Source organism: Sorex fumeus, unplaced genomic scaffold (genome assembly GCF_029834395.1).
Source record: "Sorex fumeus unplaced genomic scaffold, SorFum_2.1 ptg000003l, whole genome shotgun sequence".
Lineage (NCBI taxonomy): Eukaryota > Metazoa > Chordata > Mammalia > Eulipotyphla > Soricidae > Sorex > Sorex fumeus.
In genome coordinates, this window is record NW_026606060.1 from 6,622,413 (window position 1) to 6,765,730 (window position 143,318).

Consider the following 143,318-nt stretch of genomic DNA (forward strand, 5'->3'; position numbering starts at 1 on the left):
GAGGCTTACCCTCCGTGACTCTGCCTCTAAAGGAGAAAGGCAAGACTGAATCCAGCTCGCCTGAGTCCCGAGCTCAGACTCCCATCAAGGTGGCCATGGATGGCAAAGTGGGGGAGGTCCTATCTCCCCTTCTGTGCCTGAGAACCTCCATAATTTGACTGAGCACTCTCCACAGTGACTAGAGACTTAATAATATTCCTCACCTCAAAACCAAATCTGCCTTTGGCTCTTAAGTGTTTCCTGAAATAACACTAATCGTGCAGTTACACAAATACACTATCCTTGCACATCCCGAGGACAACAAAGAGCTTCAGTCATTGTCTACTGTAAACCAGTGCTTCATCAATTTCCTCCCTCTCACCAAATGTGACTGTTCTTCACTCAATGTGCAATTGCCCAGTGCCTCGGTATGCCAAGCAAGCACTGGGTGTTTTTTTGTTTTGTACTGTTTGGTTTTGGAGCCACACCCAGGGCCATGATGATGGGATTTGCACTCCAGGATCACTTCTGGGCTCAGGAAACCATAAGTGGTGCTGGGGATCGAACCCCCGTGAGCCACATTCCCTGCTGCTCTAGTATGCTCCAGCCCATGGGTGGATTTTTATCTCCATTTTACTAATGAGCAAAACTGAGACTCCACTACTTTAACTAAAGTAGCGGGTATTCAATCATGAACAACTTTGTAACTGTGTATCTCACGGTGATTTAATTTAAAAAGCAATAAAGTAGCGGGTATTGATCAAGGACCCATGCCTATCTAAAGTCTCTACACTCTTTCTACAACTTCCCTCTAAGAGTGTTTATTGGGGCTGGAGAAGCCGTCCAGGAGGTAGGCATTTGCCTTGCATGTGACCACTTTGGCTGAGACCCTGGTTCAATCCCTGGCTTGGCATACGTTTCCCCGGAGCACACCAGGAGTGATCCCTGATCACAGAGCCAGGAATAATCTCTGAGCCTTGCTAGGTGTGACTCACCTCCATCCCTGCGAGAGAGAGAGAGAGAGAGAGAGAGAGAGAGAGAGAGAGAGAGAGACAGAGACAGAGACAGAGACAGAGAGACAGAGACAGAGAGCATTTGTTAGTAATTAGAATGCGGAAACAAAGACAGTCATTACCAGAGTGCCAACCATACCTACTGTCCTGGACAGAATGCCACAGTGCAAACAGAGGACACATTTTTGAGGCCGACCTTAGCCTGGCCCCTCTGCAGCCACCTCCTGTCCAGGTCCCTCTGAGCCATCTGCCTTTCCCAGCAGGACTGTATCTGATTTCCACCTACTATATTAAAGCACTTGCACAGCCCGGCACATAAATTAATTAGCACGCACTCCTCTGTAAGAAACAGCTCCTCGATTTTAGCCTGAATTCACAGAGACAACAAAATCAAGTATTGGGTTTCTGAGCTAAGAACAATGTGGGCTTTTTCTTGGTTCCCTTTTAAAATGCAGTGGCTGGGTAAGAATTCCCTCTTGCCTAGGCACTGCCCAAACCAGGAGAGCCAAAAGCAGTCACCACCAGGGGTGGGGGTGGGGTAAGGGTATCACTGATGAATGGGACTGGTGCATTGTAATTAATGGTAATAAAAATAGATAGAGCATGCCAGAGAAGTGCAAAGCCAGGAATCCCTACTCCCAGATAATATTTCTCACAGGTAATGGAAAGAAGAGGGGGATGGGGGGTGGGGGGTGGGAGGGAGTCACTTCTTACAGGAAACCTGATCTACACATTGCCGACAGAGGATTTTTGCAAAGTAACAAGGAAATGCAACTAAAGACAGCAGCCGCGGAAAAATTAGTCTAACTCCTCTTAGAAATCTCTCCTGCAACCCTGGGGGATGTTGTAATGCAATAGGCAGCCAGCTGGAATTTCTAAGGGGTGAACTTTCTGTGTAGCTCTACGGAGAACCCAGCACCCAGGACTGCCGACTGGACTTAGCTCCAGAGATGCCTCCGACACGGAGGAGGGCAATGAGGGACCTGGAAGGGAAGTACCAGAGAGAAGAGGAGGAAGAGGCCAATTCTCCTATTGGCCTGCTACTTCTCCGTTGTCGCTGTCGGTCAAATCCCATTGGTCATTCTCTCCTCCATTCAAACATTTCCTGGGTGCTCGCAGCGCGCAAGGCAGAACCAGACGCTGCCCGAGGGACAGAGGAACGTGGGAGGAACGTGAGTGAACGCCTGCACCCCAGGTGCACCCCCGCCGGTGTCTGTCTGGAGGAGCGCGCTTCACGATGCGCCTCGCTTCTCCGGCCTCCCGGCTAGCGCAAGCGCTCAACCAGTCCTGGGGGGCCGATGGGCAGGAATGAACCCCCCACACACACCCAGCGGCCGCCAGCACGCTCTTGGTGGGCCGGCAACTGCAGGGGCAAGAGGGTCGGCAGAGGCGGCTCACCGGCGCCCCCACCCCGACTCTGGGAACCCAGCGCCGAGAGCGGTGGGCCAGCGGGGAGAGCCACGGCGGCAGCTCGCCCGCCCGGGCCCAGCGCCTGGGCCCCGCACCCGTGTCCGCGGCCTCCGGACGCAAAAGGGCCAGGCGTCCTCTGCTCCCCGCTAGGAAGAATTCCCAGCCGGAAGTGATCACGGGTGGGCACGGCAGAAAAACGGGCGCTCCGAGGTCTGGACCCCCGCCCCAAGTCGCGCCCGCTCCTGCAGCCACTTGGGGTCCCGGGCGTGGACCCCCGAGCGAGCAGCGGGCTCTCATCTCGCTGTTTTCGTTCGAACAAGATTCCTCCCCACCCTCCACCGTGATGCCGCGGCTTCCGAGCTGTTTTCGCGTGCGGGAGCAGGGAACCACAAGGGAGGAGGGGTCGCCCCACTCTCCCGGGGTTCCTGACGCTCTGGCCGTGGTGAGATCTCGAGCCGGGACCGGCCAGGTGCGTTGCGGACGACTCCCCCAACACGGAAGGCGACCACCTGGAGCCCGGCTGCCCGGCAGCCTCGCCCCGGTCCGTTTTCTGAAACCGGGTTCCCGCACCCAGCCCTACCGGTGCCGCCGGAAGAAGCGGACCAACCTGGGGTGCCGGGAGTTACAGCCCACGCAGGCGGCTGCAGGTGGGCCGGCTGGCCGGCGCGAGCTCCGGTGCGCGCTGCGAAGCGCCTTCCCCCGCTTCCAACGAAACCCCGCCAGGACCGGGCAGGGCAAGTGTATGCGGGCACCGTGAGCTCCCGGCCTCCCGGGGTTGGACTGGGCCCCCTCCCCATCTGCCCGCCGCGGGAACAGGATGCCCCAAAGCCCTGAACACGGAAAGGCCAGCTTTGTAGAGAGCCGGTGGCTGGCGGCGCCAGGGCCCAACGTCTGCCTAGAGGATTCTGCAGCCTTTATACGCAGAAAAAAAATTAAAATGAGGAATTCTCTTTAAGCTTCTGGTTCTTGAGTTTGCCGACATTGCTGGCAGCGACAGAAGTTCCTCTCTCAGAGATCCACCCCCACCCCTTTCGGAAAGAGTCCCCACCCAAAGTTAAAGGAAGCCCAGAAGTTGGCGTGCTTCTTGCTCCGTTCTCCCCAAAGCCCAGTGGGGATCGTGGGTGCCATCTGTGGGGGCTGTGGGAGTTTCGACCCCAACTCCAGCTGCAAAGATTCCTTCCTTCTGCCTGTCCAGTCCCAAAAGCAGCGACAAAGGCACAGAGGGGCCCTCCCTTCCTGCCCTACTGATGACTTACAGAAGAGCACAGCCCCAGGGCCTTCTGAGACACCCTGGGGAGCTAGGGGACATTTCAATCAAGTGCAAATTTTCACAAATCTCCAACACTTGCATCTCGTGTCTGTCTGATGAAGCTGTTCGGGACTGACTCTTGAGTGAGGCAAAGAGAAGAGCAGGGCTCTGCAGATTGGGGTAGCTGGTAGAGACCCCAAGGTGTCTGGCATCCTCAGGCCTCTGGAGCTGCGGCTCTGAGTGCTGGAAGTGGTTGCCGGGATTGTTTTAGGGAGCTTTAGAAATCCTCACCCTGACACCTCCCAGGTAGTAAGTTCTGTCGCAAGGGCAGTCACTCAGGGATGCAGAGCAAGGAGGGGACTCAGCGCAGCTTAGATCAGCACGAAACCTTTTAGGGCAGGCATTCAGCCACCACTGGCAAGAGAGCCTTGCCCAGACATGCTAGAACCAGTTTCCTGCAAATAGTGAAGGGTGTAGAGTGGGGGTAATGCCGTGGCACATGAACACAGGCACCCCACTCTACATTGGGTAATGAAGGTACAGATTTTCTGTGCTTGCTCCAAATGACTTTCCATCTGGCGTGACCCTAGTATCCAAGGTGGCTGGGGCTCACATCTGTTCTCAGGCCCAGCTGGCCAACCAGGGGCCCAGGAGCCTCAAAGAGCACTGCTGGGAGGGCCACTGGGCAGGGACAGCTCCAGCAAAGTTCTGGAAAATCTGAGTGGAACATAAGCAAAGCTCAACCCTGAGGGAGAAGGAGATGGGTTTAGAAGGTTCCGGGTTCCAGGTAGGGCACTGTCTCTGTGAGGCCAGGACCAAGGTGATCACAAAACATTATCCAGTTCTTCAATGTTAATGTTCTTAGCCCCAACCCAAATCCAGAATCTATGGAGATCTGAAAAATCTCGGGGATCTCAAATAACGGAGAGAATGAGGCTGCTGAGAGAATAACGAAGATCAGAGGCTGCCCCAAAGACCGCCCACTCCCACTCACCCCACAGTCCTGGGTACCGCGAGATACAGCCCTAGCCCTATCTTGGCAAGACATCAAATGGCCAAAGCCAAAGCTGGCACCAACCTACCAGCTGTTACTATGGCGCTGGAGAAGAGGTAGTAGGTCACCTTTTCTTAGGGTTCAAGACCCTCTCTTGCAATCAGGGGTCTCCCAGAACTCCCAAAAGCCTAAATGGGGTAGGGGGTGGGGGGACCATGTGCAGGACAGCACAGATCAGATAGACTCGTCTGGGCCTCCCTGTCCACAGCACAGGCGCCAAGGATGCAGCCTGCAGTTCTTCAAGGACTTGTCCCTGGCTTTAACACACCGGCAGGACCGGAATCCAAGAGACAGGGCGAGTCCCGAGTCCTGCTCCTTCCTGCTGGTGAAATGTTACTGGAGGAAAAAGCGGTGAGCAATGAACATCCCCCTTCCCCACAGACATCAACCAAAAGCAATACTACACAGGGCTCTGGACTCCAATGCTCCCAGCGAGGTCTGATTCGCAAGAAAGCGGCAAAGCAATGGGCAGGCGGAAAGGCAGGGAAGAACCTGGGCAGACTGAAGGCGGACTCCGGGCAGGCGGGGGTACAGGCTTGGAAGGGGGCGCTGGGGTCCAGCAAAAGAGAACACACGGAAGTGCAGTGAGCAAGTCCGAGAAGCAGCTACGCCCCCGGGCTTTTCAAAATGACAGACACTGCGGCAACCCCCGCGCCCGCCCACGTCCCGCGCTCCCACCGCCCCACCTCCCCTTCTCTGCCAGAGTCGTCAACACGTTTCCAGGAGCCGCGCGCCCGGCACAGAAGCCAAACAGCGCCCACTTAGTGAGCCCCTCGTCTCGGAGCCCAGCGGCACGTGGCCGGAGCCGAGTCCGAGCTTGGAGGCTGGAGGCTGCGGGGAGGGTTTGGTGTCCTTGCCTCCCCTGTCCCCGCCCGCTCCACCCCAAGAGCAAACACCGCGAGCGTCCTAACCTCCCTGCCCGGCTGCTGCGCGGCTCCCGGTTCCGTGTCGCTTGCCGAGGGCCCGGGTCAGCTCCGGTGCGCCACGCCGCAGGGTCTGGCGCTTCTCCGGCGCGGGACCCTTGGGGTTAAGTCCACGTCCCCGCCCCGCGCGGAGCGAGCAAGCCGAGGGGCAGCCGGCCGGGTTTGAAGAGGAAGAACAGGCGAGATCCTCCAAAATTCGGGCTCTGGGGCGTCCGGCTCGGCCACTGCCAAGCCTCCCCACGTCTCCCCCTTCCCTCCCTCTCTCCGCCTTCCCAGGACTCGCTGGGGTTCCGAGGTCCAGGCGCGGGGAGGGCGCTGCCGCCGGAAGGCCGTCGGGGAGCCGCGCCCCAACGCGTCCGAGGTCTCCCACCCCAGCGCGCGCGCGGAGACCCCGAGTGGGGGCGGGGGTGCAGAGAAGCTCCACGCGGAAAAAGACCCAAACTTTCTTCCCACTCCTGCTGCCCCTGTCGCTCTCCCCCTTCCTCCCCGCACGCGCGGAAACAGCCCTCCGCCTTTTCCCTCCCCCTTTTTGCTCCTTGCACCTCCCCGCTCCACACACACACACACACACACACAGACACACACACACACACACACACACACACACAGAGAGAGAGACACTCACACGCACGCACACACGCACGCACACCCCACCCCACCCCACCCCCCGGCCCGTCTTCTGTCCCGCTCTTTGGGCGTCCGCCCCGTCAATCACCGGCGCGGCGGGCTCGGCCCGGCCCTCTCCGCCTCCCCGGCTCTCCGAGCGCCCCGGGCTCCCGTCGCGGGCCGCCCTCCGCTCCGCCGGAGCCGGCCGATCTGTCAGCGCAGCGGGCCGGGGGGGAGCCGGCCGGCCCGCCGGGGCTCGAGTTACCGGTGACTGACAGCGTCTCCATGGCGAATAATTTGACTCCGACTATTGTCTGGCGCGGGCAGGCCCCGGGTCAGATAACCAGACCAATCAGGGCGCGGGCCGCCGCGCCTCATGCCCGCTTAGAATAATATTATTAAAAAAGCAGCGAGCGAGCTAGACGGGAGGGAGAGCGGGCGGCTGGAGGGAGCGCGGCTGGCGGGCGGGCGGGCGCGGAGCATGCGGAGCGGCGCCCCCGGCGGCCCCCGGGCGTGGACGCGGGCGCAGCGGCGGCGCGCGGGCGGCGGGGGCGCGGGGCGGCGCGGGGCTCGCGGCCGGCGCCTCGGCGGGCCGCAGTGACTCGGAGCCCGGCGGGCGCCAGCGCCGGGCTTGGGGGGGCCGGGCCGCCCGCCTCCCGGCCGGGACGGCCCGGCGGGGAGCGCCCATGCCGGACGGCGGCGCGCGGTGAGGCGGGGGCGCAGCCGGCACCATGTCCATGCTGCCCACCTTCGGCTTCACGCAGGAGCAAGTGGCCTGCGTGTGCGAGGTGCTGCAGCAGGGCGGCAACATCGAGCGGCTGGGCCGTTTCCTGTGGTCGCTGCCCGCCTGCGAGCACCTCCACAAGAATGAGAGCGTCCTCAAGGCCAAGGCGGTGGTGGCTTTCCACCGCGGCAACTTTCGCGAGCTCTACAAGATCCTGGAGAGCCACCAGTTCTCGCCGCACAACCACGCCAAGCTGCAGCAGCTGTGGCTCAAGGCGCACTACATCGAGGCGGAGAAGCTGCGCGGCCGGCCGCTGGGCGCCGTGGGCAAGTACCGCGTGCGCCGCAAGTTCCCGCTGCCCCGCTCCATCTGGGACGGCGAGGAGACCAGCTACTGCTTCAAGGAGAAGAGCCGCAGCGTGCTGCGCGAGTGGTACGCGCACAACCCCTACCCGTCGCCCCGCGAGAAGCGCGAGCTGGCCGAGGCCACCGGCCTCACCACCACGCAAGTCAGCAACTGGTTCAAGAACCGGCGGCAGCGCGACCGGGCGGCCGAGGCCAAGGAAAGGTACGAGTAAGTAAAGCTGCAGCGCCTGCGCCCACCCGCCCCCGCGTCACCTGCACCCCCCCCCCCAGCCCAGGACTGCTCGCCCTGGACCCTTGGCCCCTGGCCCCGCCGCGGCCAGGTCTGACCCGGGAGTGCGATGCGCCGCCGCGGGAGCCCGCGGGGCTCCCGGCAAGCCGGGATTTGTCTAAAGCGGGCGCTGCAGTCGGGAAAGTTGTCAACTCACTCCCGGGTCGCTGGTGCAGCGGAGCAAAGCAGCAGCGAGTTTACGGGGGCTGCAACCATATGGGGGGCGGTGGAGTTGGACCTCCTGCCACGGGGACACAGGGGATAGGGTCTGGCGACCCCCCTTCCAGACCCCGAGGGTTTAGCGGCGGAAGCGCAAGAGAGCGGAGTTGCAGATCCCACTGTACAATCTGACCAGCACTTCGTTCCCGTCCCTGCTCAGCTCAGGCCAGAGAGTGACAGGGGTGGGGTGAGGGGGTACAGGGCTGGGATGGGAACTTTGTGGCTCTGAACTGGCCAGGACATTTCCGGGCCTGGCCACGGGCTAACCAGTGTCTTTTTACCCGCATGGAAAGATTCAGAGACCAAAGACTTGGGGAGAAGCATAGTCTCTGGAAGGAAAAAGGAAAGGCATGTTCCTTCTTCTGCCGGCGCCCCAGTGTCTGAAATCCTCTCTCCTGAGACCCTCCCCTCTTAGGACAGTTATGTCGTGGTTCTAGGGTGCCTGTTGCTCGCCCTCCCAGAAAGCAGGAAGGTGAACTCACTTAAGTGCGCTGACCGTTAGGGCCCTGTGGCTGGCAGCCATGTGACCTTTGGTGTCCCCCCCCCCCAACAAACTGCAGAGGGGAATGGGAACATGGTGGCGTGTCCCAAACCCAGCCTCTCCTAGGAGCAAAAAGAGAGGGGGTCAGATTTGGGGGTGTGTTGTGCCCAGGGTTTGAACCGGCAGGGTCAGGGGCAGAGGTATAGAACAGGTCAAACCCAGTCTTTGGAGGGTGTAGGAAAACTTGGTCTCTGAAGAAGACCCATGAAACTGGAGTATCAACTGTGACACATCTCGGCTACCAGGCCCTGTGACACGTTCCTTCCTGGCAAACAGGAACAAAAGGCTTCGAGCAAAGAGAGAATTGGGCCTAGATTTCAAATGTCCCTGCCAGAGCCGCTGGGATGCCAGCCACCAAGGTGGGGGGTGCGGAGCCCAGTTCTTCCTTCTGGAAGGCCCCTTGCATCCGGGCTGCGGTAGAACGGGGTTCCCAGGTCAGGCTCTTAAGTTCCTCCATTTCTGATATGTCGGGAAAAGTTAACTCAAGCCTAGCAATCTTCTCGACCCCTTCATTGTCTTTTCTCCCTATAGTTGCCCTCCCATCCCCCAACTTCCACGGGTGAATCCACGGAAAACTCACCCATGAATTTTCTTCTGCGCGGCTGGAGAAAAGGGAATTCTGCATCCTTGGAGTTTTGTCCAAAGGTCTCCGGGCTAGTTGGGCGTCAAAAGGAGCCTGCAGTGGGCCCCAGAATCTGCCTCCCCTTTGCACTCTCCCTCAGAGACAAGCAAAGGGAGGCCTGTGACACCCTCCACACACACACACACACACACACACACACACACACATTTCAATTTGGCTGTGGGGCCCTCAGCCAAAGATCTAGGGTCCCTCACTTTCACCACCCCACTTCTCAGCAAATCCTGATCAGAGGAGCCCAGCGTGATCTGAAAAACCAGGGTATCTTCTCTTGCTCCCTGCCCCATTCCCTCCCCGTCTCTCACCTTTCTGGAGAGGGAACCTTATGAAATGGGGACAGTCGGGGAACAGGACAGAGACGAACTCGCAGAGCCGAGAGAGTGGAACTAGGCGCTTGCAAAGGGCAGTCGAGGTGAAGACACCTCGAGAAGATTAGACCATGAAGGCGGTTTTGAGGGATGGCGGGCACAGACCGCAAGAACGAGAGGGCCCCCGGTCAGGCTTGGGAACAGGCGCGCAGAGGTGTTGTCCTCCGGGTAGGCGCGCGGTGGCCTTGGTTGCTCGCGCACTGACCCGGCCGCTTTGCTCCTGGACTTGCAGGGAGAACAGCGAGAACTCCAACTCCAACAGCCACAATCCGCTGGCCGCGTCCTTGAATGGCAGCGGCAAGTCGGTGCTGGGCAGCTCGGAGGACGAGAAGACGCCGTCGGGAACGCCAGACCACTCGGCGTCCAGCCCCGCGCTGCTGCTCAGCCCGCCACCGCCGCCCGGGCTGCCGCCGCTGCACAGCCTGGGCCACCCCCCGGGGCCCAGCGCCGTGCCCGTGCCCGTGCCTGCGGGTGCGGGCGGCGCCGACCCGCTGCAGCACCATCACCGCCTGCAGGACTCTATCCTCAACCCCATGTCGGCCAACCTCGTGGACCTGGGCTCCTAGAGCCTCGCGCGTGGGCTTAGCGCTGGGGACCGGAGAGACGTGGGCAGGGAGGCGCCCCCTTCCCGGACCCTGCCAGGTACTGGCAGACCTGCGGGCCCCCAGCCCGGCGCAGGAGTGGGCGCTCTGGTTGGGGCCGGTGGCGGGATTCATCTTCAGCGAGTTGTTGTTTGAGAACCTTTGAGACCTGGACCAGTCTTGAACCAGGGATTAGAATAAATTATGCACCATCCTCATCTCTTCTTACCTCTCCTTCTCTCTTCCCTCACCTTCCCAGTCTCTCTCTCCTTCCTGTCCTGTCCTCTCTCTCCTTTGGCTCACTCTCCTTCCAAGGTGCTCCCTTTCATCCGTGCCCCGCTCCATTCGCCAGGTTTCTATTTCTCTGTTACCAACATCCACTTGCACTCTGGTACCCCCCTTCCTCCCCCTTTCTGTCCTTCACCCTTTACCCACCCCCTAGACGTTCTCTTCTTTCTCCCAGTAATTCTTTCAGACTTTCTCCAGAGGTCCTCCCCTTGGGGTGGTCAGCAGGTGGAAATTTTGCTGGTAACCCAAGCACAAGAAGGGGCTGCAGCATAGAAACTGCTAGATGCTCCCCTACCACTCATTCCTCACCACCCCACTCCATGAGGTGTTGCCATTCCCTCTCCTAGACCTGAAGGATTGGGGCTCCCCCTGCTCCCGCCAGAGCGCCCCTCCTGAGCCTTGAACTTGCCGCTTCCCCCTTACGCCCTCATGTGAATGTTCTTCAAGAAATATTTCTGCTTTTATTTTATAATAAAATTAGAAACCATAAACACATCTATATATGAATCGATAATGTGAGCTGCTAGCTGGGAGTGGAGTGCAGATGTGTCTGATTTCCCTCCAGGGAGGGAGGGAAGGACTGCACTCTGCTCTTCACACACACACACACACACACACACACACACACACACACACAGGCGAAACATGGGAAACTACAAGCAGAGCACAGGGCTCCATGGCTGGGGAGCGCATTGGAAGCCTTGGTGGCCAATACCAGGCAGAATCACTGGCCCCAAGGGTAGTCGCTGGTCTAGCCACAGCCAGTAGGATGAGATCCTCCAAGCTCAGCAGACCTGTTGCTTGGTGTAGAGAAGTGGGGAATTGGTGGTGATGGGGGGGAGAGGGGAAGACAGCCATGGCTGTGCTTAGGACTTAGACCTGGCTCTGTGTTCGGGGATCACTCCTGGAAGTGCTCCCAAGGATGCCAGGAATGGAACCCGGGTGAGCCATGTGCAAGGCAAGCACCTCAACTGCTGTCAGGTCTCTGCCTCCTGGAGCCAACTCTAAACGAGAGTAAAAGGCACTGTGAGTGTGTCCTGGAGGGGTCTTTGTGACTTTAAACTCCCGGCCCCTACTCTTCTGGGGGTCCAGTTCCCCTCCAAGAGGCTTACAAGCATCTCAGCAGGTCAAGGTAAATCAGAAGCAGACCGGACTCCTGGAATGAGCCAGGGTTTCAGGGTGCAATGTCTGGAGCAAGTCCATCTCCAGGTCCAGGAAGTTTCAGATCCCACTTCGCCCCTGATCTAAGGGACAGAGGGGATGAGGAACTTGTCCAGCCATGGCCTTACAGTGAGAAGACAAATAGTTCTGGAACATTCTTTCTGGTGAAATTAGCTCCCACTATAGACCCTTGCAAGCGGACTTTCTAAGTATCAGGATTTTGAGGGCAGTTATGGGAGAAATTGACTCGGGCAGCTGCACCTCACTTTAGCTCCTCACAATCCTGGAGGTGAGAGGAATTCCTAGACCAAACCCACATCTGCAGGAGTTGGGGGATACAGAGTCCCCAGCTGCACCCAGACACCCAGCCTTCGGCACTCCACAAGCAACTGCAACCCGGGCAGCACCCCTCTGCAGTTAGTGTACAGATCCTCCTGGGACCTGGTCTGTATCTGTAGGGTGTCAGTGGTGAAAGCACCCCCGGCTGGCAGGGTGAAGCACTACTGCTGGTGAGAGTCTTGAAAGAGTCAACCAAGGAGTGAGCCTCCCAGATTCAGCCAAGCAGAACCTTCCACCTGAGGTAGGGGGAACACAGCATCCCCAGAAACCCGCATCACCCCATCCGTGTGCCCATTTCCCAGACTCACACTCCCAATACTAATGCTCACAAGGACACAAACATTCATTGAAGATTCCATTTGCAAGTATTATGAGCTGGACCTGTGCCAGGTGCTGAGGATGACACCAAAAATGATGCCCCCCCACCACACACACACACACACACACGGAGTGGCCATATCGGGAAACACACATACACTGTTCCACATGTTCACACACATGCAGAGAGAAGCAAACATGCCATCCTTCAGCCTATTTTCACAGACACAGATGTCTGAGGTCAAGTAATGAATTCTTCACAGGCACGTGTCTTTCTCTCGATACCACCACCACCACCATATACATACAAACATGAAAACATTCAGCTCCTCCCCAGAAACGGGAAACCCACTCACACAGGGGGCCCTTGGCAGCAGCCTGCCTAAATCCCTTACGCTCTCTATTCTGGGCCTGGCAGCTCAGCTAGCTGAGGGCCTTGGACAGATGCGCCTAGAGAAACAAGTGGTCCTAGCCTGGAGAGGGGTCTGGCCAGTGGCTCAGTCATCCTCCCTGGGGTACTCACTGACTATACTAGAGAGGAATTTTGGGAGTCGCCAGATCGATCCCCCTCACCAATAGGGGGCGGGCTGCCTATCCTGGACTTTATCACCCAACGGGAATTCCCGCACTGTGGAGGTACGAGGGTCTACGTCTCTCTTCCCCAGCTCCCTTCCAAAAACTAACCAGAAGCGTCTCTGTTTAAAACGAGGAAACCAAGCAGAACTTTCGAAAATAAACGCAAGCGGCTACTCGCCCAAATGCAGACATCCTACAAGCCAGCCCTCCTTTGCCATCCTGAGCTGGGAGCTCAGCCAGACGTCGCACCCGGACTAGAGCAGGCCAACCAGACCCAACTTGTACAGATGTTGAGGTGAAATTAGAAACTCTCCATCGGAACTCTCCATCGGCTCAAAAAATAACAAAACAAAAGGGTTCTCGGTGGCCCGTCACCCATCTGCACCCCCAAGCGACCAATCAGCCCTCGCAAGAGTTTGCTCCAGCACCTTGTAGGGCTGCTGAATGTGACCGAATGCGCAGTGTGTCTCCCTTTCTGCTCCGCCCACCGCATCCTCTCTTCTCCAGACCACGAAGAAGTCGCTGCAAGGTGCGGGTGGCTCATCCATCGCATTAGCCTGCCTACGGAAGGACCCAAAAGCTACTGGCCGGGGACATAGGAGCGAGGGGTAGGGTTTCCCCCCGTTTCCTCTCCCGGAGCTGAATTTCGCTCAGGCCTGGCCCCTGGACTCCCTGACTCAAAGCCTGTCTTGCAGGAGTGTCGGGTTCACCTGGGGAACAGGTGACAATGGCTCACAGCTCAGCAGGAAGTTAAGCAGAGCAGCGAAGATCTGGGTGGGAGTTATTTCAGAGTGAGGGGCAACCAGGTAGTCAGACCTGTTTTTGTTTGGGGAGAGTTGCAATTGTTTTTTGTTTTTGTTTTATTTGGGGGTCACACCTGGTGGTGCTCAGGGCTGACTCCTGGCTCTGTGCTCAGAAATCATTCCTGCGGGACTTGGGGGATCATCTGGGATCAAACACGGGTTGGTGACGTGCAAGGCAAGCATCCTGCCTGCCGGATTGTCTCTCTGGCCCGTTAGACTTGTTACAATTTTTCCAGTCCTTGTGGGAAAGACTATTTCTGATCTTGGGGAAAGCAGGTGGAGAAGCGTGAAATGGTACGAAGGGAATTTCACCCATCTTTTTCCAGGATGCTCCTTGGGATCCAGAAGGGAGAGGTGTGTGTGGAGGGGCAGGAGGTGGAGGACAGAGGAAGGACTCAACTCGAGGTTCAGCCCTTCCTTCCTTCTTCCGCCCGCATTCCCTGGGAATCGCTTCAGCGGGGGTCCCAGCCCTAGAGGCCAGGGTGTAGGGGAAGGCAGAAGAGCGTGTGCGCGATAGTTGGAACGGCCGCCAGTGACGCGGTGTGATGGAAAAGGAGCCCGCAGTGGCTGGTTCTAAATACCAGACGAGCGTGCGTGGGCTAGAGCCGGCGCACTCCCAGGGGCGGCCACGAGCAGAGTCGCTGGGCACTGGAGAGGGACCAGCGTCCCCTCTTTCGCCGCCAGACCCAGGACGGCGCAAGTTTGACAGAAGCGCAGGACAACCCCGGGGCTTCTGCCCCAGGCCGTCGGTGGCGCCAAGCCTGAGCCTGAAGCCTAGAGATGGGCTGTCGGCGGGACACCTTCTGGGAGTCACCTTCTGAATCTCTGAGGGTCCCTGGGTGCTGGGAATGGGAAATGGTTTCTCCTGGGTAGCGCGGCTGGAATCGGAACGCGAGGGTCCAACTGGGAGAGTTTTTCACTCTTTCCCCCACAGTTTTCGTAGCAGCGCCTCGTGCCCGCCGATTAGATGCGGGTTCCGCGCTCCCCAAGGGGAGAGTTTCCATCACACCGCCAAGAGGGCCCGACCAGAGCCCCTAGTTGCCCCCAAGTTTCAGGTTCTTGAAATGCCCCCCAAACGCAAGAGGGTCTCCACTGAGGGCTGGCAGCCCGTCCCTGCCAGGCTCAAACGGGGAAAAACAACAGAAAATAAACGATCAGATTGGGGAGCCCCACCACACCTCTAGCGGGCGGGAAAACTCCTAGACCCAAACCTGGCTTCTACCGCCAGTGACCCTAATTCTGTCATGCTTGTAGTCCCCCTCTCCCCTAGGAGCCACCTCCAGAACAGGGCACCCAGGCCTGAGGGGCCAGTACCCCTATCATCTTGTAGGTGATGCTGCCTCAGTTGCCTGGTTGGGATTCGGCCTCGAGGGTCTGACCCCTTCAAGCAGCTGTGAGCGCCAACCATTTAATATTTGCGGACCCTACCCGCATCTATCCTGCCTTCTGGTCCCGGTTCTAACCGGCAGTGAGAACCAAGGCAGACGAGTGGTTTTTCTGCACCTGTAGACTGGCAGCAGTCCGCCGACCGGCAGTTTAGAGCACCTCTAAAGAGACGGACAGATCCGCTGGCCAGGCCAGAGAAGTAGCCGGGAGGACGTTGGGGCGCTACCTGCGGGGGCGCCCGCCTTTAGGGCTCCTGCAGTGTTGCCCAGACAGGCGCGCTCCCCCACCTCCTCATGCGTGCCTACGGCAGAACGATCGGGTGACTTGGCCCCGGGTCCTGGAGACGCGGCCTGGGGGGGACTGTGTGGTCCCCCTTGGCCACGGGTCACGACTGCCGTTTCTTGCCTGCCTCCTGCGCGCTGGGCTCTTTACACACCTGGTATCTGTTTAATTCTCACTGCGGCGGCACAAAGGAGCTATTATGACTGGTAGATGAAACTGAGACGCCAGGTTCAGGAACTTGCCTAGAGTCACTTACTTTACAGCAACAGGCCGGGCATCTGAACCTGATCCCGGCCGGCTTGCAGAGCTCGGCTCTTCCCAGACCCCCGCTGCGAGCCAGGCCGTGCGCCGGACCCGGGGTCTGCAACTGCGGCGTCGGCGTCGGCGTCGGGCGCGCGCCCGCCCCAGGCGCGATTTTTTGATGGGAGGGGAGGGGGACTGCGGAAAGGCACCCGGACCCGCGCAAATGACACCCACTGGGGTCGAGGGCAGGGTAGAGGGTGGAACTGCCTCCGGGAGGAGCTGCAGCAACCCAGGGACGGAAAGCGCATATGCCCCTTGCGATCAAGGTCATTAACCTGCTTTCTTTCTTGCTCTCTGCTAGGTAGACACGTGGTACCATCTAGCTTCACTCGAGTTCATTTAGGATAAAGAGGGCCCCGTGGGACCCCAGAGTCTTCTCCAGAAGACGAGGTAGATTCGAGGACCCTCTTCTTGGTGGGTTTCGACTCCAGGTTGAATCCGCTTGGGCTGAACCAGGACAAGGATCTCAGATTGGATCGTGAGCTGTTATGTTATAGTGATAACACCACGGGGTGCCAGGCAGACTGGAGGAGAAGTGAAGCTCAGAACTGACCCTAGGCTAGCAGTTCATTGTGACTCCCCGCCGCCTAAATCCGCACCCACTTCTCCATGGTACCAGCGTTGGGAGTCCTTCTGACTAGGAAGTCTGTTCACTTCAAGTTCTGGGGACACGCTGGACAGAGAGGTGGGTGGGCTGCCCTCTTGCTTTGCATGCAGGAGACCAGTTGCATCCCCAGTCCCCCTGTTTCACCGGTTGTAGCCAAAACAAATACGTAGGGTATATGAAATAATTCTTTGTCCTAGGTCTGAAATGAACTCAAGAAGGAAATACAGGGTCCAAGACCAAGGAAATGAGCATATGGGCAGAGAGTAAAACCAGGTTTCAAGGTGAAAGCCTCCAGGAAGTGAGTTATGCCTTGCTTTCCCTCCCCTGGGAAGGGCTCAGCCGTGATGGGGTGGGGGCAGGGGGCCACAGGGAATTAGAAGCAGAAGAGGCCACTAGTGTTTCTTTTCTTTCCTTCCTTCCTTCCTTTCTTCCTTTCCTTCTTTCTTGTTTTGTGGCCAGACCCAGCGATGCTCAGGGGTTACTCTTGGCTCTGCCCTCAGGAATCACTCCTAGTGGACTCAGGAGACCATATGGGATGCTGGGGATTGAACCCTGGTTGACTGTGGGCAAGGGCAGTATCCTACCCTTTTATCCCTCCAGCCCAAGACCACTATTTCTAAGGGCAAAATAATACAGATATTCTCAGCACTTACACGGCACTCTACCAAATCCCCTAGATTCACACACTTCCTGTAGTGTCATTTTTACAGTTACCTAGTGTAGGCAGCAATGTGGTTCTAATTCCTGTTTGATTGGTATGAGGCTCAGGTTCAGTGCTCAGTGTTACTTTCCTGGGGCCCTAGACTTGGAGGCTGTGGAGGCGCTTTCCTCCAATCTGCTGTTGAAGTTACAGACCAACCCAAGGAGTGAAGATTGTTCCCCAGGGTTAGAAGAAGGCGCAGAGCAGTGGCAGCCCCCAAAGGACCAGAATGCTACAGCATACAGAGACTTAAAGTCAAGAACAAAATGAAAATAGCCAGTGGCTGAATGCACATGGCAACAGACTGTGGTTCTGGGACCAGGAAGGCTCAGTGACTTAAGGCGTCAAGGCCAAGAGTTCAGGCACTCCCCACACCCCTGACAGCCCAGAATCTTCCCACCAAGGAAGGGATCCCAGAAGACATCTCAGGAGCTTAGAAAGGGCTTAGGGCGAGTGTGAGGTCCTGAGCTTTCTCCCCAGTGATGACCATAACCACCCCATGGTGCAAGAGGGGAAAAGGTTAAATATAAATAAAATCAGGATTGAGAAACATTGCATCTGAATCCAATTGGGCTAGTCAAATGCCAACCTTCTTTACTCATGCTTTGTTTCTGTTAGCATGCAAAAGGGATGAATGGAGACGTTACTGGTGCCCGCTCGAGCAAATCTATGAGTAACGGGATGTCAAGTGATCAAGTGATATGTTTCTGTAACATCACCGAAGGCTGAAGATATCATTAAGGGATGAAACACTTGCTTTTAGCACACAGCCAGTCCTGTTTTGATCTCTGGCATCCCACGTGGTCCCCTGAACCTTGCCAGGAGTGATCCTTGAGCACAGACCTAGGATAATCCTGAGAACAACTAGGTGTGCATCCCCCCCCCCAAAGAATAGCTAGTATTTAAGAGAGAGATGGGATGGGTTGAAGAGAAAGTTCAGAAGTTAAAGTAACTGCCTTGCATAAAGCTGACCTCAGTTCTATCTTCAGCACCACATATGATCTCCTGAGCACTGCCAGGAGTGATCCCAGAGCACTACAATTTTGGGAAGAAAGGAAGGAAGGAAGGAAGGAAGGAAGGAAGGGAGGGAAGAGGGAGGGAGGGAGAGAGGGAGGGAGGGAGGGAGGGAGGGAGGGAGGAGTGGAGAGAAAGAATAAAAGAGAGAGAAAGGAAAGAAAGAAAAAGGAGGAAGAAGGAGGAAGAAAGAAAGAAAGAAAGAAAGAAAGAAAGAAAGAAAGAAAGAAAGAAAGAAAGAAAGAAAGGGGAAAGAGTGAAAGAAAAAAGAAACTGAAAGAAAGAAACTGAAAAAGGAGGCGAGGGTGAGGATATGGAGAAATTTGAACCCGTATTTGTACAGTACCCATGAGAGTATAAAGCTGCTGGAAAAATGTTTAGCAGTTTCTAAAAATATAAACATGGAATTACCATATGATCCAGTAATTCTACTCCTAGGTATATAATTGAAAGCATTGAAAGTAGAGACTCAAACAGATACTTGTCAGCCAATGTTCGTGGCAGCATTACTCAGAACAGCCAAAAGGTGAATTCAACCCAACTGGCTATCAAGACATGAATAAATAAAAGAAATGTGGTATAAATGCGTAGTCTAATATTTATAAGAGGAAATATACAGAAAAAGGAATAACATTCATTTACGTGCCACAAACATTGATAAACATTATGTTAATGGAAATAAGCCAGGCACAAAGGGACAGTTTAAAATCTCTCTTGTTTTGCTTTTGGACTTCATCTGGTTCTGAGCTCAGGGATAGAGTCAGCTGTATGCAGGGCAACCTCTGTACTCTGTCTGGCTCCCAGAAGGACAACTTTCTACAGAAACAAAGTATAGTAAAAGTTACTAAGGCCTAGGGGGAGAGAGATTTCCCCCAGTTTCTATGTTTCCAAATGGAACTTCTGAAGTTGAAAGTTACAATAGCTGAAATGAAGATCTCAGGAGAGGGGGCTTAGCAATAGATTTTTTTAGTTGTTCAAAGAATGTCTCTGCAAACTTGAAGATCCTTGCAAACCTCATCAATGAACAGATAAGTTTCCTTGCAATGATCTTATTGGATGAGGAGAAAAAGAAGACAACATGGGACAACGAACAGAGCCTATATGATCTGGGAGGCACCATCCAGAATACCAAAATATGCACAATACAAAGAGAAGAGGGAAAGAAAAAAAAAGCAGGAAAAAAATATTAGAATAGAGACTGAAGTGATAGTACAGCAAGTAAGATGCTTGCCTTGCATGCAGCTGATCCGGACTTCATCTCCTGCAGCCCATATGGCCCTTGAGACCCACAAGGTGTGATCCTGAGCAAAGAGGAGTGAGCCCTGAGCACCAGTGGGTGTGGCCCACAAACAAAAACAAAACAAAAAGCCATTCAAATAAATAACATCTGAGAACTTTCCAAATTGATGAGGGGGGAAAAGCTCCAGCACCATGAGTGAATCCTAACTTAAACTGTGGAGTCTGGGTGATAACTCTGTGTTGGTCCATCAGCTGTAACAATTATTCCCCCCCCCACCCCGGCAGAGGATAAACTCTAGAGGGTTTGAAGGTTCTTTTCTCTTAGTTTTGCTGTGGACTTAAAAATGCTTAAAATCTGCTTAAAAATCAGAAAGCCCTTTAAATTTTTAGAGTAAAATGAAAGGATTCATAAAGACACATCAGGAAAAGGAAGGTTGCTTTCTGACAACATCCTGAGCAATAGCACAGCAGGTAGAGCGTTTGCCTTGCATGAGGCCAACCCGGGTTCTATTCCTCCGTCCCTCTCGGAGAATGCAGCAAGCTACCAAGAGTATCCCACCTGCATGGCAGAGCCTGGCAAGCTCCCTGTGGCGTAAGATATGCCAAAAAACGGTAATGACTAGTCTCACAATGGAGACATTACTGGTGCCCACTGGAGCAAATCAGTGAACAGCAGGGAGGGTCAGTGCTACAGTGCTACCACCCAAAGAGCCTTTGTTTTGCAAATCCGTGACTCCAACCAGGGTGTTAAAAAAACTACCAGGCGGGACCTCTGTTTAGTCATTGCCCTGAGCCACCAATTAAGACACACTATGGCTCACTATGAAAAAATCATGTATTCTTTCTCCTTTAATTCAAATCATTTTGATTTTGGTTATTAAAAAATCTCAATCATTTCAATCAGTCTAGAGTTGCTTTCAAAAAAACTGGGGGCAACTGGAATGATAAAACAGGGTTAAGTCACATTCTTAGATGCGACTGATTCTGGTTTTATTCCTGGCACCATATGGTCCCTAAGCATTGCCAGGTACAGTCTGGAGACTCTGAGTTCTGCCAGAGTGGTTGGGGAAATAAAATCTGTAGTGCTATAGGTGCTGAGCTCACCACATCCTCAAACCCTGCAGTCAACCTCCAGCCCAACTGGTCAAGAATCTCCAAGAGAGGCCTCAGGTCTCCTGAGTGCTACTTAGGGAGACCTCTCTAGCTGCAAAAAAGAGAGAGCGAGAGAGAAAAAGAGAAAGAAAAGAAAAAGGAAAAGAAAAAGAAGAAGGAAGGAAGGAAGAAAGGAAGGGAAGGAAGGAAGGAAGAGAAAAGGCTCAGTGATGTGGCTCAGTGTAGAGTGCTCCTGGTATATGACTTGCAAACTCAATTCCTAGCACCACTTCCCATCATCAAATACAATCTCTGGTACTGACATTGTGAGGCCTAAACCACAGGTGTAACCACCCCAGCACACTGCAACCAAGTGTGCAAACACCACAGAGCCCAGCAACCAAATGTGGAAGCAGCCAAGTGTGTGACTAAGGGCAAACTTGGAGGTTCTGAGCTCTCCAGGGGGCCCCAAGGAACCCTGAGCACTATAGGACCTGAGGTCACTGCAACAAATGACCACACCGCCACATCCCCCAACATCATAACAACACAGACCTCCCCCCCAAAAAAAGGAAGAGTTGGGAGAGAAACCATAGATCCGGAGGAGGGAAAATGAAATGGAAATGTGGGAGATCTAGAGGAATAATACAGAGAAATAAGATATGGAGAGAATGAGAAACTGATAAATAAAGGAAAGCAGGAGGAATCCAGGAGGAAAAGAAGTGGGAGAGAACTGAGAGAGATTCATTGTTACACGGCTTTCAACTCCTAAGGACGTGCCACATTCTCCAAAGCAGCTGCAAGGGTATTTTGTCTTTATCTGCATCACCAAATAATAGAGAATCTTCTGGTAGAGTAGGGACACTGGATTCCAGAACATCTGGAATTCTAGACCTTCTCTGTAAAGAAAAGCACCTTTAACCCTACTTCTACTCAATATCTTCTCTTGCTGATTAACGACCCCAATGACTTCAAGGGCTGGTTATGACTGAACACAGGCTCAGATAGGCAATAAACTCTACCCTTGATCTTACACCACAGCCAAGCTGCTAGAACTTTGAAACTTTTTTCTAAAAATAATCCTACTAACACTCTTTGATTTATTCTTCATTCTCTGCCCACCTAGCTTTGTCCTCTCCATAAATCCCTGCAACATCCTGGTCTCCACTTAAGTTATTTGGTCATTTTCACATTCTTCCTTCCCTCCCTGCCCCTGCGCCTGGCTGTCCTCGCCAGGGCCCCTTGGAGGGGAGCAGGTTGAGTTTCCCTCCCCGCCCTGACCAGGGCTCCGGCAGCCGAAGACCTCCAGAACCAGCCACCACCATGCTGAGACCACTCTCCGCACATATGAAGGTACCGGCAGAAGAACAAAGGCATGCGGGTCCCGGGGCTGAGATCTCCAAGCCTACTTGGATCGGGCCTGAGCATCCTCCACCCAGATCCTCCAAATTCCAGTAGGCGGGGGTCACACCCACCAACTGGCCCCCTGGCGCCGTGTAATCCCATCAATGGCCAAGACTCAGAGACTATAAAACCCAGCTCCCATGCAAATGCGGCCGTGCGACATCTTATTATCCCATTCCTATTTCGGACAAACTAGCAGGCTATCGAATGTAACCTGCCCACACGGCAGAGTCTGCCAAACTCCCTGTGGCCAACCCAATATGCCAAATACCAGTAACAATGATGGGTCTCATTCTCCTAACTCTGAAAGAGCCTTGAATATGGCACTTTTTAAAAAAAATCTCAGGGCTAGGACGAAGGAGATGTTACTGAGGCCTGCTCGAGGCAATCGACAAATAACAGGATGGCTGTGATCGTCGTGATCGTGATCCTTCCCTCCCAGCAGTCCTCTGATTCTTAAAAAACCCAAATGTTACCTGCTAGTGGGTCCACTTGTACCAAACTCCACAGTTCATCTTCTTCTCTCATCCTAACACCAGCCACATTTTTCTTTAGGGGACCTTGTCTCCATTTACCTAGTGGCTACATGGTTTGGGTCAGAATGACCCAGCTTCAGGATCCGGGTTGTCTTATTACACCCCACCACTCTAGGCGAATGGTTACAAGGAAGCTCATACAACTGTGGTGGAGGCAAATGGGACATTTTGCACATATGGTTTGTTGATGCATAGAGAACCACAGGGCATGTGTGTCTAAGTACAGCAAAGGATGAGAAGACCATCTGAGTTAGAGTTCCAAGGTAGGGGAGAGCCTGAGAGTGAATGAGCTCAGCACATGGAGAAGTTCAGAATTTGGAAAATTCCGGCAAAACTAAGCCCAAGTCCTGGTCTAGTACACTTGAAGGTTGGCCTACTTCTGGACATTTTATATGAATTCAAAAATTCCCTAATTATCAAATGTTCTATTATTTGGACCAAAAGTATCCCATGAATAGTACACAAAGGGTGGTGGGGTAGAGGCGGGGGAAGCAGGATCCATTTCTAGAAGCACTTCGCTGCCTTGGCTGTAGGCTCAGTGCTAGAGCCCAAGGATGTGAAGCTGCTCAGACACTTCCCTGCCAGAAATTACTCAGGTTAGTCTTATGGTGCCTAAAGAGATTCTAGAATTACACCTGAAGATGCTTGAGAGGTCGTATGGTGCAGGGATCAAACCCAGGTTGGGTGCCATAACTGTTGTATCATCTGCAAGCACCCCAATACTACATTTTCATCAGCCTCAACTCTCAGAACCTCAAGACCTTTGCTCACTTTTCCTTTCATCAAGGATAGGAATTCAGTTTACTCAGGTTCACCCTCTAAAGTTTCAGGGGCCCCATCCTATAAAAATACCAATGCCAAGTGGTCCCACCCCATAAAAATACCAATACAAATGGCAAACTTTCCAGAATTTCATCCTAGAACAAGAGTACTAGAATTTTCTTCTCTGCCCTGAGAGCCAGTTTCCCAGATACCCTCCTTCCTAGTCAATATTCTATGGCCACACTCGTTCTTTATAAATACCTCCAACTTCTAGAGTCCAATTCCATATGGATAATCCCACCAAGGAAAAATGAGGCCATTGCTCCCCAAATAAGGACTCTGGAAACCCACACGTATTCTCTCATCATTGGATTGGCCACATGGTTTTATCTCCAAGTGAGACAAATATAAAGGGGTCTTTGATGAGACAGGAAAAGGTAACAGAGACTCGGTTATCATCCTGTGCACTGTGCTCAGAGAAGCAGTTGGCATCAGCAGCAGATGGGCCTGTTTGTTTTGTTGCTGTGACCCCTTCGACCCGGCTGGGAAGGGTTGTCTTCCTTCATCACCTCTGCCTGAGTGATGACTGACAGTGGAAGCACAAGACAGAGAGAAGAAAGAATAGAAACTTCGAACAAGGGCTTGGTGCGGGGAGGTCTGTGGTATTGTAGGGGAAAGAAAAGATGAGGGAGAACTAACCCTGTTAAGGTGAAGGATGAGTTTTAAACCCGACCTTCTATTGCATGGTCAGCTACAGTTATAAATGAATATTCTCTCCTTCATCATGAATAGTTTTGTTTGGATATCTGGGTTTATTTCACTCTGTGGGCCATATCCATCAGTGCTCAGAAGTCACTCCCTGCTCTGAGCTGAGGGAGTCACTCTCAGAGGTACTTGGGGGACCGTGAGGTGTCAGGAATCAAACTCAGACCTTCTGAATACAAGGCTTGTGCTCAGCCTATTGAGATATCTCTTAGTCCTAAGGATATTTGGGTTGACTTTCCCTTTCTTTCTTTTTTTTTTTTTTTTTTTTTTTTTGGTCCTTGCACCACACCCAGCAGTACTGGTTTTGTGCTGGCTGGTGGCTTAGGCTCTGGGACCATGCAATGGGGTTGGAACCGGGATCTCCCATACACACAGCATATGCTCAGCCTGTCACAACAGTCTATTTCTCTATCCCTTGTAATTTTCAAGTTGATTTTATTTTCATTTTTAGTTTGTGGGCCACTCCCAGTGGTGTTCAGGGGCTGTTCCTGACTGCCTGAGGAGTGCACCTGGGAGGTGCTTGCAGGATCATGTGTGGCGCCAGGGATTGAATCCAGGTCAGCAAGATGTCCCTACTTAACCCCTCTATTATCTCTCCACTGCCCTTATATTTATTTGAAAGCAAGTATTTTTCTCTTATTTCCTTACCGTGAACATAAGATCTATAAATGATATATCATATTTTTAATGTTGTTAAATTTTTTGACCTCCCCGAGCAATCAACGCTCAGGAGGCTTGGAGCCTCTTAATGATTCTCGGCCAACTGCACCTGTGGGCCCAAAGATGAGGTATCACTCAGGTCCTGCGGTGCTGGGGGTTACCCAGATACCCCAGCAGTGCTTATGGACCCAGCAATTCTCAGGCAACCATGCAGTGCTGGGGATCAAACCCGGAGCAGCCACCTACAAGGCACACACCTTTAAGTGGCGTTTAAGTCATTCCTTTGCTGTGGCTGACTGGGAGATGTTGACTGTGTACAGTCTGAGCCGAGGATAGGTTTCCTGCTTATTCTCGATGCAGGAATGGATGTTTTGGCTCATGGAGGCAAAACAGCTCCTACTCTAGGCAGCTTGAGGCAGAAAGAGAAGGAAAAAATGGGATTTGATCTATGTCTTTGTTTCTCTGCCAGTTGGTTTTATACTTTCTTTGGACAGTTTTTTTGGCAATAAAAGAAGATGACAGTGTTAAGGAGATGCGTCTGTACTATGAGAGGTATGTCTGATGTTTACAAGCCAGGCCTGCTGACTTATCAATCACAATCACAATCACAAATCATCCTGTTAATCGTTGATTGCCTCGAGCAGGCCCCAGTAACGTCTCCTTCATCCTAGCCCTGAGATTATATTCAAGGCTCTTTAGGAGAATGAGACCCATCATTGTTACTGGTATTTGGCATATTGGGTACGCCACGGGGAGTTTGCCAGACTCTGCCGTGTGGGCAGGCTACATTCGGTAGCCTGCCAGTTTGTCCAAAGTAGGAATGAGATAATAAGATGTCATAATAAGATATCGTGCGGCTGCGAATGTGGCCGCACGGTTCCGGGAGCTGTTTTTTATAGACTCTGAGTCTTGGCCGTTGATGGGATTACATGGCGCCAGGGGGCCAGTTGGTGGGTGTGACCCCCGTCTACTGGAATTTGGAGGATCTGGGTGGAGGATGCTCGGCCCAAATCCGAGTAGGCTTGGAGATCTCGGCCCCGGAACCCGCGTGATTTTGTCCCTCTGCCAGTACCTTCATGTGTGCGGAGAGTGGTCTCAGCATGCTGGTGGCTGGTCCTGGAGGTCTTTGGCTGCCAGAGCCCTGGTCAGGACGGGGAGGAAAGCTCAACCCACTCCCCTCCAAGGGGCCCTGGCGGCGAGGACAGTCAGGCGCGGGGCAGGAGACTGCACTCTTCTCTTCCGGGAGCTATAGCACAGCGGGTAGGGCGTTTGCCTTGCATGTGACCAACCCAGGTTCGATTCCCAGCATCCCATATGGTCCTCTGAGCACTGCCAGGAGTAATTCTGGGTGCAGAGCCAGGAGTAACCTTTAAGCGTTGCCAGATGTGACCCAAAAAGCTGACTTATATAAATTATTAAATATAGAACCAAATGAGCAGACAGAATTAAGTTTTATTGAATTGTAGTTACAAGTGGAAAAAGTACTGACCTAATGCATAGGGAAATAAGAATATGTCAACCTGTTAAAAGCTACTGAAATTAAAATGTCCATGTATGTACAAAATATAAATGACATCCAAGGTGAAAATTACAGAGATCAATTTACAACAACAACAAAATTAACATGGTAGTTTTCCAGCTTGTTTGATTAATCAAGTACATTTACTCTTGAATCCAGAACATTTTCTACAATTTAATTTGGACAAAGTGCTACTGGAAATCAGCCAGGTTTTCAAACTGAAATGTGAAAGGTACATTATTAACTCTCCCAGGACTGCTGTAGATGAAGATAAAGACTTCAAACTTCAATTCAGGCGATTGATCTGAATAAGTGAGCAGGTAAGTAATTCTGCTGCAATCAGTAGAATTGGTAGAGGCTTAGAGCCTTATCTCATGGCAGCATCTCCTGGGAAAAGGCTCTGAGATTTCATTTAACAAACACTGAGAACTTTCTAGGGCCCAGGCACTGCATTGGCTCTGGGGACAATGCAAGCAATGAATTGTCCCCATATTCAAGGTGTCCCCATAATCTAGAGTCATATTTGTCCTTAACACATATAAACACATAAAAGCACCCTCTTTAGTCATCTGGAGTAAATGAGCTTGGACCAAAGTGCAAACTCAAGATGCACACCCATGGTTGTTCCGGGGAGGTTGACTGTCGATGTATCGTGGCCATTGGGCACCCGGTGGGTATTAAATCAGCCTGGCGGGTGTTTGTCAAATGTGGATGGGGAGTTAAGAGACTCATCTCAGCTTCCTTGAGGAAAGGGTTGCTTCACTCTTGAAGGAATTTACCCAACTTGCCTCCAGTCACTCCTTTAAGTCCTCGTCTAACATCGCAAAGTTGTGATCTTCCAAACTGATGGCAGATATACCTAGCATGCCACATTTGTCTGAATGGGAGCTTAACTCTGGAAATCAGGCCACTAAAATCCTGCAGAAAGGACTACCCAAAGACATAAAGAATTTGATTCTGGGCATTTAAAAGAGGATGACATGAAAGATTCATTTTGTTGATTTACTAGGTGATCTGAAATTTTTCTTTAACAATAACTAATTTTTTTAAATTTCCCACTCATTAAAAGACTTTGGGAACTGCCTTTTCAATCTGGGAAAGCCTCAGCACACTTCTGAGCTAAGCAAGGCCTGTCACACAGCTGATTCAAACTCCTCATCTAACCTTTATATGGCTTAGAGATTGAGGGGAAAAAAGAAAAGACAGAATTTATCAATATATGAAATTGCAGAACAAGCTCTCCACAATATGAATGTTTTCATATTTTTCCGAGACCATCTAGGTACTTTAAAAACTAACTCTGTGGGAGGTGGGGAGGAATCTAGACTATCTCAATAGAGTATTGCCTCTTTGCTCAGTTTGGTGAGGCATGATTATTTGTTGTTGTTTTCTTTTCACTTCAAAAGAAAGGTTTTTGTTTCTGATGATGGATAAAATTTTTATTAAGGGTTGGAGCAATCGCACAGCGGGTAGGGCATTTGCCTTGCACGTGGCCAACCTGGCCGACCCAGGTTTGATTCCTCCGCCCCTCTCAGAGAGCCTGGCAAGCTACGGAGAGTATCTCACCCACACGGCAGAGCCTGGCAAGCTACCCGTGGCGTATTCAATATGCCAAACACAGTAACAAGTGTCACAATGGAGATTTAGTGGGCCTGCTTGAGCAAATCGATGAACAATGGGAGGACAGTGACAGTGACAGTGTAATAGTTCACTTTACTGTTTTCACCACTACAAAGGAAGGGGGAGAACTTTGCGCTGAAGTAGTACTTTTCATTGTCGGGGTCCAGTTTCCTGTCGGGTGGAATGACTCTCTGTTGGGTCAGTGAGGAAGCAAGTCTGAGGAGGGGAAGTCTGGCTGGACGCTCACATGAAGACTGAACCGCACACTTACTCCAAGCCCGAAGTGGGTGGCCGCATCCTCTAGAGGGCGGTCTCGCCACCCACTTCCCTTCCATATCTGCCAGGGTCTGCGAAGCCCCAGTCGGGTTCCATCTCTATCTTCACCTGTGGCACCAGGCACCCTGGGCTCTGCGGGTAGTCGAAAGCATGTGAAGGCGGACAGGAAAATTTGAAGTGCACAGTAATGCTGAATGAGAAAAGGGGAGGAATGATTGACTTCACGTTGGTGGTTTTTCCTGCCAACTCTGACAAGAAACAGGCTTGGCTTTGCCCACAGGCACGTCCCGGGGACTCACAGCAGCCTGTCCGATTGTCTTTAGCTATTGGTCATTTCGCAAATTTTGTTATGCTTCAACCCATTCTTCACATTGCTGCCACAGGGATCACAAACTTAGATCCCAGGACTTCAGCGTATGAGAGACAGGCTCTCTGCCACTGAGTACCATCCCCAGGCCCCCTCATCCACTTTTAGGGTTCCCCTTGTTTTCAGTCAGGCAGACCCACCTTTTCATGGGTGACTCCTTGGGAGCCACAGTGCTGTCGTGTGGCCATGCAGAAACTCCAGCCCTCTCCTGACTATTCTTCCCTGCATTTCATCTTTGATATTTTGTTAGTCTCCTCAATAGCCTTTCAGCCCTTTTCTTTTCTTTTTTCACTGAATCACCATGAGATGCAGTTACAAAGCTTTCATGTTTGAGTTTCAATCGTACAATGATAGAACACCCATCCCTCCACCAGTGTATATTTTCCACCACCAATGTCCCCAGTGAGCTGGAGCGATAGCACAGCGGGTAGGGCATTTGCCTTACACGCGGCCAACATGGCCGACTGGAGTTCGATTCCTCCGCCCCTCTCGGAGAGCCCGGCAAGCTACCGAGAGTATTGAATATGCCAGACACAGTAACAACAAAGTCTCCAATGGAGACGTTACTGGACCCGCTCGAGCAATGTCCCCAGTGGGCTGGGGCAATAGCACAGCGAATAGGGCGTTTGCCTTGCACACAGCCAAACTAGGTTCGATTCCTCCGCCCTTCTTGGAGAGCCTGGCAAGCTACCCAGAGTATCTCGCCCTCACAGCAAACCCTGGCAAGTTCCCCGTGACGTATTTGATATACCAAAAACAGTAACAAGTCTCACAATTTGTTGTGAGACGTTACTGGTGCCCGCTTGAGCAAATCGATGAACAATGGGAGGACAGTGCTACAGTGCTAATGTCCCCAATATCCCTCCCCCCATCCCACCCCTCCCCGCTGCCTCTATGGCAGACAATTTCCCCCATACTCTCTCTCTCTCTCCTTTTGGGTATTATGGTTTGCAATACAGATACTGAGAGGCCATCACGTTTGGTCCTTTATCTACTTTCAGCACACATCTCCCATCCCGAGCGGTCCCTCCAACCATCATTGACTTAATGATCCCTTCTCTATCCCAGATACCTTCTCCCCAGCTCATGATACAGGCTGTCAACCATGGAGCTATATTTCTGGCCCTGTCTCTACTGTCCTTGTCATCCCTTTTCTTATTAAAACCATGCTGTTGTTCTATCCCCCTATGTATTAGAGAATATGATGTCTTGAATCTCACAGCTCATACTTGAATTGTGCTTGAAATAATTTTTCCCATTTTTTATCCTTTCTATCTAGTATTTCTTTTTTTTGTTTTGTTTTTGGGTCATACCCGGTGATGCACAGGGGTTACTCCTGGTTCATGCACTCAGGAATTACTCCTGGTGGTACTCGGGGACCATATGGGATGCTGGGAATCGAACCCGGGTCAGTCATGTGCAAGGCAAATGCCCTACCCGCTGTGCTATCATCCAGCCCCCTATCTAGTATTTCTTAACTGTCTTCTTTGGGGTGTGGGTTGGTCCGCACCCATCAATGTTCAGGGCTTACTACTAGCTCTGGTCTCAGGGTTCACTCCTGGTGGGTTTGGAGGACCATAAGGGATGCCAGAGATTGAACCTGGGTCAGCCCTGTGTAAGTCAAGCACCCTACTCGCTGTACTATCACTCCAGCCCCGCCATCTTCTTTCCTAAAGTTGAAAAGCTATGTCATGTCATTAAGCCAGGAAGGACAGAATGGAGAACCAGTACCAAATAATCAGGGCTGTCTCCCATTGTCTCCCATGGTGGACCAGAGAAGGGCTTTCACTGAGACACTGGTTGACCTGAGGGGTCCCAGCCCCTCAACCTTTCCACCAGTGAACAGTCTCTTACTTTGCACCCAGGGAGTCCACCTGTGGGCCATTACCTTCTATTGAGTTCTGAGTCGCTGAAGGAAGAATCAGAGTGAGTAACTCCAACTGGAAGATCTTTGTCCTAGCATAAAGATACAAAAAGTCAGGCATGGAGAAGGTTTGAGATTATCCTCTTTCTCCAGAACTCCCCTCGCTCATTTCTTCTCCAGTCTATTGTCAGCACTTCCCAAGAGGAATTGCAGGCTGTGTGGCTTCCAGTACCCAGAGGGCTCCGAGCCGGGTTAGGTGGATGGGAAAGAAGGGGTGTCCAGGGAACCAGGGGCAAGGAAGATGGAAGGATACAAATGAGAAGGGAGAAGGGGTAGAAAAATTAAAAAGAAAAGGGTGGTGATGTACCTAGAATGGAAACTGTGACAGGCAACCTTTGGGAGATCTTGCTGTGCCTGTGAGATGCCTAATGTAAGACTTGAAGAAAGTGGGAAGTCTGGGGCTGGGCTCTACCAGAGTGTTCCCAGGAAGCCTATGCTGTCCTGAAGACAGGACTGTCCACAAATAAGAAGCTGAGGCTGGTAGGGGCAAGGGAAACATCAGAACTCCAAGGAGCTCCCTAAGCAGAGCCTGGTCCTACCCAGGCATGGCAGGGATCTACTTTCATCAACTCCACGCTTTCTGTGGATGAAGGGGCTTCTGATTTACTCATAATCTAATGGCAAGTTCTCTAAAGGAAACAACTCAGCTTAGATTTGGGCTCTCAATCACTTCAACAACCACTGGAAAACATAGGTGCTTTCTGGATCAACCTGATTGGAAGTAGCACAAGAAAGATCCAGGAGGGGGCGCCAGAGACAAGGGGAGGAATGAGGAGCTCGGCCTGAACTAAAGCAAGCTTGATCACTGAGTCTGCCAGGGCTGGCTTGGCATTTCCGTCTGGAGTTGCAAACCTCATGGCCCACTTCTCAGAACTCTTCCCAGTGCAGGAATCCTCTAGGAGAGTCGTTAGAGGCCCCTGAGTTAAAGTCAGAAGTTCCTGAGAGAAAGGAGGAAGATTAGCAGCAAGTAGGGAGGAAGAAATGTCATCCTTTTACTTACTGGTAATGCAGTGGATACCGTTTTTGGGGTCTGATGGGACACTTTCCATGGGAATCTTTATAACTGAGGGAGGAGGGAACTGGGGCTGGAGAGAAACAAGGGGAAAAGCTGATAAACACCACCAATACGGCAACTCTGGCTTTCTTGTCAATATGAAAAATTCATGAGTTCAGAGTGTGCAAACCACCATCATCTCCACATCCTGAGTGAATGCTTGCAGTGGGGGGTGGGGGTTAGGAACAGAGGTGGGCAGCAAATCCTGAACCTGCAGAGAGCAAATTGTAGTGGGTCTGCTATCCTAGCCAGGGTAGTTCTATTCCACAAGGTTCCTCAGGAAAGTTTCAACCTTCACAATAACCAGTCACCTGCAGCAAGCCTCACACACTTATAAAGACACATATAAAATGAATTTGTTTAAATTAAATCTCATCTCCTCACTTAATGTAATCAGAGGTGCTTTTCCTCAAGCTTCAATAGTTCCATATACGGCATTCAAGAAATATTTGGTATCCACTCAAATATTTATCAAATAAATCAATAACAGAATGGATCATTTCTCATTAGACTCTTAATTTAGAGTCTCATATTCTTTATTCTCAGAACTAACCTTTACAAATCTTCTAAATCACTTATGAAAAACAGGCAAATAGATCCGGGGCCTCTTTGTTCCTTGACAGAGGACAGTGATCAGGCTGGGGTGGATTCAGTTGACCATTGGAAGATGATTTAGGGCATTTTCCTGCATAATCATCATTGATTTTATGCTGAATATTTTGTGAGGAAGTGCATAATATCGCAAATGTGCTAAAAGCCACTGAATTAAACCCCTTAAAACACACTGAAATGGTTCAAATGAGGGTTAGAGAGATAGCACAGAGGTTAAGGTGGTTGTCTTGTATGAGGTTGTCCCTGGTTTGATCCCTGGCGCTACATAACAGTTCCCCAAGTACCGCCGGGAGTGATCTCTGGGCACAGAGCCAGGAGTAAGCCTTGACTGAGCAAAGCTGAGTATGGCCAAACCACCCCACAAAGTTGTACAAATGATTGGTCTTATATGAATTATACCTCAATTTAAAAAAAGATATATTAAACTTATGATCAGCCCTCTGTCCTTAGTCCACCAAGCTCTGCAACAGGAGCAAACTCTCCATACTAAGAAAAAAATCTTGGAGATGTGATATACAACATGGTAACTCTCATTAACATTATTACACTGTATATTTGAGATATTCTGAGAGTGTATCTTAAAGGATCTCATCACATGGAAAAATGTGAAACTGTGCTAATGTATGTTAACAAAACTTATTTGGGTTATTTTCACACATGCACAAAATTTATCCTTTGTAAATATGTCAATTTATAAATTATGTTAATATAACTTTCAGTATTAATTGGGCTGGAGCAATAGCACAGCGGTTGGGCGTTTGCCTTGCACGCAGCCAACATGGCCGACCCGAGTTCGATTCCTCCGCCCCTCTCGGAGAGCCCGGCAAGCTACCGAGAGTATCTCGCCCGCATGGCAGAGCCTGGCAAGCCACCCGTGATGTATTCGATATGCCAAACACAGTAACAACAAAGTCTCCAATGGAGACGTTACTGGGCCCGCTCGAGCAAATCGATGAACAACGGGAGGACAGTATTAATTATAACACAATAATAAAAACAATAATTTTTTCAGTTGGGTGTGGCCATTATGTAAAATTTTTGGTGCCATAATTGCTTTAAAAGAGGGTGCAATGAAGAAAGGGTGGTAGTGAAATACACTATATGCTAAAATACACTAATGTCAGCAAGGCTTTGCCTAGAAACCACTCTGATGATGTGGCTGGAGTGATAGCACAGCAGGTAGGGCATTTGCCTTGCATGCGGCCAATCTAGGTTCGAATCCCAGCATCCCATATGGGCCCCCGAGCACCGCCAGGAGTAATTCCTGAGTGTAGAGCCAGGAGTAACCCCTGAGCATTGCCAGGTGTGACCCAAAATGCAAAAAAAAAAAAAAAAAAAGAAAGAAAGAAACCACTCTGACGGACATGGACATGAAGACTAGAAGAACAGTTGGGGAGGGGTGCATGGGTGAGGCCTGGGAGGACAGGAATAGTGTGGCATCAGCACAGGCTGCTCAGAACACGCAGATTGTTTCTAAATGTTCAGATGCCAAGTTGAGAAGTGTCCTGAGACTTTCCCCGGACATCTAGCTGGGTGTCCACTGGGAAGCATCTCTTGCCTTCGGGGAACATTTTCATCATCTGCTGAGCACTTGAATTAAACCATTTTTCTGTCTATAGTTTTGTGATTTACTGGGAACTCTGCACTGGCTTTTTGTCCTTGATTCCTTGAGCATTTGGAGGTTAGGACAGGGGGGAAGCAGAAGACAGGAGACAGTATTTCCTTTCTGCCAGAGCTGATGCCTCTTCGTTCCATCCTTTCCCAATACCTGAGGACGGTTTCCAAACAAACTTTGTCCCTTGCCCTCCAATCTGCCCACCGCCAAGGCACCAAGTGAGTCCCCATCAGATCCCCCAAATCATTAGGTGGGTAGGGTGTTACTCTTCACAGCTTCCTCCATGCTGGCCCCTGGGACCTGCACTGCAGTGATAATGGTCCTGAGAGCCATCAGGCATGGGGAAGGCAGAAGTTCCTTTTTCCTTAGGTGGGGGGGGCGGGTGGGGAACCCATTTCCTCTGGTCCACCCTGAGAATAATCTCTCCCCCTTCCTCCCTCCTTCCCTCTCTCCCTCCCTCCCAACTTCTCTCCTTCCTTCTCTCTCTCTCTCTCTCTCTCTCTCTCTCTCTCTCTCTCTCTCTCTCTCTCTCTCTTACACACACATGCGCGCACACACACACACACACACACACACACAGAGCCCCTGACACCCCAGACCAAGATGAGAAGCCCTCTTCAGCCCAGGGAGCATGTGGGAGGGTCTCTAGCCCTCACCCCAGGCCCCACCTCCTCATCACTGTCCTCATGTGCTCCTCTCCTTCTCTTCTTCTTCTTGTCTGTCTCCTTTTTCTCCTTCTCCGGGAGGATGTTGTCAATCCAGGCCAGGTCATGCTGGGAAAAGACGAGATCCAGAAGCCTCCGGACGATGATGAGTCCCAGGATCTGTGAGGGGAGGAAGCCACAGGGTCGATGCCCTAAACACAGCCTCTATCAACAGTTCCAGAACTTTCTCTGGTGGGAGTCTTCGGAAAAAGCCCAAGGTCCCACTGACTATTATGAACTAACTCCCACCACCACCTTCCTCCCTCTCCTTTGTTAAGGGCCAGTGGGTGACCCAGAGCCAGAATTGGAGACCAAGGTATTCTGATCAACAGTGGCTCTAGGACTGGAGCTTGCCCTGAGGCACCTGGGGAGGGAGCTTATATTGTACTGCTGGGTGCCTCCCACCCAGGTTTCTCATTCAGTGGGCCTGAGAATCCGCCTTTCAACCAAGGCTTCCAGGGACTGTTGAAACAGCTCTAGGGGTTGCACTTTAAGATACACTGTCCCTCTGTCCTATTTCTGAGCATTTGTCATCTCTCTGTTAACAAAGTTGAAGGAGACAGGGATATGCGGAAATTCTTTTTAAAAATAAGGTCTAGAAAGTTCTGCTCAATTCAGAGTAAACAAATGAAAGAACACTTGCATTCTTTGGAAAAGATTAAATACTAACCTCTCTCTGTCTGTCTTTCTGTGTCTCACTGTGTCTCTCTGTCTCTGTCTCTCACTCTCTTTCTCTCTCTCACTCTGTGTGTGTGTGTGTGTGGTTGGATTGAACCATACCCAGTGGTGCTCAGGCCTATTCCTGACTCTGTGCACCCCTGGCAGTGCTCAGGACGCCTTACTCAATGTAAGGAATTCAAACCACAGCAAGGCAACGGTCTGAACTCATGCACTATCACTCTGACCCTAAGTGTTGACCTTTTATCAATTTATTTTCAATGTTATTAAGCCACCATGTTCTACAAAGTTGTCATACAATGTTCCAGCACCAATCCCACCACCAGTGTCAACTTCCCTTGTGTGACCTTTTAATAAACCCAGGGGCTCTCTGTAGGGATGACCCTTCCCTCCTGGGAAAGAGCCATGATACAGGACGGAGAGAGCATCCCGTTGGTCCTCAATGCCCCAGTGTCTTGGGTGCCAGGAGATCCGAGATTTTAATAATCCCTGCTCTGAAAACAAATCGTGGTTGCTAGAGGGGAGTTTTCACAGAGACGGGGCTGTTCTGCATCAGCACTCATGACACTTGCCAGCTCTGTGCTCAGACAGAACTCAAAGCTGGGGAATAAATATTCTGGCATGGGGCTGTTGATTGCTTGATTGCTTAGTTATTCAGAACCAGTGAGAGACGGAGAGGGATTCTGGCTCTGCTGTGTGACGTGAACCCCTTTCACAGGCTCTCTGAGTCTCCATCTTCTCACCTGTACTAACAGATGCATCAGAGCTACTGTGGACCAAAGAATCAGTGCTCAGTCTCCGCTCAACTTCCCTATTCCATCCTTCCCTCTCATCAAGCTGAGCCCCAAGAAGGCCCAGCTGAGGAGGAAGCAGCTCCCTCTCCCTGGAGTGGAGATTTATACTCATCTTGTAGCATTGCAAATCCCAGTGCCAAGATTTTTGCAACAAGCTCTGACTACATTGATCTGGGTTAAGGCTGCATATATAGAGATTTAAAAACTCCCAAGTGAGGCTGGGGCCAGAGCGATAGCACAGCGTGGAGGGTGTTTGCCTTGAACACGGCCGACCCAGGTTTGATCTCTGGCATCCCATATGGTCCCCCAGCACTGCCAGAGTGATCCCTGAGTGCAGAGCTAGGAGTAAACCCTGAGCATTGCCAGGTGTGACCCATAAAGCTAATAATAATAAATAATAAATAAATAAAAACTCCCAAGTGAGATTAGAAGTTGTGTCAGGAAAACTGGATAGCCTAATGCAGGCAGGTGGGAAGGGGAAGGAAGGGAAGGGGAGGAGAGGGGAGGGAACTTACATCACCAAAAACAAACCAAAAAACTCCCAAGTGACTTTTCTAAGCAACTAGGGTCAAAAGCTACTTGCTTTGAGCTGGAGAGATAGTAAACAGGTTAAGGCACTTGCCTTACACATGGTCAATCCTGGTTTGAACCCTGGTATCACAATAAGTTCCCCAAGGCACTGTCAGGCTCATTCCTGAGCACAGAGTGAGGAGTAGTCCCTGAGAATCACCAGGTGTGACCCAACACCTCCCCACCACAAAAAAGAAACGCTGGCTTCAGAGTGCTCCCGGGAGCACCTTTGAAATTCTACCTCTGTGTCAACTCCTCGGCTTGAATCCCGAGCCCGAGAGCCGTGGGGCCCTCGCAGCTGCCAACATGCAGTGGCCCCTTCTCTCCATTCCCCACCAAATGCTAATTGTTGCAGGTTTCCTTTCCACCTCGGAACCAGTTCAAACTTGGATGGAATTTTACAGACCTTGTGCTTCAGAGTTCCTCCATCTCTAACGCGTGTTTAGTTCTACACCCTGTCTGCCCCTGCTTCTCTTCCCACTTATGTAGGGCAGAGAAAGGACTTCGAGGTAGCGGGATCTACTTGCCACTTGACTGGCATTCTGGCAGTGGGGGCAGGGAGCTATTTCCTTGCAGAATGTTCTCAGCTTCTCCACCTCTCCCCAGAGCAGGCGGTGGAGAAGCTTTTGCTGCTGGGGGAAGCAGGGTGGATGTAGCTTGCTCTCCTCTTCTCTCCATCCCCTGCCCCTCCCCAAGTCCCAGCCGGACCCCCCTCCTTTTTCATCTTTCTTTCTTCTTTCTTTCTTTCTTTCTTTCTTTCTTTCTTTCTTTCTTTCTTTCTTTCTAATGAATCACCATGAGACATAGTTACAAGCTTTCATGTCTGAGTTACAGTCACACAATGATCAAACTCCCATCCCTCCACCAGTGCACATTCCTCACCACCAATATCCCCAGTATAACCCCCCTTTCCCACCCTCCACCTGCCTCCCTGGCAGACAATATTCCCCATACTCTCTACTTTTGGGCATTATGGTTTGCAATGCAGATACTGATTGGCTATCAGGTCTGGTCCTTTATCTACTTTCAGCACACAACTCCCATCCCCAGCGATCCCTCCAGCCGTCATCTTCTTAGTGATCCCTTCTCTATTCCCCAGCTGGACTCTTACACCCACAAATCTGCCCTATACTTGCCTCTGGGGCCCTGAGGGAGAAAGGGGGCGTCAGAGAGATGGCGAGGAGGAAGTAAGGGTGGCTCCCCGCACCCAGCCTCTCTTACCATGACCGGGAAGATGATGGCTGCCATCGTGGACTTGAGGATCCAGAGCACGGCCAGGCAGAGGATCTGCACCAGCGTGAACAAGTGGATGCGGCGCAGGGGCACGTGGCGCAGGAAGGCGTGGTCCGGCTGGTGTTTGGCGGGCATCAGGAAGAGCTTGCAGCGCTCCCAGAACTGGCGTGAGGACAGCGTAGGGGCTCAGCCAAGTGGGGACAGAGTGGGTGGCCCTGCTGGGGGAGGGGCTGGGAGGCAGGTCCTGAAGCGGGGTCCCAACGGGAAACCCTGGCCAGGCCTTGAAGGCGCTCAGGATGGAAACAAGAGGTGTCTAGGGCATGCTCCAAGATCTTAGGGGACCTTTGGGGTCGGAGCATTTGCCTTACATGCCGCCCACCCAGGTTTGACCCCTAGCATCCCATCTGGTCCCCCGAGCACCGCCAGGAGTAAGTCCTCAGTGCACGAGCCAGGAGAAACCCCCGAGCATTGCCGGATATGACTCCCCCAAAAAAATAGATCTTAGGGGACTCTGCTGAGCCCTGGGTGAGGCTGCAAATGAACATTGCCCACAGGTGCAGAAAATACAAGAAATAAAGAACAAAACAGGACAACTTCCTCCTCAGCAGGGTGTGCACTTAAAGGAAGGAGATGCAGTCCTTTCTAGTCCTTTGCTGTCCTCTGTATGAGAGCAGCGCAGGGCTCTGCCAGGCAGGGGGCCCGCCCGTCAGGTTCTTCATCTATAAAATGGGTATCAGCTGATGAACTTACAGAGCACCTGTAAAGTGCCTGCCACAGCTATTTGACTTGACACAGAGTAAATGGTTATGTCACAACTAACACCTCCATCGAACACGGAAGAAAAGCACTGGAGGCTGGTGACATGTGTGTGCTGCCTGGGAGATCAGTCTGGGGAGGGGCAGCTTACCTGGATGCCGTTCAGGGAGGCCACGCCCATGTAGAGGAAGACTCCATACAGCACGGGCAGGGGGATGTACTGAAACCAGAGGAGGGGTCAGGGTGCTTGCCTAGCAGCTGGCATACCCCAGTTTGATTCCTGGTGCCCCGTATGGTCCCCTGACCCCCACTAGGAACGATCCTGAGTTCAGGGCCAGAAGTAAACCCTGCACGCCACCAGGTATGGACCCCTCCACCCAAAAAGTAGTTAGACTTTAAACACACACACACACACACACACACACACACACACACACACACACCTGCACACACCTGGAGAAAAAGCACAATGGGCTGGAGCATATGCTTTGCAAGTATTGCCAGGAGTGATCCCCAAGTACCAAGCTTCGAGGAAGTGACTCCTGAGCACTACTAAATGTAACCCCAAAAAGCAAAACAAAAAACCCTGTGGCATAAATGCAGAGTTCTAGGGCTGGAGCAGCAGTACAGAGGGCAGGGCATTTGCCTCACATGGAGACAACCAGGGCTTGACCTCCAGCCCCATCCCCAAGCACCCCCAGGAATAATTCCTGAGTGCAGAACAGGAGTAACTCCTCAGCATCAGCAAGTGTGGCCCAAAATAGCTAAAATGGTTTCCTTAGTCCTGCCAAGAATGATCTCTGAGCTCAGAGCTAGGAGTAAACCCTTAGCATCACTGGGTATGCCCTAGCCCCCCCCCCACACCCCCCAATAAAATCCAGAGTCCTGAAGAGTTGTGACAAGGTGCAAGTGAAACACAAAATGAAACTAACAAAATCTTCAGGGCTTGGGACAAGTTGAGGGTCTGCAGAGATGAGTGTGCACCCACCTCATCCCCCAGCATCCTCACTGGGAAAATAACCAAAGATTTCCATCCCATGAAAGGACAGATCATTGCTTATCCTCTAGCTCTAAACATCGCTGAGTCGAATACATGAGTACAGCCATTGTTGAGGTAAGTAGATGTACAGAGAAAGCGGGGTGGAGGAGGCAGTTGGGATAGAGAAGGGACCACTATGACAATGATAGTTGGAAATGATCACTCTGGATAAGAACTGAGTGCTGAAAGTAGGTAAAGAGGCAAATATGGTAACTTCTCAGTACCTGTATTGGGAACCATAATGCCCAAAAGGATAGAGACAGACAGACAGGAAGGCAGGCAGTCAGGCAGACAGGCAGACAGACAGGCAGACAGACAGACAGACAGAAGTGTCTGCCATATAGGCAGGATGGGTGGGGGCACTGGTGGTGGGAACTGGAGACAACGTTGGTTGTGGGAAATGTACACTGGTGAAGGGACTGATGTTGGAACATTGTATGACTGAAACCCAATCATGAACAACTCTGTAACTGTGTGTTTTGCTATGATTCAATGATAAAGAGAGAGAGTGAGTGAGAGTAAGAGAGAGAGAGAGAGAGAAAGAGGAACTTCTGCTTAGTATTTTCACTTAATGACATTCTCCGTGATTCTAAAAATATGAGAGGTCTAGAACAGAAAACTCCTGGAGAAAAGCAGGTGCAGTTCATAACCAATATTGCAACTTTAATAAAAATAGAAATGCCCTGAGTGCCATCAGGGTGACACTGGTGGTGCCCAGCACTGCGAGACCCAAGCGAGCCCCCAACCACCCAAAAATAAAAGCAGTAGTACTAGGAGCCGATTTGTACCCACTAAAAGCTCTAGCATCAGGGTGTATCTCTGATGGCTGCATAAACAAAAGAACAAAAGACTTCAGCTGAACTGTGTGCTTAGGCAGACTGTTCTCCAGTAAAACTTTTGAGTATGGGAGTGGCTATGTCTAGTTTGGTAGACAAAGGCAAACGTAAGAGTTGCGATGTGTGTGGGCATGTGCATGTGCGTGTGCATGCATGTGTGTGTGTGTGTGTGTATAAATTAAGCAAACTTTATAAAAATCATCTTTGGGGCTGGAGTGATAGTACAGCAGATAGGGCATTTGCCTTTCACGCAACTGACCCAGGTTCAATTCCCAGCATCCCATACGGTCCCCCGAGCACCGCCAGGAGTAATTCCTGAGTGTAATGCCAAGAGTAATCCCTGTGCATTGCCAGGTGTGACCCAAAAAGAAAAAAAATCATCTTTGACTGATGGGGACCAGAGCCATCGTACAGTGGGGTGGGCATTTGCCTTGCACATGGCCGACCCAGGTTCAATCCCCAGCATCCATATGGGCCCCCAAGCACGCCCAGGAATAATTCCTGAGTGCAGAGCCAGGAGTAGCCCCCTCAGCATCAGCAAGTGTGGCACAAAATAGCTAAAATAAAATAAAAATTGTCTTTGATTGAATATATTAAATAAAAACACCTCACCCACTTCATTTTTAAAATCGAATGATTCCTGGATAAGGCATCATCCCATTTAGCAGGTAGAAAGGTGCTCCAAAGGACTGTACTAAAAGAAAAGCTTTTATAGTCAGGAGAGAAAGGTAAGGAAGAGTACATTTTTCAGGCTCTAAGGAACAAAAACAAGTCTTTGGGGGATAGATAGGCGGAGGCGGTGGGTCATCTCACCTCCTTCATGAGACCAGGAGAGATTTTTTTAAATTTTTATTAGTGAAACACCAGGAGGTACAGTTGTAGACTTGCAAATTTTTGTGCTTGGGTTTCAATTATACAATGTTTGAGTACTCATCCCTCCACCAGTGCCCATTCTCCACCACCACTGATCCCAGTATCCCTCCCACCCCCCTTAACCCCCCATCCCACCCTGCCTCTGTGGCAGGGCATTCCCTCTCTCTCCTTTTGGGTGCTGTGGTTTGCAAAAGAGGCATTGAGTGGCAATCATGTTTGGTCTACAGTCTACTTTCCGCATGCATCCCCCATCCTGGGAGGGTCTTCCTAACACCCTTTATTTGGTGCTCCCTTCTCTATCTGAGCTGTCTTTTCCCCTAGCATGTGCAGCTGGCCTCCAAGCCATGGAGTGAACCTCAAGACCAGGAAAGATTTTACCTGCTAAATCCTGACCAGAAAACTCCATGCTGACCAGTCACAACTGCATTCCTGGGGCAGTTAGGGACTGAGCACTGGTGAGCTTAGCACAAACAACTGCATTCAGTGCCTGGTATTTTCTTAACAGAAATAAATACTACAATTAAATCTAGAATCTTAGATATGAATTAAGAACTGGCCATACCAAATGCCTTCTCTTTTTTTGTTTTGGTTGTAGCCATACCCAGCAGTGCTCTGGAGCTACTCTACCAGGCTTGGGGATCACTTTCAGAAATACTCAGGGGACCTCCTGTAACTGGAACTTGAAACCAGGCCTCCACATATAAAGCATGCACTCAGGGCTGGAGTGATAGCACAGCAGGTAGGGCATTTGCCTTGCATGCGGTTAACCCGGGTTCGATTTCCAGCATCCCATATGGTCCCCTGAGCACCACCAGGAGTAATTCCTGAGTGCAGAGCCAGGAGTAAGCCCTGTGCATTGCCAGGTGTGACCCAAAAAGAAAAAAAAATGCTCTTTGTCACTAATTATCCAGAAAATGCAAATTTAAAAAAAAAAACAGAATAAGATATACCACAGAGACTGGCGCACATCCAAAAGAACAAGAGCAACCAGTGCTGGTGTGGATGTGGGAAGAAAGGGACTCTCATTCATTGTTGGTGGGAATGCCAACTGGTCCAGCCTTTTTGGAAAACAACATGGTCTCCTCAAAAACTAGAAATTGAGCTCTCATTTGATCCAGCAATACCACTTCTGGGAATATACCCTGGGGGGCCCAAAAACGCACAGCAGAAACACCATCTGCATTCCTACGTTCATTGCAGCACTATTCACCATCGCCAGAATCTGGAAACAACCTGAGTACCCGAGAACAGATGAGTGGATAAAGAAACTATGGCACACCTATACAATGGAATACTATGCAGTGATCAGGAAAAATAAAGTCATGAAATTTTCTTATAGATGTACGGACATAGAGAGTATCATGCTGAGTGTAATGAGTCAGAAGGAGGACAGAAATAGAATGACTGCATTCATTTGTGATATATAAAAATATATACAGTAGAGGGGCTGGAGCAATAGCACAGCAGGTAGGGCGTTTGCCTTGCATGCGGCCGACCCGGGTTCGATTCCCAGCATCCCATATGGTCCCCTGAGCACTGCCAGGGGTAATTCCTGAGTGCAAAACCAGGAGTAACCCCTGTGCATTGCCGGGTGTGACCCAAAAAAAGCAAAAAAAAAAAATATATATATATATACAGTAGAATACTAATATCCAAGGCCATTTTAAACAAGGGCTAGAGAAACTAGTCAGTGGTTGAAATCTACTTCAAGTGTGTGGGACGAAGGGTAGGTAAGATAGAGAAGGGACCAGTAGAACAATAATAGTTGGAAATGATCATGCTGGACAAGAACTGAGTGCTAAAACTAGGTAAAGGGATACACACAACATCCTTTCAGTATCTGTATTGCAAACTACAGTGCCCAAAGGGGGGGAGGGAGAAAGAGGGAGAGAGAGAGAGGAGAAAGAGAGAAAAAAGAGAGAGGGAGAGAGAGAGAGAGAGGAGAGAATTGTCTACCATAGAGGCAGGCGGGGTGTGGGGCGGGGATACGTGTGATGGGGGGACATTGGGGACACTGGTGCTGGGAAGCATACACTGGAGAAGGGATGGGTGTTGGAACACTGTATGACTGAAACCTAATCATGAACAGCTTCATAAGAATCTATCTCACAGTGATTCAATTAAAAAATTTTGGGGAAAAATTGCTCGAGCGGGCCCAGTAACGTCTCCATTGGAGACTTTGTTGTTACTGTGTCTGGCATATCAAATACTCTCGGTAGCTTGCCGGGCTCTCCGAGAGGGGCGGAGGAATCGAACTCGGGTCGGCCATGTTGGCCGCTTGAAAGGGGAAAAATTAAAAATTTTAAATAAAATAATAAAAAATAGAAGATGCCAAAGCATTTTGACCAATGTGGACTCAAGAAAATTCTGCATGATGGTCAGAGTATTACTTAATATTTCATCACATCTGTCACACTAGCCTAGTTTTGGAGTCCTCTTATTTCATAAAATGTATAAATTAATATAAACAAATTGCCCACCAATCAGAAAGGTTTTAGTATTTAAGCCAAAAACTATAGCAGAAATTACTGCTGAATGTTTTTGCCCCTCTCAAGAAGCTCATGTTCTCTCGAACAAATATCTCTCTCTCTCCCTCACATGAAGCCCAGTGCAGCGGAGAGCCTCACCTTCAGGATGGGAGCCAGGAAGACGGAGATCCCTGTCAGGATGAAGACAATGGTGCCTGTCACCCTCTGTTCCCTGGGGAAGAAGAACATACACTTAGGGGCGTTGGGAGATTCCCCACAACTGTTCCAGACTTCCAGTTCTCTGAGGGCACCTTAGTCTTGAAGTCTTGTTCCAAACTAAATTTCTCTCCTGAGACCCCGTTGACCCTCACAGGGAAGGAGAGCGAGCCCATTACCCCCAGGCACAGGCATTGGCAAGGGACAGTCAGGAGTTTGCCCAATGCATGTGTAACTGAAGCACCCCAGTCAGTCTTAGCTCTGCCACTTCCTAGCAGAAAGGTGCCAAGCAAGGCCCTAAGTGTCCATAGCCCAGGGATAACAGCACTGACCTCACAAGGTGGCTGTGAGGAAAAAGGGAGATACAAAGTGCTTAGGGTGGAGGCATGGCCTCCGGGGCTCAGGGGATCCAACCAGGCAGGCATGCCACTGACTGTGTTGTACTACCTTCCGGCCTCTGAAGAGATCCATGCCGTTTTCTTTAAGAAAGATCCTATGTTTGTGGGGCTTAAGGGACATGTTACTGGAGGCTTGAGGGACAGGGCTTGGCTCCTGCAGAGCTGGTGTGAGGGGCAAGAAGGCAGGTGTATTTACCTGAGACCAGGCACACTGAGTTCCACTTCTACCGAGTGAAAACTTTTGGGCATGGGAATGATTGCTTGGGCCCAGCCAGCTAGAACTCAGGGGTCTGGGGGTGGGCCTGGCCCTCACAGACAACCTGGGCAGACCAGGCAGAAGCTCTTGATCAGCCACTTATGAGAATATCAATGCCAGCATGGGCCTCTCTTGAAGACTCTGACAGCTGAGACATACACTTCCCACGCCTGACAGAAGGCACGAGGGACAGGAATGGAGGAGAGAGACTGTGGACCACAGTCTCGGGACTGAGTGGCCAGGAGCTGAACCCACGCATGGGCTTTGGGGAAGAGGAGCTAAAGGGATGAGTCAGAGGGGCCTCTGAGGCCCCTGAGTGGCCAACACATGGGAGAGTGCTTCCGGGTCACTTCAAAGCTAGTCAGGAGAAAGCAGTGAGTCTCCATTCTCTTCCCTGCCTGTAGCAGTGGCGCCTCGTATGATCACAGGGTGTCAGAGCCCTTCTCACCCCAACACCTTGGTAGTGAGATAAAGCTGCCTCTGTCCAACCCCCCCCCACTTCTGTTCTGCCCACTGCCCCCCCTCAGGTGAAGCCCAGCCCAGGCCCCCACCTACCTGACCCCCAGGAACTGGGGCTGCTCCCCAGGGGCGCTGGTCTCTGTCTCCATTTTGAGGCTGTCGATGTGGGCGATAGAGATGACGGTGGCGGCCACGTACCAGGGGAGCCCCATGAAGGAGCACAGGGCCATGAGGATGCCCACCCAGAACAGGTCCAGATGGTAGCCAGCAGCCTTCTGAAGGGGCAGTAAGAGGCAGGGGACAAGCTGTGTAGGGAGCCTTTTCCTGACAGGCGGGGGTGAGCAGAGAGACAGACCCAAGTAGCCATGTTTGTGGAAGCCAAGTCTAAGGGCTCTCCTCAGGGGGGTGCTCTGAGCCAGCCAACACCCGAGACATTCAGGAGTCACCAACCCCAGGTATGGCCCCTGTTACCTTCATGTCTCTAAGGGGGAGTCAGGGTGGTGGCATGGTGATGGAGGAGACAGTACTCAAGCTGGGAGTGGCCCTAAGTTTGGGGGTTCGGGAAAGAGCTACCACATCTCCACAGAGCTCATGGGAGCAGACCAAGCCTCACAGGGTCTGTTACCACAGGCACTGGGAGGAGGGAGCAGAAAGTCGGGATCTCCTCAGAGCTGGAGGAGAGGCTGCGGGCAGAACTACAGAGGCGTTTTGTCTGCTCAGGGTCAGCAATGCCCCTTTAGCATATGTTCAGACACCCCCACCCAAGGTCACACAGAGTGAAGGTGTGGCTTTAGAGCAAGCAAGAACACTCGTCCAGCAGTGCCCCTCAGAGGGCCAGATCCTGGGACGGTCACGCTGGCCACTGACCTCACTCAGACTGAAGGTCACAGAACCACATCCACAGACCAGAACTCTAGGCCTCCTACCTCACACTTTGTCTCAGCAAAGGCCCAGCACTTCAAAAGAAGCTCATTTGCCTTCCTTGGTTCCTTCTGATTTTGGGGGGGGGGGAGGAACGGGTTTGGGGAGCATGGGCAGAGAAAGAAGAGTTTGTGCCTACCCCAGCACCGGCTCACCCTCAGCTTGTTCTCCTTCCGGTTGACTATGACAGCCGTGATCTGCTGGTCCATGAAGATCAGGATGGTCACCAGCAGTGCAGGCAGGATGCTGGCGAGGTACACCCACCATGGATTCTTCCCGAAGGGGGCCACAAACCAGCCTCGGTCAGGCCGCGTGGGCTGTGTGGAGCAGAGGGAGAAGCCTTTTGCTCCCTCCTGGCCCACCACCCTCAGTCCCTCTCCATTCTGCCTTCCCAGTGCAATCTTTTTTGAGTCACGCCCAGCGATGCTCAGGGGTTACTCCTGGCTCTGCACTCAGGAATTACTCCTGGCAGTGCTCGGGGACCACATAGGATGCCAGGGATTGAACCGGGGTGGGCTGAGTGCAAGGCAAATGCCCAACGCACTGTGCAATCTTGTCCCTGAAAGCCATAATGACGAGGGAGCACAGGAACAGACACGGGCAGGCCATGGTGTCCCCTCGGCGGGACTAAGATGGTTAGTGGCGGCCCCCTGAGATTGCCTGGGAAGGAGCAAGGTGAACATCGGGCAGTGTCAGGCACCTCTTTCAGACACCAGTAGCAAAATATGAAGCAGAAATAAAGCCCAAGAGTCAAGAAACCGTGATAGACCTGATGCATCTGCCTCTCTCCTGCACCTGTCTGGGGAGAGTTGCAGAACTACCCGAAAGATGCCAACAGAATTCAGACCCACATGCTGGGAAGAAGGGATCCATATGGAGAGGACTGGACTGATGCTTCTCTTAGTTCTATTAAGAGACAGAAGTGCCATTTGTGGAATATAAAGTAACATAATAGGAGAATAACACCTAAGGAGAGAATTTTTTGGGTTTTTTTTCTTTTTTCTTTTGCTTTTTGGGTCACACCTGGCAATGCACAGAGGTTACTCCTGGCTCTGCACTCAGAAATCACTCCTGGCGGTGCTCAGGGGACCATATGGGATGCTGGGAATCGAACCTCACCTAAGGATAGTAGAGATAAGGGCTAGGAGTATCATTCCACAGCTTGGAAGCTGAGCTCACGTGCTGGGGAAAAAGGCAGCTGGGATAGAGAAGGGACCACTAAGTAAATGATGGTTGGAGGGCTCGCTCAGGATGGGAGATGTGTGCTGAAAGTAGACTATGGACCAAACATGATGGCCACTTACTACCTGTATTGCAAACCACAACACCCAAAGGGAGAGAGTAAGAGGGAATGTGCCTGCCACAGAGGCAGGGGGTTGGAAGGGGTGGGGTGGTGGGAGGGATCCTGGAAACATTGGTGGCGGAGAATTAACACTGATGGAGGTATAAGTATTTGAACATTGTTTGATTGAAACATCATCATGAAAGTCTGTAACTGTATCTCATGATGATTCATTAAAGAGACAGACAGATAGACAGACAGAGAGACAGACAGAGACAGAGAGACAGAGGTGCGTGAATTTTCAAGGCTAGCGTGAATCTTTACAAGATGTGTTAAAGCTACTTAGGAGAACCCTGAAGCAAAGTATCACAGAAGTCAAACCCTCAAAGGCCAGCAGGTTCAGCTCTGGCCCTACACTCCCTGGTCCGTTTACACGGAAGCTGCTCTTTCTGTCAGGGAGCAGGGCTTGAGCTAGCAAATGCACCGTCTCTGGACTAACAGTGAGTTCCTGAAGCTGGAGCTTGGCCTCCTGAATCCCCTGACGGGTTTGTTCAAAAGAAGAGCAGTAGGCCTGAGCCCCAGAGTTCTGATTTCACTGGCTGAGGAGGAGTCTGAGAATTTGTATTTCCAACAAGTTTCCAGGTGATGATATGATGCTGCTTGGGGCTATCAAGAATCACATTAAACCAGAGCTCCTCTGGACCAGCTTTTATTGTTATTTATTTTTAGGGTTTTTTTGTTTTGTTTTGGGGCCACATGCAATGATGTTCAGGGCTTACTCCTGGCTCTGCACTCATTAATTGCTCCTGGCAGTGCTGGAGACCATATGCCAAGCACCCTACCCACTGTGCTATGGCTCTGGGCTTTATAACATAATCATCATCATCATCATCATCATATTATTATTATTATTATTATTATTATTGTTTTGGGGGCCACACTCAGTGGTTTTCATGGCTTACCCCTGACTCTGTCCTCAGAAATTACTCCTGGCAGGCTCAGGAACTATATGGGCTGTCAGGGATCAAACTGGGTCACCAGTGTGCAAGGCAACTGTGTGCCCTACCTGCTATACTATCGCTTCAGACCTGGCCCAGCTTCCAGAATGCCACAAGCAGGAAACTGAAGCCCCTCAAGGGGGAATCAAGGGCCTTCATTTGGACTACAGGGTGGATTCTAGTCCCTTCCCTGCTGGTGGCTACGCAGTGGGACTTCATGTGGAAAAAGTCTCCTTGTAGAACTTGAGAGATAGTACAGCAGGTAGGGAGCTTGCCTTGTGTGCAGCAGACCTAGGTTCCATCCCCAGCATCCCATATGATCCCCTGAATACCAGCAGGTATGATCCTTGAGTGCAGAGCCAGGAGTAAGCCCCGAGCACCACCAAGTGTGGCCCAAAAACAAAAAGAAAAGAAAAGAAAAGAAAAGAAAAGAAAAGAAAAGGAAAAAGTCTCCTCCCCCAACTTCACAAAGGCTCACACCCCGAAAGGCTGCACAGATCCCCCTGCTTGGAGGGAGGGTGCAGAATATACCACTAGAGGCTATGCACGATTGCTTGGCAGAGAGCACAGTGAAGTTGGATCAGTGTGGCAGGGAGAGGGTCTGTTGCGGGAGGGCAGGGGCCAGGCAAACCTTGATGACACTGGGCACATGAAGTTTGGGAGTTTCTAGGCCGAAACACGCATCGATTCCACAGAACATCAGGATGGAAAAGATGATGGAGAAGTCGGCTATCAGGGCCCGGACCTGCAGAAAGATGAGCAAGTGAGTGGATAACTCTCCCATCCACCTGTCAATGCCATCTCTAAAGGAAAAACACAGTTAAACACTGGGGTCAGGAGATAGTTTAAGCAGTAGAGGAAATGCCTAATATGGGGTAGGCCCTGAAACTGATACCCAGTTTCCCTAAGATTTTTAAAAATCTTCCTCAAAACAAAAATTCAGGTCTGGAGGGGGTAACTAGTGAGTTCTAACAAACCTTCAAAGAAGTCTTATTACCTATACTCCTCAAGCTTTTCAATTCCTTTTAAAAGATGTTATAAAGCTGGGGCCGGAGCGATAATAGCAGGTAGGGCATTTCCTTGCATGGGGCTGACCCAGGTTCAATCCCTGGTATCCCATATAGTCCCCCAAGCACCGCCAGAAATAATTCCTGAGTGCAGAGCCAGGAGTAACCCCTGAGCACCACTGAGTGTGACCCAAAAAGCAAAAAAAAAAAAAGATTCTATAAAGCCAATGTTAGTGTACTACCGAAAGCAGAGATACTATAAGAAATAAAATTACAGAGCAAAACCCCTAATAAACACTGATGTAAAGTTATGCAACAAAATATTAGTGAATCCAAATCCAACAATACTTTAAGAGGGTCATATACCATGATCAAGTAGGATTCATTCATTCCAAGGATGCAAGGATGGTTCATTATGTGCAAATTGATTAATCTATCATATCAACAAAAATTAAAGTAATATGATTATATCAACAGACACAGTAAACTTTTGACAAGACTCAACATCCATTCATAATATTAAAACTCAACTCCTCCTGGGCAATCTCAGAGGGGGTGGGCCAGCTCTCAGCCAAACAAAGCCCCATGGCCATGCCTCTGGCTGGACCCCACCGCCTCAGACTGAGCACCACAGAGACCCTAACCTGCCAAAAGCATCAGCTGCAAGGGTCTTTGTGGCTGAAACTCCAGGCCTTCCTGGAATCCGGAGGGGCAACCTCCCCCCACCTTCTTGTACTTCCGAAAGCCCTGGATGCCATGCTTAGGGTGCCATACCCATGCCTTACTGCCACCACCAGGAGACTCCATCTACCCGCCTTGTTCCAAATTCTGCAGCAAGCAGATGAATCCGCAGTCACACCATGTCTCTAAATTCTACAACATTGAGAGCCCAGCAGTAGCACACCAGATTGGATGGGTTATAACAAGAAGCCAACCAATGTCGACTAACAGAAACAACACAGAAAGCTTAACTTGCGACAACAGCTTGTACACCCTCAGACAAGGATTTGATGTCCCCATGGGGAGATACAACGGTTTCACAACTTTGCTTCTACGAAAATATTTTTGGATCATTCCATTAGCCTTTAATGGGAACAGCAAGCACTTCACTGTAGCACTGTCCTCCCATTGTTCATCAATTTTCTCGAGCAGGCCCAGTAATGTCTCCAGTGTGAGACTTGTTGTTACTGTGTTTGGTGTATTGAATACGTCATGGGTAGCTTGCCAGGCTTTGCCGTGTGGGTGAGATACTCTCGGTAGCTTGCTGGGCTCTCTGAGAGGGGCAAAGGAATCAAACCCGTCTTGGCCGGGCCAGCCACATGCAAGGCAAACACCCTACCGCTGGGAACAGCAAAACAAAATAAATTGTTGTGGGGCTGCTGTGGGGGCAGCCTTGAGGGGTGGTTGGGAAAACAGAGACGGTGGTGGAGGGAAGGTGACGTGGTGTGGGATGATTGGGGTTGGAGTATGGAATGCCAGAGAGAAAGTTTGATGGGCTGAGTGCAGGCTTTGCAAGGGTAGACTTGGGTTAAATTTCCAACACCACATGGTTCCCCAAGGACTAGCAGGATCAACCCCTGAGCACTAAGTAGTACTCAAGAATATACCTCAAGATAGTACCAATCATACATACTAAACCCACCACAAAAACATCATCTACAATTGTAAAAAAACTGAAAACTTTCCCTCAAAAAGCACATAGCTTGGAAATATACAAAAAAGATTCCAACTTCATCAGTTACCCAGAAAATAAAATTCTTAAATACACAATAGTGTTCTACTGTGCACAAGTCTGACAATACCAAGTGTCATCAGGGGGAACGTGACAACCTGGGAATGCAGAGCTCTTCCGTTCTAAATTCGTGTTTCTGTTGTTGTTATTTTTGGGTTTTTTTGGGTTTTTGGGGGGGGTCACACCCGGCGATGCTCAGGGGTTACTCCTGGCTCATGCACTCAGAAATTGCTTCTGGCGGTGCTCAGGGGACCATATGGGGTGCTGGGAATCGAACCTGTGTTGGGCATGTTGGCTGCGTGCAAGGCAAACGCCCTACCCGCTGTGCTATCGCTCCAGCCCCTGTTATTTTGTTTTTAAAATTATTAATTTTAAAATTTAAAATATTTTTTAATGGCCAGACCCAGAGGTGCCAGGGCTTGGTGCTTCCGGTCTGGCAATTTAGTGTGAAAGTAGACAAGATGCCCAGGGTGTGAGGTGGGCCATGCAGTGCCAGTTACCAAACTGAGGGCCGCAGGCATGGAAAGCTAGTGCCCTCCCCCTTGAGCCCCATCCCTGGCCATGCCAGATCTGTGCCCTGACCTTGGTGGTGCCTCCGTGAGCAAGGACTCATGTGGGACTGCCCCATCAGGGAACTGGGGCCCGAACCTCTCGGGAACTCTCAGCCAGGACTTGCCTGGGGAACAGCTAACTGCAGGGAAACGTACCTTGGTTGGGAAATACCGACTGAATTTGAATTTCTTCAAGGTCAGGGTCATAGAGTATGTCCCGAAGAACAGGATGAAGGACAGGAGGGCCAGGTCTGGGACAAACTGGCAGGAGTTCCCGAGCAGCCGCCCGCCGTACTTCAGACACTCCTTCTTGCTCAGCAGAGACCAGTCCAGAGCTGTGAGGTTAAGGGGGTTGTACTTGGAGACCAAGCACAGGAGAGAGAGAGTCAGGTCTTCCCTGAGCGGGGAGCTGTATCCTGCCTGCTGCAGCCCCCAGAGAGCCTGCACACCCCTTCCTCCCTCCTGGGACCCCCAGCCCTCCTGGTCCACGGAGCCCGCACAGAGCTCCCAGGAATGATGGCAGGCCCACGTCTGCTTCTTACAGGCAACTTAGCCCCGGACGCAACCCCATTTGCCCCTTGTACTTAAGGGTCCAAAACAGGCACTGACTCATGCTCTCTCCTCCTAAGACAGGGTGTAAAGCTTACAAGCTCAGAAAACGCCTCTGAGGTGACGATGCCACTGGCCAGAGTGACCCAAGAGAGGGGCAGCTAAAAGGGTCAGCTCCAGGGTGCTAAAATGAAAGCTCCTCTCCCAGGTTCTCTCAAGCAGCTGCCTGGCCCTTATTTAGGATTTCCCACCCTGTGCACCCCCACGGCTGACCACCATCCCCAGACCTCTGCCTCTTATTACTAGGAATCACAACCCAGATCTGAGATGCCGGGGACAGATCCAGGGGAGGCACTAACAAATGCTTGGGGGTCTGTGGAGTGCCCTTGTGGGGTGGGATGGACGAGTGGGAGATGGTCAAGGGTAGGAGCCCAGGTAGAAGGCAAAGAAGAAGGTTGGAAGGTGGGTGGGAAGCATCTCTGATGCTCCGTAGTACATTCTGCTCCCTTCCTTCCTGCTTTTTCTCTTTCCTGTACCCACACTTGGCTGGTATTTATGTACATGACTTTCACAGAACAGATGTTGGGGGTATGGGCTTTGTTCTGTTTTGTTTATTTGTCTGCTTGGGATTTGGTGAATGGGATCATACCCAGGGTGCGATACACACAAAGCATGTGCTACTATTAAACTCCATCTCCAGACCCAATGCAAGTTTTAAAATAGGGGTGGGGGTGAGGAGCTGTGGCTGGAGATAGTACAGTGAGTAAGCTGCTTGCTTTGCACCTGGATGACCTGGGTTCAACCCCAAGCACTGCATATGCTCCCCTGACCACTGCCAAGAGTAATACCTGAGCACAATCAGGTATGACCCAACTCCCCTCCCAATTTGAAATAAAAAAAAAACATGGGGGTTTGGAACCATAAAGATACCAGGGATTAAGGCACCTTCCTGGCATGCTGCCAAGTCCAGTTTGATCCCTGGCAACACCAGGAGTCACTTCTGAGCACAGAGCCAGGAACAGATCCTGAGTATTGCTGGACATAGTTCTCTGAACCAAAAATTAACCCATGATGAGTTAACCAATTAATCAACAATTTTTAACGGGAACTGATAACACACGCTTAAATTGAGAAGATGCACTCATGGGTCCCTGTGGGTGACCCTGGCTGGCCTGGGTGCTGACCTCTGCGAATCTGGAATTCCACACACCATCTCTTGCCCAACTCTCTCTAACTTGAAACATACAACACCTAGAGGACTCACCAGAGAAGCGTTGGTGCTGGGCACGGGCAGGACCGAAGCATTGAGCGCCGTCGTATTTGCTGCGAGGGGAAAGGACGTGGAGAAGGGTCAGCAGGTGCTGGCTCCAGAGTCTCTGCACCCCTCCCTCGGGCACCCCCACTCTTTTCATTTGTCTCCGTTTGGGGGGCACTCCTGCTGCTGCTCAGGGGTCACTCCTGGCTCTGCACTCAGGAATTGCTCCTGGAAATGCTCAGGGGACTGGAGATGGAGCCCAGGTCGGCGAGGGTAATCCAAGAGCCCTTCCCACTGTACTTACTGCTCCTTCCCCCAAACCCCCATTCGTCCCCCTCTCCCTCCCATCCCTGGATCCTTAGAGTCGGACATAGGCAGCACATGAGTCCAGAGCCTTTTCTTTCTCCTCACTTTGTAGAAGCAGCAGAAGAGAGCCCTGGCCACTCTCTGACAGGCAAAGCTGGCTGGGTAGCAAAGCTCCTACCCTGAGGAACCAGCTTCCAAGACCCAAATCCTGACTCCTTCTGCTGCTCAGTCAGGAGGCCATGAGTGAACAGAAGTTCCTGAATAGACAGGCCCTGTGGGTGACCTCAGCCCTATGCCAAGGGCCATGCTCCTCAACGTTCTCACAGAACTAACCCCCTAGTCCTGCTTGGGGCAGGCCCTTCCATTGTCTCACTACAAGAGTCTCCCACATTTAAAGATGGGGTAACTGAGGCCCAGAGAGGCTAACTATCTATCCACGGCTCATTCATGGCAAGTCCCTGATCCACCTCCCAGCCCCCTGCAGGAAACCAGCCTCCCAGCCCCCAGCCCTCCCTTTGCCCGCTTCCCCATCCTGAGTTGGTGTGGTTCTATTTTTAGGGTCTCTGGTCCTGCAAAAACCTTTCAGTTCTCTGCTTTACTAACTGTGCCATGAATTGGGGAAAACTGGAGAAAAAAAAGAACCGGGGCTAGGACCTTAAAGCCAAATGGGAACTCAAAGGTGTTGCTCGGCCCTTCACTCCACCTCTGCTCTGCGCCCCCTTCGCTGGCCTCAGGGGGCCTCCCTGTAAGCTGAGTGGGCAAGGGTGTCCCTGTGGGGCAGGAGAAGAGATTAGAGAAACTCCCTTCCCTCCAGGGTGTGGCCATTCATACACAAGGCAGTCTAGGAAGGACCCTGGCTTCCCCTCCTGCCCCTGTCCCCACCAGAACCAGGTCCTCCTCTATCCCCTCCTCCACATCAGAGTCAGCTCAGCAGCCAGCCAGGAGGCAGGAGCAGGCCCACTGGCCACCACATTGGTAATCCATGCGGACAGCAGTGCTCCCTGGGCACCTTCCTGCAGACTGTCCCAACTGAGACAGGAACCCAGAAGCAAGAAGGGGGCATTCAGGCAGCTGTGCAGGGCAGAAGGGATCCCAGGGCCCTTCTCAGGGGCCCACTTCTGGGCAGTGGGGGCTGGGAGTGGCTAAGAAGATCAGTCTTGAGCCAAGGTAGAACACCCTAGAAACACCTAGAAACCCATCAGTGCATTCCAATGATCCTGAACAAAGCAGCACTTCCTAGAAATCATGCCATCTTCCCTCACCAAAGCTGACCAAGAGGTGAAACAGAATTCACAGGGTGCAGAGAAAGTGGAAGGAGGAGGTTGATGGGGTTCCCTGCACCACCCCACTAACGTGGGGAGATCTGGAATCTTCCATGATCCAAGTTGCTGGATCAGACATTCCCCGAGTGTCTCTGCTTCAGTTCAGCCATGCTTTTAAACCAATCACTCTGTGGGGCATCACTGAAAGCCACTTGGAGATGAAGAACTCTGAGATGGAAAGTTCCAGAAAGGGTCCAACTATCACAGAGCTTTAAATGCTAGTGATTCCATGGTGGTACTCACTTGGGATTGAAAGCAGCCAAATCAGTTTGTGCAGCATCGATAAATAGAATACAAATCAGTTACAATGGGAGCAGATCAATTTAAAAAGAGAATGTCCCCCAAAAATGATTTTCTAAGGAAAACTGACAAAAAGCGATTAAGGTTACAGTCAGGCTGGGTTCTCAAGCATGCATCAGAAGCATCCAGAAAGAGTAATCTCTCTGGCAGTACCCCAGATTGTTTTTCTTATTCTGCAGATCTAGGATGGAATTCACTCTATATTTTTCATATTTTTGAGAGACACAGCAGTGCACAGGAGCTACTCCTGGCCCTGTACTCAGTGGTCACTCTCAACGGTGCTCAGGGGACCAGGTAGTACTACAGACCAAGCACCAGCCCTTCCAGCCATCTCTCCAGCTCTAGAGTTTACATTTTAACAAGTTCCCACGTGCTGCAGATTCTGTGGATCGAGGGACCACACTTTGAGAACCAGGATAATATCAGGATCCTAAAGGTAGAAGAGACACCTGGTACCCAGGCAAATCCTGAAGGGGGTGAGAGCTGGTGGGTCCCATTACACCACTCACATGCGCTCCTAGATCCCCTACCCAAAAGCTCCCCCTCACAAATCTTATTTAGTTTCTCCTGGGTCAGAGCAATAGAACCGTAGGTAAGGCACTTGACTTGCACACGGCTGACCCAGGTTCGATCCCTGGCATCCCATATGGTTCCCTGGGCCCCACTAGCAGTGATTCCTGAGTGCAGAGCCAGGAAAAAACCCTGAGCCCCACCAGGTGTAGAAAAACAAAAAACAAACAAACAAAAAACCTCACATGGTTTCGTTTCTCCTACAGAAAAAATAATGCTCACTAGACCCCAAGTTTGAACCCCTTCTAAGAGACCAAGGACATATGCCAGCAAAAAGAATATCTGTGCTCAGTGCAATGGGTCCACAGGCCAGAGGGCCTAAGAAGCAAGGGGTGCAGGGCAGGGGTGGCCTGCTGGAGCACTGCTAGGAATAACTGCCAGGAGTGACCCCTGAGTATCACCAGGTGTGACCCAAAAAACAAAAACAAGAACAACAAAAAGATGTACTAAGGGACTGAACAATACAATATCTACTTAGGTCACATTCCATCCCAACCTGGGGAGAGGTTCAAACAGCTCATAGGACTTTCACGAAATCAGCTAGGGAAACTGGGGCAAGGGTGGCACTTGAGAGTGTCCAGACATTTCCGTGCTGTTTGTGTGTCCAGCCCGCTGGTGTGCAGAGGCAGAAGAAGGATATGGCACTGTGGCAGCCCAGGGAGGTTCTGAAGTCGCCTCAAGGCATGATTATGACTAAGAAGGGCACTCACAGTCCAAAGTATGGAAGAACTAACTTTACCTCATCAGAAAGGAGCTAATAGAACCCAGAGGATGACTGGGTTGACCAGTTGACTAATTCAGTTTCCCACCCAGACCAAAAATCTTTTCAAAACACCTGTGACAGATCTGAGTTGTGTCCAAGTAATTGGCTCTCACCCACAAGGACCAACACTGCCTCCGCATAAGCCCTTTCCTGAATTCAGCCAGTCCCTGGTTCCCCGGAACTTCCTATCCTAGATCTGTGCCTATCCTGACATTGTATGAGGTCCCTCTGCACCTGCTGCAGGCAAGCTAGCCCTTCTCTCACATCTCTTCAAGAGGCAGACTCACACTGAGTTCTCCAACTTCTATTCAGAAGACGTAGTCACCCACCCCGAGACCTCCACGTGTAGGACCACCTCTTCCCCGGGCTGGTGACCAACACATGTGAAAACACAGGCAGCTTTGAGACCTTGTGAGCTCAAAGGCAGCTCAGAGGCTGGGAAAGATTCTAGGGGCTACAGATCTCCTGCTGGCCTGATGCAGGAACCCCCAGGGAAATTCCTGGCAGCTGTGCCCTCCACATCACCCCAAACTGAAGCAGAGCTTGACTCTCCCCCATGCTGGAGACCCACTGCTCTACCCAATCACAAGCCTGGCCCTGGCATTGAGGCCCTTACAAGAGCTTCTGTCTCTGATCATAGCTAGTTCTGGCTGGGGAGTCTGTGTTCCCTTTGACCCACAGCCCAAACAGGAACTGTGTTTCTGGGTTTGAGGAGAGAGTTGAGGTTGGGATGAGAGTTGAGGTAGGTTTGTGGGGGGGATGGGTGGGCAGGGACCCAGGGCAGCTCTGGGTCACCCGGTCACCTGTGTCAGGTGCGACACATTCGCACTTGTAGGTGGTGATGGAGTCTGGTTTGAAGTCCATGTTGATGGGGTAATACTTGAAGGCACCGATCATCTTCTTGATGGCATCATAGATGAAAATGAAGCTGATGAGGGTGGAGAAGCCCTCCTCGGTGAAGCGGGTGATGTACTTGATGATGAAGCTGGCGTCCGTGGCCACTAGGATAAGGCACTGGAGGGCTGAGTGCAGGCCGATCCAGAGGCGAAACTCCATGTAGTCCAGGCCGTTGCCTCTGGAAGGCAGACAGAGGGACGCCAGAGACTCTAGCCCAGAGCTGGATCAGTGCCCAGCCCAAGCCTAAGTGCTGCCTCATCCCCTCCCACAGCCCAGACATCCTCCAAGGAACTAGGGACAGGAACAGTTGTGTGTGAGTGTGTGTGGGGGGGGCGGGGGGTGTCTGATCTTTGAAAATTCTGGGAGAGAACTCTGACACGCGTGCATGTACGTGTGCATTTATGGGAATCAAATGCCAAGTTCCATGCATGCAAGACAGATGCTTTATCACTGAGCCACATGCTCAGAACCTAGGAAAGGGTCCTGGGAGCGGTGGGCAGTGCCAATCACCCCCATGAAGAGAGAGAGCAGGGATCTCTAGACTGGCAGAGCCAAGTCAAGTGCAAGAAATGACCTCAGGCTGTAGACGGCCTGGAGGGACGTCACTAAACTGCTGCCAGGGTCGGGGGGCCCTACCCTCCAGCTGCAAACATTTCTCCTCTATACTGTTGCCTTTCAAGCATGCCGCCCATGGACAGATGAGTGGACTCTCCTACCGTCCTCTGCGCTGTGCAAATAAGCTGAGGGACCCAGCAGCCCGTTCCTCAGGGAACTCCGCTGAGGGGCTCTGCGTTGTGGCTATTCCTCTATCCCTGGCACGAAAGCAGGCCCACCCCAGGGCACCTACTTGCTGAAGTCGAAGAGAAGCTTTTCAAAGATGAGAATGGGCCCCGTGCTGCTGAGGATGATGAGAGGCTGTCCCGAGAAGAGGCAGAACAGGGATCCAGCCATGGCAGTGCCCAGGAAGCTCTCCATCACTCCCTGGGACAGGAAAGCAGGAGGGGCACACTTGGCAGGAGACCAGAGAGTGCCCCAGAGCCCTGGGTCTTGGTCCATCTCTCAGCAGCCCTGGGCAGCTGCACGGCCCTCACGTGCTAGTGTCACTCTCACTCCATCGGGAGAAAGGCCCTGCCTCTGGTACCCCAGTCTGTCCCTGAGGGAGGTGCCTGTCCATTCATCCTTTAGTCCAGCCACTGTGAGTGCTTGCAGAGGCCAGACCATTTCTTCCTTCCAAATCTAGAGATCATCTCATTCATTCACTTCAACTCCACAAAGCCTGTACCAGCCATTTGCCAGGTACTGGGCACCTCTCCATGAACAAGATAATAATGTAACCAGGTCATTTCCAGGCAAGAGCATCAAACATTGGTGTTTCGGGTGAGTTCTAAGGAAGGGACATGTTCTAAGCATTGCGAGTTATTCCGCAGCTTCTCTGGCTTTTACCCACCAGAAGACCACCCAGTTCCCCCTCCCCCATTACAACAGCACAAGATGTCTCCAGATCATGCCCAATGTCTCTCAGAGGCCCAAACAACTCGTTTCTGAACACATGGGCCAATGAGTGGGAGAAGCTGAACTGAGGTCAGGAAGTCACTGGAGTTCACTGTGCAAGTGAGACGTACAGCAAGGACACCCAGGAGGCAGACACATGGAAGCTGAGGACCAAAAACTGAGAACGTAATATTTGGTGGGTCGGGAGGCACACCCAGCAGTGTCAGGGTAACTCCTGGCTCTCTGCTCAGGGATCATTCCTGGTAGGACTCAGGGGATGGAAAGCCCAGAACTGAACTCAGGGTGGTTGGGTGCAGAGCAAACACCCTCCAGCCGTACTATGTTCCAGCCCCCGAGGAGGCAATTTTCCCAGAGAACAATGTCAGTGGAGCCCAAAGAGGGAACCAATGAAAGAGGAGTGAGTCCTGTGTGGGACAGAGAGCTCAGGCCTGGCCGGAAGCAGGTGCCAGCTGGGCAAGGCATTGGGAACATTGGGAGACCACGCTCATGGGCACAGGGGCTTGTCATCAGGGTCACACTGGCAGGCTGAGCTCCTGGGCAAACAGTGACACCCGAGAAGCAAGGCAGACCTGGCCATGCCATGCTGGGGAGCAGAGGCTTCCACAGGTAGGATGTGTGAGTTGGGGGATCCCCAGGGAAGACAAGTGACAATCCACTCAAGAAAGTAGGACGGCTGGAGAAATGCCATCTGTCTTTTAAAAACTTTCATGGGACACACATAGAAGGACTGTACTCATTTGTGGAATATCAAGTAATAGAATGGGAGACTAACACCCAAGGATGGTAGAGATAAGAACCAGGAGGATTGCTCCATGGCTTGGAAGCTGGCCTCACATGCTGGAGTAAAAGGCAGCTCAGATAGAGAAGGGACCACCAAGTAAAGGGTGCTTGGAGGGCCCGCTCGGGATGGGAGATGTGTGCTGAAAGTGGACTATAGAACGAACACGATGGCCACTTAATGCCTGCATTGCAAACCACAACACCCAAAGGGAGAGAGAGAGTACAAGGGAATCCGCCTGCCACGGGGGGAGGGGGGGTGTGGGAGGGGGGAATGTGGCGGGGGTGGTGGGAGGGATACTGGAAACATTGGTGATGGAGAATGGGCACTGGTGGAGGGAGGGTACTCGATCATTGTATGACTGAAATGTAAGCATAAAAATTTGTAAATTTGTAACTGTACCTCACGGGGATTCATTAAAATTAATTAATTAGTTAAAAAAAACTTTCTGCCAAGGCGCTTGCCTTACACAGCCATTGACACCCTCCCAGTCCCCCGACACTGTGTATGGTACTCCCCAGCATCTCCAGAAGTTACCCTGAGCAGGCCCAGACGCAGCTCCCAAGTGCCGCCTGTGTGGACCCCAAGCAAACAAATAAAATTGATCTAGTGAGATGGTACAGCAGTTAAGGTTCTTGTCTTGCATGTCGCTGACCCGGGTTCAAGCCCTGGTACCCCATACGGTCCCCAAGCCCCAGCAGAAGTGATCCCGGTATATAAAGACAGGAATAAACCCTGATTACTTCTATTTTTTTTCTTTTTGGTCACACCCAGCGATGCTCAGGGGTTGCTCCTGGCTCTGCATTCAGGAATTGCTCCTGGCAGTGCTTGGGGGACCATATGGAATGCTGGGGGCCGAACCTGAGTCTGCCGCGTGCAAGGCAAACGCCCTCCCCACTGTACTGTTGCTCTGCCCCCCCCATGAGTGCGTCTAGTTGTGGCCCCAAAGCCAAAATAGTAAGGAAACAAATAAAATGAAATCATATTTCTAAAAACAATTTTTAATTAAAAAATTAAGTCTCAATTCTAAGATGAGATTAAAGGTGAGAGCTTTATTTTTTTGTTTTCTTTTATTAGCTGCCACTCAGGGCTTGCTCCTGGCTCTGTGCTCAGGGATAGCTCCTGGCGGTGCTCAGGAAACCAACTGGGGTGCTGGGGATCAATCCAGAACTGGCTGTGCAAGACAAGTACCCTGCCCCTTGTACTGTTTCTGACCCTAATGTGTGTTTTTGAAGTGTGAGAAGGCCACAATAAACTACTTAATTAATTCCCAGCGTGTCAATGCTATTAAATACTAAAGTAGAAGATTCCCCTCTAGCGGTGTGCTCTAGTCACACCATCCTTTATCTTCAGTAACACAATTCTGCTTTAGAGTTTTCAGTGAGGTTGACTAGTTACTGTCCTCCATGGGGGTGAGTGAGGCTGCAAAGATGCTCAGCAGTAATGCAGTGCTGCTCTGGCATTTGTGCTCAGCCACCACCAAGGTCCGTTACTTTTGCTGGTACTGGTTTTAAGGATAAAGATTACCCAACAAGAGACATCAGAACCTGGATGTGAAGCCCTAGGCTTAGTGCCTTACTGCCACCTGGTGGCCACAAATTATCCTGCGGTTTGCAGCCACCGTTCCACATACCTGATAATTGTCAGTGGCATCCCCCAGAAGCCCACCAAAGGTGATTGCATTGGTGATACAGCCGAGGTAGATGAATAGGATGGCAGAGATGGACTGAATGTGGAAGCCATCGTAGAAGTCACTTGGGAACCAAGGCAGCTTCCTTTTGACGTCCAAACACAGGCCGCCGAAGAACCTGCTTGAGACAGGCCAAGGGCTGCTTCTCAGAGCAGAGCCTGGGGCGGGGCAGGGTGGGCTGTCACAGGCACTCACGGAACCTGAGGTCAGGAGGGGGCCCTGACCAGGGGTGGAAGCAGGCGGGGGTCTTTCTGACAGATTAGAGGGGATCAGGACAGAATGTTTGCATTCAAGCCCTCTGTAAGGCAAAGATCACAGATAGATGAAAGGGCGGAAGAAGTCTGAGAGGAAAACACTCTGGGTCGACCAGACGTTGCACATGGGCTGGAACACTGGAGTCCACACAAGGGTGAGACCCAGAGGCCTGCGCCGGCAACCAGGGTGTATAGGGCTTCAAGAGCAAATGGTGCCCTAGACTACAGCACAGACATGCCCACTTTGTACTGGAAGGTTTCCAACTGTGACCCTGGTTTTGGAGTCTGAGGAAACCAGAAACCATGGTAGTGGTGGTGGGGGGGGTGTTGGAGGGGGATTGGAGATGGTGAAGTTGGGCTCAGTGTCTGCCAGTCTGTGCTATACCCCATGGTTTCTGACACAATGCATGCCACGGGTGCCACGGATGACTGGGGCCGGACGACTCTGTTGTGCTTTGTAAAACACTGCGCACCAGCCTCAGCCTCTGCCCACTCCATGCCAGGGCTGCGTCCTCTCCAGTTGAGACAAACAAAATGCCAGTGTCCCCGTGTGAGGGTGGGGTGGTGGGCTAGGTCGCACCCAGCTGAGAACTATCGTGGTCCTGGCAGCCAGGAGCATATAAAACACTGGGCACTATTCTCAACGTCTTGCTCCCAAATCCACATCAACCCCAGGGATGACTTGGGCTGCCAAGGGAACCCAGCCAGGGAGAAATTTCTCATCTTCTTCCAAAAAAAAAAAAAAGATGCTTGAGATGCTTGGATAGAGAACATTAAGAGGGTAAGTTAAGCACTGTAGCACTGTCCTCCCGTTGTTCGCCGATTTGCTCGAGCGGGCACCAATAACATCTCCATTGTTCCAGTGTGACACTTGTTGTTACTGTTTTTGGCATATCGAATACGCCACAGGGAGCTTGCCAGGCTCTGCCATGCGGATAGGATACTCTCAGTAGCTTGCCGAGCTCTCCCAGAGGAAGGTAGGAATCGATCCTGGGTCAGCCAAGTGCAAGGCAAACGCCCTGCACACTGTGCTCTCCTTCCAGCCCAAGTTAAGAGGGGGCTGGAATAGTAGTATAGCCACAGGGCGCTTGCCTTGCTCACAGCCAACCTGTTCAACCCCAGGGCTCCCCAGCCTAGGAGTGATCTCTGAGCACAGAGCCAGAAGTAAGCCCTGAACACTGTTAGGCTTGGCCCAAAGACAGCAAAAAAAGCAACTGTTCATGGGGCTGGAGGGATAGTACTGCGGGCAGGGCAGTTGCCTTGCACCCAGCCCACCCGGATTCGGTTCCCAGCATCCCATATGGTACTCCAAGCACCACCAGGAATAATTCCTGAGTGCAAAGCCAGGAGTAACACCTCTCCCCCCACCCCAAAAGGAAAAAAAAAAAAAAAACAAAGATACCAAAAACCTGTTCGTAGTAAATTACACCCCCTCCCCCTCTCAAAGCTATATGGAGATCTTACCCCACCTCCATCCCCCAGGACCTGTGAACTGAAACATGTATTTGGAACTCCAATTTCTGCAATTTCTGCATATCATGGAATTATCATGGAATCGTGGAGTTAGCATGGGGTCATCGGGCCCTGATTCAACAGGATAAATGTTCTAATAGGAGGAGCAAGGAGCAAGCCATGGGAAAACAGACAGACAGACACACGCACGCACACGCAAGCACACGTGGGCGTGGGATCACGTGGCTCCACGCGCAGGAGACCCCGCAGGACAGTTGCACCCGAGTCCCCGGCGGAGTGTCACCCTGCTGGCCTCCAGATCCCAGGCGCCCTGAAAGGTGCTGGGAAAGCGGGTGCCCGCGCGTGCCGCTCAGCTCGCGGCCGGTCCCCTGCAGGGCAGCCAGGGCACAGGCCGGGAAGGGCGTGAGGCCGCGGGACCCCGGGCCGCAGGCAGGGCGTCCGGGGGTCTTCCGCGGAGGCTGGGGGGCGAGCCGGCACCTTCCCGTCCAGAGCAGCTCCTCCCCGAGCTCGTGCACCGCGGGCATCTCGCAGTCGTCCCCGCCGCTCCCGCCGCCGGCCCCGCCGCCGCCGCCGCCGCCCGCCGCCGCCGCACCGCCCGCCGAGCCGTTCATCTGGCCCAGCTCGGCCACCGAGAACACGGACTTCCTGGAAGGAGAAGTGGGCACGGGCACTGCGGGTCCGAGCTGAGAAGGGCCAGCTCTCCAGGGCTGCCCTCACCCGCCTGCGAACGTCCCGAGCGGCTGGGAACACCGACAAGACGAAGGGAAGGGGCCGCCTTGCCAGACACCTGGATTCAGCGGATTCCAGCCTGGCTCTCCCCCTCTCCCCCTCACCCTCCCCATCCCCCCGCCTCCCCCTCCACCCCCCCACTCCCTCTCCCCCCACCCCTCTCCTCCTTCTCCTTTTCCTCCCTCTCCCTCCCCCTCACCTCTTCCCCCTCCTTTCTCTCCCCCTCCTCCGCCTCCTCTTTCCCCCCTTTCCCTCCCTCTCCCTTTCCTCCCCTCCCCTCTTTGTCCCCCTCCTCCTCCTCCCCCTCTCCCTCCTCTTCTCCCTCCCCTCATCTTCCTCCTCCTCCTCTTCCCCCTCCTCCTCCTTCTACACTTCCTCCTCCCCTCCTTCTACCTCCTCTTCCTGCTCCTCGTCCTCCTCCTCTTCCTCCTCCTCATTATTATTATTATTATTATTATTATTATTATTATTATTATTTAGTGAAATGAAAAGTGAGGCCAGAGGGGCTAGAGTGATAGCACAGCGGGTAGGGTGTTTGCTCTGCACCTGGCTGACCCAGGTTAGATTCTCAACATGGTTCCTCAGCCACCGCCAGGAGTAATTACTGAGTGCAGAGCCAGGAGTAACCCCTGTGCTGGGTATGAGGGGAGGGGAGGGAGGGGGAAGAGAGAGGAGAGAGGAGAGAGGAGAGAGGAGAGAGGAGAGAGGAGAGGAGAGAGAAATAACCCCTGAGCACTGCTGGGTGTGGTCTCCAAACAACAAAAACAAAAATTAAAAGGTATACACCCAAAAGTATATGCACATGTATCTTCAAATCTGTTAAACTGACAGCCGCCCCCCCCACACACACACACACCACCAACACACACACCAATTCTCATACACACCTCTTGTCCGCAGACGGGACCTTCTTGGGGGGCTCAATTCGGATATTGGGGTCCCATTCTCCAGGGGGAAGGACGATGACCTCATCCAGAAACTCATCGATTCCTGCGATCAGATCCTCCCGGTTCCGGGCTTTGTATGCCACATCACTGAAGAGCTGGGAGGGCAGAGGGCAGGGAAGGAGGTGAGCTCTCCCTGAGACCCTGGTCCCAGGGCTGCATCACAGTTCTGAAGAGAAGTCACCCGAGCCATTGCTTCTGCTGCCAGCAGGCTCTCCTCAGCCCACCCTCATCCACTGCTGTGGGAATGTTGGGCAGGTTCAACCTCTTGAAAACAATAAGAACACTTCTCAAAAAAAAAAAAAAACAAGAATTCAACTTCCATATGACAGCAATTCCTCTGCTCATACAAAGGTCCAAAAACACCATGTCAAAAGGACAGTCACATGCCTATGTTCATTCTAACACTATTCACAATAGCCAATATCTGGAAACAGCCAAAGAGTACCAGAACAGATGACTGAATAAAGAAACTGTAAGAGTACTAACAACAGCAATCAGGCATGTAAAAGAAATCAAATGGACCCAAAATGAAAAAGAAGACAAGCTATCACTATTTGCAGATGACATGAAAAATATTCTTAGAAGACCCTAAAATGTCCACTAAAAAACTCTTAGAAACAATCAATACTACAAAGTTGCCAGCTACAAAATCAACATATAAAATTGGTCCACATTCTTATATGCAAATAATGAAATAGAAGAGAAACGTATCAAAGTCACTCTATTGAAAATACCCAGGGGCTGGAGCTATAGTGCTGTAGGGAGGGTGCTTGCACTGCATGCGATCGACCGAGGTTCAATCCCCAGCATCCCATATGATTCCCTGAGAACTGCCAAGAGTAACTCCTGAGTGCCGAGTCAGGAGTAACCCCTGAGCATCGCCAGGTGTGACCAAAATTAATTAACTAACAAAAAAATAAAAATGCAGTTCAAAAACATGAGTCCCTAGGAATCAACTTGACAGAAGATGTAAGACTCCTTATATCATAAAAAACCATGTCACTTTCAAAAAAGAAGTCCTCATGACCTGAAAAAGTGTTCCATGTTCATGGACTGAAAAAATCAATATTGCCAAAATGATCAACCCACTTAAATCATTACATATGTCCAACACAATCCCTGTTAAAATTCCAATGACCTTTTTCAAGGACTTAGAATGATCAATAATAAAGTTTATATGAAATCCTAAAACACCTTGAATAGCCTAAGCCATAATAAGAAATATAAATTGGGAGATATCTCATTAACTAACCTGAAACTATATTATAATGCTACAGTAACCAATTATTGTCAGCTGCTATAATTTGCGGACTCCACGCCAGGCTGTTTTCACTTGGGGCGCCCCAGAGGGGGAGCGGCCAAGATCCCTCCCCACCCCAAGGGACCCAGCCCAGGCAGCCAACCACCACTACCCAACCACCATCACCCTCCAGGCCACTTTCCAGACACTTGGACCAAGCCTCACACAGGAGTGAAGTCCCACGGAAAACAGGTAATGCGGAACTTTGTGAGCTTGGACCCTGGACTCAACAGGACCCGGGAGTAGAGATCCTTTGACTGCTTCCCTGAGTCTCCGGTGACCCAGGAGTCACACCCAGAAGATACACCCTGCTTTGCAGCCACGCGACACAGCATAAGGCACTTTCTATCCATTTTCCATAATTACCACACCATGTTTGATGGAGTTCAGAGAGTAGGCAACAAATTATATATATGTACATATATTATATACGCATATATATATGCCTCTCAGAGAGCTCAGAAAGCTACTGAGAGTATCCCACCCGCACGGGAAGAGCCTGGCAAGCTCCCAGTGGCATATTCAATATGCCGAAACCAGTAACTATAACAGGTCTCATTCCCCTGACCCTGAAAGAGCCTCCAATTGTTGGGAAAGACGAGTAGGGAGAAGCTGCTAAAATCTCAGGGCTGGGATGAATAGAGACATTACTGTTACCCACTCGAGTAAATAGACGAACAACAGGATGACAGTGATACAGTGACACAGCAATCAAAACAAGAGGGTACTAGAATAAGGACAAACTCTCTAAACAGTGGGTTAGAATTGAGCACCTGAAGTCAAAATCCTCGTCTATGCTCAATTAATTTTGACAAAGAAGCTCAGTACATGAAATGTAGTAAAGATACCCGCTTTAACAAATGGTATTGGATTGGGAAAACTGGTTAACTGCACAAGCCAAAAATGAAGCTAGATCCATATCTCAGACTTTACACAAAGTCAGCTTACAGTGGATCAAAGACCTGGAGCTCAGACCAGAATCTATAAAATGCACAGAAGAAAATGTAGAAAGAATGCTCCAAGACTTGAATTCCAAAAGTGTCTTCACTGATATAATTCCACTGGCAACTCAACAAGAAAAAAACTGAGTGAATAGGATTAAATCAAATTAAAAACTTTCCGCGTAGCAAAAGAAACAGAGTAAAACTAAAAAACACCACAGAACAGGAGAGAATATTAACACTCAACTCATCAAATATGGGGTTCATATCCAAGATATATAAAGCACTCACTAGAATCAACAACAACAAAACTAAACCAAAAGCCTTCTCAAAATATAGGGAGAGGAAATGAACGGCTATTTCTCTGAACGAGAAAGACTGCCAAGAGGCACATGAAAAAGTTCTCATTATCACTTATTATCAGGTAAACCAAATCAAGACAATGAGGGGCTGGAGAACTAGTGCAGTGGACAGGGCATTTGCCTTGCACAAGGCTGACTTGGGTTCCATCCCAGTATCACAGACGGTCCCCTGAGTACTGCTAGGAGTGATCTCTGAGTGCAGAGCCAGTAGTAAGTCCTGAGCACCACTGGGTGTAGCCTAAAAATCAAACAAACAAACAAGACAACAATGGGATGTCATCTCACACCAGGGAGAATGACACATATCCAAAAAAAACTGGGAATAATCTGTGGTGAAAAAGGAACTCATCCACTGCTGGTGGGAACATCATCTAGTTCAACCCTTTGGGAAACAAATGGAGATTTCTCAGAAAAGTAAGAAAAGAGCTGCCACACATTCCAGCAATTCTACTTCTTGCTATCTATCCCCAAGACACAAAAACACTGTACAGAAGGAGATGTGCACACCACTATGATGGCAGCACTTAGCACAATAGCTAGGATACGGAATCAACCTAGATGTCCAGGGCTGATGGGTGGATAATACAAGTTTGGAGCAATAGTATGGCAGATAGGGCTTGCATTGCACGTGGCCAGCCAGGGTTCGATCCCCATATCCCATATGACCCCTAGTCTCACCAGGAGTGATTCCTGAGGGTAGAGCCAGGAATAAGCCCTGTGCACTGCCAGGTGTGACCCAAAAACTAGAAAGGAAAAAATTGTGGTATATATATGGAATGGAATACTATGCAGCTGCAAGGGAGGATGAAACCATGCAATGTTGATGGAACTGAAGAATGGAACTTGAATAGAACTGAAAGATATCCTGTTAAGTGAACACTGTCACTGTCCTCGTTCATCGATTTGCTCAAGCGGGCCCAGTAACGTCTCCATTTTGAGACTTGTTGTCACTGTGTTTGGCATATCAAATATGTCACGGGTAGCTTGCAGGCTTTGCCGCGCGGGGGAGATACTCTTGGTAGCTTGCCGGGCTCTCGGAGAGGGACAGAGGAATTGAACCTGGCTCGACTGGGCGGGCTGCGCACAGGCAAACACCCTAACGCTATGCTATTGCTCCAGCCCTGTTAAGTGAAGTAAATCAAAAGAAAGATATCAGAAAAATCTCACTTATCTGTGGTATCTAGAAAAACAAGACAAGGGAATGCAAGTATCAAAGGGCAGATACCTAGATTACCCTAGATGCTAGATTATAAAAATGAGAAGTACAGGGAAGGAATGGAGACTCGGCTAAGAAGAGATGGACAGGAAGTAGCAGGGTCAGGAGCCAAGGGTCCCTAGCACAGCAGTGCTGTAGAGGTACACGTGTATGTCTAAAACACAGAGCTAATAGCATGGAAAACAGGAGGCTCACACTACAATAACTGAATTTAAAATGTGCCTGTCAAGGAGGCAGACTAGGAGTGGGGAGAGAACCTAGGAACAGTTTTGGCAGAGAGAAGGTCACTCTGGTGGGACTGGTGTTGGAACATTGAATGCATGAAATTCTGTTATGAGCTACTTTGTAAATAATGGTTCCTCGATTTTTTTAATATATTAAATAGAAATAATGAAAAGAAAGCTGGAGATAAAGGATGAGTACCTGAGGCCTTGGTGATTGTTTCAATAAATAGTTCTCAGAAGAATTTATTTCAAATGAAACAATCAGGAAACTACCAGGACTGCAGAGATCATACAGGGTTTAAGGAAACTTGCCTGGCATGGGGTCATTTCGAGCCTGACCACTGCCAGGGGTCAATGAGCCCTGAGTAAATCACCACAATTTACAAAAATCACAGAGCCAGAAGTCCAACCTGTGTGCTGCAGGTATGGCTCCAAGGAAGGAAGGGAGAGAGGGGGACCCCACTGTCATGTCCCCATTCTCACTCCTCAGCACACAGGGCCTGGCACAGGTGAAGCTCCCCAGAAGGGCTCCGGCCTGAGCCCATTGATGGAGAAAGCAGGGCTGGATGCAGGACAGTGGGGAACGGGTCCAGGTACCATCACTTACATCATCTACCATGAGGGTTGCTATGGCGCGGCCAATCTCATTGTAGGATCTGGCTCTCCCGGAAGGGCCCAGAAGTATGAAGAGAAATCTGCAGGGAAGATGGAGCAGGAGAGGGCAGGTGAGGAGGGGGAACGGAAGCCATTGACGACAAGGGTTCTCTGGCCCTGAACCATTTCCTTTCTTAGCTCTTTAACTGGCTGTAAACTTGTCCCTACCTGCTTTGAATCCTGTGTTTACTTGGCAAGGACATCTCTTCCTCCCGGCCTGCTAGCATCCCCTGGCATCTTTTCCATGCCCCATAAATATACCAACCTCACCCCACAGTGACTCTCCCCGCTGCTGACATCTTTTTCCAGATGATTTAGGGCTGGAGTGGTAGTACAGGGAGAAAGGCACTTGCTGTGCATGTGACCAACCGTGATTCTACCCCCAGCACCACATATGGGAGTAAGAGCTAACTCCCAGCACCGGAGCTAGAAGTAAGCTCTGAGCACAAGCTGGCTGTGGTCCCAAACTCCCCAAAAACATAAAGATAAATTTACAATTTGATGTGGACAAGTATCACCGGTGGCTGACACTTAGGTGTGGCTTAATTAGTGCAAATTGCCGTAGCATTATTAGCACAAATTGCAGTGTCTGGTGTCAACATGTTTGGGTCTGTTTGTTTGTTTGGGCCACACCCAGCAGTGCTCAGGGATCACTACTGGCAGGCTTGGGGACCGTATGGGATGCTCGGGATTGAACCTGGGTCAACCACATGCAAGGCAAAAGCAACACCCGCTGCACTATCGCTCCGGCCCCTGTGTCAGCATGTTTTAAAATGAACTCTAGAGCCAGAGAGATGGCACAGTGGGTGAAGTGCTTGCCTAGCATGCAGCAGACACAGGTTTGTTGCCTGGCACCCACTCCGGTCTCCCAGCACCACCAGAAGTGATCCCTGAGCGCAGAGCTAGGAGTAAGCACCGAGCATCCCCAGGTGTGGCCCAAACCAAAAGATGATTATGAATGTGATTGAATAAACTCTAAGGCTTCCCCCTAGATCTCTTTCCCTCCCTGGCCAGCTCCTTATTTCCCCTCCTCCTCCCTGGTGGTGAGGCCAGAACCCTCACCTGGTGGGGACAGGCACCTCGGTCACCCCTCCCAGCATGGCCGACTGGACGAGGCGCACGAAGGCGATGAAGGGCTGGTCCAGAAAGTCCACCTCGCCCACCAGCACGTTGGACGCTTCCGAGTCCTTGGGGATCTTCTTCATGAACTTGTTCTTCCTCTGGGCAAGGAAGGAAGAACCACGCGCCTGGAGAGTCTGGCGAAAACCATGCCCGCGTCCTGGACGCTGCACCCGAAACTCCTGGGCTGCAGCGGCCCTTCAGCATGGTTGGCCCCAGGAAGTCCAGGACCGTCCACATCTTTATACCTGGGAAGGAGCTGGCCAGGACCCCACGGGCGTGGCTCAATGGAAAGGTAGGCTGAGGGGTGGGAGAGGCAGTCCCCCTTCCCTGCCTGCTGGCTGTCCCTGCGGCCCGCGCATGTGCGTGCGCACACACGCGCACACACACACATGCACACTCACACACACACACACACACGCATGCACACTCACACACACACATACACACACACAGAGCCCATCTCTGCCTGCACCTGGGCAGCTGACACAAGAATCAGGCAAAGGCTTCTGCTTCCCCTTTGCCACCAGCTTCCTGGCTGGTAGCACCCCTCCCTGGTTCATGCTCCAAGTCTGCCCCCAAGTCACCCCAGGGGGCTCCCAGGAAAAGCTCCCCAGCTTCAAAGCTTTTCCAACAGAGACCCCAAGGTAGCCTCTCCCAGTTTGTCTGTCCAGCAGGACAATGAGGGGGGCCATGACCTCAGGGAGGGGTCGTGAGACCCTTCCTGTACCTCCTTTGAGCTCTTCCAGTCCCATGGCACAGGGCGAGCAGGGCTTAAGGTCGTGGTGTGGAGAGGATAATGAGGGGTATTTGGGGCCTGCTGGGCAGGACACAAGCACAGAGGTAGAGCGGGGGTGGAGAGGGCTGCAGTAAGGATAAAGCCTGTAGGCCCAGAAATGTCTTCTCTTAAGCTCAGTGAGGGCATGGCTCTCAGCCTCCCCGGGATGGGACCTGGCTGCCGGTCCACACTGCGTCCCGAGTCCTCTCACAGGGTGAGAGCACCCTGACACCACGGACACCACAGGCAGAGCGCCCTTCGGCTTGTGGAAGGCAAGTGAGTGAAGAAAGACTGCTCCTTTATAACCTTCGCTTAGCTAGGGGCAGAGATAACCTCGGCTGCTCTGTGAGCAGCCAGCTCCGCACGGCTCCCTGAGGACCCCTGGGAGTGGCCCTGAGCACAGAGTCAGGAGTGACTCCCAAACACAGCCAGATGGGACCTATTTTAAAAACAAAAGCATAAAACACAGGGCCCGAGATATGGTACAGCAGGGAAGGCATTTGTGTTGCCTGCAACTGACCCTGGTTCAATCCCTGACACCCTATATGGTCCCCGAACACTGCCAGGAGTGATCCCTGAGCACAGAGCCAGGAGTAAGTCCTGAGTACCACCGGGTATGGCCCAAAAAAAGAAAGGAGGAGACAAATGAGGAAGAGGAGGGGGAAGAGGAGGAGGAGGAGGAGGAGGAGGAGGAGGAGGAGGAGGGGAGGAGGAGGAGGGGGAGGAGGTGGCGGCGGCAGCAGCTGTGCCCTAGATAATATGCCAGTACCCCATTCTGAAGTTGCTGAGGAGTGAATCAATCCCACTGAAAGTCCTTGGGCTCATTCAAGTCTCCGAGTCCCTGAGGGGACAGAAAGACCTGCAGCGTCTCCCTGAGAGCCCACAAACTCGCCCTGAGACCTAAGGAAAGACTTTCGCTTGCCTTCCACCAAACTTGGGGGGTCCCTGAAGGCCTAGAGTTCACCCAGTTCTCAAGAGCCAATTTCATGCTTTCCTTCCTCCTCTGCTTCCTGCTCCCGAGGGCATGAGCCCAGGGCAGCGCAGGGCTTCTACCCAGGAGCAGGCAGAGCTGGGCTGAGGGCCACCTCCTCTGGGCCTTCCTGGCTGTGGGGCGGGAGGGGGTCATGCGCCTGAGACTTGGATTCAACCTGGTTGTAGATACCTTGTTTCATCAGGGGGGTTCGGCCATGATGGTGGGGGACACCCCTGAGGGCTCTACAGGGTTTCTCGGTAAGTCCCCCCACACCTCGTGTCATTGTTAATGCTCAGGACTGACTCCTGGCTCTGCGCTCGGTGACCACTCCTGGCAGTGCTCAGGGGACTATGTGGGGCGCCAGGGATTGAACCCGGGTTGTCCACATGCATGGCAGGTGTCATACTGGCTGTAAAGTCACTCCATCCCCCCATTTCATCTTTAAAGGCATCTGTTACCCACCCCCCACCCCACCCCCACGCCCCTTCCCTGCTCTGCAGGGCCTTTGCTACCTGGTCTGTGTTTGGCGTGTGAGAAATGTCATTCATGCTCCTGCTCTGGGCGTGACCTAGGAAAGAAGAGAGAGAGAGAAAGGAAGCCCAACTCCTGCCAACTCCTGGACCCTGAGCTCTAGGCAGGCTCCCCTCCCCTTCACCACAGAAGCAGAGCCCTGCTCCCCTGACTCCCAGCACCCCCAGCAAGCATTTGCACCTTGACCCCCTTCAGTGGCAGCTTTCCTAAAGATTAGCTAGACCCAGGGCTCCCCTTGCTCCTCTTCAGCCCCCCACCTGCCACTTGGGGGGAGGGGGCGCGGGCATTGGGTGTTGTGCCCAGATGTGTGGGTGTGTGCCGGATCCAGAGGGAAGGAAGAGACAGGCGTGGAGGTGGAGTATTAGAACTTTCTCCTGGGGCTGGAGCGATAGCACAGCGGGTAGAACATTTGCCTTGCACACGGTGGACCAGGTTTGATTCCCAGCATCCCATATGGTCCCCTGAGCACTGCCAGGAGTAATTCCCGAGTGCAAAGCCAGGAGTAACTCCTGTGCATTGCCGGGTGTGACCCCAAAAAGCAAAAAAGAAAAAAACTTTCTCCTGCCCCCACAGAGGAAGTTAGCTCTCCTTTCCCAGGAAAAGCCAAATCCCGGAGGCTTCCCAGGCCATTTCTCCATTCTAGAATCACCTCTGCCCCCCTTGACCTCCCCTTCTCTTACCCCGTCCAGTATCCTCTCCAAGTGGGCTCGCCCCAACTCGGTGTCTTAACCCTCCTGCCACTAGGGACCTCACCGAGACCCCCCCACCCCCACCCCAGGGTCAGGGAAAAGATTTTCTACACCAGTGTTTCCCAAAGCGGGTGCTGGAATGATCCAGAAGACCATCCAGGCTCAGGAGCCACTGGAGGGTGCTTTCTTTTGACTTAAGGGGACTGGATTTTCAGGGGGTCGCCTGAAAATCAAGAGACCCTCTGCCCTAGACAGCAGCAGGTTCCCCGCTCTCGGTCCGCCTCATTCCTACCGCCGCCGCCAGGAGGCGCTGCTGCGCAGGCGCACTCACACAGCCGTCCGTAGGTGGCGCTCTGCCGCATCCGCAGGTCCTCGGTGGAGTGGTGCAGGCTGGGGCCGGCCGTGGGGCTGCGGGCCGGGCTGCGATCTGCCGGGAGCAAGAGGCATTGTCAATGCAGGGTGCAGCTCCCCAGGGAGCCAGCGTGCATTTATAGTAGAGAATAAAAGGTCCCCTGAACAAGGCTGGGAGGCCAGACAGCTCTTCCCTTCCACGTAGACTGTTTTTGTTTCTAAAGCAAATTAATTACCTGGATTCAGTTACAAAGAAAATCTTTGTGCGACTGAAAGTGAGATTCAGTTCATCAAACAGGCATCGGTGTGGTAGTCCCGGCGGGATCACCCTTGGGTTCCACCACTTACTGTCTGTGTGGTCCTAGGCGAGCAATTTAACCTCTCTGTGCCCTACCATGGTGCTGTTGTGAGAGGAAGTGCTTTCACTCACACAGCCACGCCCAGAACTCTCTTTTAAACAATTTAGCATTAAAACACATTAAGCAATTTGGGGCTGGAGACAGTACAGAGGGTAGGGTGCTTGCCTTGCACGAGGCAAGGCTGGGATCAATCCCTGGCATCCTATGTGGTCCCCTGAGCACCACCAGGAGTGATTGCTGAGCACAGAGCCAAGGAGGAAACCCTGAGCATCGCTGGATGTGCCCAGCCCTCCTCCCACCCCAAGTGTTTTCATTGAAAGACGTTCCCCAGGACTCATTTGGCAACTGGAGAAACTTGGTCCTGGTCACTGCATTTATTCGGCAGGTTCAGCAAGACTGTGTCTGCCCCCCTGGACGGGTGTGTCAGGAGTGGAGGGACTCAGACTGGAGCTTCATGAGTGCAGACCCAGGCGCTGATACTGAGGATGGCACCGCCCCAGCACCCTTGACTGAGCCCAGCAAAGCCCCTTCTGCCACTTGAATACTGTTTGCCATGAGGCCCTGGCTCTTCTTGCAGGTTCTGTAAGGAATTTTAAATTCTAAATTCTGGTAAGGAACTTTAAATTCTAAATTTTAAACTCTAAATTCTTTCCACAAACAGGTCATTTCTAGCAGCAATTTGCACCCCTGTCAGTTTGTGAGAATCTCCAGCCGCCGTGCCCCTTGGGGCTTAGGGGCCAGCATTAGGGCAGGCTTCAACCCCCAGGTGACTGCACTGAGCAGCCAGGCTGAGCTGTCCCTGGCAAAGAGGCAGAGGAATCCCCAGAATCCATCCAGGATGGGAAAGGCCTGAAAGATCCTCATCACCAAGGTGAGCTCCCCTAGCCCTGGGGCCTTCCTGTGCCTGCAGGGACTCACTGGTGGTGGAGACGGACTTCCCAATGTCAACCAAGGAACGGTGGATGGGCTTCTTGGTCTGGTGGCGGTGCTTCCGCAGGAGCACATAGCTGACCCTCTCCCGGAGCTCCGGCCGCAGGAGGCCATCCTCGATTTGCTTCTCAATGACATCATCTGTGGGAAAGGAACAGGCACCATCAGCAGGGCCCCAGGGTCTTTGGTCTCATCTGCCATTAGGGGGATTAACAGTGAGTGAGAGCTGTTAATCCTCCTGGGGAGCTTGAAGTCATGGGTCACCGAGGACATGGGCAAGCCCAGTGCCCTCAGCCTCCTTATATAGAGAAGTGGGGGTTGGGGGGGGCAGGGCAATAATACAGCAGGTAGAGTGCTTGCAGTCACAAGCTTGATCCCTGGCATCCCATATGGTTCTCTGAACACATCCAGAAGTCATTCCTGAGTGCAGAGTCAGGGGTAACCCCTGAGCATAGCCGGTGTGGCCCAAATACCGAAAAAGGAAGGAAGGAGAGAAAGGAAAGGAAAGGAAAGGAAAGGAAAGGAAAGGAAAGGAAAGGAAAGGAAAGGAAGAAGGAAGGAAAGAAGGAAGGAAGGAAAGGAAGGAAGGAAGGAAGGAAAGAAAGAAAGAAAGAAAGAAAGAAAGAAAGAGTGTATGCACGTGTACGTGTGTAAAAATGAGGGGTGCTGGAGTATAGAACGTTGTGTTACTGTAAAACATATATGAAAAATAAAGTCCAAGAAAATACCCAAAGAAGGGCAGGAGAGATAGTAAAGGGGTACACAGCTGACCGGTATCCCCAGCACTGCATACAGTCCCCAGAGCACCAGCGGGCTTACTCCTGAGCAGAGCCAGGAGTAAACCCTGAACACCGCTATTCTGGGTACTCAAAGAAGCATCAAAGTACTGTTTTAAACAGCTTTGTCCCTATCATGAATTCCTTTAATAAAAGCTTTTGGTGGGGCTGTGGGGGTCAGGGGTGAAGCGATAGTGCAGGATTTAAGGCGGTTGACCTGAGTTCCATCTGGCCCTGCCAGGAGTGATGCTGAGCACAGAGCCAGGACTGAGTCCTGAGTACTGCCGGGTGTGGCCCAAATCTCCCCTTTCCCCCCACCCCAAAATGCATTTGGGCCATAATCCTTTGGGCAAAATGGAATGTTTTAGAATAAAATCCAGTCACAGTTGTCATAAGGCCAGCGACCCCCTTCCTTTGCTTCACTGCATCAAGGCAGCTGATTTCCCAAAGCTGAATGCAGTTGGTTCACACTGGCGAGAATCAGGTTGCCCTCCATCCCTCCCCCACAAGACTTGTCACCGGCCACAAGCAGCTGGGGTGGGTCTTCGCGGTTGGGGAGGGGCCTCCGCGGCTGGGGGCAGGTCTCTGCGACTGGGGGCGGGGACTCCGCGGCTGGGGGCGGGGACTCCGCGGTTGGGGTCGTGGTCTCCGCGGTTGGGGCAGGACCTCCGCTGCTGGGGCGGGGACTCCGCGGTTGGGGGCGGGGTCTCCGCGGTTGGGGACCTCTATGGTCCTGTCTCACCTATGATCTGTGGTAAGGAACCGCTGTCCAAGTCCAGTAGCACCGTCCCCGTCTGCAGGCAGGTCCGGAGCTCAAAGAGGCTGTGCAGGGACAGTGTGGATACGTGGGGCTTGCTCCAGCGTTCGCCACCTTCTTCTACCTTTTCTTCAAACTTTATCCACCTGGAAGGGGTTAGGACAGGTGAGGATGGGTGCAGGCTGGCCAGGGCCCTCAAGGGGACCCCAATATCCGGAGCATCCCGGGAGAGGGGCCAAGCTGTGCCCAGTGTAGGGCTTTGGTCCAGGGTTCACTCACTGCCTCCTCTCCCTCAGCTCTGCAATGTTCAGCAGAAAGTGGCCTTCAGAGAGAGACCAAGGGATGGGGTCGAGTGTCTGGGGGCCTTTCCATTATCACTCTAGACTGGGTTGTGGTGTAGCTTCTGCACGCTGGCTATGAATGACAAGTCAGCTGGGAAGTACTAAGACTCATTTAAGTGTACACTGAAGGTCTGGAGCGACACACAGCAGGTGAGATGCTGGCCTTGCATGCAGCCACCCTGCTTCCATTCCCAGCACCCCATGTGGTGCCCAGAGCCTGCCAGGAGTGACCTTGAGTACAGTACCAGGAGTCAGCCCTGAACACAGTCAATGTGGCATCCCCTCCCGCCAAAAAATTAACAATTAAAAATTAACGTTGACTTAGAATTAAGGAACCTTATGATATTCTATAATATTAAAACTTTTCCAAAATGATTTTCCAACCATGCCCCCTGGGACAAGGGCCAGTCCTGGCAACAATCAGCTGTGAAGACCGAAGAATCAGCTCTGCCCAGCAATGCATCGGGCCTTGGGGGGGCTGGAATCCAACTCAGGACCTTGTGCTTGCCTTGGCATATGCTCAAGCCCTTTCCACTAACTCCCCTTTAAGTTACTATAATAATTAGTATTATTATATTTAATAGGCTAGAGCAATAGCACAGCAGTAGGGCGTTTGCCTTGCGCGCAGCCAACATGACCGACCCGAGTTCGATTCCTCCGCCCCTCTCGGAGAGCCCGGCAAGCTACCGAGAGGATCTCGCCCGCATGGCAGAGCCTGGCAAGCCACCCGTGATGTATTCAATATGCCAAACACAGTAACAACAAAATCTCCAATGGAGACGTTACTGGGCCCGCTCGAGCAAATCGATGATCAACGGGAGGGCCTTTACCTTTACCCTTATTATATTTAATAATAATAGCACTGTAGCACTGTTCTCCACTGTCCATCGATTTGCTCGAGCGGGCACCAGTAACGTCTCCATTGTGAGACTTGTTGTTACTGTTTTTGGCATACCGAATACACCACGGGGAGCTTGCTAAGCTCTGCCGTGTGGGCGGGATACTCTCAGTAGCTTGTCAGGCTCTCTGAGAGGGACAGAGGAATCAAACCTGAGTTGGCCGTGGGCAAGGCAAAAGCCATACTCATGCTATCACTCTAGCCTAGAAAGAAGTTAAACAAGACAAATAAGAAAGATTGCTTAATCAAGAAGAATCAGAAAAGACAACATCGTAAGGATAATCACTCTCCATGTTTCCATGGATGCAATGCACTCTTAAAATCATAATAGATTTTACCTTCTTCTTTGTGCTAATAAAACTTTAAAAGCTGGTTTTAAAATGTACATGAAATAGTAGAGGACAAAGGATAGATGAAACCTTGATTTTCCACAGAAAACTCAGAAAATGTGCTCTGGTAAAGGTAAAGGTAAAGGCCCTCCCGTTGATCATCGATTTGCTCGAGCAGGCCCAGTAACATCTCCATTGGAGACTTTGTTGTTACTGTGTCTGGCATGTCGAATACGTCACGGGGAGCTTGCCAGGCTCTGCCGTGCGGGCAAGATCCTCTCGGTAGCTTGCCGGGCTCTTCGAGAGGGGCGAAGGAATCGAACTCGGGTTGGCCATGTTGGCTGCGTGCAAGGCAAACACCTTACCACTGTGCTATTGCTCCAGCTGTGCTCTGGTAAGGACTGTTATTCAAATCTTGCCTACCATTTTCCTGATTTATTTTCCAGTGCTATTGAGAAACAGCAGAGAAGTAAAATTGTATATATTTTAAATATATGATGTGATAACTTAATATTCATATACTTTCTTAAATGGTTCCTAAGGCCAAGATCATGAATACATCCATTACTTCACATAAGTTTTCTCATTTTGTGTGTGGTAATAATGCATAAGATCTACTCTCATATAAATTATAGTAGGGTTTTCTCCTTGTCTTTGAAAAACTCATTGGAATTTTAAGGTTATTACATTAAATCTGTATAGTACTCTGGGTAGAATGGTCAGTTTAACAATGTTGATTTTTCCAATTCATGAACAGAGAATGTTTTTCCATTTCCTGGTGTATTCTTCTATTTCTTTTAGCAGTGATTTATAGTTTTCACTGTATAATATCTCACCTACCTTATTAAGTTTATTCCTAGGTATTTGTAGTTTTATTCCTAGGTAGTTTTTCCCACAATTTTGAAGAGGATAGTCTTTTTTTGGGGGGGGGGGTCAAACCCAAAGATGCTCAGGAGTATCTCCTGATTCTGCACTCTGAAATTACTCCTGGCGGTGCTTGGGGGACCATATTGGGTGCTGGAGATTAAACCCAGTTCTGCTGCTTTCAAGATAAGTGCCCTGCCCACTGTACTATTTCTCTAGCCCGCAGAGAAGAGTCTTTTCATTTATTTTTAATTCATTTTTTATTGAATCACCATGAGATAGACCATTAAAAAGCTGTTCATAATTGGGTTTTAGTCATATAATATTCCAACATCCATCCCTCCATCACTGTACATTTCCGACCACCAAAGTCCATTTTCTCTCCCACCACCCTCCCAAACCCCACTAGCAAAAAAAAAAAAGCAGGCACTTTTCTTCTCTCTCTCTCTCTCTCTCTCTCTCTCTCTCTCTCTCTCTCTCTCTCTTTCTCTCCTCTCTCCCCCACCCCTCTCTCTCCTTTTGTGCATTATGGTTTGTAACACAGGTACTAAGAAGTCATCATGTTTGTTCAAGGAGTTCAGTATTTTTATTAGGAAAGTACAGCTGGAGTATCCTTTTTAATTGGGTGGCAGCTTTGGGGTATGGACATGACTACCAGGCTTCTGGAATCACAGGGAGTTGGAGGGAAAGTAGCTAATCCCAACTCTGAGAAAAAGCCTGGAGATTTCAATCACAAAACCCACATTCCAAATTTTCAGCAGGTCAATTTCTCAGTGCGGTCTGTCTCAAACTGTGAGGTCTGTCTCAAGATGGCAAAGTCTAGCCAGGGACATGAAGGCGATTTTGGACTGTGGGAGCAAATGACTGCCAGGGACTCTGTTTGGGCAGGCACTGGGATAACCTGTCTCCCTCCGATATGCCCTGGTTGATTCAGCCATGCATGGGTCCAAGAAGATTTATTAACTTAAGTATCAAATGGACCCTGGTTACCCAGGGCTGCCTTATGTGATGTGTTTTTCTGGAAGCAGAGAGAGCATCCCATGGGAGGTGTGTGCTGAAAGTAGATAAAGGACGAAACATGATGATCTCTCATTATCTGTATTGCAAACCATAATACTCATAAGAAGAGAGAGAGGGGGGATGGGAGGGGAAGAGTTGGGATACTGGGGACATTGGTGGTGGAAAACATGCACAGGTGAAGGAATGGGTGTTCGATCATTGTATGACTGAGACTCAAACATGAAAGCTTTATAAGTGCAGTGCATGGTGATTCATGAGAGAGAGAGAAAGCATCCCTGTGACATAAAGTTTTTCCCCACTGTTCTGCTTCCAGATCTGAGGGATTTATTCTGAAAGTTCAGGTTCAAATCTAAAAGGTCGTCTGGGAAATAAAGGAAGACGGAAAGATGGGGGGGAAATTGTCCTTTCTACAAATCGGGGCCAAATAAGGGAGCTGATGCAGCTGCACCATCTCGCGCTTCCCTGCAGGGGGCAGCACCGACACGCCGGCGCCCGCAGCGGGGCGGAGGACCGTGCAGAGGGCGTCCGTCGCAGGAGAGCACCTTGCTCAGCTTTCTGCCTTGTCATCTTCCATTTGTGGTAGACGCTGTTCCAGCCAAATCCCAAGGGAGTATTTTCAAGCCCAAGACTGTAACTCTGAAGTTGCACTGAAAAAGTAACATCTGAGAAGGGTTGGTGAAACTGTAGCTAAAAATAGGGCTGGGACCTGCTTTAAGCAGGTAAGTAATTGCTTGAAAAGCTAGAGTAATGAAAACAAACCAGATTCCAGTCCAGATGCAAACAAGGGCAACCACGGGACAAAAGTCCAGAAGCAAATCTGGGCCTCCGTGAGATTCTGGGTTTTGGTGGAGGGGTGTGTTTTAAAAATGATCAACATTAAAAAAAGAAATTTTTAAAATGATCAACATTTAAAAAAGAAATTTTTAAAATGATCAACACTAAAAAAAATTTAAGTTTCTATTTCCCACCGAATATGATATTAGAAATTCTAGGTCATTTAAAGTCTCGATGTAGAACCTATCTGCCACAAAAAATTATTGAGTCTCAGAAAGGCAGGAAATTTGATTTGGGCTGCATTCTACATGAAGTTTGAAGACATGAAGCAGAGTGGCATTAAGTCAGCCCAAAAGGACTGTGTCATTCCACTGAGAGACACAGTCACCGAGTTCTCAGGACAGAAAGCAGAGGACTTCTGTCAGAGCAAAGGGAATGGGTGAGTGGAGGGGTTATGTGGGTCTCAGTTTTATAGAATGAAGTTTCTACAACTGCATGACAGTTCTTTATGCTACTTCATGGTAAAGTTAACCATAGTTAACTGGTAACTTTACTGTGATAAGTTTTATAACATATTTTATGATATAAATTTATATAATATTGTTTATATAACATAGTTATAGTATATATTTTATTTCTTATGTTTTACTATGATATATATTTTCCCACAATTGAAAGAATGTTTCAATTTTTTTTTTGGCACCACACCTGGTAGTGCTCATGGATTACTCCTGGCTTTGCACTCAGGAATTATTCCTGGAAGTGCTCAGGGGACCATATAGGATGCCGGGATCAAGCCCAGATTGGTCATGTGCAAGGCCAGCACCCTCCCTGCTGTATTATCACTCTGGCCCCAGAAGCACATTTTTAATCTATAAGCAAAATACAACTGTAGCAGAATATTGGAAGGTATTCTTCTATTCTTGGTTGAAAAGATCTTTATAATCTTGGAGATTATAATATCTGAAATAACGAGGATCAGAGAGAGCTCAACGGACTAAGCACATGCTTTTCAGGCAGGAGGCCAGATCTGAATCACAGACCACATGGTCCCCAGAGCACAGCCAGGAGCAAACCCTGAGCACAGAGCCAGGAGTCGCCTCCATGCACTGCTACTAAAAGCAAAACAGCAACAAAACCTAACATGTAAAACCAAAAAGGAAAAAATGTGTTGTTAGATGAAAGTAAAGTAAAAATCCTATATTATAAAAATAAGACATTTATAAATTTCACTGGAATGCAATATATGGAAAATATTTGAAATGAAACATTAAAAGATTTATATTGGGCTGGAGAGGTAGTATAACAGGTAGGGCATTTGCCTTACACATGACTAACCTAGGTTCAATCCCCAACACCATTTAAGATCCCCTGAGCATCGCCAGGAATGATTCCTGAGCGCAGAGCCAGGAGTAACCCCTGAGCATCACTGGGTGTCCACCTCCCCCTCCCTCCAACACTCACATATACACCACCACCATAACCACCACCATAAAAAAAGGAAGTACATGTGTGTCTAAAAATGCCCAGCAGGAATTTTGGAGGGATCCTGTCAAATGTTTGACAATAGTTACTTCTGAGGAGATGAGTGGGACCGTAATCAGGCGGAGAATTCCAAGACGTTTTTCTCTACTGGGGTTAATGACAGTAATAAGAGCTGCCATTGTGCAAAAGGACTGTGTCCTGAATCACAGTGCCACCGTTTCCTTTTAGCTGTGAACCTCAAGCAAGTTACTTGTCTCGCCCCTCCTTGGTCTTCAGGACAGAATGTGTAGTTCTCGGAACAACACCTGGCACGTAATTCACTCTGTTCAAATTGGCTGTTAGTGCAAAGTATTGCTTTAGGAATTTTTAAAAAATAATGAGAAAGTAGAGAAATTCAAAGGTCTCCCAAAGAGAAGACAAATGGTGGTTCTGTGGACCACCATTGCAGCACATGGGCACACCCCACAGTGACAGGCACACACACACACACACAGTGACAGGCACACATAGTCGCAAGCACACACACAGTCACAGGCACACACACAGTTGCAAGCACACACAGTCACAGGCACACACACAATCACAGGCATACACACAGCCACAGGCACACACAGTCACAGGCAAACACACACAGTCACAGGCACACACAGCCACAGGCAAACACACACAGTCACAGGCACACACAGCCACAGGCACACACAGAGTCACAGGCACACACAGAGTCACAGGCACACACACAGTTACAGGCACACACACAGCCATAGGCACACACAGAGTCATGGGCATACACACAGTCACACACACAGTCACAGGCACAGACACACACACAATCACAGGCAAACACACAGTCACAGGCACACACAGTCACAGGCACACACAGCCATAGGCATACACAGAGTCATGGGCATTACACACAGTCACACTACAGTCACAAGTACACAACCAGTCACAGGCACACATACAGTCACAGTCACATACACAATTTTACATTAAGGGCACCCAATGGTGAATATTGAATGGGCAGCCCTTCATGTTTATAAAGGTTTATCAGTATCCATATCATCTTAAAGGCTCTTTGGTATTTTGCTTATAAAGCTACACAAAATGATGAGAGAGAGAGAGAGAGAGAGAGAGAGAGAGAGAGAGAAGGAAAGTGCCCTAGAGGCTGGGGGTGGCAGGAGGGAAACTAGGGATATTGGTGATACAATATGTACAGTCAGAGTGGGTGCTGGGACACTGTATTTCTGGAACCCAATCATGAACAACTTTGTTATTGTGTATTTCACTATGATTCAATTTTTTTTTAATTTTAAGATATGTAGCACTGTAGCACTGTCCTCCCATTGTTCATAGATTTGCTCTAGCGGGCCCAGTAACGTCTCCATTGTGAGACTTGTTACCTGTGTTTGGCATATCGAATACATCACCGGTAGTTTGCCAGGCTTTGCCGTGGGGGCAAGATACTCTCAGTAGCTTGCCAGGCTCTCGAGAGGGACAGAGGAATTGAACCTGGGTCGGCAGGGTCGGCCACATGCAAGGCAAACACCCTGCCTGCTGTGCTATCGCTCCAGCCCTTTAAGATAAGTAAAAGTAATAATTACAAAAATGATAAGAATAGTCTAAATTATTTCTCTGCAAACTTTATTATGCATAAGGCTCATTTGAATGCTTTGTGACTCGCTCAATTTGTTTTTTGACTTTTGGGCCACATCCCACGGTGCTCAGGAATGTCTCCTGGCCCTACACCCAGGAATCACTCCTGGCTGGCTCGGGGGAACATATCGAATGTCAGGGATCAAACAGGGTCGAATGTGTGTAAGGCAAGCACCTTACCCACTGAACTATCTGACTGGCCTCTCAATCATTTGTTTAGGATAAACAGGAGTAAAATTCCTATTTGTACTACTTGTTGTGGGGGGGGCTCTCCCTAGTGCTGGAAGGCTTGGGGACCCTTCTTAGCAGTACCTGTCGATCATGCTTACAGCTCAGGGCAAGGGCCTGAGGATGTGATGCTGCTTGAATCTTAGGGTTCCAGGGACTGCCTGGGTCACCCCAGCAGTGCTCAGGACACTCCAGGGCTGTAGCTGGCAATGCTTGCAGGAACCATCTGGTGCCGAAGATCTAACTGAGATCAGCCGCATGCAAGGCAAGTACCTTATCTCCTGTCCTGGCTTTCCAGGCCCTTGCTCATTTGTTCATTGTTAACTGTTTGATGATTCAAATGTATATCATATTTTCATTTTTATTGCTGGTGAGGTTTAACATCTTGTCAAACTTCCTCTTTATGCACTGGTGGGGCTATCAGTATCAGTTTGATACCCTGATTCAGTACAATTAGCCAGGTATGTGGCAGAGACTTGGAAACTTGGAAGTACACAGGATGAAAAGTTTGATTTACAGAAGCTCAGAAGATGAGACCAAAGTATGGGAGATGAGCAGAGACCACTCAATCCCTTGCCTTGGAGACTCACCAACTGTAGAGTAAGACTAAATGGGGAGGTCTGCTTGGGAAAATATCACTTAAGTTATGGTCGGTCTGGATGTAATCAATAACAAAGTTTCCTAAAAATTATGTCAATGTAGGATTTTCAAGAAAAAGATCAAAGGAGATGTTTTAGCTGAGAGGAGTCCACTCTTTCCTTGGGACTCTTTCTCCTATTCAGTAAACCAGACCATCCCCCTCCTTTCTGTCTTCAAAATACACAAAATAATAGGAAGCAGAGAGATATTGAAGCAGGTAAGGCTCTTGCCTTGCACATGGCTGACCATGGTTTCATTATGGCATCTCATATGGTCCCCTGAGCCCCACCAAGAGTGATCCCTGAGCATAGAGCCAGGAAGAAAGCCCTGAGCACAGTTGGGTGGGGCCCAGAACCAAGAATTAAAATAAAATCATTGTATCACTGTATCACTGTCATTCCATTGTTCGTTGATTTTCTTAAGCGGGCACCAGTAATGTCTCCATTCGTCCCAGCCCTGAGATTTTTTTATTAGTAGTGAAACACTATGAGGTACAGTTGTAGACCTACAAACCTTTGTGCTTGGATCTCAGCTATACAATGATCAAGCACCCATCCTTCCACCAGTGCCCACTCTCCACCACCAATGATGCCAGTAGCCCTCCCACCCCCTCTCTCCCCCACCCCGCCCCACCTCTGTGGCAGGGCATTCCCCCTTGCCCTCTCTTTCCTTTAGGGTATTGTGGTTTGTAATAGAGGTTCTGAGTGGCCATCGTGTTCTGTCTATAGTCTACTTTCAGCACGCATCTCACTTCCCGAGCGAGTCCTCCAAACATCCTTTACTTGGTGTTCCCTTCTCCATCTGAGCTGCCTTTTCCCCCAGCATGTGCTGCCAACTTCCAACCCGTGGAGCAGACCTGGTAGTTACCTCAACTATCATTGGGTGTTCGTCTCCCATTCTGTTACCTCATATTCCCCAGATGAGTACAGTCGATGTCTGTCCCTCTCTTTCTGACTCATTTCACTTAGCATGATACTTTCCACGTAGAACCACCTGTTTGCAAATTTCATGACTTCATCATTTCTAACAGCTGCATAGTATTCCATTGTGTAGATTTACCAAAGTTTCTTTAACCAGTCATCTGCTCTCAGGCACTCGGGCTTTCCCCAGATTTTGGCTATTGTGAACAGTGAAGCAATGAACATACAAGTGCAGATATCATCTCGACGATACTTTTTTGCCTCTCTGGGACATACTCCCAGGAGTAGTATCGCTGGGCCAGCCCTGAGATTTTAGCAGCCTCTCCTTACTCATCTTTCCCAACAAAACTGCCGTATTGGAGGCTCTTTAAGGGTCAGGGGAATGAGACATAAGAAAATAATAACTGCACTTTGACACTAAAAGCCCTTTTGCTATGCTCCAGCCTTCTTCCACCCACCCAAAGTGCAATGTACCCCAGTACATCGAGGAGGGCCAAGGGGTTGACTCCCTCCTTGACCTCATACAGACCCTGTGCTTATTCTCTCAAGGAGCTCTGGCCCATAACATTCGAGCCTTTAGCTCTAGTTTGGACAGACATAGCGCCACTGGCAGTAGTCGTGAGACAAGCCTCCTCTTAAATCTATTCATTCCTGGGCCAGAGCGATAGCACAGCGGGTAGGGCGTTTGCATTGCATGCGGCCGACCTGGGTTCGATCCCCAGCATCCCATATGGTCCCCCAAGTACCGCCAGGAGTAATTCCTGAGTGCAGAGCCGGGAATAACCCCTGAGAATCGCTGGGTATGACCCAAAAAGAAAAAAAAATCTATTCACTCCAGATAGCACCAACAGATCTCTCCATTCCAAATACCATCAGATGAGGGCGTCTGAGGGCCAACTGCAGGAAAACAACGTAATCTGTTTCTAGATTCAGGGCAAGGAGCTAGAGACCTCAGCCACCAGTATCCCCTGAAATAAAAATCAACAATAAAATATCAACAATAAAAATCAGAATACACATGAATGTCACCAGGAAATCTCTCTGGGGCCCTTGCCACTGTGAGGGGAAATTGAAATTGAAACTGCCAGCCTGAGTCGAGCCACAAAATTTTGTGTTTTGAGTAGCTGCAACCAGGAATGGAGCTCAGGTTGACCTTCAGTGGAGCCTGAAAGCCTGCAGGACACAGGATCTGCAGCCTTGATTCCCAGCCTGGGCTACCTCGCAGAATTTCGCGGAGAGATTTTAGGGGGCAGGTGTTTAGGCCCATGTGGCTCAGGGATTACTGCTGGCTCTTGGGAGACCATATGAGGTGCCAGGGATTGAACCCTGGTCAGCCACATGCAAGTCTTATACATTCTACTATCACTCCGGTCCCATAGGGATATTTTTGTTTGTTTGTTTATTTTTTAATTGAATCACTGTGAGCTACACTTATAAAGCTTTCATGTTTTGAGTTTCAGCCATACAATGATCGAACACGCATCCCTCCACCAGTGTACATTTTCCACTAACAATGTCCCCAGTATCCCCTCCCCTCACCCATCCCATTCTTCCCTTCCTCTATGGCGGACAATTTCCATCTTACTCTGTCTCTACTTTGGGGTTTTACAGTTTGTAATACAGATACTTCACCCAGGCACACAATGGCAGAAGTCAGAATACAGAAAACCATCATGGAAGAATGATGGTGTTCCTTTGGCAAGACAACTGTGAGAGAAAAATAAAGGAGGGATAACCCAGAAATTAAAAAAAAATTATTTAGAGGGTCTGAGCGATAGTTCAGCGAGTGGGGCACTTGCCTGGCATGCAGAAGACCTGGGTTTACTCCCCGGCATCCCATATGGTCCTCTGGGCCCCACCAAGAGTAATTCCTGAGTGCAGAGCCAGGAGTAAGCCCTGCCCTGAGTATTGCCAGGTGTGACCAAAAACAAACCAAATGAGAGATTTACAAATGTGATATATAGCTGATCCGGGAAAAAAATAATAAAACATGCCAGGACCATGGAAATGTGAAACTGTCTGGATAATCTAATGAAATAAAGGGAATCATGTCATTGTTTTAGATTTGACAGTGATGTTGCAGTTGTGTTAAGAAAGATGCCTTTAGCCAGAATAATCGCAAACAGGACCTTGAAGATCCATTAGCACAGCCACATTCAAAGCAATGTTCTTCCCAAAAGCTAAAACCTGCAGCATCCTCTTTTGCAGACCACAACACCCAAAAGGAGAGAGAAAACAAAAGGGAATGCCCTGCCACAGAGGCAGGGTGGGATGGGGGGGGATGAGGGGTGGGAGGGATACTGGGATCCACGGTGGTGGGAAATGGGCACTGTTGGAGGGATGGGTATTTGATCATTGTATAATCGAAACCCAGGCACAAAAATTTGTAAGTCTACAACTGTACCTCATGGTGTTTCACTAATAAAAATATTAAAAAAAACTGCAGCATATCATGTCCACCAATGAGTGAATGAAAAAGCAAGATGTGCTGCAATACGATGGGATATTACCAAGCTGTCAAAGGAAGGAAATGCTAGTGCAAGGGCGATAGTACAAAAGGCTAGAGTGCTGGGGCCCAAGAGATAGTGCAGTGGGTAGCGTACTTGCCTGGCATGCAGCCAAGCTGGTTTCTATCCCTGGTACCCCATATGGTCCCCTGAGCCTGCCAGGAAGGATCACTGAGCACAGAGGCAGGAGTGAATCCTGAGCATCACTGGGTGCGGCCCCAACCGGCCCCCCCCCGCCCAAGAGAAAGGCTAGAGCTCATGCGTCACACACAGTTGCCCCAGGTTTGATCCGTAGCATCACATGGACCGCTGAGCTCCACCAGGGACCCCAGCATCACTAGAATCAAGCACACCGCATCACCTGGCTGAGCACTAACGATTAAGTTGGCTTGGCTGGGTGAGCTGATGGAACTGCTTCTTAAGAGGAGTGAGGAAGGAGTGAGGGATGAAGAATTCTGAAACCGAGGGAGCACACAAGTCACATGTGAATAGTCCTGGACCCACCCCCGCAGCCCCCCCCCCAAAAAACCCTGTCATTCTGATACTCAGCATAGATTAGTCTTGAGGACATTAGCGAAATAAGCTAGTGATGGAGACAGAAAGTAGAATGAGAACCAGAGGGAGGGGGAATACAGAGTCGTTGATTAAATGGGTTTGGCGGTTCCATTGTATAAGGTGCAAAGGGTTCTGGGATGGCAGTGGCTGCATGCCACCACAAAGAGGCGGATACTCGGAACAGTCAGCTTCAACACAGCCAACATGGCAACTTTATGTGAAGTGAACTTTACCACAATAAAGTAAGTAAAAGTAAAGGCCCTCCCATTGTTCATCGATTTGCTCGAGCGGGCCCAGTAACGTCTCCATTGGAGACTTTGTTGTTACTGTGTTTGGCATATCGAATACATCACAGGTAGCTTGCCAGGCTCTGCCGTGCGGGCGAGATACTCTCGGTAGTTTGCCGGGCTCTCCGAGAGGGGCGGAGGAATCGAACTCGGGTCGGCCATGTTGACTGCGTGCAAGGCAAACACCCTACCGCTGTGCTATCACTCCAGCTCCACAATAAAAAAAATTTTTTTAAAAAAAAGAAGGTGGGGGTGGGGAGCAGAACAAAGAAAGATGCCAACTCTTCAGAAACACAATCTACAATCTTTCCAGTGCAATGACATCCTGCCTGGGACTTTTTTCAGCTGGATGCGGTGTGTAGCAGGGCTAGTGGGACTTTGCCACTGCATTACCCACTGAGGTTGGGAAAGGGCTACATGTGTCCTTCTTCTGCTGCACATGACTTTTGTATAAAAATTGAACTTCCCTGGGGGCTGGAGCAATACTACAGCGGGTAGGGCATTTGCCTTGCATGTGGCGGACCCAGGTTCAATTCCCAGCATCCCATATGGTCCCCTGAGCGCCACCAGGAGTAATTCCTGAGTGCAGAGCCAGGAGTAACCCCTGTGCATGGCCGGGTGTGACTCAAAAGTAAAAAAAATTGAACTTCCCTAATAAAATGAATAACCCCTTTTCAAATGGATGAAGGAATGATGCCGTCAAAAAGTCTCTGACCCAAGCCGGGCTTCAAAATCACAGAAGCCTGAAACATGGTTAATGGGTAATCCCCAGCTATTCCTTACAAATTGACCTTTGTATCCCTTCGTTAGTTTCAAAGAGTGAGGAGCTAAGAGTTGGAGAAGCAGGTCAGGTGGAAAGGAAACTGTTTGGGCTGGAACAGAAGTATCAGGGATTTCGTCCAGGCCAATATCAGGTGCCCCTCTCCCTGACGAACAGAACCTGAAGAGTCACATGTCGCAGAAAGCAGTTCTCTCTCATGGCCAGAAGCCCCGAGCAGAACCTTCTTAACCAGTCACAGATACAGTGGCAGGAAGTTGTTGATTACTTAGTACCAAGGGTGGACCTGGAGCAAAGGACAGTCCAGGCTTTCTTTTTTTCTATTTTTCTTTTCCTTTTTTTTTCAGGAAGAATTAGCAGCCCGTGCTTTCTGAGACTCAAACCACGCAAGATGTGCAAAGAGGCAGACTCCTCAGTCTGGAGAGGAGCACAGTCAGGGAGCACCTGAAATCCACACTGAGAGGCAGAGCCACAGTATAGCATCTCCTTTCTCTGCCCTGATGAGCACAGGCATCCCGAGACATCCCAGCTTAGCTAGACTTAGCCATTTGTGAATGTTTCACAAATTCCAACATCTGGGTTGAACCCCAGACGATGACATCAGAATTCAGATGATTCTCAATCATCTCAATTGATGATTAAGAATCAAACATCAATACTTTTGAAAAAGAAGAAAGGTCTTTAAAGACAAAATAATGAATTAACTAGATGAGTCAATGAGAAACTAAACTGAAGCCAATACATTTATGTTAACCATTGTTATGGCAATATAAGAATGTTTCAATGGGTCAGCGTGATAGTACCCTGGGTAAGGTGCTTGTCTTCATGCAGCCAACCAAGTTTCCCTTCCCCAGGACTCAGACAGGCTCCTGAGCCCTCCAGGAGTGATCTCTGAGTGCAGAGCCTGAAGTAAGCCCTGAGCACTGTGGGTTGTTACCCCAAAACAAAATGAAACCAAAGAAGTGGGGCTGGAGAGAGAGAGTTCAGCAGGTAGGATATTTGCTTCGCATGTGGCCAACCCTGGTTTGATCCCTGACATCCTATAGGGTCCCCGAGCACTGCCAAGAGTAAGATCTGACTACAGAGCCAGGAATAACCCTGAGCATCGCTGAGTAGGGCCCCCAAACAAAACAAAATAAAACAAAATCAAGAATGGTAAGAGAGACAGTATAGGGATTAAGGTACTTTCCTTGCACACAGCCAATCCAGTTTGAATCCCAGAATGCCCTGAGAACCTCCAGGGATGACCGAAACCTCTCCCCAATTTATTTTTTGAAGAGTGAAATTGAAAGCATAAGTAAACATTGAGATTGGAAGGAAGGTCCTTTCTTCCATGTTTATTTTGCAAATCGATAATTGGTTTGTTGGTTTGCAGCAGTTCCCTATGTAGTATTTTAATTTTATAGATTAAGAAATATGGACACATCCAAATCTATTTGGATATGACTGCTGGACTAGAGCTGTTGCTGACTGGATTCCACAGGACGTCAAAAGAACGCCTGGCCACCCACCTACGAGATTATCAGACTTCTTCGTCAAGACCCTGAAGGAACGGTTTGATGTTTTTCGTGTTTCTGGAGCGAGCAGACACCATTGGGCTAGGCTAGCATGTGACAGAGACGAATGGAGCAAATTGATGAGCAACAGGATGACAAGTGATACAAGTGATACAAGTGAAGAAATATGGGGCCAGAGAGATAGTATAGCAGATAGGGCGCTTGCCTTGCGTGCAGCTGAACCAAGTTTGGTTCCCAAATCCCATAGGGTCTTCAATGGAGTGATTCCTGAGTGCAGAGCTAGGAATAACCCTGAGTCCTGCTCCTGCCCCGCCCCCAGTTCCCCACCCCTGCCCAGAAGAAATACATAACCTGCACACTGCAGCCTATGATGTTAAGGTTATGCTATCTTTAAATGCTTGTTTTGAGAATTGTGTTTGTGAGGATTATGTCTTGGGTGAAAAGTTTCTACCATAAGTGTTGTGGGGTACACACCCACACTGTGGTATTATCTGGGGGACCCCCTGCTCTGCAACTCTCCCAGACATGCCCTATCACCCACCATCTGAAACTTGACCTCCTTGCTTCAACTACAAAACATCAGGACAGCATTTGTGTTTTCTTCCTAATGCCTGTTTGTCATGAATTTTGCGACTCTACGGATTCAATTCCTGAAAGTGAAGTGAATGTGAGTTTCTCCCCATTCTGCAGCAGAGCTCATTTCACATGGCATCATAACCAGTCTCAGGATTCTCTAGTGAATACTACAGGAAAGTGCAAGAACTTTCTGAAATATTTCCAAGCTCTGTATATTCTAAAAAAAAAAAACTCACCGCAAGATGATTTAGATTTATGGGAGGAGTTTTTCTATAGGGAGCTTCCAAGTAAATTCTTGCCCATTCTTATTATACATATCATACATAATGTATAATATAATATGTGTAATACATATGTATATTACTTATGAAGTTCTTACAACACAATAATCACATTAATCAAAATACTTTTGAGGGGCTGGAGTGATAGCACAGAGGGTAAGGCATTTGCCTTGCACATGGCCAACCCAGGTTCGATTCCCAGCATCCCATATGGTCTCCCAAGCACCACCAGGAGCAATTCCTGAGTGCAGAGTCAGGAGTAAGCCCTGAGCAACGCCAGGTGAGATCCAAACAGCAAATAAATGAATAAATGTAAATTAATAAATAGAAGTGCCCCTCAGCCTGTTCCTGTATGGTCCGCTACCAAAGAATGGTTTTTGGCTTGAGTTTCCTTTCTTCATGAAGCAAAATAGTTTTCATTTAAAGAATTTTAGAAAGAGATGTGAAGGAAGAGTCAGAGGAGAATACATAATACATGTTCAAGAAAGCACACAGTCTTCTCCAGAGAGGGGAAAGCCAGAATGGTTTCTATATTTTATTTATTAGGATTTGGGGCCACATATCAGAGGTGTTCAGGGGTTACTTCTGATGTTGTGCTGGTGGTGTGGATTACTCCTGATGGTGCTCAGGGGGTTGTGCGGTACCAGGAATCAAACCCAGACCTTCTGCGTGCAAAATCTATGCCCAGACCATTGAGCTCCCTCTCCAGCTCTGATTTTTATGTTCTTAATTGGGTGTAAACGAAAGAGGGGGAGACGGAGGGAGAATGAAAAGAGAAAAAAAGAGAGATTTTATATAGGGACACACACACACACACACACACACACACACACACACACACACACACTGGCCCCATAATAGCTTGTTGAAACTTGCCAACTACATCAAAGTCCTCAAGTCACTACCCTTCTCCCACAAGCCCCAGCACAGCACCCTCTAAAACACTGCCAGAGTAAGGAGAAGAAGGTGTGGACTCCCATACTTCCCACAGTGCTCCGAATGCCACCAGCCAGGCATCCCCTGCCCTGCCACCCCACAGAAGGGACTGTCAGGGTGCAGCCAGGGACCACAGTTGATGCCATTACAGAGACTGGGCAAGAAACAAGAGGCTTGTGCCCAACAGGGAGGTGGTTGCAAACCTACCCCCGCAAGGATGACAGGCATTTGAAGCACAATCCAGGGGCCAAAGAGATGGCTCAGTGGGCTGAACACATGCTTTGCAGGCAAGAGGCTTGGGTTCAATTTGAAGCCACACCAACCCCCAAGCACCACTGAGGATCAATCCCCAAAATATTCATGTGCTCTAGTGGTTCCTCTGTTAGAAGAACCCATCTTCCCCTTTTAGACATTCCCACGTCCCTCACCCTGAGCCCCACCCTGGGCTAGGGCCCCTTCCCATGACCTTTCCATTTACTGTAGAGACAGATGCCTAAACAGTCATGAACTCAGGTGCTCCAACACAAAAACTCACAGCAAAGGATCCAGACACACACACTGTTCTGCTCAGTGGCCATGAGGGGCCTGGCATGGGAGAGGTGGGTGGGTAGAACTGAGCTGCACTGGAGAACTGTGGACAGCACAGGGACCCATCGGCCCACTGCACTGCAGCAATAAGGATTCTCACCTTTACACCCTGCAGCCAGGACTCTGCATCTTCAGGGAGCCGGGGTCATCCACAGAAGCCCACCGGAAGGACAGGGAGGCCTTCAGCCCTCCTGCTCCCCTTATAAACCTCTTCAGCACTGCAGGGTGGCTCACGCACTGCCGGGAGCACCCGCAGCCCAGAGCCAGGAGGAGTCCCAGCTCCATTTATGCAAAACCAACATTATGATGCTGACAACATAGCTGCAGAAACCTGTGTTGACTCAGGGTTAGTGGAAGATCTTCCAGATATAACAGACTGTTTCTAGCTTTTAGGGGGCCCAAAAGTTACCAAAAATCTGTTGTTGTTATTATTTTGTTTGAGGCTGGGATCACACCCAGTGGTGCTCTGCACTCAGGGGCCCCCATGCAATGCTGGGGGTCAAACTCAGGCCCACCACTGGCAAGGCAAATGCCCTGCCCGCTGGACCATCACTCTGACCCCTGCTGCAGATTTTTGACTTTGACAATGGGGCTGTCTGCAAGGTGGCGGGACAGCAGGAGCTGTCTTCGCCTCTGAGGGAGCTGGCCAAGATAACCCCCGTGGGCAGAGGGAGGTGACCAGCCTCCAGGGGCTCTAGGGGCCGGCAGGAAGAGGCCCGACCTCCACTCATCATGCTGCCCCTCTTCCTCTCTGTCAGTTCAGCCGCTGCCCAGGGATAGGGACAATTAAATAAAGAAATAAAAATTAAATCAATCAATTAAATAAAAAATAAGATAAATAAATAATGAATGAGTGAAAATAAATAAATGTATCAAAGGAAACATATATAAAATAATGATAAGGGGAAAAGAAGACTCGGGTTGATCCCTTCTCACTATCCCCACTACCAGCATCTTGTTTGGGATCATAATCTTCCCCCACCCAAACCAACCTCTCATCTGTTCATCTCTCCCTCTCCTCCACACTGGAGCCAGAGTGAGTGCCCCCAAACACACAGGTGCCCTTGCTCCTCTGGACTCAGCTACAGGATCCTCTAAAACCTTCCCGTACCCTTCTGCCTTCTCCCCTCTGGAGGGAAAGATGGCAGCCGCATGGGAGCCTTGTGGAGAGCCAGGTATGAGCCGATGGTGATGGAGCGACTAAAACCTCACGGGAAGGGGGCGTTCCCGGCTCGTCCTTCACGCCCTACCGAGGTCACCAGTTGCCCCCCACGAGCGGCTCTCTGGCACGGCCATGACTCCAGAGCACAGAAACCAATCTCTTAATTATCTGACTCTCAGTAGAAATACTTCTAGGGTTAATAAGTAAAATAGCAGAAATCCAAAACCGCTGCGATATCATTTAACTCTTGAACCCAGCTGTCGAAAGCAAATCATTTCACAATGCTTTCTCAGCATGTCTGATCTGGGGGGGAGAGGGTAAACTCTAAATAATAGTGGTGCATCTTTTATTGAAACAATGAATCTAACCAAAGCAGATAGAGTGTCAACTAGAATTCATCTGCCTCGCAGGCATTGGGAGGGGTGGGGGTGGGGATTTATTGGGGTTCTTCGTGGCGAAAAATAAGTATTGGTAAAGGGAAATATGTTTGATATTTGCATGACCAAGACCTAAACCTGAAAGCTTTGTAACTTTTCCCACAGTGATTCAATAAATAAATAAATTATAATAAATAAATAAATAAATAAAACCCTCCAGTAGTCATCTGAAGCCTCAATTCATGCTCTCCCGCCCACTGCCCTCTCCACCAGCCAGCCCCCTGGCAGAGGCCCCTGCTTCTGTTTCCCAAGTCCCTGACTTGTTCTCCCTCCTCTAAGCCCACCAGTGTGCCAGTCTTCAGGTTTCAGAGTGAACACCTCCCCCGAGCCCTCCATCAGCTTCAGAGACCCTACAGGGGAGCCTGCACAGCAACCCCTCACAAAATGGAACTGTGAACTGGTCATTCACGGACCCTCCATGAGACTAAAGCCCAGACCGGCATGTTCATTTTTGCCTCTCTACTACCAAGCTGAGAGCAGCCACTTAGCAAACCCCAGATGAATCAAAGAATGAATGAATGAGGGGCTAGAGCGATAGCACAGCAGCTTTTTGCCTTGCACACGGGCTTTTGCCTTGCATACAGCGGACCCGGGTTCGATTCCCAGCACCCCAATTGGTCCCTCGAGCACCGCCAGGAGTAATTTCTGAGTCAGAGCCAGGAGTAACACCTGTGCATGGCCGGGTGTGACCCCCCCCCAAAAAAAATGAATGAATGAATGAGGCTGGCCCACCTCCTCCTCAGATGCTCTCAGCCAAATACTCTACATGGCCTGCAGGGGTGACTGCAGAAAAGGGATGAGATCATGCAGCTGGGTCCGCATTCTGCCCCAAATGAAGATGACAAATGGCCTCACAAGATCTTAAGTGGGAGGAACTTGGGGGTTGAGAAAGTTCTGTCTTTCTTCTCCTTCAGATGCAGTGAGAAAGCATTGTATCTCCACGGGGGAGAATCACTCAGGACTGCAGAAAATGCACCCACTAAGCTGACCCACTTCTTCCTCCCCTGGCCCGGCCATCGCAGGAATGTTCCCAGAGCATTTGCGTCTCACAAGGACCTTCTGACAAGTCCACACAGTTGGTCTGCGCGGTGTGGAGATCAGAGGCAGCTTGGGTTTGGAATTTGCTTTCAGAGCTCATGGAAAGCCCTAAGCTCTGGCTCTGAGTAACCCCAAAGGGCCCTCCACACTGGGGCGAGTTCCAGCCCGGGTCATTCTCCTGCCCGCCCTCCCTTGCACATTGGGGCTGGAAAGATGGAGGAATTCTGGGAAAACTGTTTTTGCAGCGAGGGGGTCATCCCCGTCCCACCTGATCCAGCCCCCCCTTCAGGCAAGGTCAGTATCACAACTGCCCAGCTGCATTTCCCTCCTAAAGAGACAGAGTTCATAAAGATCGATCTGATCATCAGCCTGACCTGCCAGCATCGATCTGATTGGAAGTGACGCCAGCACACACAGTTCCCCGTTCTGCACCCAGGGGGAAACTCAGCCAAGTTCAGAAGCCCCTTAAATCCGCTGAGGAGTGACTCCCTTCCCCAAGAGCCCCGAAACGTCCCCCAAGCTAATAACCCCCGGCAAAGCACTGCCAGGGAAAATTCCTTACGGATTTGAGATTTTCACTCAGTTAATCTCCTAACTCAATAAAGCACTCCTGCAGCAAATTAAATACTTTTATTAAAGCCCCCCCCCACTTTTCTTTGATGTGAGGTAGACCCGCAGCCCCCCACCCACCCAAGGGCCTGACATGAGGAGCATGCTTTTATCATTTTCTGCTACCCTGTACTTCTGGGGCAATGCTGGAATATGTAGTGTATAATGCTCCTCTTACTCCCAGGACACCCGGAACCCACTAGAAACGTCTGGTTTTTAGATTCTGGAAGCTTCGAGACCTCTGGCTTCCTGCATGGAGACCATGAGCTATAGGTTAAGGGAAGAGTTCCCCATCTGTAAGGGGCTCCACAGCACAGGCCCAGCCACTAGCATTTTGCCAGTTGCAATGCACATAGCAAGAAGACCCCAGCAAAGAGGGAGGGACTGGCCAGGGAGGCTGAGTGAGCCTGGGACAGTGTCGGGTGGGGACTTGGGATCCAGAGGCCTCAGTGCCCTGCCCTCTCCACTGCTCCCTTGGAATGCTGCCAGTGGCCCCCTTCAGTCTCTGTTACTTGGAGGTGAGCTCCGGTTCTCCTAAGACCGTTGCAGGAGGGGGCTGGAGCGATACTACAGTGGGAAAGGCATTTGCCTTGCACGTGGCCGACCCTGAGCACCACCAGGAATAACCCCTGTACAAAGCCAGGAGTAACCCCTGTGCATTGCCAGGTGTGACCAAAAGGGGGAAAAAAAAACCTTTGCAAGGTCTCTTCCATGATGCCTCAGGAAGCTTGTTTCACAGGGAAAGGCGTGCTTAGCAAATGTTGCAGCTTTTTCTATTTCTGGGAGGGACAGAGTGCAGCCACCTACCTACCCCAGTTGGATTCCCAGGAGTGACCCCTGAACACAGAGCCAGGAATAAATTCTGAGGCCTGCCAGCTATGGCCTGAAAGGCAAAAATGCAAAACTTTTATTTTCCAAGCACCACCAAGTGTCACTTTCACTGCAGGATCTGCAGCATGGCGAGCTCTGTTTCCGTGGCAGTGACACTGGAAATTGGGTGTCAGTCACCGCAGACACCATGGCTGACGCCCCGACACCCTCTCAGCAAGGCATCTCTGTGGGTGATGTGGGCCAGAGTGATGGCCCAAAGTTCCGCAGGCAAGCCTTCCCCAGAGCGGGTGACAGACCCCCCTCTCCGCCAGGGATCTGAGAACCCCTGCCCTGCGCCACTCTCCCTGCCAGAGGAATGTGGCCGCCCGAGCCCAGAACGTCCACTGGGCATCTGGAATGGGCCCCCGGGTCAGGCCAACCCCAGGAAGATGCTCTGGGCTCTGCGGATTCCCACCCGCATCCTCCTCCCCAATTCCCATGGACGGAACAGCTTCCAGACTTCCGTCCTCCTCTAGAAAGCAGAACTGACATCCCTGGAGATTACAGAAAGCAGAGAAATGGCCTCATTGAGAAAATGAGGGAAGCATGACGAAGAGCTAAACCCTCCAGCGGAATCCAGACCCAGCTGCCTGCTCGCTCGGACCCATGGCAAGCTGTTTGCCCCCATAAACCTCAGCCCCTTCAGCTATAATATGGGAGGAGGATGGCTCCCCCCTCCCCAGAATCACTGAAGAACTTGACTGAAATCTTTGTTTTGTTTTTGGTTCATACCGAGCGGTGCTCGAGACTTACTCCTGACTCTGCTCAGAAATAACTTCTGGCAGTGTTCAGCAGACTATATGGGATGCTGGGGATCGAACCCAGGTCGGCTGTGTGCAAGGAACGTGCCCTACCCACTGTATTATGGCTCAGGCCCCTGTCATGGAAAATTCTTTAGCACACTGAAAGGATGGGTTGAAAGAGCTGATAGGAAGAGGCTGGGCTTCCAGATCTCCTACCAGAGGTTGTGGCCCAGTCAGGAGCAAGGAATTCATTCACTCCTTCCCCAGGCCTGCAGCAATTTTTTAATATCCTCCCCAATTCTTTCAGGAGCCCAGGGAGATCAGGGGAGAGCTGGGGCCTGCTGCCTCCCTCCCCTCCTCACTCTGCAGGGGGTACCCCAGGTGAGTGGAGCTGGGAGTGGGGATGCAGCCTCCAGGTGACCCTGGGGCCATGGTGACCCCAAGGCAGAATCTATCCCGGGCATAGTGGGTGGTCCATACATGGGTTCTCAGAAGAACAAAAGTAGATATTACAATGGTTTGTGGGACCCTCAAAGCTCAACCCATGCTGACGAGTCTATTCCATAGTATCTCATCTGACTCATTAGAAGCAAATTAGAAGCAAATGAAATTCTCATTCAATACATTGAAAATTTTCTCCCTGAAGGCAGCTGAAATAGAGAAGGGATCACTAAGACAATGATAGTTGGAGAAATCGGTCAGGATGGGAGATGTGTGCTGAAAGAAGATAAAGGACCAAACACGATAACCTCTCAGTATCTGCATTGCAAACCATAATGCCCAAAAGTAGAGAGTATGGGGAATATTGTCTGCCATGGAAAAATGGGAAGGGTGGAAAGGGGAGGGTATACTGGGGAGATTGGTGGTGTGGAATGTGCACTGGTGGAGGGATGGGGGTTTGATCATTGTCTGATTGTAATTCAAACATGAAAGCTTGTAACTATATCTCATGGTGATTCAATAAAATAATAATTTTAAAAAAGGAAGAAAATTTTCTCCCTCCCCTGATCCCCCCCCCCACCTCGGGAGCAGGAAGCTACTACAAAAGGGTGGAGACAGCTTGGTGTGCCTGTCTTCTAGGCTCTCAGCTTCCTGCCCGGGGCCTGGTCCTCTCACCACAGGCTCCTGATGCCCGGCTGTGACAATGCTGGCCGGCACGGTCCAGTTCAGAGGTCGCTCTGCCCAGGCAACAGGCCAGAGCAGGCCTGTCCTTATCCTGACCCTCCCTGGCTACCCAGACAGTTTCCCCAGAGTCTCTGACCTCCTTCTCTTCCATCCCCCTTTACTACTCCCAGCCCTCACTACTCCCAGCATATTCCTCCTCTGTGCACAGCCACCCTCAAATTCTACCAAGTCCCTCTTCTGTAGGGTTTCACTGGACCACTTTATCTAGATATCTAAACTTTTCTTTCTCTTTTTTGTTTTTTTTATCTTTTGGACTGACCATTGTGCATCAGCAATTCTCAGGGGTTACCCCCGGCTCTGCACTCAATTACTCCTGATGGTGGTAAGGAACTAATATGGAATGCCAGGGATCGAGCTCAGGTCAACCGTGTGCGAGGCAAATGTCCTACCCACTGTACTATCGCTTCAGCCCCTCATATAGACTTTTTGTGATGGATATTTTCCTTCTTCCAACCCATCTTCCCTAGTCTCCTGCAGCATTTAGTTGAACCATTTAACACAAAAGAATATTTGTGGATGGGTACTCGATCATTGTATGACTGAAACGAAAGTTTGTAAATCTGCAACTGTATCTCACAGTGATTCATTTAAAAAAATTTTTAAAGAACATTTGCCTTTGTATTATTCTCTCTTGTCTGATTGCTTGGGAATCAGATCTTCCTTCCCACTTGGATTTTTAAAGGTTTATTTTAAATTTTTATTATTTTTTAGGGGGGATTGGAGGTCCACACCTGGCAATACTCAGGAATTACTTCTGGCTCTGCACTCAGGACTCCTGGCAGTGCTCGGGGGACCATATGGGATGCTGAGGATCAAATCCAGGTTGGCCACATACAAGGCAAGCACCTTACCTGCTGTTCCATCTCTCCAGCCAAAGATCTTTTTAATTTTTTTAGACTAAAAACAAAGTCATACATTTCTGTTATTTTTGCTTTCTTCTTAGGGTCTAGTTCAATTCTGAGCACCAAGGTAGGAAACTGGGAGGGTTCCTGGGAGCTGCAAAGTGCACTGGCAGAACTCCTGGGTAGGCAGCCTGGGCCCTAGGCAGGCCCCGGGAAGCCCCTCCGCCTCCCTCCTGGGCTCCGGCTCACCTGGCTGACTCCTTCCACTCCATCTGGTCTCCATCATGCTGCAGAGTGTCCATTTCCGTGAACAGGGTGGGGTTGGGAGCCTCATCTTCCTCCCCCAGGATGTCCTGGAGCTGCTCAGCAGCTGGAGACCCTGCAAAAAGAGGACAGTGGGGTCTCACTGGGTGGCCGTGGAAAGAGGAGGGCTGAGAAATGACAGCAGAAATGGAGCAGGAGCAAGCGGAAGGGCACAAGTGCTCCTAATTCAGTAAAACTCAGTCCAGCTCTCAGACTCCGCAAGCTGAGGCAGGGGGGATGTTCTTCGAGATAAAAGAGATGAAAGGGTTAGTCTGTGTATACAGGTGCAAATATAGATGCCAATGTGTACAATATGGTAGCTGACCTTAAAGAAGGACAGAAAGTGGCCAAGACCAGAGCAGCAGTAAGGATGGAGAAGAGACTGAGAAAGTGAAATAGGAAAGAAAAAATGGATCCAGGTCCAGAGTGATAGTGCAGTAGGTAGGGTACTTGTATTACATGCAGCTGACTGACCCAGTTTGATCCCTGGGACCCATATAGTCCCTGAGCACTACCAAGAGTGATACTGAGAGCAGAGCCAGGAGTAAGCCCTGAGCACTGCAGGGTGGCCCCAAAATAAAAACAGACAAACAAATATGGATCCAACTTTAGCATAAGAAGCTCAGAGGTATCCCTTGGCCCTTATGCCCCTCACCATTCAAGTCCCCGCAGTGGCCCGGACAGGGAAATCAGCTATATGGACACAAAGGTCTGCTACGATGTGCACCCAGGCCCACCTTCAGCATTCACAAGGTCACACCTGTTGCCGACCCTTAGCCTGCTGCCAACTATCCACTGGCTGCCATTGTCCAGCTGGGAGTCACTGAGCATGTAAGCTCCCTCAAACACAATTGTCCTATGTTTGATCCTCCCTTCTTTTTTCTCTCTCATTCAATATTTAACCCGTACCTCCTACATGCCAGATATTGTTCTAGTGTTGGGAAAGAAAGCTGTGAGCAAAGTCTTCACCCTTGCCCTCTTGGGAATCTGTTCTAGTGGCAGAGACAGACAACGAACAAAAATCCAGGTACAGGTCAGATAGTGACAAGTGCTGGTGGGGGCGGGGGGAGTAAATAATCAAATTATATGTGAGATATCAAGATTAGGAAGGTACTCACTGAGGAGGGGGCATCTGAATTGTGGCTTGAAAGATGGAAACAAACTTCTAAAAGAAAAGTTCTCCAAGGACTGGAGCGATAGCGCAATGGGTAGGGCATTTGCCTTGCACACGGCCAACACGGGTTCAATTCCCAGCATCCCATATGGTCCCCCGAGCACTGCCAGGAATGATTCCTGAATGCAGAGCCAGAAGTAATCCCTGAGCATCGCTGGGTGTGGCTCAAAAAGAAAAAAAGGAAAAGGAGGAAGGAAGGAAAGAAGGAAGGAAGGAAGGAAGGAAGGAAGGAAGGAAGGAAGGAAGGTTCTCCAAGTGCACCTAAGACCCACAGAGAGAATGTGTGGGTCAGTGGGGCATGATGCAAGAGAGGACATGATGGAAGATCTAGGCGGGAAGGCACAACTGAACAAGCATCAGAGTCTGGAGCCATGCCCCCTCCCTCCAGTCTAACCTCCTCCACCCCCACTACCACCACCTCATTGAAAGTTTTCAAGAGCAAGTTCTCTCCTCACTAATTCCATCATCCTACCCTGGTCCAGTCTTGATGGTCATTCCTGGTCTCCATCACGCTGCAGAGGGTCCATTGACTCTCTCCTGGGTTTCATCAAACATTGTCCTTTTCCTTCAAACCTCTCTGTCTCCTCTGTTTATCATCCCCTTTGGCTCTGGTTTATTTCTCCATGGATGCCCAGTGGTCAGTCATTTCAACTATCCTTTCTTCAAACACTCCACTCTCTTAATCTTTGACTCCCCAACACAGCCAGCTAGTCACTGTCCAAACAAGGGTTCCTTAGCCCCATCTCCATCTCTGTAGTTACATCCGGAGGGTGGACGGAGGAGGCTGGGGTACAATACGTGAACCTGAATTGTCACTTACTCTCAAATGAATTCAGCATGAGTCAACAGAGTTCTTGGGAGAAATAAATCAGAAAAGGAAAGTGCAGCTGTGACACAAGGCCTAGAATGTAGCAGGTGCTCACTCCCCTCACCAACAACCCCTGCACCCGGCCCACAAGTCCTCCAGCTGGAGAAAACCAGCTGACCAGCTGAGCGTGCAAATGAAGCATGTCTGCTCTGAGCACTCCTCAGAGGAGCCACCACCGTTTGACCCAAACCTGTACCCTTTCCTTCCACCCGCGACCCAATCCCAGCCTTGCTCCTCTCTGCATCTCCTACCCCACTTCACCCAAAAATAAGGCCTCTGGGCATGAACCCCATCTCCAGCTTCCCATATAGTCCCTTTGCATGTCTCTGAACAAAATAACCAACTTCAGGTCCCATCTAACATTCCCTTGTGGCAGATGCTTCTTTCTTCAACTCTCTTTTCCTTGCATGGAAAGTTTAGCTTCTCTCTCTACCTGCTCTCTGTCAACCCATAAACAGCCTTCTCACCCCCGAAACACCGGCCCTGGTCCTGCCTGCTTTCCAACCTTCCCTGCTCTCCCTTTACTCCCCATTTCCCCATCTTCTGGAAGGAGTGGTCTTGAGCTGTGTGCGCTTACTTCCTCCAGTCACGTCCCACTGTACAGCTCCTCCTCACTAAGGGAGAGAGTCCAAACTGGCAGCTCAAAGATTTGTTTAACTTAGCTTCCACAGAATGGAACTTTTTGAAATTGCTGCTTACATAAAGAATGGGGGAGAGTCCTTTTAAAAAATATATCCAGATCTTGGGGCTGGAGTGATAACACAGCAGGTAGGGCATTTGCCTTGCACACAGCTGACCCGAGTTCGATTCCCAGCATCCCATATGGTCCCCTGAGCACCGCCAGGAGTAATTCCTGAGTGCATGAGCCATGAGTAACCCCTGTGCATCACCAGGTGTGACCCAAAAAAGAAAATATATATATATATATATATATATATATATATATATATATATCCAGATCTCTGAATTCTCTTGAGAAATGCATCTGTGTTGATAACCATGTCCACATTCCTGCTTGACAACTCAATCATAGCTGCTTTCCTCAGGAGGTCGTCGCCATCTCTGTTTGCCACAGTTCCCACTGTCCCCTACTGCCCTGCTCATCTCCATGTATCATGCTCTGTACCTGCATTCACAACCCCTGCCCTCAATCTCTATTTTGATTATATTATCAAACCAAGAAGCTCATACAAGCTAATTAGCTCACAGCACGATGAAGCAATGGTTGAATTTATTTTGCTGGACATCAATGGGGCTGACTGCTCACACGGAATTGAAAGACTACTCTTGGGGCTACAGCGATAGCACAATGGGTAGGGTGTTTGCCTTGCACGCGACCGACCTGGGTTCGATTCCCAGCATCCCATATGGTCCACTGAGCACCGCCAGGAGTAATTCCTGAGTACAGAGCCAGGAGTAACCCCTGTGCATCGCTGGATGTGATCCAAAGAGCCAAAGAAAGAAAGAAAGAAAGAAAGAAAGAAAGAAAGAAAGAAAAAAGTCTACTCTTAGCTCTTAGCATAGCACTTCCACTTCCTTTATGTATATTTTCCCTTCTCTCTCCAGACCTTTTCAAGTCCTCCTTGTCTGACTGCTTAAACTTGATCTTCCCCCAAGATTTCTCTAGCCTTCTTTTCTGTTCTCTTTCCACATTCTTCCTGGGCCATCTGTGTCTTATGGTGTCACTCCAGAGTCAAGGTCACCCATATTTCCAGATCCCACTTGTATCGAGAACTGTCAGTTGCCAATGGTTGCTCCCTGCAGGCTGTTTCAATGCATTAAAACAACTAGACGTCCCTTTCCCAACGCCTCAGTCCTCCCTCTGTGTTCGGGTTAACAGCACTCAGCTGTCCAAACACGGAACAGTGGAACCGCTCCTGGGGCCTCCTCCTCCACCACCCGCAGCCAATCAGACACCCCTTGCGTTTGCTCCCCACCCCCCATCTCCAGCTCTCCCCCTTCCCCTGCCCTTTCGCTGCCACCATCTTGTGCAAGCTCCCATTCTCTCTGGCGCCTACAGCCGCAGCTGCACCAAGTGACCACCCATCCTAGTCCCTAGGTAGCTGTGGGATTTGCTTGCAAGCTCTTTCAAATGTGCTCCTGCAACAGTCTCCTGGGAATCCCGGTGCTCTTTGGGCAACAGCACGAAATACTGAGCACACGAGTTAGAAGTCTTTTAATTAGCAGGACGCACAAAAGCACTATATATCAAGGAATTTATTCCAGCATGCTTCTATTTCTTTAAACTCACATTCTTTTCACTGGCTTACTGATTGCTGATACTAGCTAGCAGGCACTGAAAGCTGAAGGAAATTTTATGGAGGAAAAATGAACAGTTGAACAAATTCCTTTTTCTTAATCTGGGAGCCTGTGACTGCCTCATTCTCAAGGGCACAACTGTTCGCCAGAGGGTCAAATTTCAAGAATTCGCTTTGAGGGGCTGGAGCAATAGCACAGCGGGTAGGGCGTTTGTCTTGCACCCTGCCGACCCGGGTTCGATTCCCAGCATCCCATATGGTCCCCTGAGCACCGTCAGGGGAAATTCCTGAGTGCAGAGTGAGGAGTAACCCCTGAGCATCGCCGAGTGTGACGCAAAAAGAAAAAAAAATAAGAACTCGCTTTGACAAGGCCAACGGGATCATGCTACCCTCTGGGTAGAAAACCTCATGGTTCTCTCTTGTCTAACGTCTCATGCCGACTCACGCCGACTTCCCTGCCACCCAAACCTCCCCTGGGATGAGGCCCTAAGCAGACTTGCTCAGTTCTGTCAGGTCCCTGGCCCCGAGAGCCCTGGCCCCAGCTGTTCTCGCCATCCAGTCGCATCAGACCACACACAGAGAAGGGCACCCACCTTTGTGTCCACTGTTCCCTAAGTCGGGCATCCCCTCCTCCCTTCAAGGCAGACTTGAGTGGAGCCCTCGGAAGGGAGCAGACAGGGCAGGGAGCAAGGCGCCTGGCGCAGACCTGTGGGGCGTTACCTGTTCCCGGGGGCAGCTGAGCGCTGGGGTCTCCGGCTGTCGGCGCTGCCTCTGGCCCCAGCCTGGTGGTGCTTCTGCCACTGGCCACAGCCAACCGCTGCCTCCCCTCTGGCCCACCAGCTCCACAAACTCACTCGAGTTTCCAGTCAAGCGCCCCAGAGAGAGTCAGGAGTGGGGAGGGGAGAGGGAGAGAGAGAAGGAATGTGCCGAAGGGGAGGTGGAAAAAGAGGGCTGCATAGGAAGGAGAAGTGAGGCTCGCAGGGTGCAGGGTGCTCCTTACCAGAAGAAGACTGCTGGGAGGGAATGAAGGAGTGTGAGTGTGACGGAATCACACGCGGGCATGTGTGTGTGTGTGTGTGTGTGTGTGTGTGTGTGTGTGTGTGTGTAAGAGAGAGACAGAGACAGAGCCAGAGAAAGAGAGACAGAGAGATAGGGAGGGAGGAAGACAGAGAGGGAGGCAGGAGGTTCCCAGTGCCCTGGACAGAGAAGGTTCAGTGGCTGATGCAGGAAAGGCCAGGTTGCCTCTGAGGCCTGTGTGAGGACAGGCTGGGCTGCCCTCTCCCTTCCTCCCTCCCTCCCTGGGGAACCTTCCTGTTGTGCTGGGGGCTCCAGGGAGCCCGGGCACCTCTCCTGAGCCTCCTTATAAAGGCAGAGGTGGGATCTGCCCAGACTCCCTGGGGCCTCCTAGGAGCCTTGCCCTGAGCGCCTGGCAGGTGGGAGCTCAGGCTGGGGCTGCAGGGGGAGTTTTTCACAGCCCCTATGCCTGGGCAATAGCATTCCCTGTTCTCTTCTTCCCCATCTTCCCCGACTCTGTCTACAGAGCAACAACTCGGGCAAATGTTTCTGAGAGGCCCCGGCCAGTGGAAACGGTCATTTCACGGGGAGTGGCGAAGCCCTGCTGGGGAGCTATTTTGCTTGCCTGAGAAACTTCTAATCTCCTGGGTTTGTTTCAACAAGTGCTTACCTAGAATGTCCTTACTCAGAATGAGCCCTTAGAAAAGTGCCAAGGTTGATTAGAGGTCACTGAGCAGGCTATGGCCGCAAAGCGCTCTGAACCCTGAAATTTGCTCCATCTTAGAACTGGGGGTAAGCTTAGGCGCCCATCACTGAAGCCAAGCTTGACTCACGAAGGGGATCCCATTGATAGGGCAGCCTCCCCCCACCCCCAATGCTGCAAGTCAGAGGAGCCTGGAGGAGGGCAAAGTCAGCTGACGGCCTCCACCCATGCTCCTGTGGCTCACTCCACTTGCCCTGTTCATTCCTCATGCTCAAGGATCGAGTACGCCCACTTTAAAGCCAAGAAAACAGAAGCAGGGGGTCAGGGATGCACGATGAGGTCCTGGGCTTCCACCAACATCACCGTCAGGCTAGCAAGGGTGGGATGCCCTGTGGCTGAGGTCAAGCCTTCCCCGAGACACCCCCCCCCCCGACACACAGGGCAGCGACTGCACCCCACACTGAGCCGCCTCACCAAGAAACAGAGAGCGTCCAAGATGGCAGGGGATGCCCTCTGCTCGTGCTGTTGTTAAATCTAGGCCCGGGGTTCAACAGCAGGGTCTTACTCTAGCCTTAGTTTGCCCACCTGTAGAGTGGGAATAATTCCATCTCCCTCCACAGACTGTGAGGGCGTTCATCAGACACTATCACCCAACACATAGTTCCCTTCGTGTGGTGACCAGCAAGTGGACAGGCTTCCTCTCCTCTCAGGGCCCTCAAGACATTCCTCAGTCTTAGGCCTTTCCAGCTCCTTAATATCCAAGCTTCTCCTGGGTGACACCTTCCCTCACTCGGCCGCTCCCTGCATCACTCTTCAACCCTTTTTGCACTGCATCAGGCACCTGCCCATGAACCAGCCCAGACCAGCAGTTCTAACCAAGGAGAGGAACCAGTGACTCCAACCTTTCCACACCTACAGACCAGCATCGGTCCGTGGACCAGCGGTTGAAAACCACTGGTTTAGCTGATCACATGCTGGCCTGCTGGATCAGAATGGCTCTGAGAACCCCACTCAGGCATGCTGCCTGTCAGGAGTTAATCCAGGTAATGAAAATTATCCCGGGTTGAACCAGAGTGATAGTACAGCAGGGAGGGTGTTTGCCTTGTATGCCGCCGACCCAGGTTCAATCCCTGCCATCCCATTTGGTCCCCCAAGCACCTCCAGGAGTAATTCCTGAGTGCAGAGCCAGGAGGAATCCCTGAGCATCACTGGGTGTGACCCAAAAAGCAAAATTAAAAAAACCTAGGTAGCAGCCCTTCTGGTGGACCATCACATGAGAATCACAGAGCAGCTCCAAACCCCAAGAACAGACTCAGCCCAGGCTCACTGGACGGCACCCCTCAGCAGAGGCACATCTGGTCAGAAACAAGTGCCACAGGATCCCGGGGGCTGGTGGGAGCAGCTTCTAGTGGGTCGTAGTGGGCAGACAGACAGCCACGGCTGCTGGGCTCCCATTAGGATGAGGACTCGGTCCTGGAGTTCTCTTCCTTCTCCCCACTAAAGAGCTTCTCGAGGGCAGCTCTGTCTTCCTGCCATTTTGTAGCTCCCCGTGACCCCAGGCTCTCGCAGCGTGGGCACTCAATTAATATTTGCTGGGTGAGTGAGTTTGACTGATTAGCACCCTGAGTGTATCCGCCAGGATTAACTTCAGCGAGGAAGGAGCCAAGACGGAGAGACGGAGCTGGCGGAGAAGCTGGAGGCCTGACCGAGGGGCCTTGTGGCTCAAAGGTCCCCAGTGTGTGGATTGGGAGACACCTCCCACCCCCCATCCCTGCCGAGGGCCCCTCAGGGATGGTTGTCATGTAAAGGGGGGTCTTTGTGAAGGCCCCTGAGGCCCAGTCCTCCTTTGGGGGCAATGATGTTCTTTCTCTGCAAAGGTGCTCTCGAAAAAGTGGGTGAGGGCTGCATCTAGGTGGATCAACATGGAAAATAATATGTTAAGTGAAATGAGTCAGAAAGAGAGGGACAGACATAGAAAGACTGCACTCATTTGTGGAATATAAAGTAACAGATTGGGAGACTAACACGCAAGAATAATAGAGATAAGTACCAGGAGGTTTGCTCCACGGCTTGGAAGCCGGCCTCACATGCTGGGGGAAAAGACAGCTCAGATAAAGAAGGGACCATCAAGTAAAGGGTGCCAGGAGAGGCCTGCTCGGGATGGGAGATGTGTGCTGAAAGTAGACTATAGACCGAACATGATGACCATTTAATACCTCTATTGCAAATCACAACACCCTAAAGAAGAGAGAGAGCAAAAGGGAATGCCCTGCCACAGAGGCAGGGTAGGGTGTAGGGGATGGGGTGGGGTGGTAGGAGGGATACTGGGATCATTGGCGATGGAGAATGGGCACTGGTGGAGAGGTGGGTACTCAATCATTGTATGACTGAAAAGCAAGCTGAAAAGTTTGTAAGTCTGTAACTGTACCCCATGGTGATTCATTAATAAAATATTATTTTTTTTAAAAAGGGGCTGGAGTGACAGCACAGCGGGTAGGGCATTTGCCTTGCATGCAGCCGACCAGGGTTCGATTCCCAGCATCCCATATGGTCCCCTGAGCACCGCCAGGGGAGATTCCTGAGCAGAGCCAGGAGTAACCCCTGTGCATTGCCCGGTGTGACCCAAAACGCCAAAAAAAAAAGTGGGTGGGGGAAGAGACTGCCCATTCAGAGGACTCTGGGAATCTCCGGTTGACTCTGGGACGTCTGGGCTGCCAGCCCCTGCAGCTGTGTCTGTGGCACACGTGACCTGTATGCTTTGGCCAGTGTGACCACTCAGGAACGCTCCACTGGACAGTTGAGTGTGGGCATTTGAACTGGGTCTCTGAGAGAGCTGCGGGCCTCCTGAAGGCTTCTAGGACAAAGGGGGTGTGGGCAGGAAGCTAAGGGCGCTAAGAGGCAGAAAAGGCTGCAACAGAGAGACAACATGAAGGTATAGGAGAGCAGGGGAAGAGGCGGGTCCCAAAGAGGGAGCAGAGAAGGGAAGGTCCCCCACAGGACTTTGGGTCCGTGAGAAATTCTTTTGTCTTTATTCACACCACACCTCCCACAGCCCCAGACCATACTTCTACACATGCCATGAATACCACATACATACCACACACAAACAGCCCTCACATCCCACACACCCACTGCTCCACCCACCGCAACACACACGTACACATGCATACACATTCCCAAGCCAGCTCAAGACTCTTCCTGATACTTGCAACAAAATATTCTGTTTAATCATGAATTCCCCCTCTTAAGAAATTCTAAGGTGAGATGGAGCGATAGAACAGCAGGGAGGGTGTTGGCCTTGCATGTGGCCAACCCGGTTCAATTCCCAGCATCCCATATGGTCCCCCAAGCACCTCCAAGAGTGCCTTCCTGAGTGCATAGCCAGGAGTAACCTTTGAGCATCACCGGGTCTGACCCAAAAAGCGAAAAAAAAAAAAAGACAAAGTTTTTCTAAGGTATGAGATTGGCTTAAAGTAGGAGACATATAAAAATGTTCCAACAATCTCTGTGGTCAGGGATTTGTTGAAAAAGGGACGCTCATCTACTGCTGGTGGAAATGTTGTCTAGTCCAACCTCCAGGAAAAACAGTATGAGAGTTCTCAATGAACTCAGAATTGATCTTCCACATGACCCAGCAATCCCAATTTTGGGTGTCTATCCCCAGGATAGAAGAACATTCAAGCAAAAAAAAAAAAAAAAGGTACACGTGCCGTTATTTATTGCAGCTCTCAGTACAATAGTGAGGATTTGGAATCAACCTAAATGTCCAGTGGCAGGTCAGTACCTCATGAAGCTGAAGTATGTATACACAGTGGAATACTACACAGCTGTTAGAAGTGATGGAATCACACAATCTGCCACAAGATGGATGGAACTAAGAGACATGTGTAATGAAGTAAGCCAGAAGAAGGATAAACACTGGATGGTCTCATTTATTATGGCATTTAGAACAACTGGATGAGGGAATACAATGTTATAAAGAAGGGGATGCCAAATCAACCTTGGTCCTGGAGAAGGAAAGAAAGAGTAGAGGGGAGAAGGAGAAGAGACAGAGGAAAACAATGGGGACCAGGTCTGGGAAGTCAGGTACAAAGGTAGCGTTCGGGATAATAAAGCCAAATGCCCCAACCAAGGAGTCAACAACACTGAAATCAAGAGACCCAAACTTGAACAACTGAGCTTAGAAAGGTGCTTGTCAAGAGGGCAGGTTGGAGGGGGTGGGGATACAGGAGGGAAGTTGGGAACATCGGTGGGGGGAAGTTGGCACTGGGGGGGTCGGTGCTGCAATATTTATGTCTAACACTCAACTATGACTAACTTGGTGAACCACGGGGCTTTAAAAAAGCTTTTAATTAAAATAAAAGAATGTTCCCAGATGATTGGATAAAGAAGCTATGGCACAATCTGCACTTCTATGTTCATTGCTGCACTATCCACAATAGCCAAAATCTGGAAAAAAACAAGTACCCGAGAACAGATGACTGGTTAAAGAAACTTTGGTACATCTACACAATGGAGTACTATGCAGCTGTTAGAAAAGATGAAGTCATGAAATTTACATACAAGAGGTACTACATGGAAAGTATCATGCTAAGTGAAATGAGTCAGAAAGAGAGGGACGGACACAGGAAGATTGCGTTCCTCTGGGGAATATAAAGTAACAAAACGGGAGACTGACACCCAAGAATAGCCAAGATAAGTACCAGGAGTTTCACTCCTTGGCTTGGAGGCCAGCCGCACATGCTGGGGGAGAAGGCAGCTCAGATAGAGAGGGGAGCACCAAGTAAAGTGTGTCGGGAGGATCCTCCCAGGATGGGAGATGCGTGCTGAGAGTAGACTATAGACCAAACATGATTGCCACTCAATGCCTCTTTTGCAAATCACAGCACCCAAAAGGAGAGAGAGAACAAAAGGGAATGCCCTTCCACGGGGAGGGGGGTGAGATGGGGGGATAAGGGGTGGGAGGGATGCTGGGAGCATTGGAAGTGGGGAATGGGCACTGGTGGAGGGATGGGTACTCAATCATTGTATAACTGAAACCCAAACATGAAAATTTGTAAGTCTACAACTGTACCTCATGGTGTTTCACTAATAAAAATTAAAAAAAGAAAAAGAAGCTATGGCACATACCCACAAAGGAATACTACTCAGCCATTAGAAAAGATGAATTCATGCAATTTGCTGCTAATTGGATGGCTCTAGAGAGTATCATGATGAGTGAAGTGAGTCAAATGGAGAGAAACAGACTCTGGATGATCTCTGTCATAGGAAGGAGGCAAAGACACATCTAAGGAGAATAACAAATGCCCAAAGGGAAGAGAAACAAGGAGCAGAACTGGTCCTCTGTCAGAAGCCTGCCACTGTGTGTGGGGGTGAGGGGGATAAGTTAGGGAAGAGAACGCTAGGACAACGGGAGAGAGGAGTCGTGTCTGTCACAGAGGCAGGCTAGTGGATGGGGGAGAAACCGGGGACATTGGTAGAGGGAAGTGGAGTCTCCTGAAGGATTGATGCTGGAATATTGTATACCTGGAACTTAATATTAAATAACTTTGTAACTCTGTAATTCACAGTGATTCAATAAAAAAAATAAAAGAAAATTCCTTTCTCTTATTGGGGATGGTTTTGAGCTTTCAGTGACCATAGAATCATCCAATAACTGGCAAGCAGAAGAAACCTTAATAACTTTTCACACCTCTCCATCCTTTCAGGAGAATCTCAGCATCTCTCCATACCAGTGAGGTGTTTAAAAATCAACTCTATCTTGGGACTAGAGTGATAATACAGTGAGTAGGGCACTTGCCTTGCATATGGCCAAGCCAGGTTTACTCCCTGGCATCCCATATGGCTCCCCAAGCACCGCCAGGAATAATTTCTGCATGCAGAGCTAGGAGTGAGCCCTGAGTGTTGCCATGTATGTCCCCTCACCAACCACCAAAAAATAACCTAATAAAATCCACTTATGCACTGTAGCACTGTCCTCCCATTGTTCATTGATTTTCTTGAGCGGGCCCAGTAACATCTCCATTGTGAGACTTGTTGTTACTGTGTTTGGCATATCGAATATGCCATGGGGAGCTTGCCAGGCTTTGCCATGTGGGTAAGATACTCTGGGTAGCTTGCTGGGCTCTCCGAGAGAGGTGGAGGAATTGAACCTGGGTCGACTGGGTTGGCCACGTGCAAGGCAAACGCCCTACCCACTGTGCTATCGCTCCAGCCCAAAATCCACTTATAGAGGAAAAAAAAATATTAGAGGGAGAGCTGCTCTTGGGTTAACTCCTATTCACCCACCACGGGATCACTATATGTGTGTTTACATCTTAATTCAGTGACTCATGCATGGACTGACTGGTTTTCACACTGAAAGCCTCTCTTGCCCTGGGAAGACCCCTAGTCCCATGCAGACCATCAGCCCATGCACACCAGTCTCTCCCTCTATGAAACGTCAGGGGCTTCACGGATGCTGCTCTTGACCATTCGTGTGTCTCGAATTTTGGCTCTAGTTCTCAATGGCAGCTGAGAAAATCAGAAGTACAGCCATATTTCTTCTTTTTTTAAATTTTTTTTATTGAATCACTGTGAGATAGACCCTTAAAAGTTGTTCATGATAAGGTTTCAGTTGTGCAGTGTTCCAACACCCATCCCTCGACCTGCATACATTTCCCAGCACCAGTGTTCCCAGGTACCCTCCCATTACCCACCCCACCAGCCTGCCTCTAAGACAGGCACCTCTCTCTCTCTCTCTCTCTCTCTCTCTCCCTCTCCCTCTCCCTCTCTCTCTCCCTCTCCCTCTCCCTCTCCCTCTCTCTCTCCTTTTGGATTGTGGTTTACGGCCTTATTTCTAAAGCTGCTCTTATTCACTTGCTCCCAGTAACCTCCCAAGGGTAGGAAAAAGTGACTCTCTCTGATTCTAACCAAAGCTTGATGTTTCCTCTTACATGCTCTGCTTGAACCAACAGTGACTGGTAGTTAAGTAGATTCTTCCTAAATTATCTCCACTTCATTGGGCCAGAGCGATAGTTCAGTGAGTGGGATGCTTGCCTGGCACACAGACAACCTGGGTTGAATTCCCAGCACCCCAGAGGATTCAATGAGCCCTCCAGGAGTGAACCCTGAGCACAGAGTCAGGAGTAAGTCCTGAGCACCATTGGATATGACCCCAAAATAAATAAATAAATAAAATTTTTAAATAGAAACATAAATTCTCCTCACGTTGAATGAAGTAGTAAGGAGGAAGGAGATTAAAGAAGCCAGCACCTCAGGGATTTTATTCCCCACCCCATCCTTTTCCCAATGAGTCTATCTGACTGGAAGGTGGGCTTCTTCTCATCCCTTAGGGTGGCTGACCAATGGCACCTCTCAAAGGACAGCCACATGGTAGGAGGCTATGTCCAGACTTGGGTATCAGCAGATCTGTTTTCAAATCCCAGCTCCACTAATAACCGTTGCATCAGACTGCATCTCAATGAGACTTGATTTCCCCATCTGAAGGGAAAACAATATCATCCTTTCCAACTCCCTTTCCTTCCTGTCCCCAGCGACCTTCCCTAGTCAGCTTCTCCTGATCATGAAGGCACCTCACCCATCACCTGCTCCAGGAAGCCAGGGTTGGCCCCTTCCCACCATTCACCACTTGGACTAAGGGTGTCTCCTCAGGCAGACAGTCCCCTGCACCTCCACAGAGGTGCCTATCAGTCTCTGCCTATCAGATCTGCCCCAGATGTGAAGACCTTTCTCCAAGGATACTTCAGAGAACCCAGGAAGCAACTCTGAAGTAAGAGGCTGGTTTCCACGCAGGAGGCCTGGATCCAACAGAACGGAAGCCAGGAAGCCTCACCTCTTCCCTGCCTCTCCCAGGGTGAGTGCAGGGACTTCAAAGGATTCTGTGAGTTAGTTCAGAACATGGAATTTTCCTCAGGGCAGTGACCCTTGAATCTAACAGAACTAAACAGACACCATGTTCCGGTTCCTGTCTGACGAGCCTGCCTCCCTGCCTGACCACTGGCTCACAGCTGCAAAGTTCCCCTGGTGCTGAGGAGGCCTGAAGCTTAGCCGCCGCCCTTGTGGAGCCCTGGAAAGGAACAAAGGTAGCGCTCACTCCCACTTGTCATCATGGTCATTTATACAGAGGTTTGTCTTCATTCACAGTGAGCTGCCGCTGTTGAGCGCTGACAAGGCTATACAGTTCTCTCGCCATCTGGGAAGACTCTGCCACCAGCCACAGTGCCAGGGCTGGGAGGGGACTCTGCTCCATCATCTAGAGGTGGTCTCAGGCTCAGCCCAAACACTGAGACCCAAAAAGTCACTCCCACATAGGTCAGACCCACCCCATTTTGTACCAACTCACCAGCTGCCACCTCTATCATGGGAATTTCTGTGCGAGCTACGGGGCCAGTCCTGGGCTTTCCAGATGGGTGCACAGGAAAGAAGGGACTCAGGAGAAGCACAGAAGAGTCGGAGACAGCGGCCACGCTCAACATGAGCGAGCAGGAGCAAGCCAGGTCCATTGCTGCCTAGGGCACCGTCACGGACCGTGGCGGTCAGTGATCATGGGTCAGGAGTCATGTCTGCTGCACCTGTGCAGTGCTGGAGTGGGATGAAACAATGACTAAAGGGGGACACTCCACCACCCCACTGAGGACAGAAATCAATGCAGGTGACAGAAGAACATCTGTGGTAGATTTTGCTAACGGGCTTTGTGGCTTTCTGAAATTGGTGTGTTGGGAACTGGGTTCTGGGGTGGAATTTTAAGAGTAAGTTCTACCCCCACGGCGATTCTGTAATAAAAAAATTAAAGAGTATGTTCTATTTATATTTTTTCATTTTACATTCCATTTTGATGGCAATCTTTTTTTGTTTGTTTGTTTTTGGAGTCAAACCAAGCAATGTTTGCTCCCGGCTCTGTGCTCAGGTATCATTTCTAGTGGTGATCTTCTGGGTGCTGGGGATTGGCTCTGGTCAACTGTGTGGAGGCCAGCACCCTACCCGCTAAACTATTGCTGGAGATCCCCTCGAGGATCATCTTTAAAAGACGTTTTTACTGGATGGGGGCAAAACTCTCTGTTATCTCAAACTAGAGGGCATTCTTAGTCAAGCAAAACCATAGTTAGTTAAGATATAATCTCTCACACAGGAATACACAATGCCCTAGAGCTTCACAAATGCACAAAACATTCTTCACGCTCACTCCCAATTAACTTCCCTTTAGAGGGGTCCACACTTTACACCAGCTTGAAAGACACAGCGTGAGATTCCCTGTCCTCCTAGGCCCTCGTTCTCCCCCCTGCCCTGCACGCAACCACTCCAGAAACAAGACAGCACAGGGGCGCTGAGTCACAAAGGGAATGGCTAAAAGAATAAACGTGCCCACGAACTGCACATTCTCTCCCTTTTGGTTTCATTAAAAACTAAGGTCCCTTTCTCTGAATCAGAAACCACCAAAACATCAGAAAAGCCACCATTTGTGGACACTTCTGAGATGTGCCATGTGGCATCTAAAGATTCCATTTATTAGAAGTTTCAAGCCCTTTGAGCAGACACACACACACACACACACACACACACACACACACACACACACACACACTGGGAACCGCTTTCTCCATCTCTGGCTCTGGGGGACCTAGCAGACCTGACTTCCCCAGGGTCACTGATGCCTGAATCGAGGAGAAGCAGCGGGGTGTCAGGGAAAGACCCCAGAGACCAGTTTGTCATAGGGGAAGCATGCGCAACAGCATGGGAATAAGACCCGCTCTCAGGGCCAGAGCGATAGCACAGTGGGGAGGGTGTTTGCCTTGCATACAGCACACCCGGATTCGATTCCCAGCATCCCATATGGTCCCCTGAGCTCTGCCAGGAGTAATTCCTGAGTGCAGAGCCAGGAGTAACCCCTGTGCATTACCAGGTGTGACCCAAAAAGAAAAAAAAAAGACCTGCTCTCTCCAGGTCTCTGATGTCCCTCACCCTGTGTGCACACACGTGACCCCGAGGCCCTCTCTTCTACTAGACACTGCCAAGGGACTCCCTGTCAACCACCCACGAAGACACATTCACTCTGGAAAGGCCCCAAGTCTTGGCAGACTTGGTGCTCATGAGAGATTGCCCAGGGGAACCGTGGCCTTGAGGCCTTTGGAACACAGAGGGGTCAGCTCTCCTCCCACAAGGACACTATCTCTGACCCTCCGTTGGAGGATTAAGCAGGGCTGGGCAGCATGCATCCTACCAGCCATAAGAGGCCAGTGCAACCATGTGGTGTGGGCCTGGTACTGGACAGGACAGACAGATGCTTCTCAGAGGCAGCCTGAGGCCTCTCTAGCTATATTTTGGGGCCTGCAAATGATGCTATAAATAAACAGTGGCCCTTGACCCAAAACAAAAATTTTTTAAGTTCCCCATCCCTGATTTAGACAGTCAAATAACTGACTTTGCTTAGTTTAAGAGTGAAAATAGATCAGAGAAGCCAACTAAGCACCATCCCTGTGAGAGATTTGAGCTACACTGCAGGTGGAACCAGAAACAGTGAAATCTCAAAAGGATAAAATGGGCTGCAGAGATAGTACAGCGGGCAAGGTTCTTGCCTTAAAGCAGCCGGCCCTGGCTAGATCCCCGGCACTGCAGAGGTGCCCCAGCCCTGCCAGCAGGTATTCCTGAGCTCAAAACCAGGAAGAAGTTCTGAGCACCGCAGGGTGTGGCCCAAACACTCTGCCCCACAAAAATAAAAATAAAGGAACAAAATGACATGGCCGAGCTTTGGATTCCAGGCCTTTCCCTCTCTGGAGGTTGCTAACTGCCTTGCCACGGGGGGAAGCAACAGCCAAGCCAGAACTGCTCTCGTTGTGGCAGAGGAAGTTGCAGGTGCTGCCCTCTCCCCAGGGACTTGCTGAGTCCATTCCCTGCATTCCTCCAGCCTCGGGAGGGGAGCAGGGCAGGTCGGCACCCCCACTATGGTTTCCTAAGCACAACCAAAGAACCTCTTTGTCACGCATCTTAGGGCAATGACAGGGTGGCCCCAGACATTTAGAAACAAGAGAACTTAATCTGAAAACTGAACAATTAAGTCACAGAATGGGTCACAGCAGAGAACTCAAGGTCACCCAGAGAACCAGTGGGCTCAGAGGCCAGATAAAGTTCCCCCCAGAACAGGGTGGTGGTCTGCATGGGGCCTGAGGGGCAAGACTGAGAAACACACACACACACACACACCATACACACATATACATACACATCATACACACACCATACACACACACTCACACACCATGTACACATACCATACACACATACACACACCATATACACATACACACACATATATAAACACCATACACACACCATACATACACACCATATACACCATACACACCATACACACACCGTATACACATACACACATCATACACACACAACCATACACACATTATTCACATTAACATACAACACACACAAACACAATCACACACACAACAAACACACTACACACACCATAAACATTCACATACATAACATACACACATTCATACAAACACAGACAACAAACACATTCACATACAGCAGTAACACATACCACACATTCACACGTATCACACACACACCTTTACAAAAACATACACTACATGCAATAAACACACTTCCACACAGCATACACACAGCTCACACAAACACATTCACATACAACATACACACTCACACATTCACACACACTGGGCCCCCTCTGGACCCAGCAGCACCCCCAAGGTGCCCCCCAGAACTCACGGGTCCTGCTGATATGCTCCCCGCCGCTGACCCCGCTGTTCCCTGCGCCCAGTAGTTCCTGGGTCAGCTTGTCAGGGTTTGGGCCCCAGTGGACCTTCGGCAAGCCAGACAGACACGCCTTGGGGTCTCTCTTCCTTTGTGGGTAGCGGGGTACCGAGAGCCCCACGTGGATGGATCGGCAGTCTGTGGGCACAGCACAAACAGAGGGGAGACCCGTTACTGGAAGCTGAGTTTGCCCTTCACATCGTCCAGTGGAGAGGGATTCTGGAAAGGGAGCCCCCCCACACCTGGTTGATAGTCCCCCAGGTCTCCACAGCTCCCTGATGCTGCAGGGAACTCTGACTCTTGAGGAGGAACTCTGCAGGCTAAACAGAACTCCCACCACCTCCTCTGCCTTTGTCCAGAGTCACAAAGGCCACACGTGGCTTAGGACAAGCTAGAAGAAAGACGTTGTGGGGCCACCTCAGCTTGAAAGGCGGCAGTCCCTCCGCAACTGCTCCGGGAGAGCTGTGAGTCTCTACAGACAAGGGCCATTTCCACAACAACCAAGTACTCCGCCAATGACTGCTATTACTCTCTGATAAATGCATGTTCTTTTAGCATTGGACTCTTGTCCATGGTGTACTGGCTGGTTAACTCGACAATGCATCATAATGACTACTGGCATGAACGGTTTCTCTAATGGGCAATGTTCTGATCTCAAAGCTCTAACTTGAATGTGAGAGGGAGATTTTCGTGTCCCCGTGAATGGTGACAGATTGGCTGGTGTGCCTCCTTCCTTCTCCCTCCCTCACCTGGGGAGCCAGTTCATGTAAGATTGCCTGCCTGCGTTTCCAGGTCGGAAGTTCTCTCTGATCTAGGCATTTTCAGGCCTCCCAACAACAACAGGGTCTATTCCTTATTCTTTATTTAATTTCCTTTTTTCTGTCGTTGGGACTAGTGGGGGCTCACACACTTGGCTGGTTACTGAGCTCACGCATGTGCCTGTGGGCAGTGGCACCCTGGCCACGGGGCTCACACACTTGAGTTGCAGTGCTGGCATGTACTTGGTTGCACAGCACCAAAGACCACACCCTCTATATAGGATCCCTGGCTGAGCCGTGGATCAAGGCAGCTCCAGGGATCAAGCTGGAGGCCTCTGTCCCAGATCTCGCCCAAGACCACCGCTACTTCCCACCCTGGAGACCAGGAATGGGGATGGGAAGCCCCGGAGATATCCAAAGGGGGTTCTCCATGCCTCCATGGCCTGGGTGCTCCTTGCCTCACACTTCACCTGCTCTGTGGCCCTCCCGTCTACATCTCTGAGACTCAGCATCCTCACGTACAGGGTGGGCATCAGCAGCCTTTCTCGATAGGGTGGGCAAGACTGAAGGGGCGGCGAAGAGGGATATGGCATGGGAGAGGTAAGGGGCAGAGCACAGGAGTGGGTGCTTATTAATGGAATCAGGGGAGATGTTTGAGGGGGGCTTTCTTTATATCCTGGGTGTATTTTGTCCCTTTTTTTCCTAGTTTCTCTCGTGCTCATCAGAATGTGCTAGGGTAAGTCTGCACTGTGAGCATTGGCTGTTCCTCTCCCTGGGTCCCCCTGGTTCTCCTCCCACTGGGCATCTGCAGTGGCTCCCGACGGAGCCAGCTTCTGCATGACTCCTCCTCCCTGCCTTCCTCTCCATGGCCTCTCCCACAAGCGGGGGGGGGGGGTCTGCAGCAACCCCCAGATGGCCTCTTCAGGAGAGTCTGTGGCTGCTTCTCTGTAGAATGTGGACGCTGAGTCAGCAATTCTGCAACCAAATGCTCAACCACTGACCTGGAGCCGAGTCAGCAAACCTGAGCCACTTCAGCCCCTCTTGCAGGAATTAAACCGAGCTCTGATTTAAGACTCCAATATGTTGACCGTAGAGCATGTCTGGATTAGACAGCTTGTAAAGAGAGGTGATGTAATTTTTGTGTTGAGGAACTTGCACCCTACTCATGCCAGCAAAGTGCCAGTTCTCTGGCTCCAGGTTGAATGTGTGACCCCTTTAATCAACAGGGAAGGTGGGTCCCACCAATCTCGAGGAGACAATGGAGTGAGTTCGAGGGAAGACAGCAGCTCCCTGGATGCTGAGCTGGAAAGGCTGTTCTTAAGACAGTTAAGGAACCCCCAGTCCATCCTGGATGTATGTCCACTGGGCCTTACCTTCCTGATCTTGACTCCGCCTCCGAGAGTTAGTGGGGTCCAGCTTCCCTATCCCAACCGTCTCATCCTCCACCATCATTGCTATAAAGCAGAAGATAAAAACAACCTCAGTATATATGATATAAAAAAGCATTTTATTTCAAAGAGAAATGGTCAAGGGTTACAAAGATAATACAGGGGATAAGATTCTTGCCTTGCATGGGGCTGACCCCAGTTTGATATCCGGTACCCCCAAGAACCACCAAGTGTGATCCCTGAGCACTGAGTCAGAAGTAACCTGATTGTGGGCACCACACAAACAACAAGAGAAGTGGCCAAATCCACACTCAGAGTGAAAGGTCTGAACCCTATTGAAAAGAATTAAGACCATAGATGTATAAACAAATAGAATTTCAAATATATCTATATGCATATGTAGACATAGAAAATCTCCCCCAAATAGAAAACATACCTCTTTTTCAAAAACAAATGGATAGGGAGAGAAACTGGGGATTTTGAGAAGTTCTCTCACCAACTGAGAGAAATTGGTGCAGCAAAAGTCACGCTGATGGTGTTGGAACACTAAATGCTTGAAACAACTGTGTAATGAACAACTACATAAATCACGGTGTTTTTTAATACAGATTAATTATAATGGAACATTTAGAAAGAGAACCTATCTTCTAGGTCACAAGCATGCGCAGCAAATGCCCTACCCCCTGCACTGAGGCTCCAGCCAGCCGGAAACTGACCCTCCAGTAAAGGGTATGGTGGTGGGGGGGATATGCCTGAAACCCCATCGTTAGCAATGGAGTGAGTCATGGTGTTCCAAACAAATGCTATCAATTAAGGGGCCGGAGCTATAGTACAGTAAGTAGGACACTTGGCTTGCTCACAGATGACCCAAGGTCAGTGCCCGGCATCCCATATGGTCCCCTGTTCCCCTCCAGGAGTGACTCCTCAGTGCAGAGCCAGGAGTAAGTCCCGAGCACTGCTGGTAGTGATTCCCCCAAAACATAGGTATTCCCCAAAGAAAGCAGAAGAATGTAAAGGTAAAAGAAAAAAGTTACTAAAGTGAAATATAAAACAAATACAGAGACGTTTCCATCCAAGAGGCAATTATTTGAAAATCTTGTTAAAATTCTATGGAGGCCACACATCCGGACTCGCCACTGGTTGAGGCCATTGCCCACATCTCCTGAGAGATGCCATCCAGGAGAAGGCGAAGGAGTAGAGTACACGCTGCCCAGACATCTCTCGAGAGAGCTATCCCCGTAGCTGAGCATGGGCCTTAGAAAGGGTTTAGACCAGCTCCAGCTGAGATCAGCGGCTGCACAGTCCATGTTTAAAATTCCCAGATGTTTAACCCCCAGAAGGCACGGTGCCCCAGAACTGCGTGGCAGCACCCCATCTCTGCTCAAGCACCCAACTATCAAGTCTTCACCTCCATCTGAGTATCACCAGGAGTGGCCCCACTTCCCCAGTACCAATAAGAAGGCTCTTGTATTAAAAATAATACTGTCACTGTCACTGTCCTCCCGTTGTTGCTCGAGTGGGCCCAGTAATGTCACCATTGTGAGACTTGTTACTGTGTTTGGCATATCGAATACATCACGGGTAGCTTGCCAGGCTTTTGCCGTGAGGGCGAGATACTCTTGGTAGCTTGCCGAGCTCTCCAAGAGGGGCCCCGTCCAGGTTGGCCGCATGCAAGGCAAACACCCTACCTGCTGTGCTATTGCTCCAGCCTATTAAAAATAATAATAAGACATTGAATCCTTATTCAAGGGAGGATGGTTCAAATAGCTGGAGTGCATACTTTGCCTACAAGAGCCCCTGGTTTGGTCTCCAACACAACACCGTCCCCAGAGTACCACTGGAAGTAGCCAAAATAAATTGAATTACAAAGCAAATAGAATTCCCAGTTACACCCGAACCTAGGTAACATTCTCTCCCCAGCATTTCGTCTCATAGCCATCAGTGAAATGTCAGGTAATGTGCTTTCTGGTTCTGTTCAGTGCACACTAAAATTCAATGAGGTCCATAATGCTCACCCCGCGTTTTACAGCTGAGGTAACGAAGACAGAGATTAGGCTGTCTTTCCTGGGAACCAGAGCCAGTTAACAGAGAGCCAAGAATCAGACTGCATTACCTGCTTCCCAGCCCTGAGGAGGGAGAGGTGAAGCCATGAGAGCAGAGGGAAGAGCTGTGAGGTTTCTGCTTCCCTCTTCCTCTTGTGGATTCCCATGCACAGGCCTTGCATGTAGACCCCTTTCTCTTGACTTACTCGCATCCACAAAGCGCTACGACAGTACTTCGTCAAAGGAACTGCATAGGCAGGAGAGTCTGCAAGTGCAGTTACTACCCCTCTGCTCATCCCCATCTCCCCACCCATCTGTGGATCATGTGTCACCGCGGGTGCAAGCACGGCTTGAGAGTGAGGACCACCCCAAATGCTCTTCTGTCTGTGCCAGAGAATGGCTCCTTTCCGCTCCACTGGCCCTACCACCAGACCAAAAACACTCCTGGGTCCCAGAGCGGCCCCACCCTGCAAGCCAAGTCAAAGCCCCAAGCCTGTAAGCCTGTGACCCTAGTGCCACCACTGCCATTCAACAGGAACCACCACCTCCTCAGCCTCCCAGTCAGCAGCCTCCATGTCCGTGGCAGGGGGGAGGGGTACAGAGTCAGCCTTAGGGTAGACAGTTCTGAACAGCTAAACCCAGGGATCAAATTATCAGTTTCATACACACACACACACACACACACACACACACACACACCAGCAGAGCATATGACTTCTGTAGGAGACGCTTAAACAAACAGAACAGGACAGTTTCGTTATTAGGTGGAAGGGGTGAAACGCAGTTAATTAATCTAGAGACGAGATCGGACATCCTCATCTCTAGAAGAAAACTAAGGAGAAAACAAGGATTGTGTCACACTGGCCAGTCAGCCTTCCCGGGCCTTCCCTCCCACTCCTGCTGGAAGTCCTTCAGCCTCACAAAAGCCATGAACATGGGACCAGCCCAACATGGTGGCTAGGGGACCACTGAGAGTCCCAGTATTTCAGAAAATTCCTCAAGGGCTCGCCTGGGATTATTTTGTGCATTCATGTTGGGCTTTAAGAAGGGAACTTAGGCACCAGAGAGAGTTCAGGGTCAGCTCTTGGCATGCAGACCACCTGGTCTCTTGGCATGCAGACCACCTGGTTTGATCTCCTGCACCACACAGCTCCCAAAGCACCGCCAGGAGGGGTCCCTGAGCATAGAGCCAGGAGTAGCCCCAGAATACTGCAAGGTGGGGCCCCAAAATAAATAAGTATATCACGAAAAGCTAAGGGGAAGCCCTAGACAGGCTCCCCTTGCCACTGTCCTCACAACTGCCTCTGGGCCCTGCACCCACCCATCCCCCACCCCCACCAGGCCCCAGGAGCAAACAAAAGGAGCAGGGCCAAAGGTCGCTAAGAAGAGTCCCAGAAAGCAAAGAAGGGTCTACCCTCACCTCACCATCTGCCCCTTTCCAGCCCCACCTGCCCAGTGCCACAGGCAACCTATTTACTAACCACATTCTGGGGCAGAGACGAGGCTCGGGGGACTTGCTGACTCCGTCAATACATCTGCCAGTCTTATACACTTGGCAGAGACAACAGAAATGCATGTGCCCACAATAAAGAGTCTCCAGTGCAGCGAACAAGAATGAAAAAGCGGGGGGGGGGGGGGGGGGGTAGAGTGATAGGACTGCGGGGAGGGTGTTTGCCTTGTATGCAGCCAACCTGGGTTCGAACCCCGGCATCCCATATAGTTCCCCTAGGAACCACCGTAAGTAATTCCTGAGAGCAGAGACAGGAGTAACCCCTGAGCATCAAAGGGTGTGACCCAAAAAGCAAAGGAAAAAGAATGGAAAGACGCACTCACCCAGTGCAGAGACAGACGCTGCTGTCGCGTCTGTCCCTTGGGAGAGAATTCCCTCCCACAGGAGACTCAAACACGGGGCTCCCTAGATAGATTATTTTTCGTTTTATTTAGAAAATATAAGACAGGAGAGAGAGTCCCACAAAGTAAAGGAAGAGGGATACCGCCGAGCTGGGATGCTCCTACAGAATACAGCATTTGAAGAAAAGGCGATTGTCCCATGTTCCTTGGGAGGATTTACCTGGCTTCCCGGCTCCTCCTTCCCAGTGTGTCTCTGCTCCCAGCTTACCTTCAAGCTCCTGACGGGAAACGAGGACCCGACGCTCAGCCAGGCCCAGATCACTGCTCTGTGCTGTTGGGTGGGAAGGACGCGGTGTGATTTCCAGGCTGAGCAGTATTTGGGGCACTGGAGATTGACTTGTGGGGCTGAGTGGTGGCCAGCCATGTGACCTGGGTGGGGGAAGGGACTGCAGGGAGAGGGGCCTGTGTCTGGTTGGCTAGCGGGCTGGCTTAGCATGGTCGGCACAGAAGTAGCTGTGCTTAACTTAAGCAAACACCTGGGCTCTCAGTTTCTTCTTGGATTTTAACTTGGTCATCTTGCTTCTGATTTAGGAATGCTGACTTATTCTCTCTGTCTTGGTTCCTAACCCATATTTTTCTCTCTTTTATTTGGATCTTGTCTTTGAGGGGTGATGGAAGAGACCTTAGAGGTGACCCTGCCTCACCCCAGGGGTCCCCACTTTATAGATGGGTGGTGGCACTTGAACCCTGTAGAGACCTAGTTTGGTATTAAATAGGGGATGACCCAGCTGTCTCGTCCCTCCAAATTATAGCTTACTTGAATATCTTAAATCTGGAGGTCACTAGAGTTTTGAGAACACTGAGATAGATACTAATAATAGATCTCCTCCTCACCCTGTAGGCACCAAAAGCCATCAGATTAGGACAAGACTTGGAAACCGAAGTTTTGGTAGATGGGGTCAGAGGTCTTGTCTGGACAAGTTACTTGTGTGCACTGCTATCATGATCTTCATAAACCACTCTGCAGTGGTCCTTCTGAAAGGCTGTCCATAGCTGGGAAATGAGGTGAGTGACCTTAGCGCTCCCTCCTGCTCTCCTCTCAAATGAACTGGCTGCCGGCCAACACGTCTGAGGCTCATCCTGATGGCGGATGCGGAGAGGCAGGAGTGATGGAGGAACAGTAGGAGAGGCAAGTTGGGAGGTGGCCGGCCATGAAGATGGCTGGAGAGACAGAGCAATGAGGTGTGGGTGGAGGTTGTGGAGCTGTCGGTGAGGTTTAGAGGTCTAGGTAGTGGTCGTGAGGTCTAGATGGAGGTGGAAAGTGTAGACTGAGGTGGTGGAGTAGAGGTAGATGAGATGGAGGCGGAGAGGTGAACTGGGGGTGAAGCAGAGGAGATGGGGATGAGTGGGGGAGGGGGAGTTTGAAGGGGGAGGAGTTTGGAGGGGGAGGAGGATGGAGGAGAGGAGGGGGGAGAGGGAGGAGGATGAAGGGGGAGGGGATGAGTGCAAGAGACCCTGGATAAGGTACAGTAGAAGATTCTGCTGATGAGCCCGTGTGCGTCTGAGCTGTGATGGTGACAGGAAATGATAAGCCTTTGGTGTTAGGAGTCTGGAGAACCTTCTTCTGTCCCCAGAGTTCTGTGCCCTTCAGCTGACCACTTGGCCTCTCTGAGGGTCCTTTTCTGTAGAGTTTGCCCTTCAGAAATGGTGGCTTGTGAGTGGAAACATGCTTCTGCTTCTCTCTCCGAGCACTCTCCTCTTTCCCCTCAGGCAGGAGCTTCAGGCCTTGCAGTAATCACAGGGAAAGTCCTGCCCAGAGGAGCAGGAGTGGCTCATGTCCTGGTGAACTGGAGAGAATAAAGTGGCCCAGAGAACACATCGCCACTTCCCGCGTGACCCAAAGACAGGGCCTCTCCCCACCCCCTTCACAGTCAAGTTGACAGCAGTCCACAGAGTTTTCCATCCCTGTAGATAAGTTTGATTGGAGAGTCTAGGGAGGGCATTAAAATACTTGGGTCTGGAGAGACAGTACAGCGGCAAAAATGATTGCCTTCCACGGGACTGGGTCTAGTTCAAGCTCCAGCCCCTCCAAACATCACCAGGACTTAGTGCTAAACGCTGCTGGGTATGACCTTCCCCGTCTCATAGAAAAGAAAATCCAGGGACCATGGAGAGAGTAGTGTGGCTGACCCAGGTTCAATCCCCAACATCCCATATGGTCCCACACCACCAGGAACAATTCCATGGCAGAGTCAGGAGTAACCCCTGAGCATCACTGGGTGTGGAAGAGAGAGAGAGAGAGAGAGAGAGAGAGAGAGAGAGAGAGAGAAAGAGAGAGGAGAGGGAAGGAGAGAGGGAAAGAGAAAGGAAGGGAGCAGAAAGGGAGAGAGGGAGGGAGGGAGGAGAGAGGGAAAGGGAGAGGAAGGGTGTAGAGAGAGGGTGAGAGGAAAAGAGAAAGGAAGGGAGCAGAAAGGAAGGGAGAGAGGGAGGGAGAAAGAGAGAGGGGGAGAAAGGGAGAGGAATAGAGAAGAGAGAGAGGAGAGAGAGGGAAAGAGTGGGTGGGTTCGAAAGAAAGGGAGGGAGGGAGAGAGGGAGAGAGAGAGAGTCTGATTGCAATGGTAGTCTCTAAACTAATTTCTCCAACCAGCAAACTGTCTGTTATAAAGCTGCTTTCATTTCTAGAAGTTTGTCCTCGGCTCTCTTTTTTCTCCTTAGATTCCCAGTACAGAGGGACCACACACAGAGGGAAACATTGTTTGCACGGAGCACCCTCGGAGCACCCTCACACTGCACAGCAGAGAATCGGTAAGAGTAGGCGTGCGGCTGATGGAGCTATGGCCTCTCTCCTCCCAGCTCTGGCATCCGGGATCCTATGGGTCTCTTAGCAGGACACACACTCATGAAACCAAGCTAAGGCTGTCACTTAGCAGAGTTTCCCAAGTTCTGACTCTTCTTTCCTGCTTCAAAGCAAAGATGCCTCAAGTCAGATACCCCTCTCCTCTGTCTAGAGGCCCCGCCTGCTTCGCTTTCCCTGCAGGGCTGTGGTGCCTCCCTCCCTCCCTTCCTCTCACTGGTGCCCAGCGCCTGTCCCAAGTCAGCCCGTTAGCCATCTCCTCCTGCGCTCAGCACTCTCCCATCCCCAGAGAGAGGCTGTCCTCAGGGCGTAAAAACAAAATAAGACATAGTGTGGCAGAGGTGAGTATGTTCATAAGAGATCGTACAGCCTGCAGGTACTTGTCTTGCCCACCACCCACCTGGGTTTCATCCCCAGTGCCACCTATGGTCCCCTGAGTCCTCCAGGAAATTAGCCCTGAGTGACGAGCCAGGACTGAGCCCTGTGCACAGCTGCATGTGGTCCAAAAACTAAAGAAAATAAAAGTAAGGACTGGTCCCATAGCTCAGTGGCGTCTGCCTTGTATGCACAGTGATTTGAGTTAGAATCCTGGTCCCACATGACTCCCAAGCACTGGCAGGGGTAGCCCTGGAGGTCTCCGAGCACTGCCAGGCCCGAAGAGTACTGAGTCACTGGACCCAAGCACTGACCTGACCAGTCTAGTTGGCTACTTCGATAATGGCCCCCTGAGCCCTTGGGGAGCTCAAAAAGTAAAACAGAAGTAAATAAAATGCCCCTCCTTAATCTCCACCTCCTCTTCTGCCTCTAGATGGCATTTCTGGACAAACCCACGTTACAGCAGTGCCCAGGCTAAGAGAGCAGAGAATCCCTGTGAGAACTTGTGCAACTGAAAAGTGTAAAGGGGAGGGACTGGAGCTATAGTACAGCGGGGGGAGGGCGTTTGCCCTTCACGCGGCCAACCCGGGTTCGATCCCCAGCATCCCATATGGTCCCCCAAGCACCGCCAGGAATGATTCCTGAGTGCAGAGCCAGGAGTAACCCCTGAATACCGCCCAGGTGTGACTGCCCCCCCCCCAAAAAAAGTATAAAGGGGCAGACCAGTTATTGTTCACTTACATGGGGAACCACTGATCATGCCCAGACACTTCCAAATAACCCACCTCACCAAACCAAATAACACAGAAAACTGAAGAAACAGGCAGTAGCGTTTCAGGCTCGGTATGTGTGAGATGCAGGCCTCAATTCCTGATATGACCCACAGGCCATGCCCACCCACCGTCACCCTCTGAGACTCTAGCACGTAGTGAAAGCCAACTGAGGTGATGACTACAGTGAGTGCTGTAGGCGGGAAAGGTCTTTTCAACTAATATAGGTCTATCAAAGTGAAGTGGCCGGGGCCAGAGAGAGAGTCCAGGGGTTAGGCTCTTGCCTTGCATACTGGTGACCTGTTCAGTTCCTGGCGCCGCTTGTGGTCCCCTGAGCCCTTCCAGGAGTGAGCCCTGAGCACTTCCCGGGCGGGCCTGCAAAAGCAAGAAGTGTAGTAGCCCAAGGCAGACTGCAAAGCAGGGACTATCTGTATTTGTTGCTTTGCTTTGTATCTGTCTACTCCCCTAATATGCTGGGACTTTCTCCTGTTCACTGACATAGCCCCGACACCTCGCTGGTAAACAACTTAGTTCAGATCTTCGCTCTCCTAGCTGTGGGATCCAGGGAGGTTTACTTTTCTTTTTTTCCCTTTTATGCTTCAATGTCCTCAACAGAAAAAAAAAAAAAAGAAAAGAAAAAGAAATGTGTCATTTGTGGTTGCTCTCTGCTGCCCTCTGGAGGCCGAGGAGAAGACACACACTTCCCAGAGACCCAACAGGCGTCAGCGGAGCTTGCCCGTTAGCAGAGGGCAGGCCACAAGGTTCTGTCTCGTGGTTACAAAGTCCAGCCTGCGGGGGCAGGAGGCGGGGGCTGCTCGGGAGTTTGTCTGAGGGATGAGTTCTCGGGTCCCGGCAGTTCCACGGGTGCACCGGTTCCCAGCCGTGTCTGCCATTCAGTAATGCCAGTGGGTCCTTTGTTGGGGCCAGAGCTCTGCCCGCTCAGCCAGCCCGAGCCCCTGAGAAAGTCACTCTTTACCCGGTGTCTCATTTCCTGTTGCGGTGTGTGTGTGTGTGTTTGTGTGATGATGATGATGATGTGTGTGTTTGTGTGTGCACACGCTTGTGTGATGATGAGTGATCTTCATGGATAAAGCACATTCCTCGCATGTGTGAGACCCTGGGTTTGATCCCCAATGCCACACTTTTTAAATGACATGGAGGGGTCTGGGGAATGCTGAGGTGACTCTGAAGGATGGAGCACATGTCTGCTATACGATACCCCAAGTGGGATCCCTGGCACACGGGTTGAGAGCAGGCCTGAGCCCCGGGGCCCACGGAAGAGACTGCTCATAAACAGTCACTGAAAACAAGGAGTCTCCTCCTTGTATTGGAGAGCAGAGAGCCTCAGCGATGTGCCTGCAGGGGCTGAACCATAGTACAGGGGCCAAGCACATGTCTTATATGCAGCCGACTATTGGGATGACCTGAGGAACCCCCAGAACTCCATTCGTAGGCCCAGTTAGGCAGGACTCTCCAGGAAGGGTCCCGGGCCTCCTGAGCTCCACTCAGAGCCTTCGGCCCAGCCACCCCAACACTGAGGCGGGGGGTGGGGAGGGAGGAAGGGAGAGAGGCAGAGACAGAGAGAGGGAGAGAGAGGGAGAAAAGAGGGAGAGAGAGGAGAGAGGGAGAGAGAGGGAGAAGAGAGGGAGAGAGAGAGGGAGGGAGGGAGAAAGAGGGAGGGAGAGAGCACTTAGTTTGTGCCATCCCTTGGAGGCTAGTCTGAGTGTAGTCTCTCCAGGGAAGAGGTCACAAGAAACTGGTTACAGACATGATCCTAGGAGGAAGGGCTTGGCAGCACTGTACAACCTCTTGTGCCTTTTTTTTTTTATTTGTTTTTTTGGTTTGGGTTCGGGGCCACACCCAACAGTGCTCTGGGCTTACTACTGGCTCTTTGCTCAAGGATCATTTCTGGCAGGACTGATCATATGGTATGCTGGGGATCGAACCTGGATTGACTGCGTGCAGAGCAAATGACTGCCCCACTGTACTATTGTTCCAGCCCCTACCTCCTGTGCCTCCATATCCTCTGCCTCGGAACGTAGTCTCTGAACACCAAATGGTGTTCAGGGCCGCAGAGATAGACCAGTGGGCAGGGCACTTGCCTTGCATGCAGCCAGTTTGAATCTCAGCACCTCATATGCCTCCCCAAGCACTGCCAGGAGTGATCCCTGAGCGCAGAGTCAAGAGTACAGCACAGCCAAATGTGGCCAAAAAAAAACAAACCAAAGAAAAATATTTTAAAAAGAAAGCCAAGATAAAAAAAAATAATAATCCCAGACTAATTGACTCTGGTTGGGGATGATAACCAGAAAACATACTCTCCCATCCTTTTTTCTCTGTATTTCCGTCTTTTCTTTATTCTTTTGGTTTGGGGTTACATGTGGCAGTGCTCAGACGCTGCTCCCAACTCAGGGTTGGCACCAAGCAGGACTCAGGTCATGTGGTGCTAGGGATGGAGCCCGGAGCTCCAATATACGAAGTCCGTGTGTGTGTGTGTGTGTGTGTGTGTGTGTGTGTGTGTGTGTGTGGCCTTTGAGTCTCTGATCCAGCTCCACAGTCCTCCTCCACTTCCTGTGATGACTTTTCTCATGTAAAGTTAGCTTCTTTGCTAGCACTGTCAGCATCCCTGATCACCAAGCAGGCAGATAAGCGGGAACATTTTTGCGCACGCACACACACACACACACACACACACACACACACACACACACCATTATCAAGTCGCAGTGCTTAAGGACATCCCACCTGGAATACAGAGCTGAGGGCAAGTGGGCAGCAACCTGCCTCCTGAGTGTCTTCCATGGGTGAGGAAAGATAGATCTCTCTAGACCGGGTACCCCCAAACTTGCTGGGGGAGAAACAAATAAAGAGCAGAGTTGCGGAGGGGGGTAGGTTGAGTTTCCCTCCCAGCCCCAAGCAGAGCCCCAGCAGCCAAAAACCTCCAGAACTCAGCCACAGCCATGCTCAAGACCACTCTCCACACGCTTGGACGAGCCTCACCCATGAAGGAACCAGCAGATGAACCCAGGTATGCGGGACTCGTGGCTGAGATCTCCAAGCCTGCTCGGATAGGGACTGGGCCTCCTCCACCCAGATCCCCCATCTCCTCCAGAGACTATAAAATAAACTCCTGGAAGAGAGCGATGCAGTACTTCCTGGAGCGACCTCTTATACTTTAGCGCACTGATGTACCTAAAGTAGCACAGTGGTTTGGTTTTAACGTACTTGCTTGTATTCTCGTATATACGGGCTTAAATGGCCCCATAATAAAATACAACAGCCTTCACACACTTCCCTCTTATTGTGGTGAGAAGATAGTCGCTGGTTGGGTGAGTGTTTGAATATTATCTGTAGTGAACAATTGTGAACTACTTTATGAAAATAAAATGTACAGGAATCGTAAAAATAAAATGAAATATAACAATAAAAAAAAAGAGCAGAGCTGGTGGGTCTTCAGGGAACTCCTGGGAAGGCCTCTGGCTCCCGAAGTCACAGCCAAGTTTTCTTGTACTTGCTGGGTGACAAGGGAAAGGCCCGGGGCTGAGGCCCGCAAAGTCAAGGATCCAAAGTCAGAATTCCCTAAAAGGCTAGGTGACCCTTTGTCTGGACAGTCCAGTGATCGCCAAGGGACCTGCCACACAGGACCACTCAGCCCCTCATATGTCCAGAGTGCGATGAGACCAGGGTGTGGCCTCTGAAATCATCTTTCCTCTCCCCACCAGGGCCCGGAGCAGGTGGGACAGCCAGCACGGGGTGAGGGGGCTCACTTACCCAGGACCACGCCCACTTCGATCCCTCTACAAGTGTGGCCTGTAGAATACCAGCAGGGGCCATTCCTAGGCAGGGAGCCAGGAGCAGCCCAAAGCATCACCGGGTGGGCCCAAACTCACCCCCCAAAAACAAAAAAAGAGACCAAGAAGCAGATTCAAAGTAAAAAGGACACCACCCTTAGGTCAGAAAACTGGAGTTAAAAATTTTACACAATTCTACATTTCCTGGGCTCTGAGCACCTGCTGAGAAGACTATAAACTAATATCCTTTGTATTGCTGGAGCAATAGCACAGCAATATGGCGTTTGCTATTGACCTGGGTTCAATTCCTCCGCCCCTCTCAGAGAGCCTGGTAAGCTACTGAGAGTATCCCGCCCGCACGACAGATCCTGGCAAGCTCCCTGTGGCATATTCGATATGCCAAACACAGTAACAACAAGTCTCACAATGGAGATGTTACTGGGCCTGCTCAAGCAAATCGATGAACAACAGGAGGACAGTGCTACAGTGCTATTGCAAGCGGTATGAACACAGGACCCAGCACCAAGATTTCCAGAACAGGAGGGCTGGACCCGCCATGCAGACACCAAGCCAGGACCCTACCTCTGCCTTGCGTAGGGGGAGCGCAACCACACAGGGGCATACATGTACTCACACAAGCCCCAGGTGATGCCCCACACGGGGTGTGCCAAGGGCACGGTGATACCACCACTGTCCATGGCTAATGCAAGATTCATAAATTCATCTGCACTGTCTGGTTATCTCTTATCTCTGCTGCCCAAGTCTACTTCAAGCCTTTATAAAACCTGTCACCTTCTCGCCTTCCCATGAGACCGTGGACTTGATGGGAAGGGGGGGGGACCTCTGCCTCTACTCCCCAGACTGCATGCTCACATCTCCAAACCAGACTGACAGCCAAGAAGTAAGTCCATTGAGGGGCGAAGCGATAGTACAGTGAGCAGGGCATCTGCCTTGCACACGGCCCATCTGGGTTCCATCCCCGGCGTCTCATACGACCCCCAGTGCAGCAGCAGGAGTGAGCCCTGAGCATCACCCAAATAGCCAACATAAAAAAGAAGTAAGAGCATAAATACTCACTAGTGGGCCCCGAGTGCAGCCCCGTTAGCGTGGGCCCTGCCATGGGGACTCTGCCTCCTTCTCCCGCTGCCTCTTGTCCTCTGCTGCCTCACCACCAACTCTCAGAACCACAAAGTCTTTGTCTATTCAGGGACTCTGGGAAAGTAACATTCATTTTACATTTTTTAATCTAGTGTCCGTGCCATCCGTGGTCCTCATTGGCTTAGCTAATCAGCACGCGGAGGATGTTTTATGACCGCCAGTTACCCGGCCCAGCACGGGGATCGCCGCTGACCAGGAAGACTGGCTGGTGGCAACGGGCGGGCCTGGAGGACACGTCAGAACTTCAGCTTCTTCTCTCCACAGGCTCGAGTCTGAGGAGAATATTCCACAGCTGACACGTCTCCCGCTCAGCAAGCCCCAAATCCCAACTGCTCAGGAGACACAGACAGGGAAAACAGAAAAGGCATTTAAACAAGACAAAGCCAACCCCCAAAAGTGCTGTGGGTCTTGTGATTTTTTCCAAGTTGTGTGCCGATGGGCAGCGGGATGGGGGTTGGGGGCTGGTTTTTACTCACTTTTGTTCACTTTTCTGTAACTAGAGAAGACCTGACAAGGGAAGAAAACGCAGAAAAAAATAGGAAGATTGCAAGGTCAGAAGGAAGAGACGGTGAATGGGAAGTGAGGGTGAAAGAAACAGATGAGTAGGTAGTGCATGCATCCCTAGTCTTGTAGCTAGGGAAACTGAGATTCCAAGAATATAATACATGCCCAGGGACTCAGACCTAGGAGGAATAGGAGCATTAGAAGCTCCATTTAAAATTGAACACCTCAGGGCTGGAGCGATAGCACAGTGGGGAGGACGTTTGCCTTGCAAACGGCCAACCCAGGTTCGATTTCCAGCATCCCATATGGCCTGCCGAGCACTGCCAGGAGTAATTCCTGAGTAACCCCTGTGCATCACCCAGTGTAGTGTGACCCAAACAGGAAAAAAAAAAAAGAACACCTCAGAGCCAGGGTGATAGTGCAGTGGGTAGGATGCTTGCCTTGCATGCGGCCAACCCAGCATCCCAAATGGTCCCCCGAGTCAGTTAGGAGCAATCCCTGAACTCAGAGCCAGGAGTAAGCCCTGAGCACTGCTGGGTGTGTGCCTCTGCCCCCAAAATATGTGAACAGTGAACACCTTGAGAGCAAGAGCATAGAACAGAGGTCACGTCCTGTGCACGTTTATGGTCCCCTGAGCCTGGCTAGGAGTGATCCCTGAGCACAGAGCAGTGCTAAGCCCTGAGCATCACCGGGTGGGGCCCCCCCAAAATATAAAACAGTCTCTGAAAAAAGCTCCCTCAACAAGTACTCTAGAGACAAACGACGTAGAGATGAAAAAAAGACAAAGAGCCAGGGAGATGGCTAAACCAGCTGAGCTCTCCCTTCGGGAGCGAGGCCTGGGTTTGATCTCCGCCCCAGCACCTCCAGAAGCAACCTCTAAGCACGAAGCCAGCAGGAGCCCCCAAACACAGTCATGTGTGTCCCCCAAAGTAAAACAAACAGGCCAGAAAAATACTTCAATGAGCTAAGCACAGGCTTTGCCTGCAGGACGCCAAGGTTCAAGTCCCACGATACACGCTCCCCTAAGCACATGGTAGCATTGTCATCCCCCTTCTGAAGGCAAAACTTTAGAGTTAGGGTTAGGGTTGAGTTGGGGGAGAGGGAATAGGGGCTTTAGAGTAAAGAATGAAAAGAAAGAGGGTGAACATGTCTTAACAAGTTTGCCACAATCATAAATTAAAAACAGGATTGGAAAACAAGGTCTAGCACAGGTTAAAGGCAGCATCTGCAGGCTTTCAAGGGGTTTGGCTGTTTGCTAACACAGAATGTTTTCTATCTACAAATGAAGAGAATGAGGGCTGGAGCGATAGTACAGTGGGCACGGCATTTGCCTTGCATGCAGACAATCCAGGTTCGATCCCTAGCAGACCATATGGTTCCCTGAGCACCACCAGGAGTAATTCCTGAGTGCAAAGCCAGGTGTGACTGTGCATCACCGGGTGTGACTCGAAAAGAAAAAAAATGAAGAAAATGAGACCGGCTAGGGCAAGGGATGTCTTGAAGGTCTGACCAGTATGCGGGGGCCCTGAGTCTGAATCCCGACACCACACGGTCCCCTCCCCACCAGCACCACCTGGAATAGCCCCCTGCACACTGCTTGGTAGATTCCCTTTCCACCCCGAAGCAAAGATGAACCACGCTATAATTGCATTTGACAAAGACTGCTATGCATCTTGACGCTTTGGGGTGGGGGTAGTGGCTTGTAGCTGCTGCAGCTGCAGCCACATGCAATTATTTTGTAATTATTGGGGGAAACCATACATAGTAGCTGAATAGTTTCTACAGAAAATGTCTGGTATGTAATTTTGTAGCCGAAATCTAGAGAAACACACACACACACACACACACACACACATGTTCATGTCTTTGGTTTTAGGGTGATATTGGGGATTTTAAGTGCCTGCCTTTATTGCACTATATAAATATTTTTATTCCTCTCTAGTCCACACACTGTGACTCTGAGGCGCCTTGCACTGGCTTCTTTGTATAAGCTACACTAGCTCTGTGGTACTTTGTGTGGAGTACAAATGTTACTTGGGACCCTGAAAGGCATTTTAGACACACTCAAGTTTCTAGACAAGAGTCAGATTCTTTCCCCCCGCCCCCCCCCCCCCCCCCGCTTTGTCACTCCTGGCTCATGCACTCAGGAATCACTCCTGGTGGTGCAGATAGTGCAAAGGACATGGCTGGCATCACCACTGACCCCAGCACCACCCAGCTGTCCTACTATCACCGCAAGTGGCCTCCAAGTCCTTAAAGGACCCCTCCAAGAGATGTGGGGATGTAACCTCTTGCAAGAATGTTTATGATGTTCCAATAATTTCATTAGTGATTTTTTTTTTACTTTTTGGGTCACACCTGGTGATGCACAGGGGTTACTCCTGGCTCTGCACTCAGGAATTACTCCTGGCGGTGCTCAGGGGACCATATGGGCGATGCTGGGAATCGAACCCGAGTCGGCCACGTGCAAGGCAAATACCCTACCCGCTGTGCTATTGCTCCAGCCCTGATAGTGATTTTTTAAAAAGAAACTCAATTTTACATGAATACTTCATTATTGGAAAGCTTTTTTATTTAATTTTTAATGATCATAGTTTAGGTGACACACCCAAAAATGCTTGTCGCTTTAGCAAACAATGTGACAGCACCATCATCCCCACCACCAAAGGGCCCAGGACTCCCTACGATGTCTTTCAATGTCTTTATGTTACTTCACCCGCTTCCCGACTGCTACAAATCTCAGTTTCCAAATCCAGAGTCAAGAGTCTGCCATGGCTCAATACTGTCTGTTCTTTTATCTCAGCTCTCCCTGTCCCACAGATGAGTGAGATCATCTGTCTTTTTTTTTCTTTTTGGGTCACACCCAGCGATGCTCAGGGGTTACTCCTGGCTTTGCACTCAGGAATTACTCCTGGCGGTGTTTCAGGGGACCATATAGGATGCTGGGAATCGAACCCGGGTCAGCCGCATGCAAGGCAAATGCCCTACCCGCTGTGCTATCGCTCCAGCCCCTGAGATCATCTGTCTTGTCCTTCTCTGAGAACACCCTTCTCACCATGGTGAAGAATCCTGAGACCAATAGCAAAACTTCTCAGACTGGAGGCCTAGATGCCATCCCCAGCACCACGTATGGTCCCCTGAGCACGGCCAGGAGTGAGTACTGAGCAGAGCAGAGAGAAAGCCCTGAGCTCCACTGGGTATGACCCTCCCGCCCAAAGCTCCGAGGCTTGATTCATATTATTTGCCAAGTTGTATAACTCATTTTTCAACCAGATTAAAGCTTCAAAAACGAATTCTTTCAGCAGTCACTGAACTAACATTGCTTTAGAAGTCAGTGGCACCCCGTATACCACCAGGTGTAGCCTGATGACACCCAAGTGTCACCAGTCATTGGCCCCTATTTTTTGAAAAGCCCTGTTTTATTAGTCTATTTGTTCATGCTGGTTCACTGTGGAAATGCATACTTGACTAAAATCCTATGTGACTCCAGAAACAATTTCAGTGTTCTGCAGATCCGAATATTCAGGTTCTGTGTATATTTAGCTTCCGACTCTCAAGTCATAATTGCACTTGGCTGAAAATAGGAAATGACATTGCATATCAAGGGATCGATGATGTTACTATTTGTGTATCACTTATGAACTGTGTGTAAAAATCAGTACTTGGGAAAGCTACTTCTTTTAACCTATTCATACCAGGAGTAAAGTATAAAACTTAAACAGGTGAAGAAAAAAAAAGAAAGAAAGAAAGAAATGGTCCTGGGGGGCACAAAGCTGAGTAGCTGGGAATGTCCTTCCTTCCTTTCTGGAGAACTAAAATTACAGGACCATCCTTCCTTGATTCCACAGTGTGCACACTCAGCTGGGTTTTGCCCGTGTTTCTTGCTAGGCTGTGTGTCCTCCCTCTCCCGTTCACAGTAGGAGGAAGGGGGTGGAGGTGGCTGGGTGGGAAGGGCTCCATGCAGGGAGACCTGTAACAGCCACTGAGGCCTGAGCGACAGTACAGTGCGCAGGGTGCTTGTTTTGCCTGCGGCTGGCTGGGGTTTGATCCCCAGCATCCCTATGATTCCCTGAGCACAGAGCCAGGAGTCAGCCCTGAGCACTGATGGGTGTGCCCCCCCAAAAAAGAAATGACCTGTACTATTAAATGTTTTCCACCTTTGAAAATCTCCAACTTGGGGCTGGAGTGATAGCGCAGCAGGTAGGGGGTTTGCCTTGCACACCGCCGACCCAGGTTCGAATCCCAGCATCCCATATGGTCCCCTGAGCAACGCCGGGAGTAATTCCTGAGAACAGAGCCAGGAATGGCCCCTGTGCATCGCCAGGTGTGACCCAAAAAGAAAAAAAAATCTCCAACTTGGGGTCAGAGTGATAGTACAGCAGGTAGGGCATTTGCCTTGCACGCGGCCGACCCGGGTTCAATTCCCAGCATCCCATATGGTCCCCTGAGCACTGCCAGAGGTAATTCCTGAGTGCAGAGCCAGGAATAAGCCCTGTGCATCACCAGGTGTGACCCCAAAAAAGCAAAAGAAAAAAATCTCCAACTTACTTTTTTTTTTAATCTTTTTTGCCTTTGAGAAGTCCTGTTCAGTGATTTCAAAGGACAAAGCTAGGACATACGCACACCCTTTGTTGCTGCCTTCTACATGAAGGTAAAACTCATAAAACAGAGGGATGGCCTCAGAATGCAGAATGCATCTGTAGAAATTGCAGATTTTGTCAGAGAGAAAATGCAGAAATAGTCAGGGAGGACACCCCAGCTTTCCGTCTCAGGCCAACACTGTTCTTCACCCCAGTGCTGAAGGCGTCTCCCCCATCTCCCTCTTCCCGTGATGAGGGGGTTGTCGAGCGGGAATTCTCTCTCCGCTATTCTTTTCTTTTTTGTTTTTTTGGTTTGAGTTTGGTTTTTTGGCTCCAAACCAGCAGTTCTTGGAGGATAACTCAGGGCTCTGGGGTCAAGGGTCACTCCTGGCAGTGCTCAGGAGACTGTGTGGTCCAGGGGGCCAGTAGGATCTCCAGCTGCAAAGTTGGCCATGGGTGTGACTTCAACAAAGTTCAAAGGCCTCAAATTCAAGTTCTCTAGAAAGCGATAATTTCCTCCTTGCTCCATAGGTGCTGCACTTGAAGCAACATTTTCCTGAGTATTTGTCCTGTTATTTAACCTAAAATCAGAAAAAAAGGACTTAGGGCTTCTTTTTCTTTTTTCTTTTTGGGTCACACCCGGCGATGCTCAGGGGTTACTCCTGGCTCTTGCACTCAGGAATTGCTCCTGGCGGTGCTCAGGGGACCATATGGGGTGCTGGGAATCGTACCTGTGTCGGCCATGTTGGCTGCGTGCAAGGCAAACGCCCTACCCGCTGTGCTATCGCTCCAGCCCCTTAGAGCTTCTTTCTTGATTATTTTTGGGGGGGAATTGGGGTGGCAATTTCCCAAGTGATATTCCCCAAGGGCCCACCAGTGACCCCACCAGTGATCCTGGGGGTGCCCAACTGTCCCCAGTGAAGCTCAGGGAACCATGTAGTGCTGGGGATCAGGCCTAGCTTGGCTGCAAGCTGGGTATGTGTCCCTAGAGCTGTACTAGCCCCCAGCCCCCGAAGGTTTAGACCACAGCCCCTCCGACAGATGTGAGCAGGGGGGCTGGACAGACATCTCATTTGATAGCCAGGTTGCCTTGCTGCCTGTCTACTGTCCCCTTCAAACCTTTTGACCCTTTGTCTCTCGTCATTTGTAAGCTCAGAGGGTCACAGCTTTCCCACGGAGAAGATCGGTCTCAGGAGCAGCCTCATCCCGGCCTTTGTATCATCGCTGGTGGAGGGATGTTCTCGTGTGGGTGGGGCAAGGCCAGTTAGGGACAGAACGCATAGCCCTTAACTTGGAGGAAAGTTGACGCTGGGTGCTGGGACTGATGTTGGAACATTGTGTGCCTGAAACTCAACCATGAATAACTTTGTAAACCACAGGGTCTTGATAAAATAATAATAATAATAATAATAATAATAATATAATTTTTAGAAGAAGCCCTAGCTTCCTTTCCTTAGCTCTGACTTGAAAGCCATTGCAGAATAAATGTTTGCCTTCCCTCCACATGCCCAAGTTGAACCCCCACCCCTACCCCAGGTGATGTTATTTGAAGGGAGAGCTTGCGAGGTGATTCCCTCTAGAGGTAAAGCACTCAGTCTGGGCTAGTGGTAGACGTGAGAAGCCGGGAAACTGATTGCTCTCTCTGCCAGAGAGCAGAGGGGACGGCAGCTCCCTGGACCAAAAGATCACCCCACCCAGATCCCACCCCTGCAGCCTCCAGCCCCCAGAATGAGCCATAATGTGCCACTGATACCCCGTGAGAGCAGCCAGAGCTAAGACAGATGAGCACCCTCGGAGTGAAGGGATTCCTGGGGTTAGTTTAAAGGCATCCTCCCTCTTTCCTCCGAGCACTGGTTACTGCTTTCTTCATTGTCCTCCCACTCTTGCAGCTCTGTCTTGCAAAGCCAACAATGACATATTTAGGGTTTTAAATAGAAAGTCCAAAAGGAAATCTCTAGAGACACGAGGGAATAAAGATGGAAAATGTTTCTATCTGCCTCCGAGTCGGGTCTTTGTGCTCACAGGGTGAGGTCATACACTGGACTTGCTGACATATTCAAGAATGCGTACAAAGCATCTGTTGTATTGCAACAGTAATGGGAACTGTTGTCTGTGAGACTCAAGAGACCTAATGACATTATCCATAGTCTTCCTTTTGAACTAAAACACATATTGGAAAGCAAAACATTTCTGAGGCAATTGGGGACATTTGGACCCTGGGTATTTGATGAGTTGGGTTTTATTTCAGGTGTGATGGTCATATTTTAATTTTCTTTCAGTGCACTGTGTTTCAAAGACACTAAAATACTTTTGGGTGAAATTATGATGTCATCTAGAATGTGCTAATCTCTGGGGAAAAGGAGAGTAGAAAAGGGGCGTGAGGGAGAAGAAAGAAGCTGGATCAGGAAATGACGGGCTTGCAGAGACCCATTACAGCTACTTTATTCATTTGGGTTAAACCTTCTCAGAATGAGGGACAGGGGGCTGGAGCAATAGCACAGCAGGTAGGGTGTTTGCCTTGCACGCAGTTGACCCGGGTTCAATTCCCAGCATCCCATATGGTCCCCAGAACACCACCAGGAGTAATTTCTGAGTACAGAGCCAGGAGTAACCCCTGAGCATCGCCAAGTGTGACCCAAAAAGTGAAAAAAAAAAATAAGGGACAAGAGAAATAGTTACAGGGGGTTTGACCCTCAGCACAGCACATGGTCCCCCAAGTACCACCAGGCATCCGGAGCAGAGCCAGAAGTAAGGCCTGGGCACCACTGTGCCCCAAGAACCAAATAGGGAAGTAAATACAATGTCTCATAATAAGAAGTAACCAAACAAAGCACAGTCAAGGTGATGTTTTTCCACAATGTATTTTGAGTGCCACAAAGTCCAGGCTTCCGCTCCCGGATCTCTCAGCCTCCTGGAGTGTAACCAGCTGCCACTCCGAGGGCATCCGCAGACCCTGCCCAGGACACGGTTCCGGCTGGCCCGTGTGCAGGCGTGGGGGAGGCAGATGGCAGGCAGCTGGGACTCATCCCAGGAGAGGCAGAGGAGCTGTGACCCTCAGCCCTGTGCTTTCCGGGCAGCCCGGGCCTATGTGATCGGGGTCCAGGTCTGTGCAAAGAAGTGACCCCAGGGGTGCACAGAAGCTCCTGGTTCCCTTTTGGACCCAACGCTGGGCAGGACAGAACCTCATCTGGGGCCTTGACCACTACCGAGGATTCATAGCTGAACGAGGTCTCTGTGGTGACCCTGTTCCCACTGTCCCCACATCAGATTGGGAGCCAAACAGGGCAACTGAGATCAGGGAGACAGGGAAGGGCCCCAGGCTTCGGCTCCCTCCACCCCGGCCTGCCAACAGCGGGAGGAAATAAAAGCTGATCATGGGCAGCAGGGAAAGCTGCACGTGACACGGATTGTCTGGCTCCTGGGCTCAAACGTGGTTATTTATGCTGGAGGACGTGCCTTGGGAACATGGATACTGCATTTTCTTTTCATCTTTTCTTTCTGGTTTTTGGGCCACGGGCTATTCCTGGCACAGTGCTGGGGGGGGGGGGGGTCACTCCCGGTGTGCTTGGGGGACCCTGCAGAGCTTCCATTCAGCCCCGAGCTTCCGCAGGCCGGGTCCGAGCCCCCACCCCCCTCCCTGAGCCATCCCAGCCTTTCCCGAGACTGCACTTTCGCCGAGTAGCTGTCAGGCACCCGGTCTCCCTTCACTGAGGAGAGTCTGATTGCTGCTGGCCACCCCCCATAGCCACTGAATGGGGATGAGAACTGACTGCTCGAGTTCATGCTGTGACAGGGGACAGATAGTACAGTGGGTAGGGCCTTGCACACAGCCAACCTGGGATCGATCGCCGGCATCCCATATGGTCCCCGGAGCCAGGATTTCTGAGCACAGAGTAGGAAATAATCCCTAAGCATTGCTGGGTGTGGCAAAAAAACTGAAAGGGGAAAAAAAATTTTTTTTTTTATTTTTTGCTTTTTGGGTCACACCCAGAGATGCTCAGGGGTTACTCCTGGCTCTGCACTCAGGAGTTACTCCTGGCGGTGCTCGGGGGACCATATGGGATGCTGGTAATCGAACCTGGGTCGGCCACGTGCAAGGCAAATGCCCTACCCGCTATCACTCCAGTCCCCGCCAAAAAAAATTTTTTTCAGGATTATGTTGTGTGTGAGGTCTGAGTGGGAGAACTGGGCCATGGCCCTTTTCTCCAGAGTGCCTTTAGGTCAGGGAGATGATGCTGGCTCTAAGAGCCCCACGGCCTCCCAGAGAGACATCCTAGGTGACAAAAGCAAGAGGCTGTTTATCATCTGCTTGGTTCCCTAGCCCAACACGCAGTTCTGGGTTTGGGTAAGAGACCGTTTGCATGCTATGTCCACCCTCAGCCCCGCCTGCCCCAGCCCAGTCTCCAGGCATCCCTTGGGGCACCCCCAGGCAGCGTGAGCGCTTGAGCATCTGGCCACAGCACATATGCAGACGGTTCTTTCCTTTTCGCTGCACCATTTGCAGCTCAGCCAGTGCACCCGGCTTTGGAGAACCAGAATCCTCCAGAAGTCAGACGCCTCTCCGAGGCTGCCCACCGTCCTCCTGACCCCCTTTCCTCCCGGTGCTCTCTGGGGCCCTCTGCTCTGCTCCGAGGATGCTCTGGGGATCCGGGATGGCCCCACCCCCTCCACTTCCTAGGCCTCCTGCTGGTTGCCTGGCCTTGACCACACCTTGGGGTCAGTGCCCTCTCCCCACAGCACCTGGGGCCCGGCCTGCAGGCCAAGTTATAGGCCATGAGCTCTGGCTTTCTCGACAGCTAACACTATCCCAGCAATGGGAGAGTGAGGGGCAAGA

The 143,318-nt window shown here is 50.6% G+C and overlaps 2 protein-coding genes across 2 annotated transcripts; one reads left to right on the plus strand and one right to left on the minus strand.

Moving 5' to 3' along the window:
- The first annotated feature begins 6,828 nt into the window (after positions 1-6,828).
- Positions 6,829-9,925, plus strand: SIX2 (SIX homeobox 2). The gene is made up of 2 exons (XM_056115357.1): positions 6,829-7,525; positions 9,592-9,925. Exons 1-2 carry the CDS (start codon positions 6,966-6,968, stop codon positions 9,923-9,925), a joined length of 894 nt encoding a protein of 297 aa, XP_055971332.1. The 5' UTR covers positions 6,829-6,965.
- Positions 9,926-30,873: 20,948 nt separating this feature from the next.
- SLC4A5 (solute carrier family 4 member 5) lies at positions 30,874-118,471 on the minus strand. Its single transcript, XM_056118884.1, has 23 exons — positions 118,369-118,471; positions 100,550-100,679; positions 76,224-76,384; positions 74,694-74,846; positions 73,397-73,492; positions 72,358-72,413; positions 70,038-70,195; positions 68,929-69,016; positions 64,219-64,373; positions 63,080-63,247; positions 60,819-60,993; positions 57,743-57,876; positions 56,802-57,073; positions 52,747-52,805; positions 51,090-51,290; positions 48,275-48,388; positions 45,519-45,680; positions 44,539-44,717; positions 43,273-43,345; positions 38,049-38,117; positions 37,130-37,303; positions 33,831-33,986; positions 30,874-30,966 (listed from the first exon to the last, which is right to left on the minus strand). The coding sequence occupies exons 2-23, from the start codon at positions 100,600-100,602 to the stop codon at positions 30,874-30,876; spliced, it is 2,949 nt and encodes a 982-aa protein (XP_055974859.1). The 5' UTR covers positions 100,603-100,679; positions 118,369-118,471.
- Between the last annotated feature and the right edge of the window lie 24,847 nt (positions 118,472-143,318).

What these genes read in the sequence shown, in the direction of transcription:
- SIX2 (XM_056115357.1), top strand. Translation starts at nt 6,966, where the DNA reads ATGTCCATGCTGCCCACCTTCGGCTTCACGCAGGAGCAAGTGGCCTGC. An exon ending in GCGGCCGAGGCCAAGGAAAG is followed by an intron (nt 7,526 to 9,591) that starts GTACGAGTAAGT and finishes CTGGACTTGCAG; the next exon opens with GGAGAACAGCGAGAACTCCA.
- SLC4A5 (XM_056118884.1), bottom strand. Translation starts at nt 100,602, where the DNA reads ATGGACACTCTGCAGCATGATGGAGACCAGATGGAGTGGAAGGAGTCA. An exon ending in GAAGTCCGTCTCCACCACCA is followed by an intron (nt 73,493 to 74,693) that starts GTGAGTCCCTGC and finishes TGCTCCCGGCAG; the next exon opens with ATCGCAGCCCGGCCCGCAGC. An exon ending in CCATCATCTTCCCGGTCATG is followed by an intron (nt 33,987 to 37,129) that starts GTAAGAGAGGCT and finishes CTCCCCTCACAG; the next exon opens with ATCCTGGGACTCATCATCGT.